General features: G+C 52.0%; 9 protein-coding genes across 16 annotated transcripts in view; 2 read left to right on the plus strand and 7 right to left on the minus strand.

The window, feature by feature from the left end:
• ECH1 (enoyl-CoA hydratase 1) overlaps positions 1-3,961 on the minus strand; it is a 13,120-nt gene extending 9,159 nt beyond the window's left edge. For all 4 annotated transcript variants that reach the window (XR_004297710.1, XM_032390656.1, XM_032390657.1 and 1 more), the window contains exons 1-3: positions 3,785-3,961; positions 3,173-3,380; positions 2,941-3,029 (exon numbers count right to left, since the gene is read on the minus strand). Coding sequence is in view for 3 of the 4 variants with exons in the window: in XM_032390656.1 (XP_032246547.1) it covers positions 2,941-3,029; positions 3,173-3,380; positions 3,785-3,836 (349 nt within the window). In the remaining variant the exon portion in view is untranslated. The remainder of the gene's footprint in view (positions 1-2,940; positions 3,030-3,172; positions 3,381-3,784) is intronic.
• A 3,023-nt stretch (positions 3,962-6,984) lies between these two features.
• Positions 6,985-21,278, minus strand: HNRNPL (heterogeneous nuclear ribonucleoprotein L). Of its 3 annotated transcripts, none has more exons than XM_032390524.1 (13): positions 20,906-21,278; positions 16,417-16,535; positions 15,658-15,895; positions 15,453-15,538; positions 14,537-14,633; positions 14,380-14,452; positions 10,914-10,985; positions 10,522-10,802; positions 9,352-9,473; positions 8,841-9,042; positions 8,083-8,140; positions 7,882-7,977; positions 6,985-7,356 (listed from the first exon to the last, which is right to left on the minus strand). In XM_032390524.1, exons 3-13 carry the CDS (start codon positions 15,880-15,882, stop codon positions 7,298-7,300), a joined length of 1,371 nt encoding a protein of 456 aa, XP_032246415.1. In that variant the 5' UTR covers positions 15,883-15,895; positions 16,417-16,535; positions 20,906-21,278; the 3' UTR covers positions 6,985-7,297. The 3 variants fall into 3 exon arrangements, with proteins under 3 accessions (XP_032246415.1, XP_032246414.1, XP_032246413.1); XM_032390523.1 differs by lacking the exon at positions 20,906-21,278 and adding an exon at positions 18,461-18,740; XM_032390522.1 differs by lacking the exon at positions 20,906-21,278 and adding an exon at positions 18,461-18,740 and having other exon boundaries at positions 10,522-10,985.
• A 19,106-nt stretch (positions 21,279-40,384) lies between these two features.
• On the minus strand, positions 40,385-46,545 carry RINL (Ras and Rab interactor like). Its single transcript, XM_032390671.1, has 11 exons — positions 45,595-46,545; positions 45,242-45,401; positions 43,895-43,997; positions 43,558-43,630; positions 43,407-43,471; positions 42,992-43,138; positions 42,473-42,901; positions 41,809-42,126; positions 41,435-41,566; positions 41,104-41,276; positions 40,385-41,021 (listed from the first exon to the last, which is right to left on the minus strand). Exons 1-11 carry the CDS (start codon positions 45,642-45,644, stop codon positions 40,959-40,961), a joined length of 1,713 nt encoding a protein of 570 aa, XP_032246562.1. The 5' UTR covers positions 45,645-46,545; the 3' UTR covers positions 40,385-40,958.
• Positions 46,546-47,083: 538 nt separating this feature from the next.
• SIRT2 (sirtuin 2) lies at positions 47,084-64,090 on the minus strand. 2 transcript variants are annotated; one of them, XM_032390548.1, is made up of 16 exons: positions 63,990-64,090; positions 63,086-63,132; positions 60,022-60,070; positions 59,666-59,779; positions 57,311-57,352; positions 57,045-57,151; positions 56,864-56,920; positions 56,478-56,546; positions 51,668-51,797; positions 49,666-49,725; positions 49,323-49,378; positions 49,095-49,171; positions 48,957-49,008; positions 48,121-48,191; positions 47,932-47,998; positions 47,084-47,811 (listed from the first exon to the last, which is right to left on the minus strand). In XM_032390548.1, the coding sequence occupies exons 1-16, from the start codon at positions 64,003-64,005 to the stop codon at positions 47,656-47,658; spliced, it is 1,170 nt and encodes a 389-aa protein (XP_032246439.1). In that variant the 5' UTR covers positions 64,006-64,090; the 3' UTR covers positions 47,084-47,655. The 2 variants fall into 2 exon arrangements, with proteins under 2 accessions (XP_032246439.1, XP_032246440.1); XM_032390549.1 differs by lacking the exons at positions 63,086-63,132; positions 63,990-64,090 and adding an exon at positions 60,252-60,357.
• A 313-nt stretch (positions 64,091-64,403) lies between these two features.
• On the plus strand, positions 64,404-72,847 carry NFKBIB (NFKB inhibitor beta). The gene is made up of 6 exons (XM_032390599.1): positions 64,404-64,639; positions 70,081-70,186; positions 70,266-70,599; positions 71,525-71,613; positions 71,703-71,963; positions 72,688-72,847. Exons 1-6 carry the CDS (start codon positions 64,461-64,463, stop codon positions 72,781-72,783), a joined length of 1,065 nt encoding a protein of 354 aa, XP_032246490.1. The 5' UTR covers positions 64,404-64,460; the 3' UTR covers positions 72,784-72,847.
• A 120-nt stretch (positions 72,848-72,967) lies between these two features.
• Positions 72,968-75,412, minus strand: CCER2 (coiled-coil glutamate rich protein 2). Its single transcript, XM_032390600.1, has 5 exons — positions 75,316-75,412; positions 75,008-75,048; positions 74,765-74,852; positions 73,903-74,438; positions 72,968-73,259 (listed from the first exon to the last, which is right to left on the minus strand). The coding sequence occupies exons 1-5, from the start codon at positions 75,389-75,391 to the stop codon at positions 73,173-73,175; spliced, it is 828 nt and encodes a 275-aa protein (XP_032246491.1). The 5' UTR covers positions 75,392-75,412; the 3' UTR covers positions 72,968-73,172.
• Positions 75,413-75,420: 8 nt separating this feature from the next.
• On the minus strand, positions 75,421-86,561 carry SARS2 (seryl-tRNA synthetase 2, mitochondrial). The gene is made up of 16 exons (XM_032390598.1): positions 86,279-86,561; positions 83,432-83,527; positions 82,034-82,063; positions 81,353-81,493; positions 81,217-81,271; positions 80,659-80,722; positions 80,350-80,455; positions 79,631-79,678; positions 79,293-79,401; positions 78,936-78,981; positions 78,764-78,851; positions 78,572-78,681; positions 77,943-78,036; positions 77,751-77,843; positions 77,563-77,628; positions 75,421-77,476 (listed from the first exon to the last, which is right to left on the minus strand). The coding sequence occupies exons 1-16, from the start codon at positions 86,543-86,545 to the stop codon at positions 77,333-77,335; spliced, it is 1,557 nt and encodes a 518-aa protein (XP_032246489.1). The 5' UTR covers positions 86,546-86,561; the 3' UTR covers positions 75,421-77,332.
• Positions 86,562-86,772: 211 nt separating this feature from the next.
• On the plus strand, positions 86,773-89,681 carry MRPS12 (mitochondrial ribosomal protein S12). Of its 2 annotated transcripts, none has more exons than XM_032390613.1 (3): positions 86,773-86,834; positions 87,154-87,221; positions 88,988-89,681. In XM_032390613.1, the coding sequence occupies exons 2-3, from the start codon at positions 87,173-87,175 to the stop codon at positions 89,356-89,358; spliced, it is 420 nt and encodes a 139-aa protein (XP_032246504.1). In that variant the 5' UTR covers positions 86,773-86,834; positions 87,154-87,172; the 3' UTR covers positions 89,359-89,681. The 2 variants fall into 2 exon arrangements, with proteins under 2 accessions (XP_032246504.1, XP_032246502.1); XM_032390611.1 differs by lacking the exon at positions 86,773-86,834 and adding an exon at positions 86,839-86,910.
• A 104-nt stretch (positions 89,682-89,785) lies between these two features.
• Positions 89,786-97,151, minus strand: FBXO17 (F-box protein 17). The gene is made up of 5 exons (XM_032390610.1): positions 96,806-97,151; positions 95,944-96,055; positions 94,140-94,235; positions 93,214-93,349; positions 89,786-91,426 (listed from the first exon to the last, which is right to left on the minus strand). Exons 1-5 carry the CDS (start codon positions 97,149-97,151, stop codon positions 91,283-91,285), a joined length of 834 nt encoding a protein of 277 aa, XP_032246501.1. The 3' UTR covers positions 89,786-91,282.
• Between the last annotated feature and the right edge of the window lie 40,109 nt (positions 97,152-137,260).

The raw sequence follows: 137,260 nt of genomic DNA on the forward strand, positions 1-137,260 counted from the left end.
AGAAGGGACTGGCACCAAGTGAGTTAGCTAGAGTTTCTTTTAAAATTTTTTTTTTTTTTTGGGCGCCTGGGTGGCTCAGTTGGTTAAGCGACTGCCTTCGGCTCAGGTCATGATCCTGGAGTCCCTGGATCGAGTCCCGCATCGGGCTCCCTGCTCGGCAGAGAGTCTGCTTCTCCCTCTGACCCTCCCCCCTCTCATGTGCTCTCTCTCATTCTCTCTGTCTCAAATAAATAAATAAAATCTTTAAAAAAAAAAAAAATAAAATAAAATAAAATAAATTTTTTTTTTTTTTTTTACAGAGAGAGCACAAGTGGAGGGAGAAGCAGGCTCCCCACTGAACAAGGAGCTCTACGTGGAGCTCGATCCCAGGACCCCAGGATCACGACCTGAGCCGAAGGCAGATGCCCAACCTACAGAGCCACCCAGGTGCCCCTTTTTAAAATTTTTTTTAAAAAGATTCATTCATTGGGCGTCTGGGTGGCTCAGTTAGTGCCTTTGGCTCAGGTCATGATCCCAGGATCCTGGGATTTCAAGCCCTGCATCAGGCTCCCTGCTCAACGGGGAGCCTCCTTCTCCCTCTGCCTCTCCCCCGGCTTGTGCTCTCTCTCGCTCACTCCCTCCCAAATAAATGAATAAAATCTTAAGAAAAAAAGATTCATTTATTTATTTTAGAGAGAGAGAGGGAGAAAGAGCATGAGCTCAAGGGGCAGAGGGAGAGGGAGAAAGAAATCTCAAGCAGACTCTGCGCTGAGCTTGGAGCCCAATGTGGGGCTCGATCTCACGACCCTGAGATCAGACCCAAGCTGAAACCAAGAGTCGGATCCCTAACTGACTGTACCACCCAGGTGCCCCGTGAGTTAGCTGTTTTTAAAAAATCTAGGGCACCTGGGTGGCTCAGTCGGTTAAGCGTCTGCCTTCGGCTCAGCTCATGGTCCCGGGGTCCTGGGATGGAGCCCCGCATCGGGCTCCCTGCTCAGCGGGAAGCCTGCTTCTCCCTCTCCCGCTCCCCCTGCTGTGTTCCCTCTCTTGCTGTGTCTCTCTCTGTCAAATAAATAAATAAATAAAATCTTAAAAAACAAAAAAATTCTAGACTGAGGGGACGCTGGAAATTGTGCTTGAAGAACCAGAAAAGAGAGTCCAGGGTGACCCTCGCTGCTGGAAAGTGAGGGGGGAAATTCCAGAAAAGAGAGAGCCAGAGAGGGGAGCCCCAAATTCTGTGGACAACCTCTGCCCAAGTCTCTTGCTGACCCATGAACCATGCATGCAGCCCAGCAAGAGATTTAAAAACTGATTCCAGGGGCGCCTGGGTGGCTCAGATGGTTAACCATCTGCCTTCGGCTCAGGTCATGATCCCAGGGTCCTGGGATCGAGCCCCACGTCGGGCTCCTGACTCAGCGGGGAGTCTGCTTCTTCCTCTCCCTCTCCCTCTGCCGCTCCCACTGCTCATGCTCTCTCTCTCTCTGTATCTCTGTGTCTCAAATGAATAAATAAAATCTTTAAAAAAAAAAAAATTGATTCCAACTAAGCTGCTAAAACAGGAAACTCAACACTCTTTGGAGGTACAACATAGGACCCAGAGTTTCCACAACATCTTTCCATATCCCAATATCTGGGATACAGTCCAAAGTTATTCCAAATGCAAACAAACAGGAGAATGAGACCCAGTCTTTCAAGAGAAAAGATAACGAACAGAAACTGACCCCAAGGTGACCCAGATGCTGGAATCAGGAGACAAGAGTTTTAAAGCAGTGGATAGAATGATGGTCAACAGTGCAAAGAAAAATATGCTTGTGACAAATAATAAGCTATGAAACTTCAGGAGAGAAATGGCAAATATAAAAAAAGAACCAAATGGAAATTTGAGAACCAAAAACTACAGTATCTGAAATTTTAAAAATCACTGGATGGGCTTCACAGCAGAATAGAGATGACAAAGGATTCAGTGAATGTGGTCAATGGAAACTATCCAGTCTGAAGAACAGACCTGTAGGACAATTAAAAGTTCTAACAGACATGTAATTGGAAATCAGTTTGTGTGTGTTGAGTAATTACATGAAAGCATGTTATAGTACACTTTAGTGACATTAAAAAAAAAAAAACAACTAGGTAGGGCGCCTGGGTGGCTCAGTCGTTAAGCATCTGCCTTCGGCTCAGGTCATGATCCCAAGGTCCTGGGATTGAGCCCCGCCTGCACTGGGCTCCCTGCTTAGCGGGGAGTCTGCTTCTCCCTCTCCCTCTGTGCCTTCTCTTTCTCTCAAATAAATAAATACATCTTAAAAAAAAAAACAAAAACAGACTGAGAGGTTAAGGGCCTTGGTCAAGGCCATGGGTCAGACTTCAAAGGCCATCATCCTGTCATGTTCTGTTGGACTCATTTTGGCATTTGAGTGTTTTGGGATTTTTTTAACTTTTTTTTTTTTAAAGATTTTATTTATTTATTGGACAGAGAGAGACAGCGAGAGAGGGAACACAAGTAGGGGGAGTGGGAGAGGCAGAAGCAGGCTCCCCGCTGAGCAGGGAGCCCGATGTGGGGCTTGATCCCAGGACCCTGGGATCATGACCTGAGCCGAAGGCAGGCGCTTAACAACTGAGCCACCCAATCGCCCCTTGAATGTTTTAAATTTAAAAAAAAAGGGCGCCTGGGTGGCTCAGTCGTTGGGGGTCTGCTTTCGGCTCAGGTCATGATCCCAGGGTCCTGGGATTGAGCCCCGCCTGCATTGGGCTCCCTGCTCAGCGGGAAGCCCGCTTCTCCCTCTCCCACTCCCCCTGCTTGTGTTCCCTCTCTCGCTGTGTCCTATCAAATAAATAAATAAAATATTTTTTAAAAATTAAAAAAAAAGATAAAAGTGGAAGTTAGGAGCTGGTTGAAACCCTAATGAAGAAGCCTTGCTCTATTGCCAGGAGCAGGGGAGACTGGAAGGGGTGGAGAGCACCCGGTACCTGCAGTGAACAATTTTCCTGCACCAGAGATCACCACAGCCCGACAGTCAGGGTCTTGTGCTATCTTGTTGAAGCACTCCACCATCTCTCTGGGAGGGGCAAGGAGAAAAAGGCTGTGTCTTGGAAGGATACCCCTGCCCTCATGTCACCTGTCGCCCCCATCCCACCCCTGCCCACTCCCTCAGCCCCTGCCTCCTCCTGCAGGCAGGCCTCCGTGATCTGCAGGCCCTACCTCCAGAAGGCTCTGTTCATGGCATTCCTCTTCTCAGGCCGGTTTAGCTGCACATGCAGGATGTGTTTCTGAGCAACTGTCACCTGAAGGGACTCATACTTGTGGTCTGGCGCTTCTCTGGGGGCTGCTGTGGAGGCCTCATCTTGAGCAATGGAGCTCATGGGGCGAAGGCTAAGGCTGAGACCCTGGGGGGTGGGAGCCATCACTCCTGGGGAGGCAAAGGAAAGAAGAGCCTTTGATGACCCCAAGTTGGGGACACAGTGCCTTCAAGAGCAGAAGGCACACATTTCATCTCAGTGGTGTTAGACTGGGGAACACAGGTCCTTAAGAAACCTCAGTTTAGGGGGATACAAACTTCCAGATTAAGAGTGCACTTATCAGTGGCCTCAGTGTGAGGCCTCCTTCAGACCCTTGATCATGGGACTGACTCCACATTGGGAACACCAAGCTGTCAGCGACCCAATTGTAAGACACAGGCTTAAAGAATTAGGGAGCTCTTTGGTTGGGAGCATATGCACCCCTGTGTTTAAGGTGCTCAGACCGGGACCCCATCCTACGGAGGCTATGACAGCACGCCAGAGCACCGGGCTGCCAGGGGTCGAGGTGACTCACGCCGTATCAGCAGGTTCCGGAGACTGCGAAAAGCCGCCATCGTTGCCGCCATCGCAAACTGGTAGGTAGGGGGACTAACCCAACAGACAGGAAGAAGCTAAGGGGGCGGGCACGACGCCACCATGTTTGGCGAGGGCACCGACGCCGCAGCCCGATAGCGGTGACGCCCGTCTTTCCGCCATCTTTACTAAGGGCAACCGGAAATAGCCTTCTTGGTTCGCCGACCTCCCCCTTAGCAACCGGGCCTTTGCCCCAGTAGGAACCTGGCCTATTATTGCTGCTGGACGTTTCATCACAGCGCTGTTTTACAATGGTGGAAAAATTGAAGACAGCTGCAATGTTCAAGGACATAATGGCAGAATAACTGCAGCCCCGCAGTTTTGTCATCATGCACTTGTACCCTGTTAACTGAAAAGAAAAAAATTCTCTAGTACTGAGCTAATCCCTGTAAGGGAATGAAAATATAGACGAGCCAACATTGCGCGCTCTCCGTATAATCTGTCTGAACTCTCACACCACCAAGAGGTCGCACTATTTTTGATTGTACACGGAGGAAACTGGAGCTTGGGGGAGGGAAAGTCACTAGCTCAAGGTTATCTGGGCTTCAGGAGCGCTGAAGAGGGGATTTATGTGGCTCTGAAGATCTTTTTTTTTTTTTTTTTTAAGATTTTATTTATTCGAAAGAGAGAGACATAGCGAGAGAGGGAACATGAGCAGGGGGAGTGGGAGAGGCGCCCCTGAAGATCATGTTCTTAAAATAATTTCTTTAAAAAACAAAACCACTTTGGAAAAAGCCAGCTAACCCAAGAACATCAAAAATGCCATAAACTTGCTGAAGTATGCTCTTTAGGGAGATGTGCACCAAGGTGAACAGAGGCCTCCAGGCAAATGGGATTGTAGGAAATACCTTGCCTTCTTAGTGTGTCATAGGCGTGTAAGCTCTTTTGGAAAACAGACCCAGTAAGTTCCATCAAGAGAGAACTGTTTATAGTTATCTATACAATGGGAAGCTCTAAAGCCGCTGTGCAGATGCCAACATGAGGAACAATTTTACATTTCTTTAGGATTTTTTTTTTTAAGATTTTATTTTTTATTTGACAGAGAGAGATACAGCGAGAGGGAACACAAGCAGGGGGAGTGGGAGAGGGAGAAGCAGGCTCCCTGCAGAGCAGGGAGCCTGATGTGGGGCTCGATCCCAGGACCCTGGGATCATGACCTGAGCCGAAGGCAGACCCTTAACCAGCTGAGCCACCCAGGCGCCTCTAGGATTTTATTTATTGTTATGTTAATCACCATACATTACATCATTAGTTTTAGATGTAGTGTTCCATGATTCATTGCGCATAACACCCAGTGCTCCATACAGAACGTGCCCTCTTTAATACCCATCACCAGGCTAACCCATCCTCCCACCCCCCTCCCCTCTAGAACCCTCAGTTTGTTTTTCAGAGTCCATCGTCTCTCATGGTTCGTGTCCCCCTCCGATTTCCCCCCTTCATTCTTCCCCTCCTGCTACATTCTTCTTTTTTCTTTCTTAACATATATTGCATTATTTGTTTCAGAGGTACAGATCTGAGATTCAACAGTCTTGCACAATTCACAGCGCTTACCAGAGCACATACCCTCCCCAGTGTCTATCACCCAGTCACCCCATGCCCCTAGGATTTTTTTTTAAGTAATCTCTACACCCAACATGGGGTGCAACTCACCCCCGAGATCAAAAGTCACATGTTCTACCAATTGAGCCAGCTAGGCGCCCAAAGAAAATTTAAGGATGTACGTTTAGCATGATCAGTTGGTGTAAAAAAGATGGTTATATATGGCCCTTTGTGCATAGAATACAGTACATACGTAAGAGGATCTCTGGAAGGAGATTCAAAACTGCTGACAAGGGATGACAACTGGGTGTTGGGAGGCAAAATGAGAACATTTTCTTACGCCCACAATTGGCTTGAAAACAAATGCTAGAGGATTTGGAAGTTTATGGCTGCAAGGCAACTGTGGTTTCTCCTTTCCAGAGGTTGTTTGAAACTTACCCTGGCGAAGCAGTTTCTTCATTCCATAAATGCCATGTGACTTCAGATGTGAATAATCTGTTTAAAAACTTCACTGTAAATTCCCCAAGTGGTTTTTTTCTTTTCTAAGATTTTAAGAAATCTCTACACCGAACGTGGGCATCGAACTCACAACCCTGAGCTCAAGAGTCGCCTGCTCCATGGACTGAGCCAGCCAGGCATCCCAGTGAGTTTTCAGGTGCACATGCATGAACAAGGCACTGTAAACAGTCCTCACTGGTTCTCTGCAGACTGCCTCTCCCTTCCAGCATGAATCAAGGTCCTTAAAGGAGGCTCCTTCCACCTACAGCCCCCCCATGCCCCACCCCAACCATCTACCCAAGTTCCCATCTACCCACAATTAAGTATCACATTGCAATTGTTATCTTTAAGTAGACTCCACACCCAGCATGGAACCCAACCCTGGGCTTGAACTCACAACCCTGAGACCACGGCCTGAGCTGAGATCTAGTGCCATTGATGCCTTAACCCCACGCCCCAAATTATCTTTTAACTCCACAATTCCACTGCTAGGAATTTATCTCCAGATCAGTATCAGGGAAGTTGGCTTGAGGCATTTGCACGCATAGCAGTACTGTTTACAGTATCAAGAAATTAGATTTTACCTTTAGGACCAGGGAAAGGATGACCTCTCCATGAAGATACTGTACAGGGGTAAAGATAAGCTGTGTGCGTGATAGGATATAGAACACTGTACGGCATAAAGCACTTTGTTAAAAGAACTTTATGGGGGTGCGGAAACACACCAAAAATTGTTAAAGGGACTGGGAAGCAGATCTTCACTTTTATCTGAGGTTTTATTTTCCAGCCTTATAAAAAGGCGAATATTTACTTGGCAGGATGAAAGCTCATTTTTTGAACTCGAAGTTTTTAATCTTTTCAGCACCATTTACTTTTTAAGTGACTCTCCAACTAGATTCAGCTTGCTTGGGCAGGGCCCATGAAGAATGCCACGAGCCCTCCCAGATTTTCCTCAACAGACTCCTTAATTCCTAGCAGCGTTCCAGGGCTGGGCTTGCATCTCCCCAAGGCCTGAAGCTGTGTCCCAGCCTGCCTGCTCCTCGGCAGGAGACCAGGTGGGAGGTAAACAGACACAACCTGGAATCCCAGTAAGCGCAATGTTTGTTTTCCAAACAATTTTATTGAAATGTGCCAAGAGTACACGGGTAGCACAAATGTAGGAACAGGAAAAAAAAAAATCACATGTACAATAATTTTTTAAAAAGTGAAGGTTAATCTTGGGAGATATCAGGTCCCCCTCCCCTCCCCCTCCAGACTTCCAGCGTTTCCGTTATGGTTAAGCCCACTAACCTAGCATTTAAAAAAAAGGAATACAGGAACTTTTGCAAAAGAAAAAAAAAAAAAACAAAACAAAACAAACAGCATAAAGGAAAGAGAAATGTTTTCCTGCTCAGATGGGACTCTTCCTGGGCACCTATTAGGAGGCGTGCTGAGCGGTGGAGAAACACAACTTCAGAGTGTAAGGGTATGGACCATCTGCAAGGAGAACAAAGGGAGGTTTGGCTGGGCCCCCCCCCCCTCTGGAGGCGCCAACCACCCGGCCCCCCTCCGTTTCTGCAGTTCGCCTCTGAGGATCTAACTGGTCACTGCCCAATGTGAGACTTACAAACAAGCCCAATACTGAAGGCACTTCCCCTCCCCTGCCTTTGATTCCATGGGGAATCCCAGCCCCAGCTCCTCAGCTGGCCCAGGGCCTAAGTGGGCAGGTGTTCCCCGCTGGCCAGATCAGCCCCTTTCCGGGGTACCATCTGAGCCAGCCTCTGACGCACGGAACGCCAGTCCCTCAAGCTGGCAGAGTGGTGGCAAGCAGCCAGGCTGGCCCTCCCTCCCATGGGGACCATCGGGCTAATCTCCTGGCGACCAGGTCCCACCTGCCCATGTCAGCACCAGTGAACAGATCTCTGGGGCCCTATGTTGATGGCAAGGAAGGACGGCTCTGGCCTGAAGCCAGCCCACCATTAGGCCACGAGGGGGACAACTACAGGACACACAGACACTCACTTGGGTTTTTCATCTGGTAATGATTCAGGAAGCCCAAAGTCTCCAGGGCATCGCTCTTGGATTCCCACTCCAGCAGCCCAGAGGAGCTGCGTTCACCTGATCAGAAGGCGAAGTCAGTTTTAGGATGACCTGAGCAGGAAGCAGGGGGCCACCCACCTACAACCGAGGAATGGGGAAAGGCAGCGGGGGCAGTTTACTCACTTTTGCCTGAGAATACTTTCACAGAAGATGGCCGTTTCACTCCCAGCTCGTCGCAGATCTGCAAGACACAGAAAAGATTCAGAGGCAGGAGTTAACGACATGGTAGGATTCAAGCAGCCCAAGACAATAGTACTACATTTTCCGGAGTTTCTAAACTTCGATCACAGAACATACTCTAAGGTTCCCCCCACCGCTGCCCATGACCCAAAAAAAGGTTCAGAAACACCACTCTATGTTTCCACTACCATGAACTATCACCATTATAGTAGAAACTGCTTTTTAAAATCCCCATCTGGGGGTAGTGGCACTAAACAAATGTTTGCTGAAGAGCAACATCTCAGGCCCGAGCAAGGTCTCAAGTCCAACCCTGCCAGTCAGCCCTCCTCCCCCCCCCTCAGCGTCCCAGTTTCCTGTGACGAGGCTTGAACAGGAGCCTCCCTTCTGATGTTATCGAGACATGGAAGGGCCTGACTCCGTGGATGCTTTGAGACTGGATTCTGATCACCTCTCTCACCCAGACACGGAGAAACCTTTTCCAGCAAACAGCAGCCATCCTACTTTATCAGTAACGCAAACAGTACAGCACCTGCACTGCGGCCAGGGCTCCGGAACCATTCTCAGCCTATCCTGGTCCCTGCTGCATCCCCGGGGCCCAACCCAGGGCCTGGCAGAGCTGTGGCTCAGTAGGTCCTCAAAAAGACTAAGATAAATGGCTCCTTCACATGGCTGTGGTGAGGGACCCACTCCACAGCACCCACCTCGAAGAAGTTCTCCTCAGTCACCTCCAGAGGGGCATTGAAGAAGTGCAGCACGTTGCTAGGGTGCTGGATGCGGTTCTTGGCTGCCTGCTCTGGAGTAGAGAACCGATTGTTCCTGGATTCACTGAAGTCTTTATAACTGCAGGACCCGTCTTCTAGCCCATAGGACTGCCCGGGCATGATGGCCGGTTGCTTGGAGACACTGTACCAGGGGAGGGGAGCTCTTTGTCAGACCAGAGCGCAAGCCCTCCACGGTGGCCCCGTTCCTGTCTGAAGATGCTGGGTGCCTCAGGGGGCATTGCTCCACAGCTGAGGTGAGGCCAACACACTTGTTCCCACTGCTTCAGTCAAACGCCGGGGAGCGTTCCCGCCACACCCAATCCCTGCCCGAACAAGCACCCGGCCTCCCTGTGCTCCTCTGCGGGGCCCTTTCCGGAGTGGCCCCATCCCACTTCCTTCTTCCGGCGGCTCCTCTCCAACACCCGCAAGCCTGAGGAGACGGAGTACCTACCAGACATTCAGCTTCTGCCCGAACATGAAATTGTTGTTGAGGTGAGTAATGGCCCGGTCCACAGCATAGCCATCAGCCATCTCCACCATGGCGGCCCCCGGCTTGCTTTTCATGAATTTCACCTTGAGGAGAGCAGTTGCGATCAGTGCCACTGCCCGGCGGCCAGAGATGCTTCTCCCACCCCCTGAGTTAATTAAAAGGAAGGAACTCCTGGCTCTAGAGCGAGGCTTCCACCCCCTCACTTGTGAATGAGGTATCAGGAGCACTGAGCGGCATGTGTGGCCCACAGGAAGGGCTCAGCGTGCCGGGCAGGGTTTTTCTCACCTGGGGACACGACCCATGAGTGCATCGCTTAATGAAGCACAACAAAAACGGGGGAGGCGGCGCACGGTGAGAAAACAAGGCAGATCCTGCCACCGACGTCTGTCAGACACACACGGGCTACGGAGTGGGCATGACATGTAACACCGCTGTGGGTGACAAGACTGGAAGCAGCGAACAACCCGTGACACAGGCGCTGAAGCCAAATCTCTAGCACGAGGTCCTGCTTCCACAGAAAGGTCTGGGAACCTGGGCAAGTTATTCACCCTCCCTGCCTTCACTGCCCCGACTTGTCTCATCAGGGATTCTAGTAACAAACAAGTTGCTACGCGTCCAGTCCTTTCCACAGCGCCTGATATGGGAGGGCAGGCTTAACCTGCACTACGGCTGCGACCACCGTGACTCCCGGGCTAAGCCAGGGGCTGCGAGCACACGGGCTCCCAGGACTCCGCTGGGTTCAAGAGCAACAAGCCACCTGGTCAGAGGTGAACAGCCACCTGTCCCATAGGCAAGGCAGGAAGGCCCAGGGTGGCCAGATCATAAGTTTTCTGAAGAAAATCCTCACACGATGATCTTCGGCCACAATAAATTTGAGTTTTATAATCACGTTCGTCTGATGTTAAGTATTAGTACTTTCACGTGAAGAAGTCCTGGTTAACGGCCCCGATTAAGAAACAACAGAACACCCACGGTGAAGACCAAACAAAACGTCTGCAGCCGGTCGCCTGCTTCAGTGAGTCACCCTCTCGGAACCAGCCTGCTGCCAGCCAGGCTCCTTCCCCCACCGAGACACGCGCGGCTCGGTCCGCTAGGTCTATAAAGGAAGCAACGGACCTAACAGAGGCTCACCTTCTCCACATTGCCATACAAGCAGAAGACATTGAAGACCCGATCACAGTTCATCTTAGATTGATCCAAGCCATAGACCATGAGCACAGGGCTGTCGGCGTGGGGGCCATACTCGGGTGGTGGGGGAGGGGGTGGGGGGTGCCCATACTGGGGGCCGTAGCGACTTGGGCCCCGACGGTGACCCCCCACTGGTGGGCCCATCCTTCTCCCTTCGTAGTGAGGTGGGGGGGGCCCGTAGCCCTCATCATGGTAATGGCTGTGGTACCCACCGTGGGGCCCTCCTGGGGGGTGGGAAGGAAAGAGAGGGAGGACGGGTGAGAATTTGCGCGGCGGGCGGCGGGCAGGGGCACATGAGCCACGGGAGTCCACGGAGGGGAACCCCCTGCCCTCACCATATTCTGCGGGGTGATCTCCCAGGAGAGGGGGCTGTCTCTGGCGTTTGTTAGGGTTGCTGCCAGGATCACCTGCGGACAGAAAAAACAGTCAGAGGCTAACCTGGAACAAAGGGGGTCACCCTCCTGACTAGAGGCTAATCTCAAAGACCTTCAGTTCCTGCAAGCCTGAGGCAAACCCTCCCTTGCTCACCGGAGCTGCTGGGGCCTCCTTCCTGTGGCCTGACCCAAGTGGCATGACCCTTCCTGTGGCATGAAGCCAAGCCTCAAGGCTGGAGCCCACTTCCCTTCCCCTGCCCATGCCAAGCGGCTGGTTTCCGTTCTCTGGGAAGGATGAGGCCAGCTTCTGGGCTCTCCCCTGCCCTGGCCCAAATGAGAAGCCAAGCTCTCGGGTCCTCTGGGGAACCTGCAGATACTAGGGAAGTTGTTATGTTATGGAGGACCAAGAGCAGATTTCTAGAACTCCCAAATAAAGGGAGAGGAATTAAGAGTGGGAAAACCACCAAGGGAAGGCAGGACAAAAAGAAGATAAAATCTGGCCCCCAGAGTTCCAAGGTTCTAGGAGCTCTAGGCCCCTCTCTCTAGGCCCCTTCTTTCTTAACCCCGGTCCTCCCGGCCACCCCCCCACCCCCTCCCCCAAGTCACATCCAACCCGAGGAGAGGGACTGTGGGAAAGGACAAGCAGGGCAACATCAGAACCAGTTCAATTGAACAGTCATGTACAAGGCATTGACATTCTCAGACCCCGACAATGGCGCAGATCCACCCCAGACCCCAGCTGCAATGCGTAGTCGCTACATGAATTTAGCGCTTGAGTGGCAGACACTGTGCGAAGCGCTTTACAGACATCACCGCTTCAGAAATTCCTCACAACAACCCTATGAGGTAGGTACTATTTTAGCCCCGTTTTACAGATAAGGAACCTGAGCACTCAACTTTTAACTGAGCAGTTAAAAGACACTTTGGCCCAAGGTCACAAAGCAAACATTAGCCGCCGAGCCAGGATGTGAACCCAGGTCTGGCTGACTCCAAAACCCAGGGCTCGGGACCACTGCCCTTTCCTGCCACCCGGCCTGGGTTTTGTTTCCAACAATCAGTCATTACAAAGATGGAAAAGGGCTACTTACAGCAGAAGTACAGAGTACAATGTCCATTTGTCACAAAAAACAAATCTGTATTTTCTCTTACCATTGGACGCTTCAACAGTGAGTTAGCACAGTTCTGAAAGATGGCGTCCCATCAAACATACACTGCGACCCTGCATCACATGGTTTTACAGTCATAAATACAAGTTACGGTACACATCCGCTACAATTTTTTTTTTTTTAAGAATTGTCTTAAAAGTCAATGTTTTTGATTAAATCAAAAATGGCTCACAGATGTTCTGTCCTCAGAAGATACCAGAAAAGTGGAAAATAAAGGTGTATGAAGTGGGTAGTGTCCCTCCGTGTTGTCAGCTCCTCACACTTGTGTGCTGCAGTGCGGTGCTTCTGGCTGTGTAGCGCTCCATGTGCGTGTCTCCTGGGTATGGAGTGTGCCAGTGGCCCCACTATGCCCGCGCTTTTGGCCTTGGGAGCGCGCCCGCTTACCCACCAGCAGGTAACTGTGTACCTCTGAGCTGTTTGGCTGTCTGGTTTTAGGTCTGTTTTGGTTTTTTTGATTTTTTTTTTTGTTGTGGTTTAAGTTTTTTTTTTTTTGGTCTCTGATCTCCAGTTGGTGCAGTTTATGTTGGCAGCCGATGACTGCGGAAAAAATAAAAATATCAAAACAGAAAACAAAAAAAAGGCCCTCCCCAAACCAAAGGACTTAAAAACAAAAAACAAAAAAACAACCCATATGGCGAGGAATGGAGAGAGGATCCTATTGTCTTGGAGGCCCATGGAATCTACTTCGGTCTATGAAACGTTCTCCAAAAAGAGCGCCGCTGGCTGGCTGGGAGAGCTCTGTTCTCTGTGTTTCCTACTTCTGTGTACATTCTCGGGTTCGAGTTTGCTTGGATTTTGACTTTTTTTTTTTAATGTTTAATAAAAAAGCAGTGCCTGCTGCCATGTTGCGTCTCTTTCTCTCTTTGTCTCTGTCTGCCTCTGCCTCTGTGCTTGTAGCTGTTCCTTGGAGCGCGGTGTGGTGTTCTTGATGTAGTGAGCTCAAGTCTGCGGCTGTTTCTGGGGACGTGGTGGAGGCTGCGTGTTCTGTCCTCTCCAGGAAGAGCTAGTGGTTTCTACCCTGTGTGTTGGTGAGCAATGTGCAGGGGCAGAGCCGCTGAAGTATGGTTCCCGAGGGGTGGCGAAGCACCGCCCTCACTCCAGGCCACCTCCTCAGCTCTCGTTTTTGCCCCCCAGTCTTGGGGCGGCCAGAGCTGAGAGGCATCAAAACCAATGCACAGCCAGCCCCTGCCACTAGCCCCTGCCGGTCTGCACATCTTCTATTTATGTTCCTTGGAGAAGAAATGGTTGGTTGCCATGTTTCTGTTAGCGGTCATGTAATGCCATTGCCCGCTCTGGTACATTCACTCGATCACCAATTTGCCTCTGACCTCTGGAGGGGCGGCCAGGCCCACAGCGCCCACCGTGAGGGTCCTGGGGAGAGTCTAGCCCACCCTGCCCACTGCTTCCCGGCTGCGAGGGCAAGCAAGACAGGCCCGCCTAGGAATGGGGGCCTTTGGCCTCCCAAGGCCCGTGAGAGGTCAGCAACCAGCCTCCTCCCTCAGCCCGTGGCCTAGTCCGACGTATCAGACCAAGACAGACAGAGATGGATGGTCTTGCTGAGGGGGTGCCGCTGCTTTTCCAAAGGCAATCCTCCTCCACCTCTCCCTCCTATCCAAGGCAAACCATTCTTGACAGAGTCTAGGAAGGGGGTTGTCCGTTTGGGCCCCCCGCAGAGATGTTGAGTCCCCGCTACAAGGGAGGTGAGGCGTGTCCGCCCTGCTCCAATCCAGGGTGTCTCACCTCCACAAGTCAACTTGCTCAAAGGCTCTGCTCCAAGGGTCTGCGCGCCCTCGTTACCTCCCCAGTCTGCCCCCGCCCTTCCCCCAGCAGACCCTCTTGATAGTAACAAGCAAGAGAACCATTCCTGGCCCCAGTGAGAATGGAGAGTCAGTGACTCTAGGCAGGCTCCTAGAAGGGCGGCAGCAGAATCCATCTGGGAGCCGCTACTGGTTTATAAGCCATCGCCACGCCCTGTGCTCAGCGAGGCCCTGCTCCCCAACCCTGTTCAAGCCTCTGCCTCGCTCTATACCCTCAGCCACATCAAAGGGCCCCCCCGGCAGCAGCTAGAACCTACAGAGGCCCTCTCATTCACCCTCTCCCACTGAAGCATCTTTTCCGAGAGCTGACCGCGCCCCCCAGGCCCTCCCATGTCCACAGGGAGCCCAATGGCATTACATAACCCTGAGCCCGGGTCAATGAAGTGCACTAGTCGAGTGAAGGCGAGGCGGGTGTGTTTAGAACAAAGTTGCCATCAGGATTACCTTGTCCACTGAGATTGGGGTTTGTGTAGTCCCAAGTATCCTGATCGTTCTTGAACACATTCAAGCGTGTGGGCTGCAGGGACAAGATAAAGCTTGAAATTAGCCAGGCCCCAGCTCACCTGGAAGCTGACAAGGAGTAGTCATTTCCTAGACCTACCTTTGCATATTCAATCTTCAGAGTGCAACAGCCTGAGTAAATGTCAGCCCCATTGAGCGAGGCCTTGGCCCGCTGGGCACTCTGCACAGAATCAAATGTGGGTAAAGTTAAGGAAAGCCCCAAGACGGGTACTCTTTGGAAAAGGCTTCAAGCGGTCCCAGAAAGGGAGGAGGATGAGGAAGCACCCAAAGACCATACTGCATGTGAGCTCTGGGGTTAGTTCACTGACCAGTCACTAGCCGCTCACACAGAGAGGGGCTGGAGTGCTGCCCTCGGTGGGCAGTCACTGTCCAGTTCCTCTGTCATCCGCACTCCCAACCCCACCAGCCCAGAGGTGGCAGCAACTCCCTCTGCCACCACCCCAGGCCAAGCCACTTTCCCTTTGCCCAAACTTCTCCCTCTCGTGCCTTGTGCTTTGACTAAGCCTGGACAATCTCTGAAACATCAACCGGATGACATTCCTGCCTGGAACTCCGTCAGTGGCTTCCCACCGCACCCTGACCATGCTTCACAGCACTGCCTGAGAAGCCCTGCTCACTGCTTCCAACGCCCACAGTGAACATTCTGTCCTTCATCAGCCGTCAGGCCGTTTGCTATCTCCAACACTAAGGACCTGAGCACCTTTACAGAGACCGTTCTTCCGCCCTGAATACCAGCTCCTATCTCCTCATGGCAACAGAGTATCACCCCGCCATATCTGCCAGTCGCTCCTCCCCTCCACGGCACTTTAGACTCTGACCTTTCACACGACATGCCTTACTGTTCATTAACGATCCCTCCCATCAGACAAGGGGCTCTAGGAAGGGATCTGGCACCTGGCAGCCATTAGGGCTCTGTGCTGGTTGAAGGATGGGGCCCTGCCGAGCTTTGTGAGAGCCCTCACCTCAAAGAACGCCCCTTTCCCAGCAAAGGATATTCCACCATGGCCTGGACTCCATTCTTCCGGAAAATAACAATTCTCTGGACAGGACCACAAGGGTTGCAGATAGTGTAAAGAACATCCTATAAAAAGCACACAGGCAAGATGAAAGGGCACTGGCAGGTCAGTGTGGTTCAGGGGAGAGGATGGGAGGAAGAGAGAGCTCACAAAACCATCTAAAAGAAGGCCTGTTGGCACGCACCGTGGTAATGGAATAAATCGGGTTCAGGATGGTAAAGAGAAGCACACTGTTGACGCTCCGGGAGTCATCCGAGTCCCCGGGGCGGGAGATCTTCTGGCTGGTAGAGTAATTGACAAAAGCTGGGTGGCCAGCAATGTAGATTTGGTTGTCGGCTGCGTAGTTCACAGCGTTGCAAGCCCCCAACACGTCTTCAAACTCCACCAACGCTTGTCTCTTTTTAGGCATTACTACCACATAGCTGGCAGAGAAAACACACGTTTCAGTCGTCTCGGGGGAACACAGACAAGAGGATGACATTCAATTTTCCCTGAATGGACTCATCTCTCTGGACTCCTCTGTACCTCCACCATGGTTTCCTGACCTGAACACCCTCACCCTAAGTGGCACAATAGGCAAAAGAGATGTAGCTGTGGTATCACTTCCTCTGGGAAGCCTTCCTTCCTGAGTCCTCCTCCCGAGTCAGATGCCTCCCGCAGGCTCCTGGGCTTTCCTATCACAGTACTGATCACTCTGGGTGGGCAGCTATCTGGGAGGAGCCCAAAAACTTCACTTGCTACTCTACTGCCAGTACCTAACATAAACGAGAGAATGCGGACTAGAAGCTAGAGGCAGGGGGAAAAAAAAAGACATGAAACTTGCTATAACCTGAGCAAAGCGTAAGGGCCAAACAGGCCATGTCACTTCCAACAGAAACTAAGAACGCACAGGACACCAAGGAGTTGAATTCTATGTCCAACCCGTGGCCTCTGACTGGAGTACCTGATGGGTCCAAATTCCTGCAAGGCCTCCACAAGGTCAGCTTCCACCACGCCGTCAATCAGGCCCCTGATGTGGACAACTGGGGAGGCAGGGGTTTTGTGTGGGTCATCGTAGTTCTCCTGAGAAAAGAAGCAAGAACGTAACTTCATTTTCTGCTGTACAAGATGGTAGCCCACTGCCCTCTGTGCTTTTGAGGACCCAATCAGATAAGACACTTAAGTGTCACACAGAGCAGACAACAAGGGATGGCAATACAAACCAATGACCCCAAAAAGATTTTGGCCCAGCAGTGCTCAGGCCCTGAGTGGGTGGCCACTTGCCTATACCTCTTGCTGTAGCTTCTGAGGAAGGCAGAATGGGAAACAAGGCATGCCCCATACCTTATATTCCTCCTAGAATTTTTCTCTTCCCACTGGTCAAGGAAACGGGAGAAAAGATTGGGATGGAAAGGGGACAGCATTGGCAGGAAGGGCTCAAACAGCCTTTTGCTGCAGTCTGAATCACACCATTCTCTCGGAATGTTTCTTTGCCCTTTCCCTTGTGCAACAAGCCCAGCCAAGCGTTGCTGTTCCCACCACTCACCCCAGGATCAATCATGGTAAAACAGCCCATGCCCCAAAAGCTGTGAAAGCCACTTCTAGTCTTTATAATCACCCACAAAAATCTGTGGTAGAAAATACTGCCTAGGCTCGACTATGGAAAATCAAGATGAGAAAGGTCCTTCAGAAAAAAAAGAAACTCCAACCCACATCACTAAAAACCAAGACGGTTCCCTCCCAAGAAGTATCTTTCCACCCACACAGAGAGAAGCCTCTGGAATCAGGAGGAAAGTAACTTTCTCCATGTCTCCTGGGCTCTGGGCCCAACCTCCTGTTTGAGAGCCACCAAGCAGAAGCCCAGGGATCGGGGCAGAAGTGGATTCTATTTCAGGAACGAACCACACAAACCACAGGAGGCACACCCGCCTGCTGGTTACCAGCTCAGCGGTTTGGAGTTCCATAGCCCATAAATTCTAATCCCAGCCCCTCCCCCCCCACTAGCTATACGATCTAAACAAATTTACCTCAGCTCTACGAGTCCCGAATTGTAATACCATCCTGTACCTCATACAAAACTGTTGGAAAATTTAGTTCAAGTAGTTTTAAAATGTGTGCAACAAGTCCTGCCACAATTTAAACCACTAGAAATCACAGCTAGAAATCACCACCAAACCCTGGAAAATCCTGCAAATGGCTGAACGGGAGAGGACTTCATGAACTTGCAGGGAGGAGGGAACAGGCTCCAAGCCAGGAGGAACAAATGGTGGTCCTTTCCGACAAGGAGACCAAAGACGTCGAATCCCTTCCAAAACGCCCACCCTAAGGAACATTTTGGTTCACCAAACCAACTACACCCAGTTAACCCCAGGAAATTGTAAGAAAAGTTCTGATGGTTCCAAAATTTAGTTCAATTCCCAAACGGCATAAAAGACCTTCACAAGCCCCTTTCTTCCGGTTTTCAAAGCCCACAAAAATGGGGATATATTCTGTTCTGGGGGAATATCCTCAAATTAGATCAACTTCTGTGTCGACACAAACCATGACATTATAAAGATTAAACAGCGATCGGCCAGAATTCCCCACTCAGGCGCGGAAAAGGCCACCGCCCACCCGTTCCCGCTCACGCGGTGCCCCCCCCCCGCCGCCCACGAGGCCCAAGCAGAAGTGCGCTTGCGCGTGAGGGCAGTGAATTAAACGATAAAGGAAAAAAAACGGCCCGGCCCCCCACGCTCAAGCCCGCGGCGCCTGCGCACTGCGCCACCCGCAGCGCGAGCTCCTTCCTCCTCCTCCCACACCCCCCCCACCGCTCTGAATAGCGCGCACGCGCAAGCTCCTGTCCTCGCGCAAACCCCGCCGTTTGCCCAACGCCTGCCCCTCCCCCACCCCGTCACGGCGTGAGGGCCTGGGCGCGTGCGCAGAGGCGCCCCCCTCAAATGAATACCCTCAAGGTGGAAATTTTTCCGTTCCTTCCCGGCCGTCCCCGGCACCTAGGGCCCTGGCCTCACCCCGCCGCCGCCACCCGCCGCCCCGGCTCCTCCACCGCCGCCGCCGCCGCCTCCGTGCTGGTCGCCAGCGTTGTCCGTCTTGAGCCGCTTAGGGGCTCGGCCGCCCTCACTGCCGCCGCCGTAGTAGCGGCCACCGCCGCCTCCGCCGCCCGCCGCCGCCATCTTCACCATCGCTCCCGACCGCCTCCGCTGCTCGTCCGGCTGCTGCCTCTGCTCCAGCCGCCGACGCCGCTTCTCCGCCCGGGGCAGCAGCCTCCGCGACATGGCGGCGCAGAACCCGCCTCCCCCCGCCTCTCATTGGGGGAGGGACACGCCCGTCACTCGCCGCCCCCACCCGATAGGGGGAGCCACTGGTCCCGCCAAGGGGGGAGGGGAAGCCTCCGCCTGCCCTGCGCGCCTATTGGGTACAGCCCACGCCGTTCTTCAGACGGGCCCGCCCTCATTTGTCTGGGACACTCCTTATAGGCGAGCGCTTTCTGCCAGTCATCTGGCTGACCCCGCCGCCTTAAAATAAACTCCAATTTGATAGGTCGGATTTCTGGCCCTGCCTGGCCTTCCTTGGAGCATCTGATAGGAACGACGCTCCCCACTCGCCCGAAAAGCCCCGCCTTCTTCCCACTTTCATTGGCTTCCTCACTAATCCATCAAACCGAAAATTCTTAGTGCTCCAGTCAAAACGACTACGTTCCCGCGCCACTCCGCAAGGAGGAAAGGAAACCCCTCCCTTTTGCCTCTCTCCAGTGGTTACTGCAGATGCCCATCTTCTACGTCTCTACCCGATTAGTCAATGAAGAGTGGAAAGGGTCGTAGGACCACCGGTGGTCTTTGATTGGGTGAAAAAGGAAAGCCCTCCCCAAGCCGGCAGGCGCTCTTTGGCGCAGTCTAGGAAAGGATCGGAGGCGAGAGCGCAGGCGCGAATAGGCTTTCGGGCGTCTCTGGAGGCGGGGCAACCCTCTAAACCGGCGAAGGCCTGGCGTACCCCCAGTATTTATTGACGTGCTGTGTAGCGCCGCAGGGCTAGATCGAGACGGAGGGGCAGCTGCTAGTGCGGCTCTGTCCCCACCGCTATACCCTATTCCTCTCCACCTCGAGCCCCCACAACGCCGGAGGCATTTTAATAACCCAAACTTAACCCTTTCGGTAGAAAACCATTTGCCGCTGCCGACGGTCTTCCGACCCTGTCAAGTTCGCCGGCGTCCTGTCACCGCTCCGCCCCGCCTCTAAATTCAGCCATAAGAGCGTCTTTCAGTTTGCACAAAGGGAAGGACCTCTCACGCACTTTTCGATCTTTGCCCGTGCAGGCCCTTCCATCTAGAACCTTTGTCCGCCACCCCTCCTGCCGGGGAAATCACTCCTCTTGTCCGTGCCGCAGTCTCCACTCTGAAAAGCGTTCCTTGTCCCAACCAGGCCCGACCCCGACCCTGCTCTGTGGTAACCCCTGACCACGCAGGCCCGTGGTTTTCACGCGACAGCCCTGACCTCTGCGGCTCGTCACGGCCTGGTGACTGTCCCTTTTCCAGCGGGGAAGTCCTCTGCGGGTAAGGGAGCGGGGGATCCCTGCCTAAGCCTTAGTGAGGCTGGCTCCCCTACCAGGCACCAGGTACAGAGCCCGGCACAGCGCTCGCGCTCTGCAAAGGGGAGTCCTGGTGTTCTAAGTGTCCGGCGGGCCTGCCTGCCTTGGGGACCGGTCCAACGACGCCCAATAGCCGGAACCTAGGGGCGGGGCCGCGAGCTGAGCCAGGATCCCGCGTTATGGGGCTGCTTCTTGGGGGTGGGAGGGGAGACACTGCGCTTAGAGAGGACTGAGTCGTGAGAAATAGGGGCGACTCCCCCAAAGATGCTTCGGAATCTTCCCAACGGTGAAAGGGGGCTCCCAAAATAAGAGCCCTCGTGGAAACTAAGTTTGAAATGGGGGTCAGGGGCGCGAAGAGAGTGAGACAGGATTGGTGGGTTCGCAGATTTGGGGAGATAAAGTTGAGAGCGGGCTGACGGAGATCTAAATCAGCTCCCGGTCACACTGGGAAGATCCGAAAAGGCAGGCGGAACACAGGTGGGGGGGCGGCGCAGCGCCTTCAACACGTGATCGGTGCGCCGAGGGGCGGGGCGGGTCCCACTGAAGGGCGGGGTCGCGAGGTTCCGACGTCAGAGGAATGCGGTGGGGGGAGGGGGGAGAGGGGCCCCTCCCCTCCCCGCCCCCGCGCCCGGCCCGTACGCCCCTCGCGCCGACGCGCGCTGCCGGGACGCGGCGGAACGGTCCTCGGCGTGGCGCGTCCCGGGTCGTTCGCCCTCCGGCTCGCACCCACGGCGGGCGGCCGGGCCGTCGCGTTATCTGCACCGTCGCGCTCCCGGCCTCCGCCCCTCCCCCACCCCTCGCGCTCGGGCGGCGGGCGGCGCCTCCCACCCACCCCCCGCACCCCTCCCCGACCCCTCGCCCCCAGCCCCTACCAGCTCGGCGGCGAGCCTGGCCGGCCGTCCGGGATCGAAAAGAGAGCAGACACTGGGAAGTTTTGGGGGAGGGAGGGGCGGGCCTTAAAGGGACCACGACCTCTTTTCAGCCTGGAAAAAAAATAGGGGGTGGAGTGGGGGGAGAGATCGAGAGTGGCTCCGCAGTTGAATGGAGGAAACAACGCCAGAAAGGAATGGAAAGACTGATGCACCGTGGCGTTAGGGCTCCGCGTCCCTTCTCCCCAAACACGCCAACCCCTCATTCCACCCACCCCCCTCCCCCTTCCTTCTCGGAAAGTCACGCAGTTGTTTGGCAGTTACGCCTCGTTCCTCCTGGTCAGCCAAGTGCTGTGTTAGTTGAGGTTAATGTTGGGGCGCACATTGTACAGATGGGAAGATGGGCTCAGAGGACACAAGGGGCTAATGCAGGATCCCCCAGCTTGTAAGTGGCCATAGCGGGATTTGTCTGCCGCCGCCGACGTGTAAGCACCGCACTGCAGTACCTGTTGTGGTTACGGGGGCTGCAGTATGCCGTGCTGGTTAAGGGCACCGGCTCTGGGGCCAGACTGCTGAGTTCAAGTAGGGACCCTGCACTTACTAGCTCTGTGGCCTTGGAAAGTGAGTTAGCCTTTTTGGGCCTCTTTTCTTAATCATCCAATAGGGGAATGGTAATAGCACCTGCCTTCTAGGGTGGTCTTGAGAGATGCTGAGGATGTCTGGAAGCAGAGGGGACCTCAGGCCTACCCCCATTTCGCAGATAAGGTAAAACTGAGGCCCAGAGAAGGGAAAACCCAGTTGAAATACACCACAAGAAGACCTAGTCGCTACCCTCCTTACAAGACATAATCTGACCCTTGTAGGCACCTCCATGCCTACCCCTTTCCCACCTGTTTTTGACATGGCACAATGACTTCCTTTCATCAAATGCCCAGAGCCCATTCCTGACTTTGCACTGGCTACCCCTCCCCCCGCCGCCTAGAATATTCTCCCAGATCTTTTTGCTCCTCATCAGCCGGGCCATGACTCAGATGTCACTTCCTGACCATCCAAGCCTAGTTACCCCCATGCACTGTTATAATCATGGCTCACCATTTGTCTCCCTCTTTGCTCTTACTGCCATGTGAAAACACCTAGTTATTTAATTTCTGTCTCTTGGCTAGAATCTGGGCTCTTTGGGGGCTGGAAGTAGGTATGTTTTAATCACTTTAAGCATCTACCCTAGGGTCATTCATTGAGCCAACACTAGTGGGGGCACCTGGGATAAAATGGTGAACAAGATATGGAAAATTTCTAGTGAAATACTTCTATTCTGGTGAAATACTTAAGTAAAACATATGGTATCAGGTGGTGAGAATTGCTATTCAGAGATTAAAACAGGGGCGCCTGGGTGGCTTGGTCAGTTAAGTGTCTGCCTTCCTCTCAGGTCATGGTCCCAGAATCCTGGGATGGAGCCCTGAGCCCCAAGTCTGGCTCCCTGCTTAGCAGGGAGTCTGCTTCTCCTCTCTCCACCCCCTCGTGCCTGCTCACGCTCGCGCTCTCTCTCTAATAAACAAAATTGTTAAAAACAGAAACAAAAACAAAAAAAAAACAGAGAAGGAAGATGAGGAATGTACGAGGGCAGTTTGCTTGAGAAGAGGGTATTCAGAGGAAGCCTCACTGAGAAGGTGACATTCTTGCAAAGATCTGAAGGAGGGGAGAGAGGAAGTCATGTGGATACCAAAGGACAACCATTCCAAGCAGAGGGAACAGCCAATGCAAAGGCCTTGAGGTGAAAACGTGCCTGGTGTGTTCCAGGAACTGGCTTTGTGGCTGGAGTAGAATGAGGGGGGTGGTAAATGGTAAGCGATGCTGTCAGAGATGGGAAAAGGTGCAGTCCAGTCCAAGAGGGGACCGAGGGGCCTCCAGGGTTGGGGGAGGACTTTGACTTTTCCTCTGAGGTGGAGCCCCTGGAGGCTTCCCTGATCTGGCTCAGGTATTCACAGGAGCCCTGTGGCTGCATGGTGTGGGTGTGGGAAACAGACTGTGGGAGGCGGGGCGGGAGCCAGGAAGACAGTGAGGAGGCTGATTCAGGGGAACAGTCTGGAGAAGAAGTGGGTCGGATCAGAGTGGAGGCCATGGAGGGGTTGAAGAGGGCGAGTTGTGGATCTGTTTTGGGTGAAAGTAGAGCCCAACAAAAACAGACATATAGACCAATGGAACAGAATAGAGAACCCAGATATGGACCCTCAACTCTATGGTCAAATAATCTTTGACAAAGCAGGAAAAAACATGCAATGGAAAAAAGACAGTCTCTTCAATAAATGGTGCTGGGAAAATTGGACAGCCACATGCAGAAGAATGAAACTGGACCATTCTCTAACACCATTCACAAAGATAAACTCAAAGTGGATGAAAGACCTCAATGTGAGACAGGAATCCATCAAAATCCTAGAGGAGAACATAGGCAGTAACCTCTTTGACATCGGCCACAGCAACTTCTTTCAAGATACATCTGCAAAAGCTAGTGAAACAAAAGCAAAAATGAACTTTTGGGACTTCATCAAGATAAAAAGCTTCTGCACAGCAAAGGAAACAGTCAACAAAACAAAGAGGCAACCCACAGAATGGGAGAAGATATTTGCAAATGACACTACAGATAAAGGGCTGGTATCCAAGATCTATAAAGAACTTCTCAAACTCAGCACCCAAAAAACAATCAAGTCAAAAAGTGGGCAGAAGATATGAAAAGACACTTCTCTGAAGAAGACATACAAATGGCTAACAGACACATGAAAAAATGTTCATCATCATTAGCCATCAGGGAAATCCAAATCAAAACCACATTGAGATACCACCTTACACCAGTCAGAATGGCAAAAATGGACAGGGAAAGAAACAACAAATGTTGGAGAGGTTGTGGAGAAAGGGGAACCCTCTTACACTGTTGGTGGGAATGCAAGTTGGTACAGCCACTTTGGAAAACAGTGTGGAGGTTCCTCAAAAATTTAAAAATAGAGCTACCCTATGACCCAGCAATTGCACTCCTGGGTATTTACCGCAAAGACACAGATGTAGTGAAAAGAAGGACCATATGCATCCCAATGTTCATAGCAGCAATGTCCGCAATAGCCAAACTGTGGAAAGAGCCGAGATGCCCTTCAACAGATGAATGGATAAAGAAGATGTGGTCCATATATACAATGGAATATTACTCAGCCATCAGAAAGGATGAATACCCAACTTTTACATCAACATGGATGGGACTGGAGGAGATTATGCTAAGTGAAATAAGTCAAGCAGGGAAAGTCAATTATCATATGGTTTCACTTATTTGTGGAACATAAGGAATAGCATGGAGGACATTAGGAGAAGGAAGGGAAAAATGGGGGGGGGATTGGAGGGAGAGATGAACCATGAGAGACTATGGACTCTGAGAAACAAACAGGATTTTAGAGGAGAAGGGGGTGGGGGGATTGGTTAGCCCGGTGATGGGTATTAAGGAGGGCACGTACTGCATGGAGCACTGGGTGTTATATGAAAACAACGGATCGTGGATCACCACATCAAAAACCAATGATGTATTGTATGGTGACTAACATAACATAATAAAATAAAAAAAAAATGCAAAAAAAAAAAAAAAGAAAGAAAGTAGAGCCCACAGGACAGGCTGAGGGGTCAAAGCTCCTCATGATTCAAAATCCCAACCGCAGGGCTCATAGTGGTGGCCAAGGTCCCCAGCTCTTTTTGGTGCTCTATCCACTATGAGATGCTGCTTTAAAAAATATATATTTTATTTATTTATTTATTTGAGAGAGAGAGAATGAGAGAGTGGGCATGAGTGGGGGAGGGTCAGAGGGAGAAACAGACTCCCTGCTGAGCAGGGAGCCCATGTGGGACTCGATCCCAAGACCCTGGGATCATGACCTGAGCCAAAGGCAGACACTTAACTGACTGAGCCACCCAGGCACCTGTAATTTTAATTTTTTAAAAAAGATTTTATTTATTTATTTAAGATAGAGCATGCATGTGCAAGAGAGAGCAAGAGCTAGTGCACACAAGGGGCAGAGGGAGAAGGAGAAGCTGACTCCCTGCTGAGCAGGGAGCCTACATGGGGGAATCATGACCTGAGACAAAGGCAAACGCTTAACCAACTGAACCACCCAGGTGTCCCCAGATTTTTTTTAAAGTAACATCTTTATTGAGATATATCCATACAACTTAGTGGTTTTTATTCACAAGGTTGTGGGATGGTCACCACTGTCTAATTCCAGAACTTTCTCATCACCCCAAAAGAAACTCCATATCCTTTAGCAATCACCTGCCTTCAACCAGCAGCAACCCTTGAGCTACTTTCAGTCTCTATGGATTTGCCCATTCTGGACATTTCATATCAATGGAATCATAAAACATGTGACCAGTTTGTTCAGGGTTCATCCAGGTTATAGGATGTCTTTCATCCCTTTTTGTGGCCAAATAATATTCCGCTGCGTGGACATAGTACATTTGTATTCATCGGTTGATGATCACTACTGCTCACTTCTCCAGGACTTTAGCTCCTGGCTCACTGTCTCTCATGCTGCCTCTCTTATCATCCTCAGTGATTTCCATACCCAGGTAGGTGACCCTCGGGCCATCCTTTGGGTTCCCAGACCTCCTCTTCTCCAATGAACTTGTCCTCCTCGCAGCCACTCCCTCCCTTGGGCACACCTACACCTCTTAGAACACCACAGCCTCTTAGAACCTCAGCTTCAAGCATCTCATTCACCATCCCTTGTATCCTGCCTTTCTAGTTGATTCCCTCCACAACCTCAACTCCAACAATTTCCTCCAACACCATTCCTCTACCCCTCAGCCCCCTCATGTCTTCACACAGATCAAATTCCTCGACCGACCATTACGATCACCCCCTCACACACATTCACGACACACGTCCCCACTCCACCATACTCATCTGGCAAAACCACAGTCCTTATAAAATCTAAGTTTCCACCTATCGAATGCCTGCATCTGTGCAGTGGAATGTGGGCGGAGAAAAATACACACCCATGCCAACTGGCCTCGCCTTAACTTCATGCCCACTCACTTGGAGTGGACCCACAGTGCTGCTCAGCAACTTTGCGGGTGTTCCTGGTCCCTTGATTCTCCCAGATGACATATCAGACCTTCTCTTCAAACCTGCGAGAGCTCCTTCCTCATCCTCACTCTCAGCAGTGACCTCCTTCTTGTTTCCTGAGAGAATCGCAGTCACCTCACCAGGTCCACCCTCCTCCTGCATCGTCACCCTCCAGGCCACCTTCTTCCTTGTGCCTGGGGTTGGGGCGGGGGGTGGGGGGGCATGTTCCCATCTGTTGCACTTCCTTTTTTTCCCCATGCATGTTCTCATTTTTCTCTTCCCCCATTCAAGAAATTGATCCCCTGTGGGCTCGGGGTCTCAGGAGAGAAAAGTGACAGGCCTGAGCGCAGAAATAGGTCAGCTCTCTTTTCTTTTTAAAGCCTCTTCAGGGCTCTAAGCGGAAATAGCTTCACGGTCTATTGAGCTTCAGAATGAAAGTTCAGTTGCCCTCAGGGGCCATTTGTTAAGTCAGCCCAGTAGAGGGAAAAGTGTCCGTTGCATTCCACAGCGGGGACACCCTCTCCCCCCAGCTCTATTGAGGTACAGATGACATGAAGAAAGTATACAAGTTGAGGAGTTTTGGCTTATGTAAACCTGGGAAGCCACCACCACAACCAAGATCATGGCAGTGAGAATGAACATAGCCATCATTCCTGAATTTCTTCGTCAAACCCTCCATCCCTCACCCCTCCGTCCCTCCCCCCTCTGCACAGCCACTGACCTACCTGCTTTCTGTCACTATCAGTTAGTTGGTATTTTCTTTTTTCTTTTCTTTTTTTTAAAGGTTTTATTTATTTATTTGACAGAGAGAGACACAGCGAGAGAGGGAACACAGCAGGAGGAGTGGGAGAGGCAGAAGCAGGCCTCCCACCGAGCAGGGAGCCCAATGCGGGGCTTGATCCCAGGACCCTGGGATCATGACCTGAGCTGAAGGCAGACGCTTAACGACTGAGCCACCCAGGCGCCCCAGTTGGTATTTTCCAGAATGAAATGTTACAGTGTGGATTCTCGTGTCTGGCTTTTTTCACTCAACATCATTGTTTTGCGCTTCATGCATGTCGAACTAGGCCATTGCAGGGGACAGTTTATCAAGTCACCACGACTGGTTTATCGAGTGACCTGTTGGTGGACATTTGCCTTCTCTCCAGTCTTTGGCAATTACCGATAGAAGTGCTGTGAACACTGGTGTACAAGTCTTTGTGTGAACATACGCTTTCATTTCTCTAGGGTGTACACCTAGGAGTGGAATGCTTGAATCGTATACGGTAGGTATATATTTAACTTTTTTTTAAAAAAGATTTATTTATTTATTTGAGAGAGAGAGCGTGGGGAGGCGCAGAGGGAGAGGGAGATAAGCAGACTCCCCACTGAGTGGGGAGCCTGACGCTGGGCTCATCCCAGGACCCTGAGATCATGACCTGAGCCGAAATCAAGATTCAGATGCTTAACTGACTGAGCCACCCAAGGCCCCCCTATATTTAAATTTTTAAGAAGCTGCCAAGCTTGGGGCACCTGGCTGGCTCAGTTGGTAGAGTATGTGACTCTTGATCTCGGGGTCATGAGTTCGAACCCCATGTTGGGTGTAGAGATCACTTAAACAGAAAACATTAAAGGGGCAAGATCTCTTAGCTCTGAGACTTGCCCTGTGGATCATGCAATCTTGACCGCCTAAGGTGTCAATGTTTGTTCGTGAACTGCCCCCCTGTACACAGAGGACAAGGGGAGACCAAAGGAAGAGACAGACCGCCCCAGATTGGTAGGTGGCTGGTTTAATAAGCAAGGGAAGGTACTTACAAGGCTTGTCTTGGGCGCCGAAGATGGGTAGGTCTCCCCACCCACCCACCAGCATCTTAAAGATTATAGAGCCGGATGGTCTCAACAACACCTTGCTCTACCAAGGCTATGTCCTTGGGACGGCTCCCACTGTGGGAACGGTGGGCAGAAGTACATTCCACGGTCAGGGGAGGGAGTGAGGCGCCTCTGATCGCCTGAGTCCAGCTCGTGGGTCAAGCTGGGATGAGTCATTGCAAGTTCCGGTAGATAATGCCTGTCTCAGGTGTCATGGGGCTTGGGGTTCTCAGTAGCAAAGCATTATAATCTGCAGTGAGTGCCGGGGCAATGGCTGCTTCCCATGACTTCCATGCCCTTCTGGTGTTGGGTGTCTCCGCAGGGGTGTCCAGTTTGGCATATGGTGCAACAAGTCTTCCTGGATGATCATTCACATGAAGGGGGCGCCTGGGTGGCTCAGTCGGTTAAGCATCCAACTCTTGATTCCATGATCTTAGGGTCCTGGGATCGAGCCCTGCATCGGGCTCCAGGCTGGGCATGGAGCCTGCTTAGATTCTCTCTCTTCCTCTTCCTCTGCCCTTCCCCCTGCTCATGCTCTCTCTCAAATAAAAATAAATAAATCTTAAAAAAAAGAAAAAGAAGGGCGCCTGGGTGGCTCAGTTGGTTAAGCGACTGCCTTCGGCTCAGGTCATGATCCTGGAGTCCCGGGATCGAGTCCCGCATCGGGCTCCCTGCTCGGCGGGGAGTCTGCTTCTCCCTCTGACCCTCCCCCCTCTCATGCTCTCTCTATCTCATTCTCTCTCAAATGAATAAATAAAATCTTAAAAAAAAAAAAAAAGAAAAGAAAAAGAAAATGTATTAAAGCCTGGGAGGGTACTTTAGTCTACCCAGCCAGGGTGGTTTTACCTGTTAGTAATCTAATCTGCTGTTTGAATATTCCACTTTTCCTTTCCACTAACCCTGCTGCTTGCGGGTTATAAGGGAGATGGGACCTCCATTCAATGTCCTGTTCTTTTGCTCTATCTTGTATATCGTGATCTTCGAAATGTGACTCCTGATCACTGTTTATTTGATGAGGGTATCTGTACGTGGTACTCAGCTTCTCTAATCTCCCTGATGGTGACCCCCTGGCTTGCATGGTGATAAGGGAAAGCTTGGGTTAGGCCAGATGCCGTGTCCACACCAAAGAATTTAGAACCCTCACTCAGGGAAAGGAGGTCAATATAATCTGTTTGCCAGTCCCTCACTAGTTGGGAACTCTGGCGGCTGGCCCCACCCAGACTCCTTTGGCACTTGCTTTGGCATTATTTAGGACACACAGGACATACTTTTACAGAATTAGCCAAGTCACTGGATGTCAAGGCCCATCTGGCATCCCTGACGATACGCCTTCCACCTGGGCGCCATGGTGGTTACTCTTAATGCTTCCTGATTGCCTGGGAGTGTCAGTGTCTTATGAACCACCGTGTGGACACCTCAGGCTCTTGCAGGTAAACCAAAATGTCTTTCCACATATCCTGACCCCACATGACTTATTCATGATCATTTACCCCTTGGCTCCCTATTGTCTGAGCCATAGGGTTCATCATTTGAGAACAGCCCGATGGTCCGTGCAAAGGGGGAGCAGTCGGGGTTCATGGGTGATCACCAGCCAAACCACTCCAAGTTCAGCCCACAGGCTCCTACTGTTTGTTCGGGTTTCCAGGCACCAGTGGGAATTTCCCCACTCCTTCTGTGCGGGCCACAGGGGCCACCGTGGGAACGGGGGTGGGCGCATTTGGAGGCTTGACATACTCTATGGGCCCTGGTAGCTAGCACCTGCCCTTCTAGAGACGGTGGGGTGGTGGAGAGAGTGCTTGTCTGCGGGAAATAGGCATGCCTCTTAGTCAAAGTGGGAGTCTGAGTTATGGCAGAGGTGGGTCGATGGGACATATTCTCAACTCCCCCCTTAATAGGAAGGGAAGTTCTTCCCTGGGATATGCCTATTCCCCCATGAGAGGCTCTACTCGGAGGAGTGCTGTGTACACGGCTAGGAGCTGTTACTCTGTGGGGCTGTACCGGATTTCTGCCCCCTTCCAGAGCTGGGACCCAACTCCTAAGGGCACCGTCTCCTTCCATTGTCTTAGCCAGAGTGCCCAATCCACATCTTCTGGAATCATGGACACATCTAATGCAAATGGCAGCCCCATTTAGGAGATGCCCAAACTTTCATCTGCTCCGCCAGCATTTTTGACTTCTCAAAGGTGGCCTGCTGCTCTGATCCCCAGTCCCCATGTGCCCTTTCTTTACCAGGTAGTACAAGGGACGGAGGCACTGTGCCGGGGTGGCGGGGGGGGGGGGGATAAATTCCTCCAAAAACCCCATACCGGTTGGATAGGCTTGCATCTCCTCCTTCACAGCTTGTGCAACAATGCTCATCTTATGCAACCAAATGACTCCCAAAAACGTTTCGGTGGCGCCCAGGTCTTGAATTTTCTGTGGGGTCGCCATGCATCCTCTCCCTTGCAGATGCTCCAGCAAACTCTATACAGAGTCCTGCAGCAGCGGCGAGTCTTCACATGTTAACATTATCATCAGTGTCCTGGGCCCATTTTCCTGATGTGGAGGAGAACGGGGACAGATCTCTGGCTACCATCCCATGGCATGTTTTGGGGCTGTGCAGGGAGCTGTGGGGAGGCCCTGGAAAGGTCCATTGTTTGCCCCTCCCACATGAAGGCAAATTGATCATAGTTATCAGAAACCTGCACTTGCTGGGTTTACATCCGTTAAACATCTCAGCTCAGGTCTTGATCTCAGGCTTTAGAGTTCACGTCCTGTGCTGGGCTCCACCTGGAACCTACTTCAAACAAACAACAACAACAACAAAAAACCCTCTACTCGGCAGAGCCTTTCCAAAGTATGTCCTTGAAAACGAAGTGTTCTTGTAGGAACACTTTTGCAAAAGCATCAGAGCAGAATGGAACTGTAAATGATATAAAATAGCCATTGTTAAAGATCTGATGAGAGTGATCATAAAGCAATTGACAAGGAAATTTGCTTATTTCTGTGACATACATTTTATTTTATTTTGTTTTTTAAAAAGATTTATTTATTTGTTTGACGGAGAGACACACCGAGAGAGGGAACACAAGCAGGGGGAGTGGGAGAAGGAGAAGCAGGGGGAGTGGGAGAGGGAGAAGCAGGGGGTGTGGGAGAGGGAGAAGCAGGCTTCCCTCCGAGCAGGGAGCCAGATGCGGGGTCCTGGGATCATGACCTGAGCCGAAGGCAGACGCTTAATGACTGAGCCACCCAGGCGCCCCTAAATATTTTATTTTTAAGTAATCTCTACACCACAACCCCAAATCAAGGGTCACATGCTTGACCGACGGAGCCAGCCAGGTCCCCCACCCATGTAATTTAAAACATAAAATAAACTTAGTTTAATATCTTTCTTCTATAAGGAGAGAGAACACATCTTTTGATATTTTCTCTGGAAAATCCCAGAGTTAGTTTGAGGTTAACAAAGCTTGATTTATATAGGATTTGAGGGAAGCTCGTCAAAAATATCAAAAGGTTTGAAAACACTTGATTAAATAGGATCATAGGTCACTGCGAAAGAATCTTTAGTTACTCATTTAACCAGGGGAACAATGAAAGACTTCACAGGCAAATACAGTAAGTCCCATAGTTGTAAAAATACTTAGCTCTGGTAATAGAGAAGAATCAGTTTTCTTAAGTAATCCAAGGCCTGATAAAGATAACCAGGAGCACAGGAGAGGAATCTGTTTTCTAGGCGGATTACCTACAGTCAAGAAAAAGCCTTTCATAATCTCATCAAGAACAGACCAATGGTCCAAGAAAACTGTCCTTTTGACAGATGAAAGAAAATGACACTACCTTTTTTTTTTGAGATTTTATTTATTTTTGTGTGAGAGAGAGAGAGAGAGCGCGAGTGTGCGCATGGGGCGGGGGAAGGCAGAGGGAGAAGCAGGCTCCCCATTGAGCAAGGAGCAGAGGTCGGGACTCGATTCCAGGACCCTGGGATCATAATCTGAGCCAAAGGCAGATGCTTAACTGACTGAGCCACCCAGGGATCCCTAAGATTTTATTTTTGAGTAATCTCTACACCCAAGCGGGGCCTCAACCTGTAACCCCAAGATCAAGAGTCGCATGCCCCAGCAGTCTGTATTTTGAAAAGCCTCTTGCCCCCCCTTTCTCCCCTCAGTCTCAGGCAATCGTGGGGAGTGTTTATTTTTCAAAGGCATGATTAGATTTACATCTTCAAGGGACAGAGAATGCGAGTTTTCTCCTTGGAGTTTTGGGACATGTTTCTCCATTGGATCAACAGTCTAGGATGATCGCTATTTAAATGTTTCCTTTGTATTCAGGCTCCCACAGCATGGGGCACGCGGTCCATCTCATTGTCAGGCGCCAGGACACTCTCGTCGCTTTCCCAGGGACCGTACGTACCTCTTAGTGTCCTAATCAGGCTTTGTACACGCCCTCGGCTCTTAATCTGGGGCAGTTTGCACCCTCCTGGCTTTGCAAAACGGCACGCTAACGTCTGCAACTTATTATTTTGTTCTCCCACTGTGCTGTGAGCCCTGAGGCCAGCAGAGTAATGGACAACCGCATGTCCTTCTCCTGAATTCAGCTCTTCTTCTAAGCTCTAGCGCAAGCTTCAGCCTCTGGTGGCCAAACTGCCCACACTAGAGGCCACCCCCCAACCCCGCCGTAGGCACCCCCTTCCCTGCCTGCCACAGTGTGCAATGGCCAGCATTTTGGGGGGCGTCCCCGTCCTCGTGCAGTGGTCCACAAGCATCTAACGCATGGGGCCACCCCTCCCCACATAGAGGTCGATGGCCAACTAGAGAGTTTCCCTGCAGATGTCCCTTTCCCAAGGCCCGTTTCTTCGGTCTCCTGGCTGATTCGTTAATTGTCGGTTTGCGAACGGGCCCCGTACACAGAGGACAAGGAGAGACCAAAGAAAGAGGCAGACCGCTCCAGATTGGTAGGTGGCTGGTTTAATAAGCAAGGGAACGCACTTACGAGGGTTGTCTTGGGCGCCGCAAGATGAGTAGGTCTCCCCAACCACCCACCAGCATCTTAAAGTTTTTTGTTTTTGTTTTTTTTTAGATTTTATTTATTTATTTGACAGAGAGAGAGACAGCCAGAGAGGGAACACAAGCAGGGGGAGTGGGAGAGGGAGAAGCAGGCTTCCCGCCGAGCAGGGACCGATGTGGGGCTCGATCCCAGGACCCTGGGATCATGACCTGAGCCGAAGGCAGACGCTTAATGACTGAGCCACCCAGGCGCCCCGCATCTTAAAGTTTATATAAAGGCCTTAACTGGGTCTTCTATACCAGCCAGATGGCCTCCACAACACCTTGTTCTAGCAAGGCTATGTCCTTGGGACGACTCCTACTGTGGGAACGGTGGGCAGAAGTCCATTCCAGGGTCAGGCGAGGGAGTGAGTCGCCTCTGATCGCCTGAGTCCAGCTCGTGGGTCAACCGGCGGTCACATCCTCCTGGTGACCTCCTAAAAACAGGCATACAAGCCACAAAGCATTAGCTATTATCATGTTGGGGTAGCCAGAGAACACACAGGCAAAATGCACAGTGCTCCTCAATGGGTGTGATGTGGTGGCTCATTATTGATGTGGGAAACAAGGCAAAAGAAAAAAAAATTACGTTCCCTTACTACTTACAGCCCATTGACGAGTCTTTCAAACAGGCAGAGTGACCTTCCTCTAGAAGCCCAGTTGCCTTGATGTTAATACTTCGCTAAGGGCAAAAGGCAATCTGAGTTTAACATTATCCCAACCCGCCAGGATCCTATAAATCTCTCTCTCTCTTTTTTTAAAGATTTTATTTATTTATTTGAGAGAGAGAGAGAGAGAGTGAGAGAGGGCATGCGCACGGAGGAGAGGGAGGAGCAGACTCCCTGAAGAGCAAGGAGCCCAACGCGGAACTCGATCCCAGGACCCAGAGATCATGACCTGAACTGAAGGCAGACGCTTCACCGACTGAACGACCCAGGTGCCCCTCTTTTTTTTTAGTCTCCTTTAACACATAAAAATACATATAAAAATTCCTTTGGCAATTTCCTTTATCTCTACCCCTCAAGATACATGTTGGCAGTCATCCTCCAAGCATATGACCCACCGATATACATCTGAAGGGTCTCATGACTGAGTTTTTATTAAACAGTAATAAATAACCTTTTCCTAGCAATAGCTAGGCCCCCTCAGGGTCCTGGAAACCTTGTTTCCAAAATACCTTGGAGGTCTGTGCTATCCCTAACCCCCTCCCAACTTGAAAGTATATAATGGGCCATTCCTCATGACCCCAGTGCAGTTCTTTCTGCCCATGGGTCCTGTCCCCACGCTTTTATAAAACCACGTTTTTGCATCAAAGACATCTCAAGAATTCTTGCCTCCTCACCATTCCCGGCGCCTGCTGGGCATGCACCCACCACAGGGCCTTTGCCCGGCTTTTCTCTGCCTGGAACATCCTCCCTAGATGCATGCCTGTGACTCTCACCTCTGGCAAGGTTTTGCTCAGGTGTCACCATCTTTGTGACTTCTCAAAAAGTATAACCTCTCTTCCTGTTTTATTTTTAATCTGATACTATATATATCAATGGTTCTCAGCAGCAACTTGTTAAAAACACAAATTCTAAAAATAAACCCTGGCGCATAAGGTCAAATGATTTTTTAAAAAGATTTATTTATTTATTTATTTGAGAGAGAGAGAGAGAGAGAGAGCATGAGCGGGAGGGGCAGAGGGAGAGGGAGAGAGAATCTGAAGCTGACTCCACGCTAAGTGGGGAGCTCAAAGTGGGGCTTTGATCTCAAGACCCTGAGATCACGCGACCCAGGCTGAAACCAAGAGTCGGTCACTTAACCGACTGTGCCACCCAGGCGCCCCCTAAGGTCAAATGAGTTTTGACAAGGGTGCTCAGCTCATTCATTCAGTGGGAAAAGGACAGTCTTTTAAACAGATGGTGCTGGGAAAACTGGAATGGATATCCACATGCAAAAGAGTCAAGTAGGACCCTTATGCAACACCATATACAAAAGTGAACCTAAATTGAATCAAAGACCTAACCGTAAGAAGTCAAACTACAGGACCCTTAGAAAAAACAGGGGAAAACTTCATGACATAGGATTTGGCAATGATTTCTTGGATATGACACCAAAAGAACAGGCAACAAAAGAAAAACTAAATTGGACTACATCAAAATGAACAACGTGGGACGCCCGGCTGGCTCAGTCGGAAGAGCATGAGACTCTTGATCTCAGGATTGTGAGTTCAAGCCCCATGTTGGGTGTAGAGATTACTTAAAATCTTAAAAATAAAACAAAATAAAATAAAATTTCCTTCTGGCTGCCATGTGGGCAGGGACTGGAGGGGATTTCCTGGACTGGAAGCCAGGAGGCAGTGGAGGCTGGGCTGGACCAGGATGGGGCCAAGGAAGGGGAAGGTCAGGGGGGCATGAGAGGGGAGAGGTTGGTATGTAGGATGGGGCTCAGGGCTCTAGCCTAGGGACTGGAGGGATCATGAGGCCCCCCTACAATGGGTACTAGAAGGAGGAGCAGGTTTGGGGGAGGTGCTGTGGCCAGTTTGGGACACCATGGGAGTGGGGCCACAAGAGGAGGCGTCCAGCACAAAGCCCAGAGCTCCAGAGTGAACAAGATGCTGGGTGTGACCCCATAGTCCTCAACCAGCGATAGCCCAAACGTCCACCTTTTACATTTCACTTCCCCATACTTTGCCAACATATCCACGCATCACCTGTGTACTTAGCTACTGGGTAGTTTTCTTGAAATCAACTCAGATTTTTTTTTTTTTATTCAACACATTTATTTAAACAGGAAATGTCAGGGTCACCTGGGTGGCTCAGTAGATTCCCTGCCTTCGGCTCAGGTCACGGTCCCAGGGTCCTGGGATTGGGCCCCACGTTGGGCTCCTTGCTCAGTGGGGAGTCAGCGTCTTCCTCTCCTGCTGCCCCTCCCCCCTGCTCATGTGCTCTTTCTCTCTCTCAAATAAATAAATAAATAATCTTAAAAAAAAAAACAACCACCAGGAAATGTCATTTTACTCTAGGAGGTGGAAAACCAGTACTACCTGCCATAAATAGGATACAGTAGTAGGAACAAATCCAGTGACTCAACAAGAACCAAGAAGAGGTGCTATAAGCATTGGGTGAAAGGCTGTTGGGGACAGGTTCTTCACAGGGTCCCAGGGTACAACCCACAGATGACATCATAATTCAGAGGGGGAGAAATCCGGCAGTCACTTCCCATTATGGGCAGAATTGTGACCCTCCCCTCCAAATTCATATTTTGAAGTCCCAATCTCCAGTTCCCCAGAATGTGACTGTGTTTGGAGCAAGGGCCTTTAAAGAGGTGATTAAGTTAGGGGTGCCTGGGTGGCCCAGTCAGTGAAGCACCTGTCTTTGACTCAAGTCATGATCCTGGGGTCCTGGAATCGAGACCTGCATGGGGGGGTCCCTGCACAGCAGGGGAGTCTGCTTTTTCCTCTCCCCCCTCTGCTCCCCCCACTCATTCTCTCTCTGGCTCTCCCTCTCATTCAAATAAATAAATAAAATCTTTTTTTAAAAAAGATTTTATTTATTTATTTGATGCAGAGAGAGAGACAGCTAGAGAGGGAACACAAGCAGGGGGAGTGGGAGAGGGCTCCTGGCTGAGCAGGGAGCCCGATGCAGGGCTCCATCCCAGGACCCTGGGATCATGACCTGAGCCAAAGGCAGACGCTTAACGACTGAGCCACCCAGATGCCCCAAATAAATAAGTAAAATCTTAAAAAAAAAAAAGAGGTGAAATCTCAGGAAACAAACTGAGGGTTGCTGGAGTGGGGGGTGGGGTGGGAGGGATGGGGTGACTGGGTGATGGACACTGGGGAGGGTATGTGCTCTGGTAAGCGCTGTGAATTGTGCAAGACTGTTGAATCTCAGATCTGTACCTCTGAAACAAATAATGCAATATATGTTAAGAAAGAAAAAAAGAAGAAGAAGAATGTAGCAGAAGGGGAAGAATGAAGGGGGGGAATCGGAGGGGGAGAAGAACCATGAGAGACGATGGACTCTGAAAAACAAACTGAGGGTTCTAGAGGGGAGGGGGGTGGGAGGATGGGTTAGCCTGGTGATGGGTATTGGGGAGGGCACGTTCTGCATGGAGCACTGGGTGATATGCACAAACAATGAATCATGGAACACTATATCTAAAACTAATGATGTAATGTATGGGGATTAACATAACAATAAAAAAATTTAAAAAAAAAGAGGTGATTAAGTTAAAATGAAGTCATATGGGTGGCCCAGTGCAATATGAATGGTGTCCTCATAGGAAGAGATTGGCAACTAATGTAACATTGTGTGTCAACTTTACTTCAATTTAACAAATAAATAAGTAAATAAATATATTAAAATTTTAAAAAGAGGAGACTAGGACACAGACAGGGACAAAGGGAAGGCCATGTGAAGACAAAAGGCCATCTACTAGCCAAGGAGAGAAGCCTCGGAGGAAACCAAACCTGCCAAGGCCTTGATCTTGGACTTCCAGCCTCCAGGACTGTGAGAAACCAAATTTCTGTGCTTTTACCACCCCATCTGGGCTTTTCTGTTATGGCACCTCGATCCAGCTAATACAGTCCTTAACTCCAAAGGCACAGTTAGCATTGCCGATCACGGGGCCCCCCGGATGGAATGTACTGGGAAGGACACAATGTCCACCTACAGGATATACTTCCCTTAACTGCGGGACTGGAATCTAATAATGAGGAAATCCAGAAACTGGGACTGCCCACAAGACATACCCATCCAGAATATAAAGAACTTAGGGCACCTGGGTAGCTCAGTTAGTGCTTAACTGACTGAGCCACCCAGGCGCCCCGAGGACATACTGCTTAGTGAAATAAGCCAGTTCACCAAGAGACTAGATGATTCCACTTAAACGAGATATCTAAGAATCATGAAAACCATGAAAAATAAAGTAGAATGGTGGTTGCCAGGGGCTGGGAAAGGGGAAATGCGAGTTGTGGTTGATGGGCATAGTTTCAGATTTACAAGACAAAGACATCTGTTACACAACAATGTATACATAGTTAACACTATTATAACACAACAATGTGAATATAGTCAACACTATTATAACTCTAATTAACACCAAAAAATAGTGAATATAGTTAACACTATTATAACTCTAGTTAACACCTAAAAATAGTTAAGAGGGTAAATTTGGTATTATATGATTTTTACCACAATTATAAAAAATACATATGTACATAAATGCATAATAAATAGGGGCATCTGGGTGGCTCAGTCGGTTAAGCGTCTGCTTTCGGCTCAGGTCATGATCCCGGGGTCCTGGGATTGAGTCCCGCATCGGGCTCCCTGCTCAGTGGGGAGTCTGCTTCTCCCTTTGCCCGCTTGTGCTCTCTCTGTCAAATAAGTAAATAAAATCTTTTGAAAAAATGCATAATAAGTGAACATGATGAAATTCTTGGTGCCCTGCTTGCCCTGAAGGTTCTTGAAAAAGGAGATGGTCCCCTCACGTCTGCGGGGATCAAGCTACCCCACTCAGTTCTGTCTGAACATTAGATGAGAGGCCACATCCTGTAGTTCCCCCCATCCCTGCTTCCTGCTTCACTGCCCGATGCAGCCATTTTGAGCTTTTTGGTTTTTAAAAACAATTGCAAAACACTCTCTTCTGGCACATTTTTTTAGGTGATGTCTAAAATTACAGAATTTTGATCATTATGAAATGCAAAATGTAAAATGTAAAATTGTAATGGCAACACATTCTTTGTGAAATGGATTCAGGGGATTTTCCTACTTTTCTAGTTAATTCCTATATCAGGAGATGCATGTCCCTTGTTGCTAGAGTGAGACTGGGTTGGATATTAATTTTACTCCATTTTTTTTTTATATTAAGTGCTGAGTAACTGTTAAGTTTCCTGTGGTTGCTGTGACAAATGACTACAGACTCAGTGGCTTAAGACGACAGAAATTTCTTCTCCTACAGTTCTTGGGGCCAGAAGTCTGAAATCAGTATCACTGGGGTGAAATCAAGGTGTGAACAGGGCCCCCGCCTTCTGGAGGTGCTAGGAGAGCATCCGGTCTGCGCCTCTCCTAGCATCTGGTAGCTGACTGCTTTTTTTTTTTTTTTTTAAGATTTATTTATTTTTATTTGAGAGAGAGAGAGAGTGTGCATGTGAGCTCAGGAGCAGGAGGAGCAGAGGGAGAGGGAGAGAGAATCTCAAGCTGACTCCACACTGAGCGCGGAGCCTGATGCGGGGCTCAATCTCCCCACCCTGAGATCACGACCTGAGCCGAAACCGAGAGTCTGAAGCTTAACTGACTGCGCCACCCAGGTGCCCCTGACGGCTTTCCTTGGCTTGTGATCACCAACTCTCCAGCCTTCAAGGCCGGCACCTTCAAATCTTTTTCTGCTTGTCTTCATATCATCTTCTCTTGTTTGTGTCAAATCTCCCTCTGCCTTCCTTCTATAGGAATGCGTGTGATTGCATTTAGAGCCCTCCCCCAGATAACTCAGAATAGTCTCCCCATTTTAAGATCCTTAATTTAATACCATCTGCAAAGACCCTTTTCCAAAAAAGGTAATGTTCGTGGATTTCAGAGATTAGGACAGGGATCTCTGTTAGGCAGCCATTTTCAGCCTACCATTTGGCATTGAACCGTTCAGCAAGTATTTACTGAACACCTAATGGGTCCAGGCATTTGGCTAGGCACTGAGAATAGAGCTATGCACAAGACAGAGATCCCTAGCCTCCTGAAGCTGACAATCTAAGGCCCCACTGACCAACACGGTAGCTCCAAGCCCTGCGTGGCTATTGAGCACTTGAAATGTGACTGGTCCCACCTGAGATGTCAAATAGAAAATACACACTGGATTTTGAATATTTTGCACACAAGCAAAAAAGATTGTTAAATAGTACAATACTTTTTGGATTTTTTTAAAGATTTTTTTGGGGGGGGTGGGGCACCTGGGTGGCTCAGTCGTTAAGCGTCTGCCTTCGGCTCGGGTCATGATCCCAGGGTCCTGGGATCGAGCCCCGCATTGGGCTCCCTGATTGGTGGGAAGCCTGCTTCTCCCTCTCCCACTCCCCCTGCTTGTGTTCCCTCTCTCGCTGTGTCTCTCTCTGTCAAATAAATAAATAAAATCTTTAAAAAAAAAAGTTTTTTTTTTTATTTTTAAGTAATCTCTACACCTAACGTGGGGCTCAAGTTCACAGCCCTGAGATCAAGAGTCGCATGCTCCACTGACTGAGCCAGCCAGGCGCCTCTAATTTTTGGATGTTGATTACATGTTGAAGTGACAACATTTGGGACATATTGGGTTCAATCAGGTAGGCTATTTAAAATTAATTTCACTTGTTTCTTTTTAGTTTTTTTGTAATGGAGCTACTTTCTAAATATATAGCTTGCACTATATTTCTGTTAGGCAACCTAAGGGGAGGGACACTATGGACAAAAATTAACACAATAAATAAGTACATATTATATGGTATGCTAGGAAGTGCTAATTTCTACTGAAAATAAAGTTCAGGGTAAGAGAGTATATTTGCTTCCTGTTGCTTCTATAACAAATTACCACAAACTTAGCAGGTCAAAAACCCCACAAATTTATTATCTTGCAGTTCTAAAGGTCAGAAGTTCAAAATAGCTCTTCCGGCCTAAAATCAAAGGCCGAGTCTTCCCGAGGTTCCAGGGGAAAATCCACTTGTCTTTTTCAGCTTCTAGAGGGCGCCTGCTTTGGCTCCTGGCCTCATCACTCTGACCTCTGCTTGCAAAATCACATCTCTTTCTCTTGACTCTGGTCCTCCCGCCTCCCTCTTGTAAGGACTGTGGAGATTATATTGGGCCGCCAGGATGATCCAGAATAATCTCCCCATGTCAAGATCCTTAATTTAGTCACATATGTAAAGTCCCTTTGACCATGTAAGGTAACATACTCACAGATTCTGGGGATTAGGAAGGGGATGTCTTGGGGGAACATTATTCTGCCCACCACGTGGAGGGGCAAACCGGAGGTGGGTCTGTTCCTGGGAACCCCTCCCCCTCCCTACACCTAAACCAACAGGGGTCGGAAGTCAGCGCCGTCCTGGTCCTCCGGAATGTTGCCCGAGGAGCAGGAGGGTTTGAGACCCCTAATCATCCTTGGTCTCTGGGCACAGGGTCTCTCGCCATGGTTCCTCAAAGGGCAGGCTGACCTGTGGGGAGCGGCAGGAGCCTGGGTCAGAAAGGCAGTGGGTCCGGCGCTCCCCTGCACCCGCAGTCCGGAGGGACGGTCACCTGCGCTCCGTCGTGGCCCTGTCTGTCGCGTCTATGCAGCGTCCGCCGGCTCTGCCACTGGCGGAGGGAGGCGCGAGCCTCAGAGCTGAGCCCCTGGGGCGCGCGGCCCGCGTCGGGCTGGTAGTGAGCGATGTGGTGCAGCGCCCCAAACCACGTGGTCAGGTAGTAGCCGGCTAGGGACAGGCCGCGGTGGTCAGCGCAGCTCTCCGGCTACCCTGGTCGCCCGAGGTCCCGCGGCAGTTTGTCCGCCTTCCCCCCTGCTGCGGGGCGCGGCTGCTGGGCCCTAGGGCGCCCCCTGTTGGGTCCCGGCGTTTCTGGGGTGCGGCCTCACCTTCCCCCCGCAGCTCCTCGGGATCCAGCAGCTCCATGAGAAACTCCACGTCCAGCTGCGTCTCCCCAATGTGCGGACTCCAGATCAGTTCTTCCGTCAGCGCGGGCAGGAAGGCGTCGGCCCCCAGGGGCTCTGGCGGAGCCGGAGGACAGGCTCTGAGCTGGATGGGGGCCGTGTAGACACGTCCCTCCGATCCCCAGGACCACGCGCGCTGGCGGCCCTTCCACTTGGTGGGCATGCAAACGCCTCCTACCAGACCCCCAGGCCCGCGTAGACGCCTCGCGCTAGAGCGTACCACCCTCTCCCCTCGACGTGCACGCAGGCGCCTCCCACCCGGCTCCCGCCACCCTCGAGCTACCGCACATCCAGGTTACCTTGGTTCTCGCCCTGAGCCAGGCCCGCGTAAACGTCACTGCACACCGCCAGCAGCAGCGCCACCTTGCGGCGTGGGGCGCACGCGGCGTGGAGGTGCGCCAGGCGCGCGTGGATGCGGCTCCGCAGGGCGGGGGCGGGGCCCTGCCCCTCGAGCCCCGCCCCCCGGAGGCCCGGAGGCCCCGCCCCCGCCCGCAGCGCTATTTGTCGCTGCTGCAGTCGCCGCAGTTCCTGGGCGCGGAGCGTGCGGAGTCGCGTCCACAGGGCAGGCTTCAAGGGCGCCAGCACCGCCCGGCACAAGGCCGCCTCCACCGCGGCGCCTGCGAGGGGTTGGGGCTGGTGAGCGAAGGGCCGCCGGGCTGACCCCCTCCCCGGGGCCGAGCGCCACCCTCAAGTGCAGACACGGGTGGGAGAACACGCGTGGAAGAGGGAGCCCGGGTGTGGACACGCGCGTGGGAGAGGGAGTGCGGCTGTCACACATGTGAGAGACGGAGCAGTGGCGAACGGAGCAGGAGTTACTGTGTGTAGGAAAAGGCGGGTGAGTGGCAAAGCAAACAGGTGCGCAGGGATGGGTGTGAACGCACATGCAGGGCCAAAGGAGGGCACACGAGAACCCGAGTGGGTTCGGGAAATGGCCATAAGTTCTCTCCCAGCCCTCCTTATTACCAAGATGCTCGTCCTCCTGGGGGGCCCCAGGCCCCCTGCTCTCCAAAACAGCCCTGACATTGGGGTCCTTTGATAAGTGATCCTGGAGGTCAGTAAGGAGGTGCCGCACATCCTGAAGCAGCTCTGTGGCCGGGTCCCCAGGCCTGTGGGGGCCTCTGGCATTTGAGGTGAGGCGTGCCCTAAGGCTCTGGAACTGCCTGCTCACATAGCTGCCCCGGGCCCTGGCCAGAGCCTGGATGTGATGGGTGAGCACATCCTCAGGGCCGTTCTCTTCATCTTTGTAGTTGTCCTCGTTCTCGTCCTCGTCCTCGTCCTTGTCCTCCTTTTTCTCCTCCACCAAGCTGGCCAGACCTGGCCCAGAATGGTGTACTTCTGGGCTGAGCGGGCCTTCAACCCAGGAGACCCGGTGAGGGGCAGGGTTCCTGGGGGCTGGATGTGAGGAGAGAGTTGGGCCCCACAGAACAGCAACAGTAGCTCCCCCGTCCCTAGGGGCCCAGGGCCCCGTCTAGCCCAGCTAACCTGAACTGTGTCTTTCTACAGTTTCTGGAGGTGTCTCCGGGGGGATCTGCTCCATCCCCCACCCTCTGTGGGTCTCCAGGTAGAGCTTGTTCACCATGGACAGCACCCTCTCTGAGATGAGGTGGACACTGCCAGTCTGTGGAGGACCTGGGGACCAGAATAACCGAGGTGTCCCAGATGTCCAAGGAGCCAGCCCTGCTTCCTTCAGGGCACCGGGGGACTTAATTCCCAGCCTCATTACTGGTTTGGCCCCTGGCCTCTTGTCACTCAGGCCCAGGAGGCAAGCCTCCCACAGCTTCCCTCACCCCCATTTTATTCTCCCTCAAACCTGGTAATCTGGTCCCTGAAGGGCCATCCTGCCGGACCAAGAAGGCTGGAAAGTGGCTTCCCCCTCCCTTAGGGAACCATCCCTCACCTGTGTGTTGGTCTCCAGGCCTTAGAGTGGGAGGGGGCAAGAGCAGTGTTCTGGGCAAAACATCCCTGAGAAAAGATAAGGGGGAGCAGCAGTGTGGGTGGGATGTCTTAGGGATGGATCGCCCTTAGCCCTTTTGATGGGTGACCTGTACCTGCTGGCCGATAGGAAGGCCAGGAGATGGGGCAGGTCCGGCATGCAGAGGTTAGAATATTCCAGAGACACACCTGGGGATAGGGGGCAACAAGGGGCAAGGAAGAAAAGTTGAGGGGTAGCAGCCTCATCTTCCCTGGGACTCTGTCTTCCTCCATCCTGTAATTCTCCCCAAAGACCCTCAAGAGAGGGAAATTTCTACCTTTGGAGTCCCCAGCTTTTCCTGAGTCTTTATGTTTGCATCCCACTTATGGCACCAAATAGCATTTGGGAGATATTTTGGAAGCAAAGCTGATTAAATTTGCTGTGGGCTGGAATCTAGGGGGTAGGCTCCTCACCTCCAGGAAGCTTCTGGATCTGGTAGGTGTGGACTTCTCCTGGTGAAGCTCCTGTCCTCAACACCAGGACCTGGCTGGGGTCATGTCCTGTGACCAGGAAGCTCTGGGGGGGATGGGGTGGAGACAAAGGTCATCTTTTTTTTTTTTTTTTTAAGTTTTATTTAAGTAATCTCTACACCCAACCTGGGGCTTGAACTCACAATCCCCAGATCAAGAGTTCCCTGCTCTTCCAACTGAGCCAGCCAGGCACCCCGAGGCAAAAGTCATCTTGAAAGGGATTTGTGCAAATCTCTGTTACTTTTGCCTGCCCAGCATCCATTTCCCTTATTTTGGATTCCACACCCCAAACTTCCTTTAAGGAAACCCACTCCCTCCCTTAGTCCCTGCCAGTGGGACTAACTCCCTCCAAGGCCCAGGGGTGGTCCCGTGACCTGATCTAGCCAACAGGATGACAGTACTTTCTCATCACTGTGATTGGTTCAGAGGTGGGCATGTGAATCAAGCCCAGCCAATGGAAATCTTCCACAAGATTTTTGCTGGAGCTCTTTGGAAGGAAGCCTCTTTTTACACTGGGATTGCTACGCTTGTGGGACGTGGCCATGAGCTGGGGACAGCCATCTGTGCCACCACAGGGACAGAGCCCCCTTGTGAAGGAAGCTGTGTAGACCCGCTAGTTGCCTTATCCAAGTCTATCCCTATACCTTGCAGAACTGCAGCCTTGTTCTGGCATAATCTGCCCAGCTGGAGAAGACAGATGATGTGTAGGCAGTGTTTCTCACCTCTGGGTTTATAACTCCCAGGTGAGCTTTAAAAAAATATTGTCATCTGGGCCCCATATATTGTGAATCAATTGTGAAGGCTTTTGGTTTTCCTGGTGCAATTGGTGCTTCCTTTCTTTTCTTCCTCCTGCCTGGAGGCACACATGTGCTTGGACCTGGGGTGGCCACTGGGCAATCGTGAGGGGAGTCCGAGGGAATGGCAGAGAACCTGGCCTTGATGTCACTAGGGCTGCTGAACCAGAGTCTGCAGCTGCCTTTCCGGATGTGTCAGAAAGATAAATGCCTGTTTGCCTAAGCTACTGTAGAACGAGTGTGTGTTCCTTGGGCTTTCACAGTTGAAGCAAAGCCAAGAAATGGGATGAGGAGAAATTTTTAAGTTGTCTAATGCTCAGGGTCCAGACATTCCTGAAATTCCCTTCACTTCCAGATTTTTCAATCATTGGAATTGATAAGTAGCCTTTTTGGTTTGCCCGGTTTGTGGTGTTTGTCACTAGGAACCAGCAGAGTCCTGACTGATCCACGGTGTCCTGGGGAGGGTCAGAGAAGGTCCCTGGCTGTGAGTACTCACCCCCGGTGGCCACAGCTCAAGAAGGGCTTCTGCATCCTGAGTATCCAGCTCTGGGATCTGCCACACCCCCCACGTCCTCCATAGGCGAAGGAGTGGCTCTGGGGTCCCAAGGACCCCTATGAGGGTCTCATCTGCTCCATTCACCTGTGATGGAACCTGTCTGGGACAGGCGGGGTCCAGGGGACCGGGGGTTAGAGGTGGGCAGTTGGACACTGAGGTGGGGTCAAAGGTGCAGGAAGGGGCAGCCCAGGGAAGAAATGGGATTCAGGGTCTTCTAGGGGGGTGGGCATTGGATGGAAGGGACTTCTGAAGCCAGGGCAGCAGTTGGAGACCCCAGCCCCAGCAGCCCTCACCTCTCCCCGACGGTGGGGCCTGCAGAGGCCTCGTCCTCCGGCTGGGCCATCCTCAGGATGCGGGAGGCCAGCAAGCCATGGTCTGGCCTCTGGCAGGAAGGAAGATAAGGCACAAGGTGGCTCCAACCCAGAGGTAACAGTCAACATATTTACAACCAATATAGCAGAAACCCTGACCGATGCGAATGGACCCAAGGCCCCTTGCTGTGGCAGGTGTTAATGCTTTAGTCCCCAGGTGGTGGGGAGATCTGGGGATCCCAGGAGGCAGGCCAGTGGGTCTTGGTGGGGAGGGGGGAAAGGGAGGACCCAGACTGATGGCTCTTTACCGAGTGGCACAGAGATATTTCAGCTTTTGACAACCAGTGCTGCCGTAATACAGACATGGACCAGTTGAAAAACAGCTTTTGCCCAAACCCAGTGCCCAGACAGGTGCTCAGCCCACAGGAGACACTCTGTCAACGTGAACTATCTTATACAACATCTTCCCCCTTCCCAGACCACGGCGGGGGGGGCCCTCAAATATTCCCTCCCCCACATTTTATTAGAGACATTTTCAAACATCCAGAAAACCAGAATTTTACAGAGAACATCCTTATAACCCGCTACCTAGATGTTACTGCTGGCATTTTCTTTTTTGCTTTATACGACATCTGTCCCTCTGTCCATCGGACCTCAACTCTTCAGCAGGTACGTAGTCCTAGCTAGCGTGGGTTATCACTCGAGGTGGGCATTTTTAAATATTTTCCCTGCAGCAGTGGCAGGAGTAGGACCCCTGGGTCCGTTCATCTGTGCACCTAACAAATACTTCGTAAGTACAGGCCCAGACTGGGTGGCCTGGGGAAACAGTGGTGGATAGAACAGGCCCCTGCCCTCGGGGGGTGGCATAGGAAAGGGGTAATGAACAGCTAAACAAATCAATCAGCCTGCTGACTAGACACCCAGGGTTTTAGGAAGGGTGGGGACAGTGAGCAGGTGTCCTGTCCAGGGGAGAGCAGGAAGGAGGGGTGGGGGCAGACAGGCTGATGCTCGCCTGGGGATGGCCGGTGGTGCTGGGCAGGGCGGGATGGGGCCAGCAGCCTGACACCAAAGGGAGGCAGTGGGGGGTGACGATGCCAGCCGCTAGGTCCCTGGGGACCCCTACCTGTTCTCCGAAGGGAGGCCTGGAGTAGCAGGAAGTGAAAGTGTTCCTCATAGAGAGAGGAAGCTGGGCGGGTGGGGGGAAGAGGCGGGGCTGGGGGGGTAATCTGAAATCGACCTTCCTCTCTTGCGGGGGCTCAGGCCTTAGGTGACTGGGCTTTGGAGGAAGGAGCTCTGGCAGTCTGGGAGTCCGGGGGTAAGTGCCGCGGGGCTCTCTCGCAGACCCCCGAGTCCCCCGTCAGTACCCTTGGCTGTCTCTCATGAGAGCCTGGAGGTGTTCTGGTTCCTCTAGCCCCCTCCCTCCAGCTGCTTCTTTGTGTGCTCACAGAAAGGAACAGGGAGGCCGGAGAGCTGATCGTTAGTTTTTTTTGTTTTTAATTTGTCTCCAATAAGCAACATTATCTGCCCCTCCCGGCAGGGGAAGTGGGTCCCAAAGGGAAGGGGTCCAGCACCCACTTTGGGAGTGGGAGACACAGACTGGGGAGGCCTTCAGGCTCAGCTCCCCCCAGAGGGTGTTATGTCTGGAGGGCCCACACTCCACCCAGGGTACGTTAGACTTGGCCGACTTGGCCACAGGTCCCTAGGAGCGGTAGAGGGCATGGGGAGCCCTGGGGAGCCCTGGGGCCCCTGTCCAGAACAGTTAGGAGTTTAGAGGCAGCCCTGGCCCTGGGAGCAGTTAGAGATTAGGGGAGGTTGGCCCGCATCCCCGCGGGTGGTTAGAGACTGTGGGCTGTTACAGCTGAGCTGCCCAGGCCTCGGCCCCTGGGTGCTGTTAGAGATTTGCCAGGGTCAGGGGGCTGGGACCCCAGTTTTGAGAGGGGGTGGTTGAGAGACTGGGGCAACATTCTGAGCTCCCCAGACAGAGCTGCAAGTTAGAGGGGGCCAGGGCTGGTGGCAGCTCTGCTGTCCCGGGAGGTGCAGCTGTCACTGGCCCTGCTCCCCCTCCATGGTCCTGGCCTCCTCCTTGGCAGGAGGTGGAGACTTCCCGGGGGAAGCCGAAGTGTTGGGGTTGGGGCTCCCCGACCCTGCCTGGGCATCAATGCTGGCATGCTCCTTCTGGACGAGGTCCTCCAGCTCCTTCTGCAGGGGGCAAAGTTCACAGAGGTCAGAGGTCACCATGCATCATGGGGTCAGAGGACCTGTGGGGCAGGGGTCTAGGGACAGGGCTCAGGGTGGGCCGAAGCGGCCCAGACTTCTTACCTTCCATCCGAGGAGGTCGGCAAGGGCCAGGCAGCCCTGGTCACAGTCACCCAGCCAGGCCACGTCCCTGTGGGTGGGAGAGTCAGAGCTCCCAGGCTTGTCCCAGGCCCCTTCCCGCTCTGCTCGGTCCGAGTGCCTTCCCGCCCTCCCTCCCACCTCGGCTGTGACCCTCGCAGGCCCAGGACTGACCTGTAGGCCTTCTTGGAGTCGAAGTCCATGCCTCCTCCGAGGCCCATCATCATCCCCAGGAAAGGGTCAGTCTGTGGGGGAGGGGGAAGCTCAGAACACAGACCCTGGAGCCCGATGGGGTGGGGTGCGTTCCCTGCTCTGTGACTTCGCTCAAGTGACCTGGCCTCCCTGAACCTCAGTTTCCTTATCTGTAGAGTGGGGGCTATCACCAAACCGCTCCTAGCATTGTACTGTCAGTGGGTGAATACTTAGAAAGTGCACAGGGGGCACCTGGGCGGCTCAGTAGGTGGAGCATGCGACTCTTGATCTCAGGGTCATGAGTTCAAGCCCCATGTTGGGCGTGGAGCCTACTGAAAATAAAAAAAATACAAAATAAAATAAAACAAATTAAAAAAAAAAAGAAAGTGCTTAGAACAGCGCCTGGCACATGGCATGTTTGGCCTGTTCGAGGAACCATCCCTGCTCAGGGATGAGGGAGCGAGGCCACCTCAGGAAAAGAGCCGAAAGTGGGAGTGGGCACGTCCCAATGCTGGGCTGTGGGCCCTGGGTCCGGCTTGCCCCGACTCTTCACTTGCACAAAGCTAAGCATTCCTGTCCTGGCTTCAGTCGCTTCGAGTTGGGGTTCTATCCCTTGCTCAGAAGGGTCCCGAGTGACCCAGAGGCCTGTAGAATCAGAGTCTAGGTGACCTGGAATCTGCCCTCTCTGGATTCTAGAACTCCTGGTTCTGAGCTGGGGGTCCCAGTTTCCCAGGAAGCCAGTGAAAGGGAATGTGGGTCCCATGTGAGGAGGAGGAGGAGGGAAAATCAGAGGGGGCCTCAAATAAAAGCCAACTCACCTGCCCAGTCTTCTCCTTGTTGATGAGCAGGCGCGGGGTAGAGAGGGGTGCCCTGGGGGATGGCGAGCTCAGTGGTGAGGACCTGTCCTGGCTCCCCCAGTCCCCAGCAGCCCCCCCCAGTCCCAACCCCCAACCTACTTGCTGATGAGGGATGCAAAGGGCTGCACCTGCAGGGAGGTACCCATGATGATGAGGAGATCCACCTTCAGGAAGTCCTATGAAGGGAGGGCGGCCAGTGAGAGCTCTGGAGGCTCGGCAGGGGCTGGGCTGCCTCCCCCCACCCCCCATCTGCAGCTAGTTGGGGAAGCCACCTGCCCCAGGGCCTGGCCCTGGCTGCCCCCACGTCGGGGAGCACAGGCCACTTACTGACTGCATGCAGGAGAAGAACCTCGCTGGGAGGTTCTCACCGAAGAACACGATGTCTGAGGCAGAGGGACAGACAGACACAGAGACAGGAAGAGAAGGTGAAATGGGAGGCAGAGTCAGGGTCACACACAGAGAGAGAGAGAGCGGGCAGGAGCAGAAGGCAGACCCAAGGGCTGGGATAGGAGCTGTGGAGCAGTGGGGACAGATCCGGGGCACTGGTCAGGGAGGGAGGGTGGCCCGAGGTGGGGTGGATGGGCGTGTGGCCTTCTTGGGAAGGGGCTCGTGGAGGGGTGGGGGTCCCAGCCCAAATCTATCTGGGTTGGTCCCTGGCCCCGAGGCTCACCAGGCTTCACCACGCTGTGACATTTCTCACACTTGGGAGTCACCTCGGAGAAGATCTTCTCTGGGCGTGGAGAAGGGGAAGGGAGAGAAGGAGGTAAGTGACTCTGGGCTGGGGTCTGGGGCTGCAGCCAGCCTTCATTGTCCACAAACACACCTCAGTCACTGGGGAGCCTCCTGGGGTGTTTGCCCTGCTCACCCTTCTCAGAGAGCTGTCCCCCCCCCACCTCCTCCCACCCTCCAGGATTCCAGGGGGGCTCCGAGCACCAGGCTACAGCTATGGACTTAAAGAATAAACACCAGAACAGACGATGAGCAGATGTTTGCCCTTTACAGGGGTAACTGGATCCCACCAACCCCTGACCTGGGCAATAAAGCTCTCCTAGTGGAGGGGCACCTGGGTGACTCAGTCGTTAAGCGTCTGCCTTCAGCTCGCGTCATGATCCCAGGGTCCTGGGATCAAGCCCCACACTGGGCTCCCTGTTTGGCAGGAGGCCTGCTTCTCCCTCTCCCACTCCCCCTGCTTGTGTTCCCTCTCTCCCCGTGTCTCTCTCTGTCAAATAAATAAATAAATAAATCTTAAAAAAAAAAAAAAAAAGCTCTCCTAGTGGGTCACCTTATCCTGGGTGAGAGGCCTGGTGAGTCCCAGGCCTGGTGACAGAGAGAGGGAAGAATCTGCAGACGATCCTGGGATGGGGATACATCCTTAGGCCCAGCTGCTTCCCATCCTTGGGTTCTGGGACAGACACCTCCCCCCCCCCCACACACACCCCATCCTTATGATAATCATGCTCCTTATCGCTTATTGATTAAGGAAGCTTGAAAAGCATTCTGTCACTTGCAACCAACCCCACAGAATCCTAGCTTGTTTGTTCAGCTCTTCATTCATTCCTTCAACAAACATTTACAGAGCCCCGTTGTGATGTCTGTAATGTAACTGGAAACATTTCGGCACTGACAGTGTTTAGGATTTTGTGGGGGCTGCACGCGCTACTGCCGTCAGGGGCACGTAACGGGGTGGTGTTCGTTGTCCATTCCCCGCAGCTGCGCACACTCGAGCTATTCTGGAAGCCTCGCCCCAGCGGCTGTCAGCCGGCGTCCAGGCAGAAAGGCCACCCTCCAGGGGCCCCACCGCAAATGCCACAGCTGTCCCTGTCTCACACGGACACCAGAGGCTTTGTGAAGTCAGCATAAAGAATGTGAGCAGTGGCTTGCCAGGGGTGAAATGCGGGGCTTCTGGGCAGCACAATGGATGTCAGACAAGATTCTCACTGGCATTCGAGAAATGTGGACTGGCTGACTTTTTTTCCCCCCTGTTCTGGACACTCTGCCCTTCCGTGACGCTGACTTCAACAAGCCCTGTTGTCTGCACCCCTAGGGACAGCCGCCAGCCCTCGTCCCTAGCAGGCCCGTGTCCAGGTTCACATTCCGTGGAGTGTAACTCACGGGCCATCGGACCCTGTGCCACTAGCTCGGTCCCGTCCAATATGGTGGTCACAGCCACCGTGTGGCTTTTAACACTGAAATTACTAAAACTGATGTAAAATTCCAAATTCAGATCCTTGGTACCGTTGGTCACATCTGTGAGTGGCCGAGAGCCACACGCGGCGGTGGCCCCCATCTGGGACAGCGCCAATCTGGATTCGAATGTCGTTGCGTCTGCCCTCACAGGACCCTCGTGTAAGGTAAGGTCAGAGCCCTCGTGTGACAGAGAGCTGGGGGCCTCGTGACCGCACAGAACAGACCGTGTGCCCATCTGGTAGCTTCTAGGCCAACACACGTCTCTGCGTGGCTGCCCTGGGCATGGAGCTCGCTTCCATCATAACCCGGCTGTGAGGTGGTGTTGGGAGCAACGAAAGCCCGAGGCCGCCTCATCTCCGGGGGCTGCCATCAGCTGCTGAAAGGAGCCACGGAGCAGGACGGAACGGGTGCCCACCGCCTGGAGCCCCCGAGGAGCAGACAGAGGGCAGGAGGCCTGCCCTCGAGGATGACGTCCAGCGCCTCACCTTTCATCCAGCTGAGCGAGTACTCCCGTCGGCAGAGGGGGCTGATGCAGTGCGAGGTGTAGAAGGTGCCGTGGGCCTCCACCAGGTCCTCAGGCTCCAGCCCCGCCACTCGCTCTAGCGTGTCTATGTTCTGGAGGGAGAGACGGAGGGAAGAGGCTCGAGAGTGAGACACCCCCCCTCCCCCGCTCCCAGCGGCAGAAGGCAGAGCACGGCGCTGCGAAGAGAAGCAAATGGGAGAGAGGGAGAAGGAAGGCAGGGAGAAGCAAGGGGCAGGATGTGCTCTGTAAACTCGTCTGCTCATTGTCAGGGGGTCACCGAAGGGTGAAAGTCACAGATGGTTAAAGGTGGAGCCCAAACTCATACGTCTGTGAGCCCAGACCCACTGCCACCATCAGCCCAGATGGAGTGTTTCTGCATAGTCAGGCCACTTTGTTTCCATTTTTCAGGAAATTTGTTTTTTGTTGGGACCACACGACGTTTGTGGCACCTGCCAGAAATTTGTTGGCATTGATGGACAAGCCTACAGTGGCTGTGTTGGAAATAGAGCGCCCTCAGATGTGGCATCCTTGTACAGTACCCAACCTGCACAGCTGTCTGTGGCAGCCCTGGCTGAGCAGTAACAGAAATAAGTGAATCAGGAGGGTTTATTTGGTTTTAATCACTGTTTTCCTAATCAGCAGTCGGGTTTCTTACTGTGGTCTGTTTCACAGACGGCACATTAACTGGCATTCTTTTAAGACACGAATATATTCCTCATTAAACCAGCAAGACTATTCTTCCCTTCCACATAGACATATGTGCTCTCTCATTTTTCTTAAAGCATGCAGTGCCCCTGGGAGCAGCTTTTGTTTGCCCGTGAGGAATGCTGCGGAGGCAGGTGCTGACGGAGCCCCCAGCATGCGGGCAGATGCCACCCCAAGGCGGCCGGTCACGTGCAGCCCACAGCTGACCCGGCACGGCCTCCCTGAGACTCCATGCACAACCGAAAGGGTTCTCTTTCAAGGGCAGATGGCCCCAACCGCTCTCTTTGCTCCCTGCCAGCAATCAGCTTGTTCCCCAAACGTGCAGACAAGAGCCACTGTTCCCAGACTCTCTCTGCAGCTTTTCCCCTCCCCCCGCATTAGCTTTGCCTTTGTTACTTGACTCAGTCTACAGCCCCCTCACACGTGAGGAAGCAAGCAGTGTGCGTGCAAATAATTAAACAGCATGTAAAAAAAACTACTGAGCTGCCTCTGTTGTTCTGAGGCCACTTCTGATAGAGAAACCACCAACGAGAAACGAATGAGGCTGTCCTGTATGTCCTGATATGGAAATGATCCCTCCAAGAGGTTAAAAGGCACAGGAGAACAAAGGCTGTGGGAAAACTATATATGAAGGTGTGTATTTGTTTGCCTGTGTATAGAATGTTTTTAAAGGTGATACAAGGGACGCCTGAGTGGCTCATCGGTTAAGCGTCTGCCTTCGGCTCAGGTCATGATCCCAGGGTCCTGGGATCGAGCCCCTCATCGGGCTCCCTGCTCCGCGGGGACCCTGCCTCTCCCTCTCTCTCTGCCGCTTCCCCTGCTTGTGTGCTCTCTGTCTAATAAATAAATAAGATCTTAAAAAAAAAAAATAACGGTGATAGGAGAAGCCAACAACAGCAGTGGCCCCTAGGGAGGGAAGCTGAGGGCTGGGGAGTACGGCCCCAGGACGCCCTCTCCCAAAGGCCAGGTGGTGATGAACGCATGATGGTATGCGGCGAGTGACATGTAGCCTGGGTGTGTGGTGGCAAGCAGGGCACGGTGAGGATGGGCAGTGGCCTCCCAGCTCCAGCCCAGTGCTCCCCCGGGGGCAGCCAGCTCTTCTCAATCTGCAGGAGGAGACTGAAGTCTGGATTTTCAACTGAACTCTCTTGCTTTTTAAACCTTGGCTCCTTTTTTGTTTCGGAACACTGTGTCCCCCTGATGGACACAAAGGCAACAGCAGTTTTGAAAAAGCATGAAGTTGGGGGTCCCTGGCTGGTTCACCTGGTAGAGCAGAGCTTGAGCTCGAGGCTGGGAGTTTGAGGCCCTCGCGTTGGATGGAGAGATTACTTAAAAATAAAATCTTAAAGGAAGGACGAAGGAAGGAAGGAAGGAAGGAAGGAAGGAAGGAAGGAAGGAAGGGCAGGAAGCTGCTATGTGGGTGAAGATACGGAAGGGTCTTCCACACAGGAAGTTAAGTGAGAGAAAGCCAAGCACAAGCCTTACGTGTAGGGTAAATGCAATGAATATATTTAAAAGCTACTCTGCTGCGGAGATCGCAGGGGCTTGAGTGAACAGGACAACTGTTCTCATGTTTGAATGGAGACTTATATCTGGAGATAAAAATAGCGATCATACATAGCTCCAGAAGTGCAACATCATCACAATCCGGAAAGGGGCGAAGACAGTGTGTTCCAGAAAACTGGGTCAGTGACTCAAAAAGTGGCTGAGGTTGATGGAGAGGGTGACAAGTTTGAAGAAAACAAAACAAAGCGGTCTCCTGAAACACGAGAGTGGAACATTTTTTTTTTTTCCACGTTTGTCTGTTTTCTGTAATCGGCCGTTTTGCTGAGGTCTGTGCAGTTAAAGCCATGCATTCCCTGTTGCCAGTCGGGGACACACGACTGCACCTTTCCCACGGGCCCCAGAACGGACTCTGCTTTCACAGAGAAGCGGCCCTGCCCGCTCTACCTTCCAAGCAGATTCGGAACCCGCACGCTTCTCCCCTCAGCGGCCCCCGCCCTGGGCCAGCCTCCATCCTCCTCTGCTCCGACCGTCACGGCAGCCTCCTCCTTGGTCTCTGCACCCCCGAGTCGTCCCCGACATGCAGTCAGAGGGACCCCTGGGTCAGGTCACATCCCACCCTGCTCAGAGCCCTCCCGTGGCTCCCTCTCACTCAGCCCTTGCTGTGGCCCCAAGATCCCGCATGGTCAGTCCCCGTCCCATCCCTGAGCTCGCCTCCTCCGTTCTCTCCTGCTGTTCTCTCTGCTCACTCGGATGCAGCTTCTCGAACGTGCCAAATACAGTCTCACCTCAGGACCTTTGCCCCGGCTGTTCCCTTTGCCTGGAACCCACTCTCTCCCTAGATGATCCCGTGGCTCCCTCCGTCCCCTCCTAGAGGCCTTTGTCTAAATGCACGCTTCTCAGTGAGGCCTTCCCTGAGACCGGTTGACAACAGCATCCCCCCCCCGCCCCAACACTTCTAATTCCCTTTCCGGCTTAATCATGCTCCACAGACCTCGTGACACCCTAACTGTGCTTCCTACCCGTCCTGTCCACTGTCCCTCTCCCCACAGCAGACTGTCAGCTCTAGGGGGGCAGGGATGTCGCCGCCAGCAGGGCCTGCCGCGGGCTCGGCACTCAGTAAGCACTTGTGACAGAAGATGATGACACGGGGCCGCAGTGCGGATTTCATGAAATCACGCACAAGGGAGCCCTTGGCTTGGAGTGAGCTGTGTGTGTCATGTCTGAGCCACGTCCCGTGGATAAAACGGACTCTGGGAAGAAAGGTCCGGTTTATCCTGAGCGGGGGCTCGTCCCGGAAGGAGGAGGCTGTCCTTTCTCAGGCCACCACCGCCAGTCCTAGGCAGCGGGCTCCTGCCCCCATTTGAGAAATCTGGACTTAAAAGAAATTCATCCTCCCCCTGGTGGCAGCTTCCCAGGCTGGCAGGCTCCAAACCGCCAGGGGCAGGAAGAAAACGTTAGAACGCCCGTTTATCTTCAAGTATTCTCTCTTTTATAATTTTGCGTTCTGAGGTCTCATTTTTTTTTTTAAGATTTATTTATTTATTTTATTTTATTTTATTTTATTTTTAAACTTTTTTTTTTTTTTTTTTAATTTGTGAGAGAGAGAATGAGAGAGAGCACGAGAGGGAGGAGGGTCAGAGGGAGAAGCAGACTCCCTGCTGAGCAGGGAGCCCGATGTGGGACTCGATTCCGGGACTCCAGGATCATGACCTGAGCCGAAGGCAGTCGCTTAACCAACTGAGCCACCCAGGCACCCAAGATTTATTTATTTATTTTAGAAGGAGAGAGAGAGAGAGAGAGAGAGAGAGAGTGAGCGAGCACACAGGGAGGGGAAAGGCAGAGGCAGAGGGAGAGAAAGAGTCTCAAACAGACTTGAGTCTGAGCGAGGAGCCTGACATGGGGCTCGATCTCACGACCCCGAGACCATGACCTGAGCCGAAATCAAGAGTGGGGCGCTCAACCGACTGAGCCCCCAGGAGCGCCCGAGGGATCATTTATAGCACGATATCGCTGTTACTGACACTGCGTAATTTCAATACGTATTCACACGCGTTCATAAAACACACATTCCTAAATCAAAGGTAGGGGCGCCAACAGTTTTTACAGTGAGGGGTGCGAGATGCCCCAAACGTCTTGCTGGCTAGTCCAGAAGCCCACGATGTGAGCTGTCCTTGCCGGCGAGCTCCGGGGCAAGGCCCGTGGCTCAGCACCCGACACGTCTGAGCCATGGCCCGTGTCACACGCGAGGCCTTTGTGCAAATTCTAAAAAGACGTCCCTTCCTTACGACTCCCCACCTGCCAGTTGGAAAGTGGTCACGGTGTGCTGATTTTGTCAGCTCCAGTCACACGGTGGCCACGTGCTGACAACCCTAACAGAACAGGAAATCTCCGCTGCAAACGGTGGCCCCTCACACGTGACGTCCCTTGCCCCCGCGCTCGGGATGGCGCTGAGCGGAGCTCCCTGCCACGTCACCACACACCTGAAGGGTGAGGCTGTTCTGGCCTCTGCTTTACAGAAGGGGAAACTGAGGCCGGGGGGGGCGGTGCCCACGGCCGCCTACCTGCGTGTAGCAGCGCAGCAGTAGGTCCTTCTCCTTCAGCAGGCGGATGAAGTAGTGACAGACGGTCGGCTGGAGGGGAGCAAGCAGAACCACACCGGTCGTGACAGAGCCCAGGGGCCACGCGTCGCCACCAGCTGGGAAGTGTTCCAGGCGCTCTGGCTGGTTTACCTCATGGAATCATCACTAGCCCCATTTCTCAGATGGGAAAACGGAGGCTCAAGGTCACAAGAGCAGGAAATGAGGGACCAGGAGGTGGACCCAGGTGGCCCGGAGCCCAGGAACTTCATGACCACGTGACACTTGTCTGAAGGGCCCCAGAGGAAGCCTTTCCCATGCCTGCTGTCCCCCAGGCTTTCCTGTGCGCCCCCCAGCAAAAAAGAGCTCACCTTGAACTGCCCAGGATAGAGTTCCTTGGCAAGAGCAAAGAAGGGCTCTGGGTGTTTCTGTGGGAGAGAGAACCGGAGGGCTGGTGGGCACCCAGATGCCCCTGGTGAGCTGAGAGCTGGGGTCAGGCGATCCCCGCGCCCTCCTCACCATTACAGACATTCCTGCCTGGGGAGCACATACCTTGAAGTAGCCAATCTCAAAGATGGCCTCCGGGTAGGGAAGATTGTACTTCTCTAGGTTGGCGTAGAGGCCCGTGGATGGGGAGCGGAAGTCAGGGATGCCGGCGGCTGGGGGAGGTGGGGTGGGGAGCAATGGGTCAGGGACCTCGGCCCCATCTATACTCCATCAATCCCCCCCAATCAAGGGCTCAGACACAGCTTCCCCCAGTCCCTGGATGGGGGTCCCCCAACATGGCGGTGGCTACTGGGGGGAGGGGACGCACTTACACGTGGAGATCCCAGCTCCCACCAAACAGATGACCCTGCGACCTGGAGGAGAGGAGTTTCTGCATCATATGACAGTGCGCTCAGCCCCAAAATAACAGCACCCATCACAGCCCCCGACGCCATTTGCAGTGCCAGGCCCCACGGCGGGCATTTCAGATGCATGAATGGTCTTCCCATCTCGGGTGGGGGTGTGTATTAACACCCCCACTTTACAGATGAGAAAACCAAGGCTCAGACAGAGGAAGGATCATGCAGTCAACTGGTGGCAGAGTCAGCGTGGGGACAAGGAATTTACTATTTCAAATTATACCAAATTGGACAGATTCGAGAAACGGCCACTTGGAGAGAAGTTTCCCCTCCTAACTAGATCTAGACAAAAACGTATGCGCTCTTAGAGAGAAGGCTGGGGGCAGCAGGGGGGTGCCCCCCAGAAGAGCTACAGGTTATTGTAGAAATCTCTGGCTATGCCGCACCTTTTGGACACAATCTTGAATGACCATCTATTTCTAGCAAGTTCCTTCAGCATATTCCTTTCCTCTATAATCAAACACACATCAGCCACCGGAGTCTGATCATTTTCAGAGGAAGACCAAAGATTTGCCCCTCTTGGCCCTCACCCAGTGAACAGCAGGTAGGTAAGAGGGCTTCAGATCCTGGCTCTCCTGCTCACCAGCGGGGTGGGGGAGGGGGTCTTAATTCAGATCTCCCCCCTGGGCTTCAGCTTCCTGCTCTGTAAAATGGGCATAATTACAGTCCTGACTTCATGGGGCTGTCAAGAGAATGAAGTCATTCGTGTAAAGCTCAGATCAGTGCCCGGCACTGAGCACACACTATTTATGTGTCTGCTATTATTCTTTGAGTCAGTTGTACTTCTTGAGACCCAGGATTTGTACGCGTCTAAGCACTTCATTCGCCCGTTTTCTCCTGGCTTTTGGAAAAGAGGATGGGAGGGTGTGGTAGGAGTCGAATCATTTCACAAACACACGGGGCTGTGTAGAAATAGCCCTGCTGCCTTGTCAGCTGCTGGCGGGCAGCCCTGCCACGCGGGCCCCAGGCATCTGCCCGTCAGCTGATGGTCGGGCACAAGTGTGAGGCCTGCGAACTGGGGACTTCTGGGGTATCCTGTGCGAAGGAGGACAGCAAGGGTCACGAAGCCCTCGGCTTTGTCTCGGGGATGCCATCGGACCGGGCCCAGCTGGACCCAGCGGGGGCCCCGTGGGAGGGAGCATGTGCTCTGGATTCAGGAGTCCCGACTGCCTCTTGCCAGATGCGTGACCCTGCATGGAGTCACAACCTCTCTGTGCCTCCGCTTCCTCCTCTGTCCAGATTGCACCTATCCAGTGCCTAGCCCAGTGCCTGGCAAATGGGGAGGGCTCAGTTAACTGTTGTTCTTCGCTGTGCCCCTCATAGGCAGCCTCATGAGCCAACTGTCCGTCCCAAAACCCAAGTGCAGGAGGACGGAAGCAACCAGAGCTTTGCGGCCATTGCCTGTGCTGTCTTTGGGGAGGAGATGTCTGCAGACAGCTGCCCGGCCTGGCCCGGGAGAGGGAGGCTCAGGGCAGCAAGCCTGGACGCCTGAGCAGGGAGCCGGCAGCAGCTGGAGGACAGGGAAACGGGAGAAGACGTTCTCAACAAAAGGCTGTTCAGGGCCCTCAAAGGGTCGATTGTTCTCGTTGAGGACTGCCGAGGGCCCGGTGTCTCAGACTCTGGTGACCTCAACTTGCAGCAAGAAACAGAAATGACATGGTGACCTAGTAGACAGGCACCTACATAGCGCCCCGAAACGCGCTTCCTGTAATAGTCACAGGGCACGCGGCTCTTCCGGGCCCCTTTCCGGGCATTTGCGTCTCTACTCAGGTGTTGCACCCCTCAGGACCCTATGGGCTAATTACTATTGGTGTCACCTTCAGTCTGTCAAACAGGTCTGGCCAATCAGCAATGGAGGTGTGACCCACGCCTGGCCAATCAGAGACACGGTGATTGGTTTGCGGTAGGAGGGTGACCCAACCTGGCCCAACTGGGGCCAATCTCTGCCCTTTCGCTTGAACCCCTGGAAGGAGATACTAGGCTGGTGGAACTGACACTCGGTCCTGCCAGGAGTCCCTTCCACCTCAACACAGAAAAGCTGCGCCAGAGGGGGTTAAGATTCTTGACAACACGGAAGCCTCCGAATCCAGCCACGCTTAATGCTGGATTTTAGTTACAGGGTCAATACTCCCTTTTTGGCCTAAGCCGGGTGCAGCTAGGTTTCTTGTTACTTGGAAACAAAAGGGGTGATGGTTCAAGTGGCGGCGGCTGAGAAGTCACTTGGGGCCAGGAGCTGGGCAAGTGGCGCAAGGCAGGGCGGGGACTCACAGCGCTCGCTCTGCATGTAGCGGGTCACCCCTTCCAGGGTCAGGTCGTCCAGCAGACGCTCCTTCTGGGTGCCCAGGCCCAGTGTCTGGGAGAAGAAATTCCGCAGGAAGTCCACTGGCCAAAAAGCAGAGCGAGAACAGCAGGGTGGGCGTTCAGCTGGGGTGCACTGGGGCCCCGAGTGCCCCTGCCCCAGCCAGCCCTGGGATCCCCCACCCTCCCACAACCGGGGACCTCTAGGTTGCATTGCACCCAATATACATACCCTGACTGTCACCCTCAGTGGGGGTGAGGGGTAGCAACTACATCCCTGCCCTAAACTGCTCCTCCGGAACCCCACTCCCAAGGAAGATACTCACTCTCGGCTTCTCCGCCTGCAGCTCCTTCCTCAGTGTCTGAATCTGAGTCCTGGAAGGGGTGGGGGTGGGGTGACCAGGCCCCAGAAGCAGGGTTAGGCAGGGAGGAGAGGGGAGGGTGGCACCCGGGTCTGGGGGGAAAGGCTCTGGCTGGGGGTGGGCTCAAGGAAGAGAGGGGTGGTCTGGGGGGCCAGTGTGCTTGGGCTCTGGGATGGGCTGCATGGGTTAGAAACCTGGTCCTGCTGCTCCCGAGGAGCGTAAGTTCTTTGCTGCTCTGAGTCTGATGCTCCTCATCTTGGAAACGGAGCTCAGAGAGGTGGCACCGCATCAGAGGGCTATCTGAGATGACACGCGTTAACCTAGGGGAGGTGCTCCGCGCAGCACCCGGTGGGGGAAGTGCTCGGGAAGTGCTGACATTGCCCGGTGTCCCGTGTCCTTGCCTTGCAGCCCCTCCCGTCCCCTGTGGCGTGGGCCTGCTGCCCTCCTCACCACAGTCACTCCCGTGAATGATGCCACTGGAAACGCCTCTGTCCTCACCCTGCGGCCCTCAGCGCTCCTGCCTGAAGCCCCGGACTCCACCTTTCCAACCCCTCCGAGTCATTATCTAGCGTCATTATCTACTCCGCCGCTCAGCCAGGCTCCCAGATGGCAGGTTCGAGACTCTGTCCTGGGCCCTCTCTACTTCCTCTCTCCACCTTTCCTGGGCTTGCTCCCTCATCTGTGCCAATGGTCTTGGCCTAGCCATTGATAATGCCACCTCCCAGCCCCCAGATCTGGGGTTCCTGCAGCCTCCTGGATGCCTCCTCCTAAGTGACTCCTGGCCTCCCTTTCCCACCACATCTCCAACTGGGCTTTAGCATCTCTCCTAAACCTGCCCCTCCTCCTAGGCCCCATCTCAGTGTGGCTTCTGTCCCCCAGTCTTTGTCTCCCTCTCCTACCCTCCCATCATAATGCGTCCCCTCCCCAGGGCTCTACCTGGTCCAGCCTGTCCTCCCTCTGGGGGCCCTGTCCTGAATTCCTCCCTAAGCTCCCAGCCTCAGCCTCCACCTCTGATGGACTCTACTGCCCTCTGGGTGATGGCCTGGCTGTGTCAGCCCACCCCGCCCTCCGCTCCAAGAGCCCCTCTTGCGGGCTTCTTCAGTCTAACCATCTGATCACCAACAGGTACGGAGTCTGCCATGACATCAGCTCCAAGATGGTGGGGATTCTTCGTATTTACCCGTGGACGCCCAGCACCAAGAACAGGGTCTGGCCCCTGGCAGGAGCTCCAGAACGAACCACCACTGAACGAATGGATGTTTGCTGTGTGCTACACCAGGGCTGGGCCCTGCAATAGACCTCACAGAAACACAATTCTGACTACCGCACTCTCCTGCCTAAAACCCCTCCAATGACAGACTCCCCCATCATTCTCTGCCCTGGTTTCAAGCCTTTTTGAACAGGAACTGCCCTTCCAAACACATTTAGATTTTTTAATTGCTTTTCCATAAGCTTTGCAAAAACTTTGACCATTAGACCATGTGTGACTTGAGGCACTTGCCTCCAGTTCCCTCACCCGCCCTGGTCACGACGACCACCCTTCACAGTACAGCGGTAGTGACTCTAGATTTTTTTCTCTGCATATAAAACTCATTCGTTTTCCAGAAATGGGTCATGCCATAGTACAACGTCTTCCGTCTTCCGCGGAACAATATACTATAGATCCACCTCGTCCTTTAAAAAAGCTACATAGTGTTGCATTGTAAGGATGAGCCATAGTTCATTTAACCCGCCTACTGACAGCCACTTGGGCTGTTTCCAGCGTCGCCCTGTTACAGACAATGCTGCAATTTACATCCTTGAATCTCTTTTTCTGGGACTGAGGATCCCTTTTTAACATTAAACCTTTCTCTGTGACAGTGGCTGAGCCCCGGGAGCCGGGCGAGGGAGAAGCCCCGGCCTGACAGGAAGCTTTCAGCCCCTCAGTGTGGCCCTGCTGTGCATCTGTCAGGTGCTTTCATCTCAGCTTCTGCGCTGCCCTACATCTGAACGGCGATCTCGCGTCTCTGGGGGGGCTGGCAGTCTTTCGGGCTGCAGACAGTGAGGCTCTGTGGGAGGACTCGAGGGCCCTGCCCAGCATGTGGGAGCAACTTGGCCTAAGGGGGAGCTGGAAGTGCTGGTGGGGCCTTTGAGTCTCTGTGAGGCGGCCTGGCTACCTCTTCCTGAAGTTTCTGGAAGGCAACCTGCAGGGTGCCGTGGGTTGCAAAGTGGTCCCTGCTCTTCTAGCAGGGGGGCCAGAGGACAAGTTATGTAACAGCTCTGCCTCAGATTCCTCATCTGTAAAATGGCCCCAGTAGGCCTTGCCCCCCCGCAAGGGATTCTGGGAAGATGAAATGAAATGATGTACATAAAGCACTGAGCGGAGTACCCAGCTGGAATAAGTACTCAATAAATGCTAACCTCGGCTATAATTAGCTAACCACCCCCAGCCACCAGGCTAGTGACCACATCATACCCTTCGTGCCCCCTAGTCTTTGCACAAGCTATGCACTCTGCATGGAACGCCATTTCTCACCCTGCCTAAGAAAATTCTAAGTCACTCTTCACTTACTGTGAGGTGTCTGCACCTCAATCTGACTCCTAGGCCAGCCTGTGGGTTCGCCCAGGGAACGGACCGGCTGGAGTCTCTGTGACCCCACAGAGTTTACTCTGCCTTGAGCTACTTTCATAATCACCCTGGAGGGTCATTTCTAGTCACCTGTCCGTGAGATCTGTGTGTTCAGGGACCAAATCGGATGCCCGTCTCTCCCAGGCCCAGCATAAATGAGGTTCAGAAAGGATAGGGGGAGGGAGCAAGGAAAGAGAAAAGTTTGGGAGGGCAGGCCTGGAGCTGAGGCTGCACACCCTTCTCTGACAGTCCCCAGAATCCACCATTCCCCAGGAGGCTGAACCAGGAGTTGGGGCAAGGGACTGGGGCAGTGAGCTGAGGGCCCTGGGGTAACTGTGTCCCCTTTGCCACCTCCCCCCGGTGTGGGGTGCGGGAACAAGTCCATCTCTCTCCTTCCCTCCACCCTTCCCCAAATCTCACCTGAGCCTCCTGCACCTTCCCTGCCTGGGTCTCCAGAGGGTCAGAGGCTGGGGGAGGAGGGGGAGCAGACGTGGTTACAGTGGGGGGCATGGTTAAGTGGGAATGAAGGGCTTCAAAGCAGAGGGGCAGGGAGCAAGAAGACCCACCAAGCTAATTACACTGGGGTGGGAGGTGGGGGTAAAAGTGGAGTAGAGGAAGGGAGGGGATGGGGAAAAGTAGACCGTATTAGAGTAGAGAGTGCTGTCAGAACAAGTGGTTAGTGAGGGACAAGGAGGCTGGGGCGGGAAGGTTTAGGAGAGGGAGGAGAAAGCAAAGCATACAGGGCATGGGGGAAGACTTAGAAGTGAGGAAGGAAATAGTGTGTGTGTGCGTGCGCGCGCGTGTGTGTGCAGGGAGGGTTAGGTTTACTAACAGAGGGAAATTTGAAAAGGAAGAGAGGAGATAAGAAAATGCTGAGTAGAGACGGGTTTAGGAGAGGAGGTGCAGCGGGGATGGCATGTTTAGGAGGGGCACAGGAGCTAGAGGGAAGAGATAGGAGAGGGGCACTAGGGGTCCCCTAGCATCCTAGTTCCGCCTAACAACCAGGTACCCTTAGCAACCGGGTCCGCGGCAACCTAAGTCCTTAGCAACGAGGGTCCTCAGCAACCAAGGTGCGAGAAACACGCGATCGTTAGGAACTTGGGGGACGTGGCAAACGGACCCTTAAAAGCTCGCGACCCAGAAACCCACCAACCTAGCAAGATGGATCACTTAGCAACGACCCTCCACCCCCGCCCCGAATCCCACTCCCCGCCATGCAGCCCCAACCTCCAGCCCCACCGTGCCCCTCCTCGGGCCCCGGGGCCTGCAGCCCTCAGCCAGGCCCCGGCGCGGCCCGACCCTCCCACCGGGGTCCCCGACTCACGGTCCGGCTCGGCCATGGGCGCGGGGCGGGGGCCCTTGGGGCTGTCACCGACGGCTCTGTCCCGTGACGGCACCGGAAACAGGAGGGGGCAGAGATAGGGCAAGGAACTACAACTCCCAGCAGTCATCGAGGATGCATACGGGTTTTCGCACAGCGTCCGGCGCGCGCCGCTCTTATGTTAGGAAGCCACGCGAGGGCCGGACTACGAGTCCCAGAGTGCTCCGCGCAGGCAGCCATGTTGGTGAAGGGCGGCCGGAAAATGTGGGAATGGGTAGAGAGCCGCAGTCCATCTGGATACTCTGATTGGTCATGGTCTGGTAAGTGGGCGGGGCGTGTACTCTTTGGCTCACCCTGACTGGATGAGTCAAGGGGGAGTGTTGGGGAATTCCCCGCAGGGCGGAAGCGCCAGGGCTTCAGGCAGAGCCTAGCTATAGGCGGGCGGCCGCTGGGGCCCCTGAGGCTTCGGGGGCCATGGCCGGGGTCGCGTGCTTGGGGAAAGCTGCGGAGGCCGACGAATGGTGCGACAGCGGTCTGGGCTCTCTGGGTCCGGACGCAGCAGCCCCCGGAGGACCGGGGTTGGGCGCCGAGCTGGGCCCGGGGCTGTCGTGGGCGCCCCTCGTCTTCGGCTACGTCACTGAGGATGGGGACACGTGAGTGAACCTTAGGCTGCCAGACCCGGCCCTAGGATCCGACGTCTGATTCCCTATTAGTCTCTGACCCCGGCTTCCTAACCTTTCACTCCTAAATCTAACTTCTGATGCTCGACTTTCTGATCTGTAACCCCCAAGTCCTAACCTTTAGTAAAACCAATTTCCTATCCAACTCTGACCGTAACCCCTTAATTTCTCTGACCTTCCTTTCTTAAACCGTGGTTCATAGAGCTCCACATCCCTATCCATTGATCCCAAAACTCTTACTGACCCTAGTCCTGAGACTTTTGTTAGAGCTGTGGTTCAGACAGGCCCCTCCTGACCTCCTACCTCCAAATACGATCTTTGATCCTTAGCTCCTGATTCATGCGCCTTGAACTTATATTTCCAAAATCAATACTTGGCCTTGACTCTAAGATTCCACCTTCTGAGCACTGATCTTCAGATCTTACATTCAAAGAGAAAATGTAAGCTCCACGAGCAGGGATTAATAGGGGTTTAATATTTATTGAACACTACCACCTTCCAGGCCCTTTTTAGGTGCTGTGATAAAGCAGTGAAGAAAACAAACAAAAACTTACACCTTTGTGGAGTTTACATTCTAGGGTAGGTATATAGGCAGAAGGACAGACTGACAGGAAGGAAGGGAGGGAGGGAAAAAAGGAGAAACAAGGAACGAAAGAAGGGCAGAGAAGGAAAGGAAGAAAAAGAAAAATGAAAAACAATATACAAGAAAGGCAGAAAAATGGTGTGTCTGAAGGGAGTAAGTTCTTTGGGGAAAAAATAAAGCAGCAAAACGGGACCCGTAGATTATCTGGGGCAGGGCTCTCCGGGTAGAAGGAACAAGAGATGTAAGGGCCCATGAGGGATTGCACTGGGGTTTTTTGTGCATTGCGTTTGCTGTTCTATCCACAGTGACTAAACAGTGCTTGACCTATAAGACGCACTCGGGAAATACTGATCTTTTCAAAGACCCCCGCTTAGGTTTCATTAATTTTCTTTATTGGTTTTTTGCTTTTTATTTCATTGATCTCTGTTCTGATTTTCATTATTGCCCTCTTCTGCTTACTTTGGGTTTAATTTGTTCTTTTTTTTTAGTTTCTTAAAGTGGCAGCTGAGATCATTTTGAGACCTTTCTTTTCTAGTATAGATGTTTCATGCTGTAAATTTCCCATAGTAGTGCTTTAGCAGCCTCTCACAAATTCTGATATGCTATGTTTTCATGTTCATTTAATTCAAGATACTTTGTAGTTTCTCTTTTGATTTCTTCTTTGGCCAGTGGATTATTTAGAAATATGTTATTTAGGGGTGACTGGGCAGCGTAGTCAGTTGAGCGTCTGACTCTTGGTTTCTGCTCAGGTTGTGATCTCGGGGTCCTGGGATGAGCCCCCCGTTAGGCTCTATGCTCAGTGTGGAGTCTGCTTGGGATTCTCTCTCCCTCTCCCTCTGCCCCTCCTGCTTGTGCTCTCTCTCTCTCTAAAATAAAGGAATAAATATATATATATTTTAAGATTTATTTATTTATTTTGGTGGGGGTAGGGGCAGAGGAGAGGGAGAGAGAAACCCAAGCAGGCTCTGTGCGGAGCCTCATGCAGGGCTTGTTCCCATGACCCTGAGATCACGACCTGAGCTGAAACCACGAGTCGGTTGCCCAACCAAATGCCACCCAGATGCCCCTAAAGAAATAAAAAAAAAAAAAAGAAATATGTTATTTAGTTTCCAGATAGTTGGAAAGTCTTCCAAATGTCTTTCTTGTATTGATTTTTAATTTAATTCCATCGTAGACCAAGAACATACTTTGTATGACTTGAATCCTCTTAAATTTATTGAGAATTATTTTATGGTGCCGAACATTATGTGTGCACTTGAAAAGAGTGGGTATTCTGCTGTTAGGTGTAGTGTTCTCTAAATGTCAGTAGAGGTCCTATTGGCTTATAGCTTTACCATATATCCTTGCTGATGATTTCTGTCTCCTTTTTCTATCAGTTATTTGGGGGGGCATTGAAATCTCCAACAGTCATTGTGGATTTGTCTATTTCTCCTATGCTCTGTTATTAGGGGCACAAATGTTTAGAATTATTATGTTCTCTTGCTTAATTGACCTCTTAATCATTATGAAGTTACCCTCTCTATACCTGGTAATATTCCTTGCTCTAAAGTCTAGTCTGATATTAAAATACTCACTGCTGCTTTCTTTTGACTAACTGGTGTTAGCATGGTATATCTTTCCCCACCCTTTTATTTTTAACCTATCTTTTAATACTTATATTTAAAGGGTGTTACTTGTAGGGAGCATATATAGTTGATTTTTGCTTTTTTATTCAGTCTGACAATTTCTGCCTTTTAATTGAAATGTTTAGACCATTTACATTTAATTCTTGATAGAGTCATGCTTAAGTTTATCATCTTATTGCTCATTTTCTACTTAATACCTCTTCTTTGTTTACCTTTTCTTCTTTTCTACCTTCTTTTGGAACCTGTAAATTTTGTCCCGTTGTATTCTTTTGTTGGCTCATTAGCTTTATTTATTTAAGGTTTTATTTATTTTTATTTTATTTATTTTAGCAGGGGGGAGAGGGAGAGAGAATCTCAAGCAGACTCCCCACTGAGGGTGGAGTCCGATGCAGGGTGTGATCTCACAACCCTGAGATCATGACCTGAGCTGAAATCAAGAGTCAGACACTTAACCGACTGAGCCACCCAGGCGCCCCTTAAGATATTATTTTTATGTAATCTCTACACCCAACATGGGGCTTGAACTCACAACCCTGAGATCAAGAGTCACACGCTCTACCGACTGAGCCAGCCAGGAGTCCCTGGCTTTATTAGCTTTAACTCTTTGTTCTGTTGTTTAAATGGTTGGCAAACTGTGGTCTCCAGGCAAAATCTAGCCAGCCATCTGCTTTTGTATGGCGGTAAGCTATGAATGGTTTTTACATTTTTAGTTATTTTTATTTTTTTAAAGATTTTATTTATTTATTTGACAGAGAGAGACACAGCGAGAGAGGGAACACAAGCAGGGAGAATGGGAGAGGGAGAAGCAGGCTTCCCACTGAGCAGGGAGCCCAATGTGGGGCTCGATCCCAGGACCCTGGGATCATGACCTGAGCCGAAGGCAGATGCTTAACGACTGAGCCACCCAGACGCCCCATTTTTTAAAAGATTTTATTTATTTTAGAGAGAGAGCAAGTGAGCAAGTGCAGGGGAGGGGCAGAGAATCTCAAGCAGACTCCATGCTGAGCGAGGAGCCTGACTCGGGGCTCAATCTCATGATCCTGAGATCATGACCTGAGCTGAAACCAAGAGTCAGACACTTAACTGACTGAGCCACCCAGGCGCCCCTGAGATTTTTGTCTTTATCATTGGTTTTGAACAGGATTTTTATGTTGGGCCTTGGCATGGTTTTCTTAACATTTCTTGTTCTTGGAAGTCACTGAACTTCTTGGATCTGTGAGTTTATAGTTTTCATCTGATTTGGAAAATTTTCCAGACATTATTTCTTCAAATATTTTTTCTATCCCTTGTTTAGAGACTTTAAGTTTCAAATATTATCAGGCTGCTTGAAGTTGTCCCATAGCTCTCTGATGTTCTTTTCATTTCATTTTTTTTTTAAAGATTTTTTTATGTATTTATTTGACAGAGAGCGAGAGAGGGAATACAAGCAGGGGGAGTGGGAGAGGGAGAAGCAGGCTTCCCACTGAGCAGGGAGCCCGATGCGGGGCTCGATCCCAGGACCCTGGGATCATGACCTGAGCTGAAGGCAGATGCTTAAGGACTGAGCCACCCAGGCGCCCCTGTTCTTTTCATTTTAAAATACTCTCTTTGGGGATGCCTGGCTGGCTTAGTCAGTGGACCATGCAACTCTTGATCTCTGGGTCGTGAGTTCAAGCCCCACATTGGGTGTAGAGATTACTTAAAAATAAAGAAAAATATTCTCATTGTGTTTCATTCTAAATAGTTCCTATCGCACAGTCTTCAAGTTTGCTAATCTTTTCTTCTGCATTGTTTAATCTGTTGCTAATTCCATCCAGTGTATTTTTCATTTCAGATGCTGTAGTTTTTATCTCTAGGAGTTTTGAGTCTTTTTCTTTAATATCCATGTCTCTACTTAACTTTTGGAATGTATCAGATTCACTTATAATGAACTCTTTTAATGTTTGTGTTTGCTGATTCCAACATCTGGGTCATTTCTGGGTCAATTTCAACTGATTGAGTATTCTCATTACGGATCTTGTTTTCCTGCTTGTTTGCCTACCTGATAATCTTTGATTAAATGCCAAACGTTGTGAATTTTACTTTGTTAGGCTGGCCAGTTGTGTATTCCTATAAATATTCTTGAGTGTTGTTTTGGGATGCAGTTAAACTGCTTGTAAGTAGTTTGGTCCTTTGGGGTCTTGCTTTTATGATTTGTTAGGTGGGTCCTGACCAGTGCTCTCTCTAGGGCTTATTATTCCCCACTATTGAGGTAAGACCTTCCAGAGTCTTCTACCCAATGTCCTGTGAATTAGGGGTTTTTCCTAGTCTGACTGGTGGCAACAGGCACTATTCCTGGACCCCTGTGAGCAATGGGCCTATTTCCTCAATCTGTTTGGATGGTTTCTTCCCCAGACTGGGGTGGGTAGTTTCTTCACATCCCTGTACTGATCAGTCTTCTAAATACTCGAGAGGCCCCTCTGCAGATCTCTAGGGTCTTTCCCTGTTTAGGTCTCTTGGTTTCTCTGTCCTGGGACACCCCCTGCCTTGCTGTCCCCAGACTCAGCTCCATCTCACCTCATATGCAATGTGCCAGGGCCCTGCCTGGGTTCGCCCTCTCTGTGTCATGTCTTCTCTCAAGACTAGGAAACGTGGCAATCAATCAAAGGTCTCACCTCACTATGCGCCCTGTCTCTCAGGGATTGCTGTCGTTCATTGCATGAGGACCAATATCTGGAAAACTGTTGTTTCCTATACTATAGTTTGTCTGCTTTATTTTGGTTGATTCAGAGGGGAGGAGAATCTGGTCCCTGTTATATCATCTTGGGAGGAAGTAGAAGTCCTACTTAATAAACACCAACTCACCAAATTTGCTGAATTAACTCTGACCTGACCCTCCTAGATTCCTGTGGTCATGGGGCCTAGCACACAGTAGGTGTTTGTTTGCTATGTTTGTTGAATGAAGGAATACAGGAATACTTGACTTTTTTTTTTTTTTTTTAAGATTTATTTATTTATTTGAGACACAGAGAGAGAGAGCACGAGTGGTGGGGGGGTGCAGAAGGAGAGGGAGAGAGAATCTCAAGCAGACGCTGCGCTGAGCACAGAGCCTGACACGGGGCTCGATCTCACTATCCTGAGATCACGACCTGAGCTGAAACCAAGAGTCGGACGCCTAATGGACTGTGCCAGCCAGGCGCCCCAGGGGTCCTTAACCTCTGTCCTCTGCTCCCTGTCTTTGTCTTCAGGGCACTGCACTTGGCAGTGATTCATCAGCACGAGCCCTTCCTGGATTTCCTCCTAGGCTTCGCGGCTGGCACTGAGTACCTGGACCTGCAGAATGACCTGGGCCAGGTGAGCCACCCAGGGCCGGTACGGGGCTTGGGGCCGGGTTCTCAGTGCAACCCCTAACCCCTGCCCTCTGCTCCTGCAGACAGCCCTTCACCTGGCAGCCATCCTGGGGGAGGCCTCCGCAGTGGAGAAGTTGTATGCGGCGGGTGCCGGCTTGCACGTGGCAGAGCGTGGGGGCCACACGGCACTGCACCTGGCCTGCCGCATGAGGGCACATGCCTGCGCTCGTGCGCTACTCCAGCCCCGTCCCCGGTGCGCCAGGGGAGCCCCCAACACCTACCTCGCTCAGGGCCCTGACCGCACCTCTGAAGCCGACCACCTGCCTGTTGCCTTGTACCCTGAACCCGACTCGGAGAAGGAAGATGAAGAGAGTGAGGAGGATTGGAAGCTGCAACTGGAGGCTGAGAACTACGAGGGTGAGGGTTCCCAGTCACTGGGCAGGCCCGGGCTCCTGGGCAGAGTGAAAGCACTGGGCTGTGGGCTCGGTTCTCCTGACTCAAGACCCAGCCCCTTGGGAAATAACACTGAGGCTTCAGGGACCCCAGACATGGGGAAGGGCTCCCACTGAGGCCCCAGATTACTGAGAATCGGTCATGTGGGATTCAGGACCTGGACCACGTGGAGGCCCGAGACCACTTGGGACCCAGACCTGTCACCCACAGGCCTAGATCTACTAAGATCCCATTGTTGGGCCCGGGTTCCCCAGGTGGAAGGCACAGCTCACCCCAGACCTCACCCTCTCCTACCAAAACCACAGGTCCTAGTCTACCCAGGACAAGGGAACTCAAGGCCAAGATTCCCAGAGATTGACACCGGGTTCAGGGGCAGCCCTCAGCCAGGCCACATGGGAAAAAAGAGCCCATCTACCCAGGGCCCTGGCATCTGAGTCTCAGGTCCCCCACCTCTAAGCCCAACTACCTGGACCAAGCCCCTTCCACAAAGGGACTGAGATCACCCAGGACCCAGTGTTCAGGACCCAGCCCACCCACCAAGGTCACAGGCCCTTCAACTACTCAGGATCCAGGAATCTGGGGTCCAGGTCCTTTGTGGAATAAAGACCGGAGACTCAGTCTCCCGGTCCCAGGATCCGGGCTTCCTGTCCAAAGCCCCCAGGCTCTTCACCCATAAGCCCCAGACAGTCCGCGAGCCGGGCATTGGCACTGCCAGCAGGTTCCAGACCCACCAAGACTTAGGCATTGGGGGTGCAGTTGCCTCTTTGCCTTACCCAGGAATTCAGGAGCTGGACCCCGAGCTCAGTCCCCTCACGAAGCCCTCCCCTATTGGCATTTGGGGCCCGGGCCCCTCACGCCCATCGTCTGACACCAGTCACTCTATCCGCAGGCCATACCCCGCTTCACGTGGCCGTCATCCACAGAGATGCAGAGATGGTCCGGCTGCTCCGGGAGGCTGGAGCAGACCTCAACAAACCGGTGAGCTGCCCTCGGGAGAAGGCATGGCAGGGAGGGTTGCCCCCCAGAGTGGGGCAGGGCCTCCTTGACCTCTGTGCTGCTCCTTGCAGGAGCCCACGTGTGGCCGGAGCCCCCTGCACTTGGCAGTGGAGGCCCAAGCCGCCGACGTGCTGGAGCTCCTCCTGAGGGCAGGTGCCGACCCCACCACCCGCATGTACGGGGGCCGCACCCCACTGGGCAGTGCCACGCTCCGGCCCAACCCCATCCTCGCCCGCCTTCTCCGTGCACATGGAGCCCCTGAGCCTGAGGACGAGGACGACAGGCCAGGCCCCTGCAGCAGCAGTAGCGACAGTGACAGCGGGGACGAGGGCGTGAGTCAGGAGGAAAGACCGGGCGGCCTAGCTGGGGGGTCAGGGTGAACAGGCAGGTGGGAAGGGGGGAGAAGAGAAGTTAGGCAGCGTAGTGAGACCGACCTCGGGCCGCTGCGATCAGAGAACTCAGGCAGCGGTGCCAGGGCTGTCAGGCAGCTGTCCGGGGAGACCTGGACAGGGCTGGCGGGGAGAACGTGGGGAGCGGGGCTCGAGCAGAGGGAGAACTCAGGCGGAGTGACCGGTAATGGCAGCGGTTGGCGGCGGTGGCTGACAGCGCAGGCAGTGACCACGCCGAGCAAGAGTTGGAGAACTCAGGCGGTGGGAAGCCGACCTCGGGCAGCAGGGATTCCAACCCTGGCAGCAGCTGGGAAAGACCTTAGCCAGCAGTGAGGAGGTTGTGTTGGGGAACCCAGGTGGCAGAGACACTCCCTTGGGCAGGGGACGAGGTTGGGGGGTGGAGGAGTCTGGGTAGAGGCGGGGGGTGCAGAGGAGGGAGACCCAGCGGCCGAGGCGAAGCAGCAGGGCTGGAGCCCGAGCAGTGGCGGGCGGCGGAAGACCATGGGTGACCTTGAACGTGGTGGTCGGCAAACTAGGAGCAGGGGATTTGAGTGGGGGGACTTGGGCTTCCAGGAAGGCCCCAGTTGCTGGGGTGGGTGGAGGAAGCTGGATAGCCGGCAAGGGGACAGCCGGCTGAGCCCCTGTGCCTGCCCCCCTCTGCCCCCAGGATGAATACGACGACATCGTGGTCCACAGTGGCCGGGGCCAAAACCGGCTACCTCCCACCCCAGCCTCAAAACCTCTCCCTGATGACCCCGTCTGACCTAATTGTTAATAGAGTTTCCAGTTTAATAAAATCCCAGTTCTGACAACCAGAGACTAGAATGACGGTCGCCTTTGCGGTCCTCCAGTTTTATTCCTGGGTCCCTGTCCCTCCAAAATCAAGTGCCACACAAGCCTCAGTGGTTTTCTTTGTGCTTTATTCACACCGAAGGGTTGGAGTGGGTGACGTGGGAGGCCGGGTGTGTCCTGAGTCAGTGTGAGCCCAGCCCCTCTACCCAGCTCAGACTCAGCCCCTTGGGCCCGGTCCCATGGCCCACCCTTCTCCCGGTTCCTGCAGGTTGGGGAATGGAGTGGGCTGTTAGGTGAGCTTTGGGGGTCCACCGTCCTCAGCCATAGGGTGTGTCGGGAAGGAGGACATGAGGTCGGGGGTCACCCCTCCCTCCTGATCTCCCCCAGCAAATCCGTTGCCTTCTTTAGCTCCTCTCTCACGTGCTCCAGCCGCTCCAGGTCGTGCTCCTGGTGGGATCAGAAATGGGCTGGTCAGCACCCACCTTCAAGGGCGGGCCACCCCAGTGGTCACCCGTGAATGTGGGCTGTGTCACTTTGCACAACGGCAGCCAACAGTGGTCATCCTGGTCCCCATGGACCGCGATGGGGGCCACGGTAGAAGAGTGACGTTGGCCAACGCGACCGGCGGTGCGGTCCGTGTTGACTGCCTAGCGAACAGCAGCAGAGAGGACTAGTAAAGGTGCCCAACTTGGATGCCATGACCCCTTTGTGAGGTGCTGGCCGTTTTGGCCACTGCCACCAACCGTGGGGACATCCCACTTCCCATGACTCAGCAGCGGTGTCCATCTCTAGTCCGGTGAACCAAGCACAGCAGCCCCTTCCCATGTGGCCAGACTGCTCCTTACAGAGCACAGTGGTGGTAACTCAGCCACTTCTCTGCCACACTCGTGGCCGTCTTGGTTACTGTAATCTCAGCCATCTTGACCATCTCGGTCCAGCAGAGGCTGCTGCCTCATCCTGGTGTCAGTCCTGGTCACTATGATCCATTTGTGTGGATATTGGCTATTTATGGCCCAACACTGTTGTGTGTTTAGTCGTAACCCACTGGCCATTTGGTCCACCCCACTTGCCCATCGCCTCCTCCGCTCACCTTCCTCTCCGAAGCCTCTTCCTTCTCCTCCCGCTTGGGCTCAGCTTCTGGCTGCTGGTGGTGGCGGTGGTGCGGTGAGTGCTCGTGCCCCTCTTCTCCGCCCCCCTGCCACAGGCTGCGGCCCCCGCTGAGCACCTGCATGCCCTTCTCCTCCGCCTCGAACTGGGCTGTCTCCTCCTCACTGGCCTGCTCTGCCCCTCGCTTCTGGGGCCCCCCTCCGCCGTCTAGGCGCCGCTTCCACAGGCCTTCAAAGGGTTCCATGGGCCTACTCTTCCTTTTCTCCTCCTCCTCCTCCTCCTTCTCCTCCTCCTCCTCCTCCTCGTTGTCCTCCTCCTGGCGGAGCTGGCTGTGGAGCTGCTCCTGGATGGTCTGCTGCCGCACCTCAGACTTGTGGGCCGTCTCCGCTGCTTCCTCTTCCTCTTCCCTCACTTCCTGGCTGGGCCTCGTCTTCCCAGCCTCTTGCTTCTTGAACTCCCCAACCAGTAGGCCTTTCTCTTTGGTGGACGCACAGCCATAGGGCTCTGTCTCACACATCTCTGGCGGAAAGAGAGAGGATGCTCTCTGTGCGGCAAATCGGGAAACTGAGACCTGGGGGAGTTCTGGGGTCTGCCCGAGGTCCCACAGGGCTGCCCAAAACTGGGAGAGGAGGCTCAGGTCTGAGGGACATTCTCTGCCCCCATCCCGTACCTCTGCAGGGAACCCCAAGGGTGGAGCTGGAGGCCAGGCTGGACACTGCGCTGTGCTGTGCCAACCCAGGCAAGGGGGCTCTGGGAGAAGACACCCCTTCCTCCAGTAAACCCTGACCGAAACCCTGGGTGGGGTGGGGGCACCCAAGAGGAACTGGGGCCTGGGCCCTGCTTACCTTTGTGGAGGAGAGCTGTGCAGGGGCTTCTCTGGGCCTGGCCCAGTGTCAGCACTTCCGTGACCACCTCGGCCAGACAGCGGGTCAGCTGGGGGTGAAGGGTCAGAGGGGAGGTTGAGGGCAGGGCAGAGGGGGGGCAATGAGAGCAGTTGGGGGTGTGGAGAGGAGATGATCATGCAGGCTGGTCAGAGAGGGCCAGGGTGCGGGGGAGATGGGGCAGGGCAAGGGGTCCGCACTCCTCACCTCTTCCTTGGAGGGTCTTGGTGCCAAGGGAGCAGCGGTGGCTGTGGAGGAAGGAGATGGATGCTGGGCTCGGACAACCCCCCCCCCGGGTGCTGTCCTCGGTGCTGATCCCAGCTCCAAGATGCTTCCCGTTACTCACCTGTCCCCTCCCCCAGCCTACCTGCCAGGTGTACCGTCCCCACCCGGAAGCTTAGCTCGCGAAGTCTCTGGGTGCACCATTCCTGCCCCTGGTCCCTCGAGTCCCTGGTCCCTCGAGTCCCTGGTCCCCGAGCTGGCCGCAGAAGCCCCCTCTCGTTTCTGGCACTCACCCGCCCCCAGCAGCAGCGCCAGCAGCAGGGCCAGCGGTGGCCACAGCAGCACTGAGGGGGGCCCGCGGCGCTGCATGGTGGGGCGTCCCGACCAGGGTGCTTGGTGCGGCGCTGGCTGGCGGCGCGGCAGCTGCTTATAACCCGCGCCCGTGGCCCCGCAGGGGAGGACGTGACGTCACCACCGCCCCTTCCCCGCCCGCGGCAGGGTGACAGCTGCGGGGCGGCCACCTGCCCAAGACTCTCAATTATTCATGGGGACCCACGTCCTGCACCCGCTCCCCTCCAGCTAATGGCCCCTGAGCGCCTGCGTGGAGGGAGGGTGCGTCCCCCAGACAAACACAGTCTGATGAGCTTTACGGCTGCGCTGGGAAGCTGACCGGGGTTTGAATCCAGCGGCAGCCACTTGCAGATAGACCTCAGGCAACTCCTCTTTTTGGCCATTTCCTCATCTCAAAATTTGGGTCTCCTAAACCTCTTGTCCCAGAGGTTGGGGCGGGGCCCTGCCTGCATCCCGGTTCCACCACCAACAGCTGTGCGGCCCGGGGAAAACTGCTGGGCCTCTCTAGGGTTGGTTCCATCCTTTGTGAAATGGGGCCGGCGGCCGCGACTCCACAAGTGAGGCGTGGCGGTAGCTGAGTGCAGAAGGTCATTTAGACAGCACTGGGCACTGGGCACTACGCAGGTCCCAGCCCCTTCTGGCTGGGAATTTTTATTGAGCACCTACTCTATGCCCAGCCCTCTTACAAAGCCCAGGGCTTCAGCAGCGGACACACTTCCCTGTGCTCTTGGAGCAGACATTTGAGAAGGGGCCGATGCAATACTCAACTATGCGTCAGGAAAAAGAGGAAATGACCCCAGACTCCTGCATCACATGAGCGCTGGGGGCTTTTACTCTGGCGGGTCAGGGAAGTCCTCTCGGAAGAGGGTATTTGCGCCAAGGCCAGTGTGATAAAATGGAGGCAATCACGCAAGATGGAGGGAAAGCGTAGCCAGGAAAGGGACCAGCAAGGGCAAAGGTCTGAGTCAAGAATGAGTCTGCAGAGTTCGAACGGCCAGCCCCAGAGGAAGACAGACAAGAGGCGGGTTGAGGAGGAAGGCAGGGGGCAGATCATGTGGGGCTCTGTGGATCCTGGGGACCACTCTGTCCTTTCCCGTGAGGGCTCCGAGCAGGGGAGGGACGTGACCTGACCCAGGGGTCCATAGGGTCGCTCTGGCTTCGTGTGGGGGCCCAGGGAGCCGGGAGGCAGTGAAGAGGCTCGTCAGTCACAGTGAACAGGACTAGGGAGGAGAGAGTAAGGGTGGCTTCTGGAGATACTCTGAAGGAGGAGTGGCCAGGGTCTGCTGAAGGAAGGACTGACGCAGGTGTGAGAGGAGTTGAGGGTCACTGGACGGGCACGGCGAGGGGCAGAGCGAGTTCTGGCTTTGCCAAGGCTATGCTGTCTCCTGGACCCCTCCCAGCCGCGGGGGGTGGAGGGATGAGGTTGAAACCGGGGTCAGTGCAAGGTGCCCCCTGTTCTAGAGCAAGGGGAGAGGACTTGGCATGCTCTCAGTTCCGGCGGTGGCCCCCAAGCTGCCCTCCATGTGCTCTGGGGGTTGTGGCCACGGTCCCTCCAGCCACAGCCCCTGGGATGGTTTAGCACCTCTGGCCAGCATGCCCAGCGAGTCGGCCAGGGTCCTCCGCCTTGCTCACAGATCCACAAAGGCCTTGGTTCTGACCATTTATTGGGGACTTCCTGCTAAGTACTGAGGGAGGGAAGGAGGAAGGAGTATTGGAGGCTTCTTCCTCTCTTCCCCTCATTCCTACAACCTTCAAGTCCCCAGATGCCCTGCTTTCCGGTGCAGGCTGGGACCGTCAGTGGCGACGGGGTCACTGGCTGATTCTGGGGAAGTAGGGAAGGGGCCCAGGCACGGAGCTGCAGATGTCAGGACTCTGCTCAGGAAAATAGGTCCCGGGCTTCCAGGGTCCCCCGAGCTCCAGGAAGCAGCCACAGCCCTGCTGACTGATGGGGGTGAGTTCTCAGCTCGAAACAGGCCGGCCTGGGCGCCTGGGCTTCTGGGGCTGGTTGGGGCCGATGTATTGGAGAGGCACGTGGGTGGGGGCCGTGATCCGATCGGTGCCAAGGTAGGGCTGGAGGACAGGGGGCACGAGGACCGAGCCATCCTGGGGACAAAGCAGGCCTCAGGTCGCTGCCACTGCCCCAGGCCTGCACCCTCTGCCTCCCCGCGTGCGATCCTCGCCCGCCTCACCTCTTGCTGATTGCTCTCCAGGAGGGCGATGAGGAGGCGGGGGACGGCGCAGGCCGTGGCGTTCACCTGGGAGAGAGGCACGCTCGCGTCCACATGATGACCTCCACTGGCCTGGGAGAGGCTGAGGTGGCGTGGGCCTAGGAGGGTGGAGGCTCTGGGGCGGGTGGGAGGGGGGTGCGGGCGCTCACCGTGTGGGCGAACTGCAGCTCCCCAGCCTCCTTCTGGAACATGATGTGTAGCCGGCGGCTCTGGAAGTCCGTGCAGTTGGACGCGCTGGTGACCTGGGCGGGGGGGGGGGGGGGGCGGAGAGGCTCCGCTGGGGGGGGGTAGGGGGTCCCGTCCCGTTCCCACCAGGCATCCCCACCGCACTGGGGGCTCACCTCGCCGAAGCGGCCGCGGCCTGGCATCCAGGCCTCGATATCGAACTTGCGGTAGGCGGGAAGGCCCAGTTCCTGGGTGGGCATGTCCAGGATGCTGCCGCGGAAGAGAAGGTCATGGTGAAGGTCAGCGGGTGAGAGGTGGAGGCGGCGGCAGGGGGGGGTGGCAGAAAAGTGGATGGAGAAGAGGATGGGGAGGAGAAAGCATGGGCCACTCTCAGCACCCCCGGTTTGTAATGGGTCCCCAAGGAAAAAGCCCACATCCCCCGGCCTCTCTGGAAGCCTGTGACGGACAGGGCTCGGGGAGGGGGGCGTGGGGCTGCCTGAAAGGGAAGGGGTGTGCTGAGGCGCTGCCTGGGGTGAAGTACAGATGGGGGATGGGGCGGCACCGAGGGATGGGAGCCAGGAGAGGGAAGGGGCCTGGGCCTCTACACTGGAGCGCCCTGTGCTGCTTAGGCTGCTGGCCCCGTCCTATGGTCCTACACGGGATTTTACAGCCTGACAGACACACACCCTGTAGATAGTCCTAATACGGGAAAAGGGGGCGGGGGATGGGGGTGAGGAGGCTGTTCACGATGAGGGAGCACCTAGCCAGCCCGTCCCTCCTCCCGCACCCCCACCCTTCTCCGCACCGGAAGTGCAGGCCCAGCTCCGTCAAGATCTCCATCTGCAGGGACAGGAACTCCTCCAGCAGCTGTGAGCTCTGCTCCAGCCCAGGGCCTGTCACCCCAAACATCTCCACCTGGGGCAGTGCAGTGGGCACAGGAGTCAGGAGGCCCTGGGTCACTGGAGTGGCCCTCCTCCCCAGTCCCAGCTACACCAACCTTGGTGAAGTGGTGTACTCGATATAGTCCCCATGGCTCCTTCCCTGTGTCTGTCTCGGCCCGGTAGCAGGTACTGGAACAAACCATCCTGGGGGAAGCAGGGGGGGTGGTGTCAGGGAGGGGAGAGGGAATGTCATGGGTGGGGACAAGATTTAAAGGAACTGAGCATCACCTGATGGGCAGGTCCCTGAAGGCCACCGAGTGGTCCATGAAGTAGCCTGGGGGGAGAGGGGAACAGGATGGGTCAGCTAGGGGCGCCACCCATCCACAGGAAACCTCTGTGAGAATTAGAAAAGGCGCCCCTCTGGTGGACACAATCTCACGGCAAGGCAGTAGCTGGATCCTCACTGGGCTGTTGTGCAGTAAACAACCTACACAACCGTACATGTTGGCCCTGGGGTCACTGGGACATCCTCGGCAGGCAGCCGTCATCCCTAGGATGCTCCTGGTTGTCCCCCTACAATCCCTGCTGCTCTGAGGATGCTGGAGGTATCCTCACCCCTGCTGTTGCCCCCAGGCAGGTGCTTACCTGCAAGCCCCACCTCTGCTGTCCCAGCCAGGTTGAGGTCTTCAAAGCGGGAGGGGTCGATGTTGTAAATCTGGGATGGGTTGGCATTTGGTGTCATCCCACAGCCTTCCTGGGGAGAGGCCAAGCCACAGAGGTCAGGGTACAGAGGACCTCGGCCTCCATTTTGCAGTCACAACCCCCGCTCCTCTCCAGGAAGCTTCTGGAATTGCCCTGGCCGCCTTGTTCTGGCCCGACACCCTCAACCCAGTCCCAGGGTGGTCTCTGCTGGGGGAGACAGGCTGTTCTTCACGCCTGGGGTCCCCAAAACTGGCACACAGCTGGGCGTGGGGAGCACTCACAAACACAGCTCCTCGCAGAAGGTCTGGCACTGTCATGGGAGTGAAGCCCTGTGAAGAGGAAGGGGGTGCGGTGAGGAGCGCAGCCAGGACCCCCACCCGGCCCCAAGCTCAAACCGGAAGCAGCGGCACTGCAGAATGGGCCACAAAGCCCACTCCACCTCAGGGGAAACTGAGGAAGGCCTGAGCGGTGGGCTTGGAGCTGGCTTCGGGGCCCTCTGCTGGGCTTCACAGTTTCCTCACTCAGTTCAGCGACACAGGGTAGGGGGAGGTATAGTGAAAGCTTTCTGTGGCTCCCCAGCGCCCTCAGGAAATGTCCGGGTCCCTCACCGCCGCCCACGCCCCATGCCTCCAGCCCCTGCCAAGCCCTCCCGGTTCAGCAACACATTTCCCCGACGCTCCCTTTCCGCTAGAGGCAGGCGGGGAGGTGATGGGCTCAGGCTCTAGGGCCAGCCCCAGGCAGCAGCCACGACATCCTGGGCTAGTCACACCCTCTCCAGGCCTTCGTTTCTCCATCTCTGAAGTGGGGATAATAATGGCACCTACCTCCCACCGCTGCTCTAGGAACGAAATGTGTCAATAACACGTGTAAAGCTCTGTAAACAGTGACTAGAGCAGAGGTGACCCCCCCCCACCTCCCCGCCTTGAGCGTTCTGAGTCAGTGTCCGTGCCCCCCCGCCCTCCCCGCCTCCCCCAGGCAGCCCTCCCAGACTGGCCCATACCCGGTGGATGAGCTTGTTGAGTGTGAAGTTGACCAGGCCGTGCTGGAGGAGGGCCCCAGCCCCACGGAGGTAGTAGGAGCGGTGGCCGGACACGTGGGACAGGCGCCTGGGAGACAGATGGGCAGACAGGCGGGTGTGTGTGGGCCGGGGCTGGGGGGGGGGATGAGGGGGACTCTTCTGCACCCCAGGGCAGAGGCCAGCTGCCAGGCGGGGGACCGGGCATCAAACATTCATGCGGGGTGAGGCCCCGGCGGCTCCCCACCCGGTGCTGAGCCAGCTGCTGGGGTGGGGAGGGTGGGTGGCACTTACTTCTGACGGATGATGTCAAGTTTCTCGGCGATTTCCAGATGGCCCCGGGGTGGGAAGGAGAAAGCTGGACCAGGATGAAAAGCGGTGGGGTAAGGGTTAGGGGGAGAGACATGGAACAGGGACAGAGAGAGGATTAGAGAGCCGGCGGGAATGAGTGACAATAAGACAGAGCGGGAGACCAAGGGAAGGCGGGGGTGAGGAGTGGAAGGGAGGGGGAGGCAGGGAGAGAAAGGGAATGGGGTGGCGGCAGAGACGGGCCTGGCAAAGGGGGAGAGAGGTGGAGAGAGACACAGGAAGCAGAGGTGGAAAAGGAGAGAGAGGGCAAAGGGAAGAGAACATTAGGAAGAAGCGAGAAAGCTGGAGGGGGACAAAGAGCCAGAGGCAGACCAGAGTCAGGGAGGAAAACCCAAGGGAATCAGGGGCCAAAGTGGGGCAGGGACAGACTGCCGTGCACACACAGACAGGACGGAAGGCTGGGGGAGGGGCACAGGCCTTCTACAGGGTCCAGCTACATCCCAGACCCCGGGGGTCCCCACCCCAGCCTGGGGGGTGGCCCACCTGGCTTGTCTCCGACGACGTGCAGCACTCGGGCCTGGCTCTCGTCCCCGATGGGCTGCAGAGAGACAGCGGGAGTCACAGGGGAGGTGGTCCCAGGCGGACCCCCGGGCCCCCCCGGGCCCAGCACTGTGCTCACCACGTCCGGGTGGGTCCGGTTGGGCAGCCTCAGCGCCTGCAGGAAGAACTGCTCCTCGAGCTGGGTCTCCTTGGGGTACAGGACCATGAGCTGCTTGCGGATCTCCCGACCATGTGCCCGCAGGCTCTGATATTGGGGGTCCTGGGGGCGGGGGCAGGTGGGGTCAGCCCAGGAAAGGGCAGGGGTCCCTCAAACCAGTCTGACCTCGAGCCTTGCTGGCAGAACCTGTGTGGGGGACACTCATTGTCTCTTTGGCCCGACATGCTGAATTTCCTTTTGGGAAATTCCCTCCCCTCACCTCACCACCATGTGGCATGTCCAGAGGGTCATGACTCAGGCCTGGCCTACCAGAACATTCCATGGCCTTGGCCACAGCGACAGGCTCAAAGACAGGCACATGACCCAAGCCCCAGGACTACGGGTGCAGCTGTCAGGGGAGTGGCCCCCTTTGCGCGCCATCCTGGCTCCCCTTTCTCTAAGGGGAGAAAGTTGGTCTGGGAATGAGGAGAAAGTGGAAACAAATATGGAGCCAGGACCCAGAGCCAGCCTTTTGTCTCATGAATCAATAGATTCACTTGGGTCAACAGTCCTGTTTGTTGTCTTTGGTCACATTGTAGGAATCAGGACTCACGTGGCACCTGCCTGCTCCCACTAGGGATGGGCATCAACCCGCCATAGTACCTGCTGCACTTGACCGTTGTCCTGGTTTACCTGGTGGAAGACATGGACAGGGTGATTAGGTTCCTGAAGTTGGGGCCAGGGAGGTGGGAAAAATGGAGGGGTGAAAGGTCAAACAGGGCCGGGGGTGTGGGGTGGGGGTGGGGAAGGGGTTCTGAATTCCTTGCTCTGCAGATGCCTGGCCGGACAGACGTCTGTGCCTCAGTTTCTCTCTCAGTAAAGCCGGGAGGAGGCAAGATAACGGACAGTAATCACACCTGCAGCACTGCTGACCAGGAGCTACCTGTCTCCACAGAGGGCTCTCACACGGTCCTATTTCTCCATAACCTACTCCATAAAGCGGGCCTCGCTGTGCTCCCCATTTCGTAAATGACAAAACCGAGACTTGGAGAGGTAAAGTCTGTGGACTTGTGACCTTCTACGATCTGGAGCAGCAGAGGGGACAGCAGGCTAGACCGGAGTCTGAATGTGGGGTGCCTCCAAGCTGTGCGTCCTTGGGCAAACCTTGTCCCTTCTCCGAGCCTCGGTATGCCCATCTGTGAAATGGGCTCATAGGAGCTCCCCAGCAGGGCTGGCGCATGGCTTCCCTGGAAAGATGGGTTAGCACTCACGGAACGCTAACTGTGATCACTTCTGTTGTCTGCACTGGCTGCCCGCCTGTGACGCACGTCACCCGGGGCCTGGCACTTCCGTAGTAGGGTCACCGGGAGATGTCACTAGCCTTGCAACTGGCCTTCGAGTGGAGTGGTGGAAAGCAGCCTGAATGCCTGGGTGCGAATCCTGCCCCAACTTTCTGGCTGTGACGCGGAGGCACATTTTTCACCTCCTGGGGCCCCGTGTCGTCAGCTGCAAGTTGGGTTTGGACTGTCCCTGTCTCCCAGCGTTGTGAGGGCTGCACCTAGAACGATGCTTGGCACACAGTGACTGCTTATATAAACGTCTGCTGTTGATTTTATGATGACTTTTCCACCCCCTGTGGCAGATGCTATTGGCTGTCCAAGCCAAGACTATTTGCCCTCCGTCCTCCAGTCCCACAGACACCTGACTCAGTTCACCCTCCCTGGGCAGCCTGTAGTTCAGGGAACGTGGGCTGAGCCGGGGGGCTGCCTCTCAAGGATCCCTAAGCCCGCTGCAGTAACTCTGTCCCTCCTGCTGACGACAGGTGTGGGTGTGGGGTGTCTGGGCCCAGGAGGCATGAGGGGACTCTGCTGGATGCTTCGGGAAAGGTCTCCCTGCTCTTGAGAAAGGGCACGCAAGCCCCAGAAAAGTCCCGTTTTCTACCTCCGGCGGCATCATACAAAGAGATGTGGGTACTACGGCAGCCACCGTGGACTGCGAGAGGGGAAACTGAAGTCGAATCAAGAGGGTGAAGCTCCACCCACCTAGGACCCCCATGCTCACCAGCAGGGCCCGTACTGCCTCAGCCACAGCCTCCTTCTCCTCCTCCAGACTCCGGATCTGCTCCCGCAGCTGCCTCAGCTCCTGCCATGTGGAGATCTGGGGGTGGACACAGGAGGGAAAGGCGTGAAGTGGCCACTGTGTCCTGCCCCTTCTCCCTGCAGCCTCGGCCTCTGGCCACCTGGACCCCAGTGGCCAGTCCCCCTTCCTTCCCCCCCTACCCCACACTAGCGCTCCCTGATGTGAAGCCCGTGGCTGCCCAGAATGAAGACATGTTTCCCAGCCTCCCTCACAGCTGCGTGTACTCCCGTGTCCAAGTTCAACCAGTGGACATGAGCAGAAGTGGCAGTGTGACTCGGGTCACCTCCCTAAAGATAAGCCCCCATGTTGGACTTTCTGTCTCTCAGTCCCCTTGGACCGGATGACGGACTGGGAGGAGAGCCAAACCGGACAACATCCTGAGGGATGTGGAGCAAGAAGGTGAAAGGACCCAGGGGCCGAGGGGCATGGAGCTGAGGCCCCGCCAGCGATCACCTCGGAGTCTAGCAGAAGAGAGAGGCAGCCGTCCTCTGGGGCTGCCACGCCAAACCTGTGCCCTCCCACACGGCAGGCTCGGCTCTTGTTCATGGGCATCCCTACGGCTGTGAGGTCCCTCTGTGAGCCCACATCCCTGGGCAAACCCCTCGGACCTCTCTGGCTGTGGTTCTCTCTTCGACCAAATGGTGCAAACAACACCGTCCTCCCTCCTGGGGGCTGGAAACGGGAAGGGGAGGGCAGGCCACAAGGCGGCTCCCCCTGGATGTCTCCTGGACACTTCATGCTCACTCTGTGCAAGAGTGACTCGAGGACAGGCATCTCTCCCCCCAGATCTGCTCTTCCTCCTTAGGCACAGCCCCAAGAACTCCCATCCCCCACCCCGGCCCTGTGACCAGGCACCATGTCCTGACCCTTCTGCCTCAGGGACATCCATCAAGTCTGTCCTCCTCCCATCCCCTGACTCCTGCCCCCATCCAGAGCCTGTCCTCTCGCGAGGACCCCTGTGCCAGCCTCCCAGCCTGCAGGCTCACCTCCTCCAGCCAGAGTTCTTACACAAGCGCTCTCCCGCCTGAAAGCACCCATAGCTTCCCAGGGCTCCGAGGAACAATTCACATGCCTTGTTATTGCCCAGAAAGCCACATGCCATACTTCTCTTCACACTTCACGCCCTAAAGGTGTGTTTTTCAAGCTTTGGGATGTGATCCATTAGTAGGTTGTAAATAATTTAGGATCTCTAAACCAGCACTTTAAAAGGCTGTGGTAGGGGCGCCTGGGTGGCTCAGTCGGTTAAGCGTCTGACTCTGGCTCAGGTCATGTTCGCAGGGTCCTGGGATCGAGCCCTGTGTCAGGCTCTGTGTTCTGCAGGGAGTCTGCTTCTCCCTCTCCCTCTGCCCCTCGTCCCTCTTCCCTGCTCATGCGCACACGCACACGCTCTCTCTTTCGCTCTAATGAATTAATAAAATCTTTTTAAAAAATAAATAAAAAGGGGCGCCTAGGTGGCTCAGTTGGTTAAGTGACTGCCTTCGGCTCAGGTCATGATCCCAGGGTCCTAGGATCGAGCCCCGCATCAGGCTCCCTGCTCGGCCGGAAGCCTGCTTCTCCCTCTCCCACTCCCCCTGCTTGTGTTCCCTCTCACACTGTCTCTCTCTCTCTCTCTGTCAATTAAATAAATAAATAAAATCTTAAAAAAAAAATAAATAAAAGGCTGTGGTAAAATACACATAAAATTTGCCATTTTAACGATTTTTAAGTGTACAGTTCAGGGGCATTAAGTACCTTCACACTGTTGTGCAGCCATCCCCACTGTCCATGTCCAGACCTTTATCTTCCCAAACTGAAACTCTACACCCATTAAACGTTATCTTCCCATTCCCTGCTCTCCCCAACCCCTGTACGTATATACCGCATTTTGTTTATCTATTCATCCATCTATGGGCACTGGGGTTCCTTCCGTCTTTTGGCTACTGTAAGTAATGCTGCTACGAACGTCGGTATACAAATACCTGTTCAAGTCCCTGCTTTCAGTTCTTTGGGGCATATACCTGGAAGTGGGATTGCGGGATCATAGGGAAATTCCATGTTTAACTTTTTGAGGAACCGCCACCCTTTTTAATTAGTTTTTCTGAGCCTTAGTTTCTCCTCTGATAAAATGGGGGCAATAATGGCACCTACCTCATATGGTGGTTGTGAAACTGAAACGAGGCAAATATGTACAGAGCACTTAGAACAGGACCATCCTCAGCACCTCAGCAAGGTCTAGCAATATGGTGACTCTGGTCCTCGATCCCTAGCATGTAGTATTGTATTACTTACCAACTTATTCTCAACATCTGGGACATAGTAGATGCTCCTTAAATAACCGTTCGGTAGAACCGTTCATTCATTAGATAACCCTATCTACCCTGCTACCTGTGGGGCAGCGGCAGGTCTCCACCTCTTACTTTCCAAAGGCAAACCCCTCCACCCTCGTCTGATTCACATCCCTGTCCCCCATGTTCTTCCCCCTCCCCCCATTTTCTTTTGTCGTTTTAAGCCTGGCATGAGGTTGGAGCCCAGAGGACATGGGCAGGTAGTAAGTTCCTAAGCGCAAAGCAGGTACTCAGCACGCTTTATGGAACCGGCGCATAATGGGTGTGTAGATAGTAGGGCCCCAGCACTCCGTGGATAACTGGCACACGTATGCGTGCCAAGCACACCATGTTGGCTAAACTTGGGGAGGAACGAAAATTCCCGTAATAGGTTCGCCCCCTGCTGGAGAGCATCTTGCAAGCCCAGTTCGGCCCCGCAGCTGATGGCCCACGCAAGCGCACTCACGATCGCGGGCAGGTCTTCCGGCCGCAGCTCCCCCTTGCGGAGCCGCAGGGCGCGCGCGGCCTCTTCCGGGCATGCGCAGAGCGACTCCATGTCCAGCTGAGGGAGAGCGCTGTAGCCCTCGCGCGCGTGCTCGTACAGGAGGTTCCGGCCTTGTCTCTCCGTGGCAAAAGTTCTCCTTGGGCTATGGCTGCAGACACAGCCTCTCCGGGGCCGAAGACCCCGAGCAGCCACCAAAGGCCACAAGCGCCGCGCCATGGACGCAGCCATCTTGGACAGGGGACAAGGAGCCACGCACCCTTTGTCCCGCCCACCCCGCGTTTAGACCAATTGCAAAGCAGCCGCCCTGCCAATCAGACCCTGGACCGGGTGAGCGCCTCTCGTGCCTCAAATAGAGTCCGACGAGAAAAATTGACTGAGATTGACTCTGTCGTTGACCAATCGTCGCTTGTGTCCCGCCCCTTCAGTGCACACGAGAGGCAGATCCAGCCAATCCCGGCTGGGATGGCCTCCGGAAGTGCCTAGAAGCCTGTTCAGCGTGCCTGCGGACCCAGCTAGGGTCGGTTGAAGTAGATGGGATCCTCGGGTTCTCCAAATCTCCCCGGCCTTCTCCTCAGTTTCCCTTCTCCTCCTGTGTGCGGGGGGAGGGGAGGCGGTGGGCGGGAGAGGTTGCTGGGTGCCCGAGAGCCTACTCAGAGCGAAACTAAATTTAAGGAGGGAATTTCTGTCAGCAGCGTGAGGGGTTGTGGTTCGACCGTCAGGAAATTCCTTGGGTTTAACCCGAAGGCTCTGAGGACGGGATGGGGAGAATTGGGGCCCTTCCCCGGCTACGGCCACATTTCCCGCTTCCTTCCTGATTCTCTCATCCCCTAACACAGGGACCCTGCTGGCAGCGGGATGTCCTGGTCCGGCCTTCTCCGTGGCCTGAACACGTCCCTAAGTTCTGGTAAGTTGGGGGCTTGAGCTGCAGAGACGCAGCTGGACGAGGGTTATCCCCTCTGGGACTTAGGTGCCTCTGCCGCAGCCCCGGGGGGAAATCGGGGTCTTAAATTAAGGATGCACGGATGCATGGTAGGTTTTAGCGGAGCTCGGGCTGCAAGGGCAAGAGGTGGGAAGTCATTGCGTTGGGGGCGACTATAGGTCGTCAGGTGGGTACCAGGAATTTGGGTCAATTATTGATTTCTTCAGCAAATACTTATTAAATAACCTCCCCTGGGTGAGACATCCAAGCAAAGGGTTTAACTCATTCATCCAGCTGATATTTTTCAAGATCCTGGTGTGTGCCAGGCACGGAGAGGGATGCTTTGTTTATGTCCTTATGGGCTCGGCAGACATCAGATGCTTCTCATGGCCAGTCACTCTGCAAACTTTTATTAAGCACTTTCTGGTTGCCACTCACCAAGGATCACATGACAGGCTTGCGACCTGCCCGGGAACTCTGGGCTAGTTTGACATGCATCTCTCGCCGTAGCCTCTCATACACCGTACTCAAGGAGGAGGTGTGATTCTGGTGCTTCCGATACAGTGAGGACACCGAGGCACTGAGAAGCAGAGTCTTGCTCAAGGGCATACCACTAGGAAAAGGCTTCTAGCAATGTCTCACCCCCTTGGAGGATTCTACTGTAACTTGACACCTAAGGAGACGTGGAAATGGATAGTAGGGCCAGGACCTGCCCTGGATAGGGAGAGAGTGTAAAGTTTGGGTGTAAAAGGTCATCCGTGCTAGTGACAGGAAAAGGATGAACCTAAAGCCCTAAACTGGGAGCTCCAAGAGGGTATGCCCAGGGCTGTCTCTGTCACCGTTGTGCCTCCATTATTGGGGCCAAGACAGTAGGTGCTCAGTGGATGTTTGCTGAAGAGAATCCGGTTATGGTGGCATCTTCTTACATCCTATCCATGAACAAATCATCAGTTTGCCTTGGAAATATATTCCCTCCCCTACCTGTCTTTCTTCTTAGTCCACTGCAGCCACACTGCTCCCTTTTCTGTTGGTGTGTCTGGGACACCCGCTGGAGCAGGATGAGTAAGGAGGCAAGTAGGGAGATGAGGTCAGGGAAGTAATGGGGGCAGATCACCTGGGGCTTCATGGGCCACAGAAAGGACTTTGGCTTTGTCCTGAGTGAGATGGCACCGCAGGAGGGAGGGCTCTGAGCGGGGGGGGGGAAGGTTTTAACCCAGGTGTCCACAGGCTCCCGCTGGCTGCATGTGGGGACCAGACTGTAGGAGGGGGGAGAAGTAGGGCTCAATAGGCGAGGCTGGACAGGGCCAGAGTGGATGCAGTGGAGGAGGGAGGAAAGGGTCTGTATTAAAGTTCGGCTGACATCATCTGCTTATGGGGGTTGGAAGTGGGTATGACGGGCAGGAGGAGGGACACCTCCCTGAAACACCCCATTGGGTTGCTGTGGAGATGGCATGAGTTCACGTAGGTACAGTGCATAGAACAGTCCAGGACACGATGTGAATCTGATCGCTTTTATTATTTTTAAACAGCATTAAAGTCGCTACCTTCCTTGCACAATAAAAGGAGCTAATTCACATTAAATGTTTAAAATAGAACCTGACAGGTGATGGTTGCCCAGTAGATGTTATTACTCTTATTTGTGACTGCCCCCAGACGGAAACAAATACATGCTTGGAACCATGCCTAGAACTCTTACCCGTTCACTGGGATAACACCGCCCCCCCCCCGCCCTCCCGGTTGTGTGTCTCCAGGCCTAGCCCTGGCCTCCCAGCTCCGGGCCAGCCGCCCCATGGCCACCCTGAACCAGATGCACCGCCGAGGGCTCCCGAAGCGGCCGCCCACACCTCTGGGCCCCACGGCCGGCCGGCCGCAGCTGAAGGGGGTAGTGTTGCGCACGTTCATCCGAAAGCCCAAGAAACCCAACTCGGCCAACCGCAAGTGCTGCCGCGTGCGGCTCAGCACCGGCCGAGAGGCCGTGTGCTTCATCCCGGGGGAGGGCCACAGCCTGCAGGAGCACCATGTCGTGTTGGTGCAGGGTGGCCGCACTCAGGACCTGCCTGGCGTGAAGCTCACTGTTGTGCGTGGCAAGTACGACTGCGGCCACGTGCAGAAGAAGAAATGACCGCCAGGGCCACCTTGGCGGGCTGGGGTTCACCCAGAATAAGAACCCTCCTCTCTGGGTGCCCGCAGTATCCTTGGGAAGCTCTTCCAGCTCTGGAAGCACCTGGTCCTGGGTGCAAATCCTGGCTTCGCCTCTTCCAGCTGGAACACTACTTGCCCACAGGGGTTCTGGGTGTGGATTAGTAAAAGCACCCCTCTGTGCACACCCTTGCCTTCCTTGTATAGAGCATGGGCTGGGGGGGGGACCCCTTCTGCTGGGATAGGGCCCTGTACTGCCATCTGCTGGGAAGGGGTTGCAATAAACACACAGACCCCTCCGCCCCCGATGGATGTCGTGTGAACCCTCCTGCACGGTATTTGCCCACCGCGTGGTATTAGCCGTAGAGATTCCCGATGGGCCTTGGTTTCCTCCAGAAAACAGCTCCACTCACAGTATCCTCCTTGTTGGGTTGGTGAAGATGAAATTCGATGCTCTAAGTGCAGAACACCTGCAGGTGGCTACTCCGTGGGAAGCTCTGGAGTCAGGTAGGCAGCACTGAGGCCCATTTCCCTTTCCCGCAGGCCCAGGATCTGGGCAAGGACAGCCCGGCTGTCAAGCTTCCTCATCTGTGGAAGCGGTGTTGAAAGGCTCGGAGGGCATGTGCTGCTGCCTGCCTGGGAGCTGCTCCTCTAGGTTATTTCCAGACTCTCACACACCTGGGTCCGAATCCTGGCTCTCCCTCTTTGTTCTCTGACTTTGAATATTTGTGTTTCCCCCTCTGGGCCTCAGTTTCCTCCCTCGGGAAGTGCCACCGAGTGTAATACTGACCTCACCTGATCACATGCATGGCCACTGGGAGCCGTCCTTCCATCACTGGGCTCTGTGCAAGTCCTGCCTTCCCTGCTTACTGGCCAGGTGACCTTGAGCGGGTCATTGAAACTCTGAACTTGTTTCCTCCTGGACCGAATAAATAACTGCCTGCCCTCCATTTCCTGCATGGAGCTTAGCACACCTCCCGAAGTTCTCACGATTGGAAACCTCCCATAGGCCTTTTAGGATTAGGGCTGGGGGCAGACAGTGCATTGATTACAGACAGAAGTCCCCCATTGTTCACATTTAGCACCAATTTTATTGAGCTAGTTTGTTGGCTGTGCCCAGGTGGGGAAATAGCACAGACACTAGGGAGGCAGGCATGAGCCCTTTCCCCTGTGGCACGCCTTGCTCTTGGAGTCTGAATGCAAGAGAGTGGAGAAAAGGAGTCTTGCCCAGCGGGAGGGGACCTGCCCCTGGCATAGAGGCAGGAGGTTGGGGGGGGGGGGTCATGGTTTGGGGGATCAGCAGGATCTCAGGAGTTCTGAAAGGAATGGCACCAGCCAGGCTCAAAGGTCAGGTGCTGATGGGTGGTGCTGGAGGAAGTCACATAGGCCTCACATCTGAATCCCAGAGACCCCCAAGACTATAGAAAGGGTTCCCTTTGATGCCCCTGTTGGTGACCTCAAGGACAGACTGCCCCGCCTAACCTCTGCTCCCTGCTGGGCAGTCGGCTTACCCCACAAATATGCAGACAGGCATCACTGTCCCCCACTGTTACAAATCCTCGTTTGGCCTTTGTTTTTTGACTCAGTCCACCAATTAACATCCACTCATGTAAGAAAACAATTTGCAAGCAAAGTAAACATCTGAATTACTCTTGAGTAACTTCCTGCACCCCAGGAAGCTGGGGAAGTTGTGAGCAGCCTGGTTGGATCCCTGGTTTCTTGCACAGCTGTGGGCCACCATGCAGAAGCAGCAGCAAGTAGGATTCACTGGAGGGCCACCGGGAATGGGCCATGTGGGACCCCCACTGTCCACAGGCACCCGACTCCCAGCTGCAAAGCTGCCCTTGACTGATGATGATGTCCGGCAAATGGCAGTATATTCTGGAAGGCTGGATCAGCCTAGTCGGCTAGGACAGGCGGATCCTGACCCTCACACTGGAGTGGGTCACGAGGGCGCCATAGTGGCCCACCCAGGAACGCGTGTCCCTCCCATACTGCTCAAAAGACACGTAGCGGATGCCCTTGCCGAAGTTGGTGAAGACATGAGACACCTGCATGGGGAAGGAGAGCGGGAGGGTGAGGACCTGTGGGCCCTTCCCTTCCTCCCCTTCCTCAACAGGCACTCCCCAAGGACCAGCAGGGTCCCAGGCCCTGCTCTACGGGCTGGGGATACAGCAGTGAAGAAAGCAAAAAGGCCCTGCCCAGGTGAAGCTGATGGTCTTGTAGGGGACTCAGACACTGAAGACAACTGGGGGTAAGGGGCGGGGGGGTGGGGCTGGACAGTGAGTGAGCAAAGGCACCACTAAGACAACACGAGCAGAGACCTGAAGGAGGGGAGGGAGTCATGTGGGGATCCGGACAAAGAGTGTTCCAAACAGAGGAACAGGCTTGGGGCGCCTGGGTGGCTCAGTCGGATAAGCATCTGCCTTTGGCTCAGGTCATGATCCTAGGGTCCTGGGATCGAGCCCCGCATCGGGCTCCCTGCTCAGCGGACAGCCTGCTTCTCCCTCTGCCTGCCGCTCCCCCTGCTTGTGCTCTCTGACAAATAAAAAAAAAAAAAAAAAAAAATTTTTCTCTCTTTAAAAAAAAAAAATAGAGGAACAGTCAGTACAAAGGCCCTGAGGTAGAAGTGTCCTGGAGCAGAGAGGAGAACAGGAGGTGGTGTCAGGGAGGTAAAGGGCAGATCATGTGGGGCCTTGTGGGCCATGGAAGGACTTTGGCTTCTGCCTTTTCTTATCCTTTGCAAAATTTTTTTTAATTGAGATAATATTCACCTAACACAATGCACCATTTAAAACTACAATTTCGTGGTTTTTAGTATATTCACAATATTATGCAACTATGACCAACTAATTCTGGAACATTTCCATCAGCCCAGAAAAAAGCCTCATACCCATTAGCTGTCACTTCCAATTCCTCCCTCCCCCTAGCCTTGGCAACCACTCATCTCTCTGCTTTCTCTCTATGTCTTTGCTTCTTTGGGACATTTCCTATACATGCAGCCCTACAGTATGTGGCCTTTTGTGCCTGGCCTCTTTTCACTTAGCATCCCATTGCCAGTGTTCATCCATGTTGTAGCATGGGTCCGTACTTCATCCCTTTTTATAGCTGCATGATAAAACTTTGGCTTTTCCTCTGAGATGTAGCCCTAGGAGGGTTACAAGCGGGGAGACTTGTGATCTGACTCACTTTTAAATGGGATCTTTCTGGATGTGTGTTGGGTGGGGAGGAGGAGATCAGAAGAGGAAACAAGGCCACCTCAAGGGTTTGATTTTTTTTATTATTGTTATTATTATTATTTTTAGAGAGTGCGCCCAAGCTGGAGGGGGAGGGGGGCAGAGGGAGAGAGAGAATCATAAGCAGGCTCTGACACCAGGCTCAATCGCACGACCCTGACCTCGTGACCCAAGCTGCAATCAAGTCAGACCTTAACCGACTGAGCCACGCAGGTGCCCACGAAGGTTACTCTGATAATAGGTGCGATGACTCAGCACAGGCTTGGGAGCCGGCCTGGGTGTGAATGGAGCCCTGCGTGCTTTAGCGTGACTTGGGGCCAGTCACAACCTTGCATGCCTCAGTTTCCTCGACTCTAGAATGAGGATAGAGGCAAGGACTTTGATTTACCAGTGCATCCCAAGCACCTAGAGCAGTGCCCAGCACACAGTAGGGGCTCTGCTAATGAATTAGTTGGCAAAACTCTGGGAAGAGTACCCGGGCGGAAGTAAGGGTTCAGTGGTTGTTGGCTGTTACTGTTAGAGACTTCCAGCCGTGATGAAGGCTGAGAAGGGTATCTGAGCAGGTGGGAGGTGGGGTGGTCTGGAAGGCAGTCTGGACCCACCTGTCGGCAGCCTCTCTCCGTCCACTGAAGGACCGGGTTGGGTGAGGCCGAGAACTTGACCACTTCGTTTTCGTACACATCCAGGAGGCGGACCCGGAGCCGGTAGATGCAGCCACAGTTCTCTCGGGCACCCCACCTGCCAGGTGGTGGTGAGCCTTGATGCCCCTGCCACCCGCCCGGTCACCAGGCTGAGGGCTACGCCTCCCTGCACTTTGATGAGGGTCGCACACCCCACGCTGCATATGGAGAAGTCAGGCCCTGGGAATTTGCGGGGAGGAGCCTGGGTGCTCCTGGGGTGGATTCTAGAGGCTTTGCCTTGGATGTGTGTGCGTGGAGGGGGAGGAGGATGGTGTCTGGGGAGGAACCACAACCTGGGAGAGGAGGAGCCTGGGTCTTTCTGGGGAGGAGCCAGAGCCCCAGGGAAGAAATTGAACTTTGTGTGGGGGAGCAAGACCTGGAAGGAGGAGCCCGAGTGCTTTGTGAAGGAACTGGGGTGCTCTGGAACCAGGGCCAACTCTGTCCCTCTGAGTCTCAGTTCTCAGGGCACAGTGCTCCGAACCTTCCTGAGGACTTGGGTGTCCACAAGCCCTTAGGGTCCATGCTGAGTGTGGCAATGAGGGTAGAGTGCATGAGATGGGGTACCTCGTTTCAGACCAAGCCAGTCAATGGCCCCCATGTCAACAACCCCGGGGCCTGCTGAAAGGGGACAGGGAAGGATGCAAGGGGGGGCTCTGAGCTCGTCAAGGCTCTGCCCCTCCCATCCTCTGCAACTGTGAGAGTATCCCCTCCCCACTCAGCCTCACCGTGAAGGGCACACAGTAGCCGCGGCCAGACCAGGGGGCTGATGGGGGGCACAGAGGAACCCTTCATGCAGCACAGCTGCCAGCCCCGATGGCACTCGGGGTGGGTTGCCATTCTTGACTCACCAGTCGGCCACACAGATCTCGACCTGGGCACTGTCCAGCAGCTCCTGCCACACTCCTTCCATCACCAAGTCTACAAGCTGCCTCTTGAAGCACCATCTGGGAAGGGGAGATGGTGTAGGGATGAAGAAAGCCACAGCCCAGAAATCACCTCCTCCAAGAAGCCTCCCCTGACAACCCTGTCTGAAGCAGCCCCTCGGGGTTTGCTCTCCTGGACAAGATGTAGGATGGGCTGGGCATGCCCACTGGCCTCTCCCCTCCTCTCCACCATCCTCCACCAGGCTCTGGGCTCCAGGAGGCTGACCTGTATGTCCCTAATATTTGTGGGGACTGGAACACGAGTACAAATGGAGGCCCACACTGGGCGGGGAATTCTGGAGCCTCCTAAATAAAGTGTGGAAGCCCAAGGGCTAAGGTTGTACTGCCTGTATGGACAGGTCTCCCTTACTCTCCCCTTCTTGCTGGGTTAGCCAATGGGAAGCGCTAGCAGGAGAAGGAAGGGCGAGAGGAGAGTAAAATCGGGTTATTTAGCCTCCCGGCTCCCTCCCAAGGGATCAGAGTGGGACTGCCGTGTCTCTCCATGAAAGGGCACAGCTTCACGGGGCCGTCTCCTCACAGCCTTCCCTGTCTTATGGCTCAGGAACTGCTTCCTCCCCTTACCCTTGTCAGGTCTCGGGCTGGACATGACCCTTGCCCTCACTGTTACTAGCCTGGCGTTCATGGAGTATCCCTTGTGGTCTGCCTACACCTTTGTAAACAGTCCTTCTCCCCTGATTTGAATATGCCATCTAAAGATCTAGAAGGATAAAACTGTGAAGTTACGGGAAGTGATTATGAGAGAATACTGTTCGGATCTAAGGGTAGGGAAGGATTTTTCATGCAGAATTTCAAAAACAGACTCTAAAACGAAAAAGAGAAGAATTTGATCATATGAAAATAACAACAAAGAACACCATGGACACAGTTAATACAGATGGTAGAGTGCGAGATTCCCAGTGTCCAGGATGGACAAGGGGCTAACATCTAAAATACACAAGGAATTCTTGTATATCAACAAGAATGAGATATCAACCCTGATAGAAAATATGAATAGGCAATTTCCAAAAGAGGGAATCCAAAAAGCTAACAAGCACACGAAGAGATGCTTAATTATTAGTAAATCGAAACATGCAAATCAAAACATCAGTGAGACATCACTTCACCCCTAATATACTGGCAACTACTAGAAAGTTGGATAATGCCACAGGAGAATGGTTGAACATGGGGGGAGGGAGCGAGGACAATGGGGATGGGGTGTGAGAATAAAGAGAATCAGTCAGCTGTTCTGATGTCTCTGTAGACTCAGAAGCTCTGGAGCCAGATTACCTGGGTTCAAATCCCAGCTTCACCATTTATTAGGTGTTGGCTACCCTTTGTGCCTGTTTCCTATTATCAAGTGGAGATAAGGCTATCCATGTCACAGGGTTGTTGCCAGGATTCAAAGAATTATATGTAAAGCAGCTGGAATCGACTAAGTCCTCTAAAGGTTTGTTGTTTTGTTGTCATTATTTTACTGTTTATGTGTTTCATGTCTCCCGCGCCCCCTTTCTGAATTCCCCATTTCTGAATTTTCCCTGTATCTCTGGCATATAAAACAGTGCCTGGCACCTGGCAGGTCCTCAACAAATATTTGACAACTATTTGACTGACTGAATAAATGAATGAGGGAAGGAGAGGGTGAAGGTGAGTGAGGGTGAGAATGAGGACAGAGGGGTAGGGTTTCTCTCCCTCCTCGGGGCCCTTGCCCCAGGGATCAAGGGCCACTCACTGGAAAGAAGTCACGAAGCAGGTCTGGGAAGGAGCCCCCGGCACCAGTGTTAGGTTCTTTTCCACAGCCCAGCCGTTCCCGCCGTGCTCTACCTCCCAGCCTCTGAAGCCCTCTGTGGGATACAACAGGGTTGAAGACGACGGATTCACCTGCCGCCCGCCCAGAGAACTGCCCGCCACCACCCTGTTTGCCCCGCCCACCAGCTCCTCCCTCCCGCGCTCCACGCCCGGTTTCTTCGACCCTGGCCCCGCCTCCCAGCCGCCGGCATTCCTGGTCCCACCCCACGACCGCGTCACTCAGCCATGCCCATCCACTCAGCTTCTCCTCGGCCCCACTCGGCCCCGCCCCCAGCCCGCCCTTCAGCCCCTCAATCTACTCGGCTTCTCCCTGGCCCCGCCCCGGGCTCGTGCCATCATGGCCCCTCCCTCTCCTACCACAGCCTTCGGGCTCCTCCTACCTTGGCCCCGCCCACTCGCTCAGTTCCCCCTCCCCACAGGCTCTCAGGGTGGCTTCATAGTTCTATGCAAGCCCCGCCCCCGCCAGCACCCAATCAGCTTTTCCTCAGTCCTCCCTGGCTCCTCCCTCCTTATCCCCGCCCACTGAGTCTACAGTCCCAGCCCGCGTCATTCCCGCCAAGGCCCTTGGCTCGTCCAGCTCTTGCCTACCCAGTTCGTCTCCCTCCACAGCCCACAGCACCCGGCCCCTCCCACCCAGTCCATCTCTTTCCCAGCCCCGCCTGGCAAGTTTCCCAATAGCCTCTTCCCTTGGCCACGCCCCTTGGCTCCCTGCCCTGGCCCCGCCCTGTCTCATGCATCCCGGCCACGCCCACTCGGCCTGGCCCGGCCCCGCCCCCGGCACGCACGCTCTCCGCAGGAGTTGAAGATGAGGTTGCGGCCGAGGGGCGCGCGCAGGCAGTACCGCGCCAGGGCGCAGAGTGGGAACTCCTCGTCCTCGCTGTTGGGGGGGCAGCGCTGGGCCACGGCGTAGAGTGCGCGGCCCTCGGCGCTGCGGTCGCGGGCCAGCTGCAGCAGCCACACGGTGGGCCCGTCCACCACGTCGCGCCAGGCGCGGCACACGGCGCGGCAGCGCGTCACCAGGGCGCGCGGCGGCACGTGGCTCAGCACCTGCACCAGCAGCTCCGGGGGCAGCGCGTCTAAGGCTAGGGGCGGGTCCGCGGGCAGCCGTCGCCGCGAGGGCCGGGCGCCCATCTCCGGCCTCCGGAGTCCTGCGGGGTGAGAGGGGTCAGCAGATCAGGGCAGTTCGGCCTCCCTCACCTCTCCCAGGCCGCAAGGTCCCTGCGGCTTGACCACGACCCCACCAGCTCCAGTGGGGGGCCGGGGGACTGCCACGGCCCGTGAAACCCCGGGCACCTAGTTACTGCCAGTTGGCTCTGAGGGCGATCGGCTTCTCACCTTTCCCCCTCGAGCGAAAGGGCCCTGGTCTGACCAGGACTCCCCCAGGACTGCTAACCACGGCTTCTATATCTGGCCAGTGCATTTGTGTCAAGCTAAACAGTTTACATGCATGATCATGAGCACAGAAAAAAAAAAAAAACCCAAGTACGGAGCCATCTCCACCCCATACCGAACCTGTCCCAACCCCTGTCTTCAGTTCATGAAATCTCTTCACTGAACATTCTTGTCGCCTTGCTCTAACCAAAACCCAGCTCCCCTGTGGCCCATCCAAGCCTCCAGACCATTCTTCCCTCCTTCCCCAAACTCCCCCAGCTATGATTCCCGTGTCCTCAGAGTATAGTTCACCACCCTGCCTTGTGCATTACCTGCTGATCAGATCACTCCCCGCTTCATGATTTTAGCTCCAGGCCCCCTGACACTCAGGCTGCTCTTCTCAACATTCCTGGCAATTTCCCCATCCAAGTAGATGATCCTTCCTTCGGCCACCTGCCTCTCTGCTCCCTGACCTGCTCTCCTCTCAGCCTTTCCCTTCCATGGTCACACCTAGACTTTGTCTCCATAACCACAGACTCTTCAAAACCTCAACTCAGGGAGCTCACTCTCCACCGTTCACCCATTCTCCCTCTAGCTCTTTCCTTCTAGTGCCCCAGACCCCCCCACGATCCTTCCAGCCCACTGTGGTCCCCCATCCTTTGTGTCTACCTCCTTTTCATGGCCCCTCAAGCCCTCAAGTCCTCATTTCTTCCTTACCCAGCTTAAGTTGCTTCGATAACCATTAAAAATATTCTTTGCCCACATCCTTGTCCCTGGCTTCCTCCAACACGTGACCCTGGTTCAATCCAGCCCTCCGCCTGTCCTGTGGCTATACCCAGTTTAAGGTGACTGAACCCAGTTTAAGGTGACTGAAGAACACACAACTCCACTGGCTGGTCTCACTTCCAGATTGTGAACTTGACCCTCAAGCCGGGGAAGGCTGCCTGACAATCAGATAACATTTGTTATTCACAGGCTCCTCCTCTCTGTAGATAACTTTTTCACACCTTCTCTCCCCTGGCCCCTAGCTCATCACACCTCTTCCCACCTCTTCATTCTCCCTTTGCTTCTTATTTTGCAGAAACAAATCACAAGCGATGAGAAGTGAACTTTCACAGGTGCCCACCACCCTGTCTACCACCCACCCACCTGCCCTGGGGCCTCTGGCTTTCCCACGGTGACTGCCCTGCAAACATCAGCCTTCCGTGTGACCTGCTCACACCCCTTCCGCCCACTCCAGGTCACACAGTCTCACAGCTGTCGCTGTCTGCTGCACCTTGGAATCCCCCTCTGCACTCGATCGTTCTCAGCAGCCCACATGGTGTCATCCCTCTTGTCTGGAAACAAACCCTCTCTTGACTTCACCCCCCCCTTCCAGCTATGGCCCCGTTTCTTTGCTTCTCTTTATGGTAAAGCTTCTCAAAAAAGTTGTCACCAGTCTCTGCCTCCAGATTTTCTACTTCTGTTCTCTCTTAAACCTTCTCTAATCAGGCTTTGCCCCTCCCCCCCGCCCCTGCCCTGTAATGTCAAGGTCACCAATGACCCCTTTGGTGCTAAGTCAAAGTCAGGGTTCAGTCCTCACTTTGACACTAACACTGACGCTGAGGGTTACTCCCTCTTCACTTGGCTCCAAGCCACCACACCCTCTGGACCCCTCCCATTCATCTGGTGGCTCCTAGTGAGTCTCTTTGGCTGTTCATCCTCCATCTGATCTGAAATGTCAAAGATTGGTGTTTGAACCTCCTGTATTCTCCATCACCACTCACTCCCTTGGGGATCTTGCACATTCATACACCTCCCACCTGGGCCATCACTGTCTCTCTGCTTCTTTCCCGAGTTGTCTGTTCCTCACTAGTTGCCAGGTCGAGTATGAGCACCTGAATCAGGTCCTATCCCTGTCTTACTCAGAACCGCCCCCCCACCCCCCCGGGACTCCACCTCATTCAGGATAAAGGCAGAGTCCTCACTGTGGCCCACAAAGCCCCACACAGTCTGCCCCCATCACCTGCTTGCTCTCATCTCCTCCTCACCCGCTCTGCCCAGCCAAACGAGCCTCCACACTTCAGGCCCTTTGCACAGGCTCTTCCTTCCACCTGGATCCAGAGGATTTCTATGCTCACCTCCACATTTCAAGTCTTTGCTCAAATGTCAGCATCTCCATGAGACCATCCTTGGCCACCCTATTTTAGGAGCTCATGACCACCCCTTACTCCCCCTTCTCTTTTCCTTACCATATACTTCTCTAAAGCTCTTATTACCTCTTAATACACCACACACAAAAGTATATATAATTTACTTAATACCTTCTTTTTTTTAAGATTTTATTTTAAAGTAACCTCTACACCCAACATGGGGCTCAAACTCACGACACCGAGATCAAGAGTCGAACGTTCTACTGATTGAGCCAGCCGGGCGCCCCTACTTAGTACCTTCTTCATCATGAGGGCTTGTTTGGCATACTAGATAACCAGTGTCCACACCAGTGCCCCCCACACAATACGTGTGCAATGAAGAGATGTTAAGTGAATGAACCAACGAATCATCACAAACCTACTCCACAGATGAGGAAACTGAGGCACAGGAAGGTGAAACACTTTTATTTAATGAGAACTGAGTGACTGGGCTCAGATCTAGTGAGAAACTCATTTCGTCTTCCCCATCGGGGCGGAAGAGCCCTGCGATGAGTGCCTCAGGGGCTGGATCCTGCCAGCCTGGGTTCGAGTTCCAGCCCTGCCTCTAGCTAGTTCTGTGACCAAGGGCTTGTCCCTTAATCTCTTGTGCTCTGAGGACGAGGATGTTAACATATCTACTCTATGGGGTTGTTGTAAGGATGAAACGGGTTAATATTTGTAAAATGTTTAAGAAAAATCGCTGGGGTCTCAGAAATAAGAGTGATATTCAATTAATATTGAACACTAAATTATGTTAGTTGCTATTATTATTACACATCGTAAAAGAATGATGAACAGCCTTTCAGCTACAATTTTTTCATCTGGTGACATTTATTGGGCCCTTATGAAGCCACTGTGCTGAGCACTGGAACTGGGGCATCTCACAGAATCCCATCATCTTGTTTAATGGGCAAAACGATCATGGGAGGTTGCCCTGGGTTAAGAGACTTCAATGATCTAATGCTTGTTATGTTGTCTAATGTCCGTAAGTGCTCAACTCATGACGGCTGTTATTATTTTTAAATAAGTTGATTAAGGTTTTGTTAAGGGGTGCTTGGGTGGCGCAGTCAGTTAAGCATCTGACTCTTGCTTTCGGCTCAGGTCATGACCTCAGGGTCATGAGATCGAGAGCCCCGTGTCGGGCTCCGCGCTCAGCATGGAGTCTGCTGGAGATTCTCTCTCCCTCTGCCCCTCCCGCTTTTGCTTGATCTCTCTCTAAAATTAATAAATAAATCTTAGAAAAAAAGAAAGACGCCTGTATCAGACTAGTAATCCACGGACATGGCAAAATGCGGACCCCCCCTTTACCCCGATACAGGGTCACTGGTTATAAGACTTAAGAAACAGGGTGTGATTTTTTTCCCCAAGTGGTTCTTAGTTGCTTTAATAATTAGCTGCCATTTATTTTTTTTTTAAAGATTTTATTTATTTATTTGAGAGAGAGAGAATGAGAGACAGAGAGCACGAGAGGGAAGAGGGTCAGAGGGAGAAGCAGACCCCCCGCCGAGCAGGGAGCCCGATGCGGGACTCGATCCCAGGACTCCAGGATCATGACCTGAGCCGAAGGCAGTTGCTTAACCAACTGAGCCACCCAGGCGCCCCTATTTTTTTTATTTTTTTAAAGATTTTATTTATTTGACAGAGAGAGAGAGACAGCAAGAGAGGGAACACAAGCAGGGGGAGTGGGAGGGGGAGAAGCAGGCTTCCCGCGGAGCGGGGAGCCGGATGTGGGGCTCGATCCCAGAACCGGATCATGACCTAAGCCGAAGGCAGATACTTAACGACTGAGCCACCCAGGCGCCCCAATTAGCTGCCATTTAATAGCAAGTCCATCAGTCTGCCTGTCATGGACGTGAAACTCACCGGAGTGTGGTTCCCCTGCTTGGCTCCCCTTAAGACTGCTCTGGTCACTGGCAAACAAGGGATCTCTGGAGCTGGGGTGGCCCCCTCGCAAAATGAGGGCAGACAGGCTTCACCAAGGAGCAAGGACCTTCAAGGGATGTACCTTATGAGCCCTGAGTATACAAAATCCTTGTTTGGGATGCTCTACTGAGGGCCATAAGGAGCTCGTGGCCACCATGTCCACACGGCTGAATGCCAACCACTGGCTGGGGCAGTATGGAATACGTAAGGCACGTCAATGCCCTGCTGTTTGGGACTGTGTGTGTTTTGGGGGGGGCAGTTATGTTATTGGCTGGCACAGTGACTGGGGGATGCTAATGGTATACAGTTTCCAGGACCCACGATGCTATGCAGACCACAACTGGTATAATAATGTAGCCTATCTGACATGCTCTGCTAGGACTTGGCCACTCTCCACTGTCCACTCCCCTCTCCTTGACACGGGCAGACCTCTGTGACCGCTTCAACTTTCAGAGCGCCATAGACGTGACATTGCTAAGGGATTTCCAAGGCTGGGTCATAAAAGAAGATACAGCACGGCCTGCACTCTCTCGGGGTGTGTGCCTTGGGAGCCCTGAGTCTGGTGGAGTGCTGCTAAACGTTTAACAATCAGCCCTCTAGGAGGAAAAAAGAATCTGGGTTCGTAGCGTTTGCTGACGTCTGGGTAAATACACCTACCATGACTGATCGCAAGCTACCAATGTCAAGTCCCCGAACTGTGGAGCTGGAGCGCTGCCCACAATCTGCTCTCCGAAGGCCGAGCAAGCTGCACTGAGTCACCACTGAAGTCTGGCCCTGAAGAGAGCCAAGGAAGGCAGAGAAATGCCTGGGGAGCCCCAGCTGTTCGAGTCTCATTCCAGGGGTAGACATAGCGGGGAATAAGCCTTCCGATGACCCAGCCCCAGCCGCGGTCAGATGGCGCTGCACGCGAGCCCCTAAGAACTGCGAAGCCAAGCGGAGCCCAGCCAATCCCCAGAGCCATGAAATAATAAAATAAAGGTTATTGTTTTAGGTCGCTGTGTTTTGAGTAGTCGGTTATGCAGCACCAGTTAAAGGGGACGATGCTCACTCAGTGACCTGCATTGCGTGGGATGGGTACCTTCCACAAGGAACTGTCCTGCCCCAAATCCCCGAAAGAGCCCCCGATGAGAAACAGTGGGTGCCCTGACTGCAGACACAGACCAATCTGGGTTCAAATCCTGACTACCCACTTCCTGCCTATGAAACTTATTTATCTCTTTCGAGCGTAGTAAATGTAATTCAGGAATAGCGGGTTTCTTTGATTTTTTTTTGTTTTAAAATCATGTTGTTTTTAAGTACTGACTACTGGTTTACTATTACTTTTAAATTCAGAAATCTACTTTATTTTTATTTGTCGCCTGTTCCATGAGGCTAATTCTTTCTTTTTCTCCATTTTTCTTTTTTTTTGGTGGTAAAATTCACATAACATAAAATTTACTATCCTAAGGGGTGCCTGGGTGGCTCAGTCGGTTAAGCATCTGCCTTCGGCCCAGGGCATGATCCCAGGGTCCTGGGATGGAGCCCCACTTCCGGCTCCCTGCTCAGTGGGGAGTCTGCTTCTCTCTCTCCCTCTGCCCCTCCCCCTGCTTGTGTGCTCTCTCTCTCAAGTAAATAAAGTCTTTTTTTTTTTTTAAGATTTTATTTATTTATTTGACAGAGAGAGAATGAGAGAGAAAGCACATGAGAGGGGGGAGGGTCAGAGGGAGAAGCAGACTCCCCGCCGAGCAGGGAGCCCGATGCGGGACTCGATCCAGGGACTCCAGGATCATGACCTGAGCCGAAGGCAGTCGCCTAACCAACTGAGCCACCCAGGCGCCCTCAAGTAAATAGTCTTTTAAAAAAATTTACCATCGTAAGCCTTTGTAAGTGTACAGTTCAGTGGTATTAAATATATTCATGTGCTACCATCCCCACCATCCATCTCCAAAACTCTTTTCACCTAGTAAAACAGTCACTCCCCAACCCCTTCCCCCCTGCCCCCACTAACCACTCTCTTACTTTCTGTCTGTAGGATTTTGACCTAAGTAACTCATATAAGAGGAATAATCATACGGTATTTGTCTTTTTTTTTTTTTTTAAGATTATTTATTTATTTATTTGACAGAGAGGGACACAGCGAGAGAGGGAACACAAGCAGGGGGAGTGGGAGAGGGAGAAGCAGGCTTCCCGCAGAGCAAGGAGCCCGACACGGGGCTCAATCCCAGGACCCTGGGATCATGACCTGAGCCGAAGGCAGACGCTTAACCGACTGAGTGACCCAGGCGCCCCATGGTATTTGTCTTTTTGTGATTGGCCTATTCACTTAGCGTAATGTCCTCAAACTTCATCCGTGTTGTAGCCTGTGTCAGAATTCCCTTCCTTTTTGAGGCTGAATAATATTCCATTTTGTTTATTCATTCACCTGCTGATGGACATGGATGGCTTCCACATTACAGCTATTCTGACTACAGGTGTTTTTGTTGGTGTCATACCTTTATTTGGTTTTATTTAAATCTCTGGAATCTTTTGCATCTTGAAATTGTGGTTGATGACTCAATGACTCATTTCATGGTGACTACGTGCCTCAGTCGGTGGAGTGTGTGACTTTTGATCTCAGGGTTGTGAGTTCAAGCTCCGAGTTGGGTGTAGAGATAACTTAAAAACAAAATCTTAAAAAAAAATTCTCTGCCAAGAGAATTTCAGGCAGCATTAAAAATTCTAACCAGATTGGTCTGTGTCTGCAGTCAGGGCACCCACTGTTTCTCATCGGGGGCAGCATTAAAAATTCTAACCGGGCACAGGGCACCTGGGTGGCTCAGTCGGTTAAGCATTTGCCTTTGGCTCAGGTCATGATCCTGGGATCGAGCCCCACCTTGGGCTCCCTGCCAGAAGAAGAGTCTGCTTCTTCCTCTCCCTCTGCCTCTCCCCGCTCCCGTGCTCTCTCAAATACATAAATGAAATCTTAAGAAAAAAAAAAACATTAAAAAAATTCTAACCAGGCAGAGGTATACTCATTTAGAAAGCATTTTGTTTCTGTTTCCTGATCTGAGGGCTGTCTATATGTGTGTATTTACTCGCAAACATTCATCAGGCCGTACAGCTTTAGGTACTTTCTGTAAAAGGTTTAGTAAAAACAGTAACAATAAAAAGAAATGGGAGTCCACGGAAAGGAACAAAAACTATGTCCAAAAAGCTCTCCCCAGAGTTCTCAAACAAAATATGGCACTATTCAAAATAAAGGCACCCCTGGAGACGAGTGAGCTAGCTTATCTCTCCTCAGCAGTTCCTCAAATTGTGTAGGGCCAGAGACCTTTTTTATAGTGACTGGAAAATTTTGCCCCAAAATATCTCCATGACTCAGCAATGATACCATTGACACGGTGTGTTTGCTGGAATACACTCACAATAACCATTATTTTATGATTATTTTTTTTTCTGGCTCTGGGAATTGCCGGGGCAGAGGTCAGCCGTACTCAGGGGCTCTCGAGTCTTGGCGTCAGACAGTGGTGGGGCGGGGTCATCTGAAGGCCTATTGGGTCCCGCCCCCAGTGCCTGGGTCGGGGAGACTCAGCTGGGGGGCTGCACAGCTGAGGATCCCTCCGCAGGCTTTTCTCCCTCTCCAGCTACAGCCCACTTCTGACACAGACCAAATAGTAGAATGTCATCTTCAAGGTTCCTGATTCATTAAATGGTCTTCATTTTATACGGTGTTTCGACTTTATTGATTTTACGACTTAATTTGTATGGGTTTTCATCTTTATTAATTTTAGCAGTTTTTAGTTGATTTAAAAAATGATTTTATTGATTTTATCAGCTAAGAGTCTACTAGACTAACTTACGGGTCACTCTTACATATTTATCAGCATATGTTTTTACTTGCTGTGATATTGATACCTTTTTGCCCTTGAGATGTCATTTCACTAACTTGTTTTGTTTTAAGAACATGGAAGACTGAACAAACTATTACTATGAGGAGTGATACTTCAGGATCAGGCTAAAAAATATGGGGGTATTGTCACTGTCTCTCCTTAGGAGTTAGCGTTTACTCCCTGTATAATTAACTTTCCTGTATGCTTGAAAATTTCCATTTTACAGTCACGGGGAGAGAAAAGACCCAACTGTGGAAGATTCAGTATCTGTAAAGCCTATTAGGACCCATCTGTGGAGGGCAAGGAGCCTCTGAGGGTTTTCAGGACCTGGGGCTTCTGCCCCCAGCAGGACAGGTGGTGATCAGGAGCTCCCATGGGGGCAAATGATCTGGGTTCAAATCCCGATTCTGCCTCTTCCTCGGCATCTTGTAGGTAGGCTGCTGACCTCTGAGCCTCAGTTTTCTTGCCTGTAATATGGGGATAACTACTGCTTCTACTTCAAATAGGGTTGCTGTGATATCTCTAAGTCATGCTCAGGACTCAAGGAATAAGACCCAATGGTAATGAAGCAACTAATAAGTTTTCATTCTAAAGATGAGGATTTGATAATCCGAAAGCATTAGAACCTAAGGTGAGATGCCTCTGCGGATTCACTTTGGGGAGGGAGGGAATGAGAGAAGGGAGTGGGCGCCTGTGATGGTCACTGCCCCCTCTAAACTCTGCCAACTCCCCACAGCACCCACATTGAACGTGAACTCCTCAGAGAGAGTAAGGGAGCAAGCCACAAAGCCAATGCCAACAATACTACTTCTGGTAATACCTCACGGAGAGATACACACCCCAGTGTAAGCTGGGCTATTGAGGTGGGGGATTCGGGGTGCATCTGCGCTGTGTTTGTGCACACGTGTGCATTTTTCTATTTATATTTGTACACGAGCCCTACGTTTCCCAGAATGGGTCCCTTTATTTTTTTTTTAAAGATTTTATTTATTCATCAGAGACAGAGAGAGAGGCAGAGGGAGAAGGAGGCTCCCCACTGAGCAGGGAGCCCGATGCGGGACTCGATCCCAGGACCCTGGGATCATGACCTGAGCCGAAGGCAGACGCTTAACGACTGAGCCACCCAGGTGCCTGAATGGGTCCCTTTAAAAAAGAACCCTTATTGATGTATAATTTACATCCAATACAATGCACACGTTTCAAGGGTACAATTTGAGTTATAACTGTATACCACCGTGTAACTGTCATGGCAACCCGGATATGGAACATTTCCGTCCCTCCAAAAAGTTTACCCCTTCCCTGTCCCTCCTACCCCACCGATTTCCACCCCAGGGCCACCGCTAATCTGCTTTCTATCACTGTAATAACTCTTTTCTAGAAAAATTGGAATCTGGAATAAATGGAATCATATAATGTGCCAGTTAGCAATTGCCTGCCTTCCGGCTCCAAGGTGCCAAGTTTGGCCATTTAAATCTTTTTCCTGTGCCAGCTGACATTTTGAGTTTCTCCAGTAGAGGGAGCCAGAGGAACATTACAGGAAGAAGCACCCCCCCACCTTTTTTTTTTTTTTGGTTCCAGCTTCCAGACTTGGTTCCCCCAGGTTCCCCGGGGCCCCGCTCCTGCAGTGTGCAAGCCTCTCCAGCGCCCGGCAGTCGGCAACACCCCGCGGCCGGCACCTTGCTCTGGCACCCACCTCAGGCAGTTTCCTAGTGCCTGGAGTAAGACCCTTCCTTGTGAACTGCCTTCCCCAGCCTCCCAGAGGATGGACTTCTGGCAAGTTCCAGAAGGTGAATTTCCATCAAGTTCAAGGTGCAGCATCACAGGGACTCCTTTGCCCTTTGTGAGCCTCCTCCAAGAGTGCTCAAATGACATCTGGGTCTGGGACTGTCATCTTTCTCAAGCTCTCAATCTTGGATTGTAGAGGCAGCGGCCACTCCTTATGTCTATTTCTGTATTCTTTAGCATTCTCTTTATTTCTTAGCAGCTATTTCCCTGCTATAATTAATAATTCTGTAGAGTAAACATTCTCCCTCCAAATGAGTGTGGTTTCAGTCTCCTGATTGTGGACTCTGATACATATAGTGCAGGCTCCTTGTGTCTCTTTCCTTCAGGGTAACATCTGCGTGATCCACCCACGTTGTTGCACGTATCAATCAGGAGTTCGATCCTTTTTACTGCTGAGTACTATCCATTGAACAGGTAAACCACAAGCTGTTTATCCACTCACCATGATGGACACTGGGGTGTTTCCCGCTTGGGGGGCTACTATGAATAAAGCTGTTGGGGCGCTTGGGTGGCTCAGTCAGTTACGCGTCTGCCTTTGGCTCAGGTCATGATCCCAGGGTCCTGGGATCGAGCCCCACGTTGGGCTCTCTGCTCAGCAGGGAGCCTGCTTCTCCCTTTCCCTCTGCTGCTCCCCCTGCTGTGCTTTCTCTCTGTCAAATAAATAAATAAAATATAAAAAAAAATAAAGCTGCAATGAACATTCATGTACAAGTGTTTGTGTGGACATACATTTTCATTTTTTGTAACTACCTAGGAGTGAAATTCTTGGACCATATATTAAGTGTATATTTCACTTTACAAGAAATTTTGTAACTACCTAGGAGTGAAATTCTTGGACCATATATTAAGTGTATATTTCACTTTACAAGAAAACACGCAATAATTTTTTTCAGCACAGTTGTGCCATTTGTATTCCCATCAACAACGGAGGAGACCTGCTGTTGCTAGCACCTGCTATTGTCAACTGTCTTTTTAATTTTTGACAGAATGGCTTGTTTATCATGCCTTTGGGAGAGTTCCCTCTACCTGACATTTTCCCTTATTAATTTTAAGCCTTTGCTCTTGAACTGTGGCTCAGCTGTGGTTTCTGACCTGCAACATATAGGTTACATAAGAATCAGCAGTAAGACAAGATCAAAATTCTTTGCTCTTCAGAATTGTTTGCATGTTCAAAGATTTGAGTGTGGCTTCCCCTTCAAGAAGGCAGACCGAGCTATTGATAACCAGGGCCTATACTAGCTTTTATTAGTCTTGGGTAGATTTTTTAAAAATCAGAGAGAGAGAGGGCATGCAAGCGTGAGCAGGGGGAGGGGCACTGGGAGAGGGAGAAGCAGACTCCTTGCTGGTTGTGGAACTGGACATAGGGCTCGATCTCACGACCCTGAGATCACGACCTGAGCCAAAACCAAGAGTCGGGCGCTCAACCAACTGAGCCACCCAGGTGTCCCAGTCTTGGGTAGGTTTTTATTTTTATTTTTATTTTTATTTTTATTTATTTTTTTAAAGATTTATTTATTTGACAGAGAGAGACGGAACACAAGCAGGGGGAGTGGGAGAGGGAGAAGCAGGCTTCCCGCAGAGTGGAGAGCCCGATGCAGGGCTCGATCCCAGGACCCTGGGATCATGACCTGAGCCGAAGGCAGACGCTTAACCGACTGAGCCACCCAGGCGCCCCCTGGGTAGGTTTTTTAAAAAGGCATCCCTTCTGGTGAATGCAGCCCTGGGGTAGCGTAGCCTGGCAATCAGAACAAGGGCTGGATTTGAGCCTCCACTCACACTGCTGCCTCTGGCTGGCCTCATAACAGTCATATGTGCCTGGTCCTGTGCTAGAGGCTCGGTAAATAGTATCCCGGGAATACCAAGTTCAAATGCCAATGACAGATGGGCAATATCCTAAATGAGACCGCTGGGTGGAAGAAAACAGGGAGCAGAGAAGGCCAGCAAACCAGAGGGTGCCGCTAGCCTGAAGACTGTGCCGTTACTCGCTCTGGCGAATTTCCCGCCAAGTAGGAAGATGGGTCCACTTTAGCCCCATCTTCCGGTTTTCAAAAGAAACTGGAAATCCCAGCTTTTATGAGAAGTCACCCAATTTTTCAATGTTAGCAATGCATAAAAGAAGTGAAAACACATTGTGGCCCAGATAAGACAGATCTGCAGACCCAGGAACTGAATGCGCGTGGCCATTTTGTGACTTCTATCCTAGCCCAGCTGATCTTCACACCGTGAGGAAACTGAGGCCCAGGGAGGCAAAATGACTCACATAAGGCCACACGGCAGTCAGAAGTGGAGTGGGGATTGGACTCTGGGCAGTCTGATCTCCCTCTCAAAGGGTATCCTCTCTAGGGATAGCAAAGGCACGAAAAAGGAAAGTGAGTGGAAGGGAGCCTATCAACAAAAAAGAAATCTCACTAGATTTCAGAAAGACAGAAAGCAGACAGAAGTGTCAGGGCTAGGATTGAACTCAAACTGGGGACAAGGGAGTCTCAAGGACCTCCAGAGGCTTTGGACCCACAGTCAGGGGTCCAAAGGGGGGGGCAGGCTGGAGTAGGCATGCAGGCCAGGAGTGAGAGGGCAGAGTGAGGACAGAGGTTAGTCCATCTTTGAAAAAAACTGTGCCCAGGGGCTCCCTGCTCCCTCTCCTCCCACCTTCATGTTTTGCTACACAGATCTCAGGCTGCCCAACATTCACACACAAGAAAAACAAAACCATACGGGATGATTGTTCTCTAAAGGAACTGGATGAAGCCTCTGGGACATGCCCAGGCTGCTGGTGTCCCTGAGTGTAGCCCTTCCCATCCTGGCATCTGGGAGTGAGCTCCCAGCAAAGACTGGCTTCTTCCATGCTAACGCTAATAAGTGTTGTCTCAAAACACAGAGTTCTCAGTCATCCCTTCAACTGGACAAAGAAGCCAATAGGAAAGCAGGACTATATTTATAACAGCCCTAAATTTCATAGCAGTTACTTTAAAAAAAAAATTATTTTCTTAAGTAGTCTCTATATCCAATGTGGAGCTCAAATTCATGACCCCAAGATCAAGAGTCATGTGTTTTACCACCTGAGCCAGGCAGGTGCCCCGTCATACTAGTGACTTTGAAAAAGTCACCCAGCCCCTTGTTTGTCTGAAAATGTGATTGGACAAGCAAGGATCACCAGATGCTTGAAGAAAACTAGCAGCCTGAAAGAGAAGTATTAAGGTAAACAGGCAGAACTATAGTGAACTGACCGCAGAGGAAACAGCAATTCAGAGGGCCAAAGGAACACATAAGGCTGGCTTTAGGCTTCATAGGGATGTGACCTGCACAGAGACACATGGCACTGCACTGCAGGGACTCCATGCTTGTTGTAATGCTCTGCTGTGGCCAGTGAGACATTTTCAATCATTTTTAAACAAGGGGCCTGCATATGCATTTTGCATTGGGCCCTACAAATTATGTAGCTGGCCCTGGGTATACTAAGGTTAGAGAAGATATTCAAAACACCGTAAGAACAGGATATTATGAAAGGAAGAATATCTTCTAGAAGAAAAAAAATTCCCAAAAATAGATTGGATGAGTTAGAAACAGGAAAGTACTTTTCTCAAAACGGAAAAATTAAAGGGGCACCTGGCTGGCTCAGTCAGTAGAGCATGTGACTCTTGATCTCAGGGTTGTGAGTTTGAGCCCCATGTTGGGTATAGAGATTACTTAAAAAAAAAAAAAAAAATCTTAAAAAAAAAGGGAAAAATTAAAGCTATGACAAACTGCAGGAAAAACAAAAAACTGCTTAAGAAAGTCATAGTCCAAATATGATATACACTAACTCTATCCATGTTATGTCCATTTGACAAAGTGCAAGAAAAAAGAGTCCATCTGACCTGGAGACTAGAGGCATTCTCCTTAGATAGACCTGTTTACTGGTTTTCAGAAGAAAAAGATTATATCTATATATATATACCTGACATATAACATTGAGTAAATTTAAGGTGCATGTGATGATTTGACACATTTATATATTGCAGTGTGATTACCACTCTAGCATTAGCTAACACCTCTAATCATGTCACTTAATTATCATTTCTTTTTTGTGGTGAGAACATTTAAGATCTGGTCTCTTAGCATAAAGATTGTCTTTTCAACATATGGTGATGGGAAATCTGCATGCAAAAAAGATGAATTTAGGCCTTTACCTCATACCATATACAAATATCAACTCAAAATAAGCCATACACCTGGATGTAAGAGTTAAAAATCATAAAATTTTTAGAAGAGGATAGGAGAAAAATCTCATGAGCTTGGGTTAAGCAAAGACTTCTTAGCTATAACTCCAAAAGTGTGATCCATATAAGGAAAAAATTGATTAATAAAACATCAAAATTGAAAACTTTTGCACTTCAAAAGACACCACTGAGGAAATGAAAAGAGAAGCTATAGATTGGCAGAATATACCTCCAAATCATATATCTGATAAAAGACTCATACCCAGAATATATAAAGAACACTTAAAATTCAACAGTAAGACAAACAAACCAATTTAAAAATAGAAAAAAAAATTCGAAAAGACATTTTTGCCAAAGAAGATACACATATGACTAACGAGCACACGAAACGATGCTCAACATCATTAGTTACCAAGGAAATGCAAATTAAAATCACAATGAGACACCATCTCATGCCCACCAGAACGGCTATTGTTCAAAAGATTGGCGAGTACCTGGAGAAACTGGAACGGCCACATGTTGCTGGTGGGAATGTATAATGGTACAGCCACTTTGGAAAACAGTTGGTCAGTTTCTTTAAAAGGTGAACATTAAAAAAAAAAAGTTAAACATAAGCTTTCCATGAAACCCAGCAATTTTTACCACTAGACTGTCTACCCAGGAGAAATAGAAATACATTCATAGCAGCATTATCTATTGGAAACAATCCAAATGTCCATCAACTGGTGAATGGATAAACAAAATGTGGTCTATCCATACAATGGAACACTGTTCAGCAATAAGAAGAATGGAGTCCTGGTACATACTACATGATGAATGAACCCCCAAGTAGCACGCTAAGTGAAAAAAGCCAATGCATATTGTATGATGTATTTATATGAAATGTCCAAAAATGACAATATCTAAAGTTACAGAAAGATTAGTAGTTGCCTGGGGCTGGGCTTGGGAACAGGGAAGTGACCACAAATAGGCACAGGGGATATTTTGGAGGTGACAGAAATGCTCTAAAACTAGTGATGTCTGCACAGCCCTGTAAATTCACTAAAAATCACTGAATTGTACACTTTAAAGGGCTGACTTTTATGGTATGTAAATTACGTCTCACTAAAGCTGTCACAAAAACCCTGGAAACTCGACAGTGAAAGCCTGTAAGACTTAAATATGGTAACAGAACAGACTGTAGACGTTATCAACCTTGACACTGTGAAAATAAATGTACAAGTAACAAAAGATGGGAAATGAAGGTGGGGGGAGGGGGAGACCGAGATGCTTGGCTCCAGATCCCTCTCTCTATTTCTCTGTCATTTCATTATTACCCCCTCCATGACCCAAGTGCCCTCTAGGTCATGGCGTGGGTGAAGTGGGAGGTAAAGTTCCTTTGGCTTTTTGGTATATTTTAACTTAAATGCAAGGAAAGAATATGCTTTTTTTTCAACCAACCAACCAACCAACCAGTGCAAACTGTCACCATAATTTACTTAAAATGCTATCAGCGAGAACTCACCCACAGTCTTGATGGGGGTATAAATTGGTCTAGCCACTGTGGAAACCAGATGGGCATTTTTTTACCGAAGCTGAAAATGTGCCTGTCCCATGACCCAACAATCTGACCCCAGCGCCAGTACACATGTACTAGAATATTCATGACACGACTGTTTCTAATAGCTCCCGTCTGGAAATGACCCAGATGCCCATCCACTGTAGGATGTATAAGTAAATTAAGGGAGTCACAGAAGGGTATGCTAAGTAGCAATAAACAGGAGTTAACGTCAAGCACCCACAACGACATGGATGAACCTCCAAAGCTTCATTTGGGGTGAAAGACGCTGAGGCACCTACGGTGTTAGTCCTAGGACAACCAGACAGCCTGAGTTGCCTGGGGCAGTCCCAGGGTAATTAGGGTAATTAGCGGCCCCTATTGCTTCCAAAATTTCCTGGCTTGGATGGTAAATTATCTACTCAACACCAATGGCACTACTCTTAGAAAGTTCACAAACAGGCTAAACGAATCAAATATTGTTTATAGGTGTACACATAGGTACTAAAACCGTAGAAAGAAGAGCAAAATAGGAAAATGAGTATCATAAAAGTCAGGGTGGTTGTTCCCCACCGAGGGAGGGAGAGGGCTATTAACCAGATGTGCCCAGGGAAGCTTTTGGGGCTGACAACGTCCTTGCGGTTGACCTGGGCCCTGGTTACATATTTCACAATTCTTTGTTAAACCCTACATCTGTTTTATATACTTTCCTGTCCGGACGGATGTTCTATTTCGTAATCTAAAAAATACTAATGCTATCGATAAACACCACTGATGTTATTGAACCCAAGAAAGAAACAGTCTCATTGCATCTTAGCACAAATTACAGTTCACATTTGCCGAGGGCTTTCTTTGTGCAAGGCACTCTGGAAAATTCTTTCTGTGCATCATCTCATTCCCAGGAGGCAGCAGTGATATTTCTGGGCGAGAAGGCATCACAGGAAGAGCAAGGGACATTGCTTTTGGGAATTGCTGGTGACAGGCCATGGGGGAGCCCTGGGGAGAGGTGAGCGTTGCAGGTTCTCTATGGTCAGTCAGCCCTGGCTCAGCCCCACCCCAAACTCTTGTTCATGACCTTGGGGAAATGGCCTTCCCTCTCTGAGTGGAATTTCCTCTCCCTAAAATAAGAAATGTACAGGTACCCAACCCCTCTCTCCAGTCCCTAAATCCAAAAGCTCTGAAATCCGAATCTTTCCCAGACCCATTTGGTGGCAGAACTGGATCAAACTGATGTGAGATTTGATTATCCCACTGATTACGAACATGCATTTCACTGAAGAAAATTGGACCAGAGTGTTTGATTACACGGCGCTCCCCAGCCCCACCAGGGGTCTTCTGTAACGTTCAGAATGGGTTCCCCATGACTTGCCTCACATTCAGAAAGTCTAACATCCGGGCCCCAAAGTTTTAGATAAGACAATGCAGACTTCTAACAATTCCCACCTTTTTGTGGTTACGGGAAAATTAAGCGTGATCAAGGCCTGGCCCCAGACATCATTAGTTACTACGTTTGCAGATCACGTCCAGCTGTGGGATTGGAGCGCGCACCTCACCTCCCTATCAGAATCATGCCGTCATTGAAACCCAACTACAGGAATGGGGGCACAGGGGACCGGGGCCTAGGAAGTCAGGACCAAACACAGCAGGGCAAAAAATGAGCAACGTCAAGATCAGAGCCATTGGGTGAATTTTAAAAAGGAAAAAGAAATGCCCAGTTCAAAATCCATCTCAGGGCGCCTGGGTGGCTCAGTAGAGCGCTGACTCTTGGTCTCAGGTCTTGATCTCAGGGTTTGTGAGCTCAAGTCCCGTGTTGGGCGTGGAGCCTACATTAAAAAAAAAAAAAAAATCTATCTCTAAGAAAAAAAGAGTAGAAGGAAGGGCCCAACTGTGGTTATGATGTTAGCTAATAGCACACTATGGTAATTGAGAAAAATCCTTCACAAACTAACAGCTGGGGTTTAACTGCCCACAATTGGTCTACACATGAATCGAAGGCTTTGCAAAATCTCACGGAAGTATCACAGACAGCTCCGTGAGGGAGGTACCATTTTTCAGCTGGGGAAACTGAGGCTTGGAGAAGTGGAGCCATGGACCCAAGGTCACCTGACACCCAAGCAGCAGAGCTGGGATGTGAACCTGGGTGCGGAGGACTCCAGAGTTCCTCCCGCTGTGCGGACATCCTGATCTCCTTCTTAGTTCCTACCTTGTCTTACTTTATTTTCCCCAAATTTTACCATAGAAGTTTCATCACATGGAAAAGTTGAAAGAATGGTAAAATAAACATCTCTATATGTTCCACGTTTTGCCGTATTTGCTTTCTATCCTTTGATGAACTCTTAAATACTTCAACAGGCATCTTCTAAGAATAAGGGGTGATGAACACTGGGTGTTATATGCAACTGGTGAATCACTAAATTCTACCCAGTAGAGACCAGTAGTACACTATATGTTAACTAAATTGAATTTAAATAAAAAATTAAGAAAAGAAGGAATAAGGGGGCACTATAGGTCTACACTACCACTGAACACCATTACTTAAGAGAAATTCATCCTGCTATCTAATATTCAGTCCGCGAACAATTTCCCCCATTGTCTCAAAAAGGTCTTTTGTAGCGGTTTCTGACAAAATTGGGGACTCATATCCTGCTAGGGGTGGTCATGGCCCCCTAATCCCTTTTAGTTTAAAACACTAACTGTCCCGTCCATTTTCTTAAAGAGACAGTGCCTCTATAATAGGGAAAAAAAGGTAGATTCATTTCTATTTGATTTGTGAACCACATATATGATTTGATTGGATGAAAAAATTAGTATTTAAATAAATATAAAAACTTTATTTAAAAAATATTATTAAAGCAGATTCCTCAGCCAGGCCTCACAAAATGGGGAGTCAATAGATCCTATAAATATTTAATGGAACAAGGAATGCGTTTAAAAGGGTGTTTTTTTGTTGTTGTTGTTTTGTTTTTTGATGTTACAAAAGCAGCCAATAGAGAAACAAAAAGGAATGTGTGATTATCCAGGGAGGAGGGAAACTTGGACACTAGTAAAGCTGTCTCTATTTTTAGTAAGGGATTACTGGACATTGTCTAAAAGTTGACAAAATAAGAAATCATCCCAGAATTTGCTTTAAAGATCTGGAAGTGACTACCAGAGAAATAAAAAGGAGCAAAGGTTTAAAACGACGCACCACAGATCACAAGTTACTTTTGCCATTTCTGAAAGGTCATTTAATTACATAAAATGTTAACTGACTGTGGGGCCGGGGGCTGCTTTTTCAAGGGCTGTGCTTGATGCAAAGCTTTGTCTGCCTTATTAGTCTTTTGTTCTTGGGTCATACCGGGGCACTTAAAAAATTATTTATTGTAAAAGTAGGTTCCTAATACCGCAGTCTTTCCAAGTTGTTAGTTACCAGAAGCTATCTAAAGTTGAAAGATCCAGATTGAAAGAACAAGATACGGGGCGTTACAAGATTATTACTCAACACTTGCAAAAGTTAACTTAGAAGAACAAAATTTAAATTGGGAAGAGCGGCCGCAGCTAAAAACAAACTTGCTAAATCAAGAACCGGTGTTCGGAGACTTCTGATTCACCGATTTTGCGAAGGGGCCGCCAGCCAGAAGAGACAGAAACCAGAACTGGTAAAAAGTGGTGTGGCCTTTCGAGCGCTGCTGTGTACATGTGTTGATCGGGTACATTGGGGGGGGGGGATTTATCCCAGGGTGGCCTCCGCCGAGGAGCAACGGGGTGGAAGGCGTGGGCGTCAGAGGACCCGTTTTAAAAGCGAAGCCCTTTCGGTACCACCTGGGGCTTTTTAAACGTTTGCGTGGCTTTGTACTTAAAGGGGCGCAGTGGGCGGGCGCAGCCTAGGACCCCGGCAGGGCCCAGGGAGCCGGGCTGGGGCACAGGACTCCCGGGGATCCGCCCCTCCCGGCAGGGTCTAGGGCGGAAGTCCTTCCCCGGGCTCCCCGGCTGAGAGTGGGGACGGGACACGGGTCCCGACCTGCGTCCCTACCTGTCCCGGCGCTCACCTGGCGGCCCGCTCGGAGGCGGCGGCGGGCTAAGATCCCTTTCCCCACCCAGCTCTGGGAGGCAGTCAGGGGGCTCCCTGGGATCGGCCCGGCCCAGGGAGCCCCGGGACCGGCGGTCTGGGCAGTCGGTCCTCTGCGGGGGTGGGGGTGACGGCCGAAGGCGGGCGCGGGGGCCGGCGGCCGGGAGATCGGCGGGCGGGCGGCTGCGGCGGGCGGGCGGAAGCGAGGCAGGGGCGGGATCGGCGAGGCGGCGGGCGCCGGGGGAGGGCCCAGCTGCCGCGAGGCCGGCGGGGAGGAGACGCAGCCCCCGCGCTCCGGGATCCCGGGGCCCGCCCCTTGGAGAGCCTACACTTGGCCCACGTGGGTACCTGCTGCCGGGAGCCCTGCGATCTGCCACCCCGGTCCCGGTGCCCACCCCAGCCACCTCCGTCGGGCGAGGTCCACCTCCCCGAGAGCCGTGGGCCTGGTTCCCCCTGCCTCCTCCCCCCAAATCTTGTCTCCTTCTCATTCCGGCCTCCTGCCTGCAACCGCCTCCGCCATTCGAAAAGTCTCTCCCACCATCTGGCCAGTGCTGTAAATGGCTTAGCTGTGACTCCGACCCTGGGCCTGATTTGAAACACTGAATCAAGTGCCCATCCATAGGGATTCTCTCGCATTTGCACCGTGTCCCCAGCGTAGAGTCTCAGAAGCCTGGCTCTGTTCTTGAGTGGACCGTCTCTCCCACACACTTCTCTGCGGCAGCGCCAACCCGTGTGTTCCTGCTTTAGAAACCCACCCACTCCCCTAAACTGTAGACAAATGAATTAATCCGAGGTTCAGTACCAGTAAGGATGGGGCCCCGACCCATTTCTCTCATGACCTCTTGGGCCGCCCCAGTTCCTTCCGATTGCCCTGGATCGCCCAAGGGACCTCAAGAGCTTGACCTGGCGCATCCCAGACTTCTGAACGCCAGGCCTTGCTCGCACTGGTAAACCGTTGCCTGTCCCAGTTACCCCAGCGCTCTCTCCCAGCAGGCACTGTGCTAAATGCTTTCTATGCGTGACCCCAAGGACGCCTCTCACGAGAAACTGAGGCCCAGAGTTACGTGGTCTTTGCACGCATTGCAAGTCTCTTGTTTGGGGGTCACACGACAGACAGGCAAGGCTTGGAGCATGGGTTTCCCAGGTCCCCTCTGCTAGGAGCCTCAGCGAAGCACCACAGCGCCATCGTGAGGAGGGCGCGAGGTCCTGCGCTTGCAGCGCCGAACAAATGTGACCTCCTCTCATCGGTCCCAACCGCCTTAGGAGAAGCATTTTCTCCTGTGGGTTGTAAAATTATTGTATTATTGGTGGTATTTTTAGTACAGATCCACACAAAGTTCCTTATTTGAAAGGCTTAGGACTATATGGCTTGGAGTTCGGATTTTTTTTTTTTTTTTTTTTTAAAGATTTTATTTATTTATTTGAGAGAGAGAGTGAGAGAGAGAAAGAGCACAAGAGCGGGGAGCGGGAGAGGGAGAAGCAGACTCCCTGCTGAGCAGGTAGCCCGACGCGGGACTCGATCCCGGGACTCCAGGATCATGACCTGAGCCGAAGGCAGTCGCTTAACCAACTGAGCCACCCAGGCGCCCGGATTTTTTTTTTTTTAATTTTACAAAGCTATGGAATGATTATACCGTGCACAGGGTTCTTCAGTATCCGCCACGGGATCAGGATGGGACTCCACGATCACGTGCTATGGAGAGGAATACACACTTAGGGGAACAGAAGTTATACATAACCTGATGTCAGTTTAGTCACGTCTGATTGCTTGAAGAGTTTGGGGGCCTGATTTATGAAGCAGGTTTGTTTGTGCATAACGAATTGTAACAATGATTTTTAAAGTTGATACCATTATTAAGCACCTCCTGTGACCGGGTGCGGACTACATAGTTTATACAAGTTTAGAGGCACTAAACAATTTATTCTAACAAATAATATGGCTTATTACAGATAAATTAGAAAGACACAGAGGGTCCCCAGTAAAATAATTGGATCATCAAAGGATGCTAAAACCATTGGTAAAATGTTGGAGAACCGTGCAGAATTATTACCCAACAGATGACTTATTCATTATAGATGGGAAAAATGTATCTACCTAGTGAGGGCAGGTTTCTGGCAGACACCCTCTTTTTTTTTTTTTTTAAAGATTTTATTTATTTATTTATTTGACAGAGAGAGAGAGAGCACAAGCAGGGGGAGCAGCAGAGGGAGAGGGAGAAGCAGGCTCCCCGCTGAGCAGAGAGCCTGACGTGGGGCTTGATTCCAGGACCCCGGGATCATGACCTGAGCTGAAGGCAGACGCTTAACCAACTGAGCCACCCAGGCGCCCCTGGCAGACACCCTCTTAACCAAATGATTAAACAGTATCGCCAACAGTGGGACAATATGACATCAAGTGTCTCTTGATGTGACACTATAGAAAATACACAAAATTACCCATGCAGAATTCTTGTGGAGAAAAAATGTAACCCAAATTTAATAACCACTGAAGATGGGGGATATATACTAGGTAACTGGCCTGTACTTTTTTAAAAAGTCCACGTGAGGGGCGCCTGGGTGGCTCAGTTGGTTAGGCGACTGCCTTCGGCTCGGGTCATGATCCTGGAGTCCCGGGATCGAGTCCCGCATCGGGCTCCCTGCTCAGCAGGGAGTCTGCTTCTCCCTCTGACCCTCCCCCCTCTCATGTGCTCTCTCTCTCTGTCAAATAAATAAATAAAATCTTTAAAATAAAATAAAATAAAAAGTCCACGTGAGGTGTGCCTGGGTGGCTCAGTCGTTGAGCGTCTGCCTTCAGCTCAGGTCATGGTCCCAGGGTCCTGGGATCGAGCCCCGCATCGGGCTCCCTGCTCAGCGGGGAAGCCTGCTTCTCCCTCTCCCACTCCCCCTGCTTGTGTTCCCTCCCTCGCTGTGTCTCTGTCAAATAAATAAATAAAATCTTTAAAAAATAAAAAAAAATTTAAAAAGTCCACGTGATTACGGTGTGCGTACCTTGACTGGGTCCTGTCTGGTGAACCTTGCTTGTTCCTTGCCAATCTCAGATGAGGGACAAGGCTAGTGTCTGTGGGTGATGGGGCTGTGCTTCCTGTTATAAATGCTGGACTGTTTCCCTCCAGGCCTCTGCCCTGAGCTGGAGCATGAATGGCAGCTTTGTGTCTGGGTGTGGGGCTTGCCTTATGGCTGGCCTCGCATGTTGGGGGGGTGAGAGGCCAGGAGCCCTGCTGCGGGCTGACCCTTCCGTCCGGACTAGGACTGGCTTTTTTTGGAAGCCCACACCCATCCTAGTCAGCATCTCAGACTATCGGAGAGCTGGATCTATTTAGGGAACTGCCCTCTGGTTCTTATTTTCCTGCACGTGAATGTTGGGTGGCCGGGGCCCTGGGGAAGGTGGGGGAGGACAGGGTCCAGAAAGCATGGACAGATTATCATCTGAGCCCACCTTGGCTATCTTTTCTCACTCTTGTCTATCTAGAACCCTGGTCGTACTGGGCTTCCTCTTCCCTGCAACCCTTTCCTGAATGCAATGAATGACCTCCTCACTCTGGTTCATGTCCCCAAGCCTCTACCTGATCTGTCTACCAGAAATGTGTTAGACTCTCTGGTGTGTGGATGGTCCCTGCGGGGACTGATTAATGACCCCCCCAAAGACATAGCCATACCCTATCCCTTGAATGGCAAGAGGGATTTTGCATATGTGATTGAGTTAAGGATTTTGAGATGGGGAGATTATCCTGGATTATCTGGCTGGGAATAAAGCCCAGGAGTAAAAGTGGCCACTAGAAGCTCAGAAAAGCAAGCTCAGTGCCTCCAGAAAGAACCAGCCCTGACAACACCTTGACTTTAGCCCCGTGGCAGTGATTTTGGACTCTGACCTCCAGAACCGTACAGGAAGAAATTTTGTAATTTTATGCCCTTAAGGCTCTGGTAATTTGTTGCAACAGCAATGGGAAATGAATACAGCTTCCTTCCCAGCCCTTTGCTATTGTCAGTTGATTTCCCTTTGTATTCCCTCATTTTATACAAATGAGGGTGCCGAAGCATCTCCGGATGACACCTCTGATTCCTGAGTGAACCGAGGAAGTCCCTTAGTTGTCTCACTATGTTGTCAGTTCCCTTAGGGATGAGGGTTGAAATGGACAAGGCAGATTGCCTCCGGGTTACATCAGGCCTATGGGGAGGTTTTGTTTGGCTTCCAGTGTTTTGTTTTGTTTTTTAAAGATTTTTATTATTTGAGAGAGAGAGAGAGGAGAGAGAGAGAGAGAGAGAGAGAATGAGAACAAGAGCCGGGGTGGGGGAGGGACAGAGGGAGAGGGAGAAGCAGACTCCCCACTGAGCGATGTGGGGCTCAATCCCAGGACCCCGACATCATGACCTGAGCTGAAGGTAGATGCTTAACTGCCTGAGCCACCCAGGCGCCCCTAGTTTCCAGTGTTATAAAGCTTTCTCACTGTGTTCATTTTGATCAGCATCATATATTTGCCTTGTATAAAATTTGAAAAGTATGAAAGAAGTTTCCCAGTGCTAATCTCTCTTCTACCAGTGTCCTCAGCTGCCCCCAGTTTTTCCCTGGATTCTGACATGCTCTTGCAGAGCTTTTCTATACATATACGAGATATTTCACATGTACACACTCTAAACAAACAATAACATACCATATACTCCCTGTTTGACACTCTGCATTTATCATTTAATATAGTTTCATGTTCTTTCCATATCACTACATAGAGAGCTCCCCTTTTTTTTTAATAACAGCCACATAGATCTCTATTGTATGGATGTACCTGATATTTTTCTCTTGTCCCTTATTGGCAGAAATATAGGGTTCTGGCTATCACAAACACTGCTGCCAAATACAAAGTGTGTCATCTAGTGTATTTGTTATTTTAAAAAAAATTCTTTTAAAGGAAAGAGGCCCTTTTAAAAATTAATTAATTTATTTTAAAGAGAAGGAGAAGGGCGCCTGGGTGGCTCAGTCATTAAGTGTCTGCCTTCGGCTCAGGTCATGATCTCAGGGTCCTGGGATCCAGCCCCGCATCGGGCTCCCTGCTCGGCGGGAAGCCTGCTTGTCCCTCTCCCACTCCCCCTGCTTGTGTTCCCTCTCTCTCTGTGTCTCTCTCTGTCAAATAAATAAATAAAATCTTTAAAAAAACATACAGAGAAGGAGTGAGAGAGAGCAAGCAGGGGAAGGGGCAGAGGGAGAGAATATCCAAGCAGACTCCCACTGAGTGGGGAGCCAGACGCAGGGCTCCATCTCACAACCCATGAGATCAGGACCTGAGCCGAAACCGAGAGTTGGATGCTTAACTGACTGAGCTACCCAGGCGCCCCTGGTGTATTTATTACTGACATGTACTATTATCACATAGTATACATTTCTAGAAATAGAACCACCGGGTCAAGAGGTATGTGCATGGCTATAATTTTTAAAGGCACAATAACAGTGTTGTTGAGGTTGTGGAAAAACTGAAAGCCTCACACTCTAATGCTGGTGGGAACATAAAATGGGGCAGCTGCTTTGGAAAACAGTCTGCTAGTTCCTCAAAAAGTTGAACGTTAGAATTACCACGTGACCCGCAATTCCACTCCGAGGTGTATACTGAAGAGAAATGGAAACATAAGTCTACACAAAAACACGCACACAAATGTTCATAATGAGATTATTCCTAATAGCCCAAGGATGGAAACGACCAAAATGTCCATAAACTAATGAATAAATATAATACAATGGAATTATCGGAATGGTTTATTTGGCCATAAAAAGGAGGCAGTAGTGATCCATGCTACAACACAGATGAAACTTTTTTTTTTTAAAGATTTTATTTATTTATTTGAGAGAGAGGGAGAGAGCACAAGTACGGGGAGTGGCAGAGGGAGAGGGAGAAGCAGACTCCCTACTGAGCAGGGGGCCTGATGTGGGGCTTGATCCCAGGACTCTGGGATCCTGACCTGAGCCGAAGGCAGATGCTCAACCTACTGAGCCACTGAGGCGCCCCCGACATGGATTAACCTTGAAAGCATATGATAAGGTAAAGGAGCCAGACACAAAAGACCACATGTTGTACTGATTCTTTTTATATGGAATGACCAGAATAGGCAAATTCACAGAAACAGAAAGTAGATTAGTGGTTGCCAGGGGCTGTGGGGATTGCGGGAATGAAGTGATGGAATGTTCCAGAATTAGTGATGATAACTACACAACATTGTCAGTATGCTAAAAACCACTGAGTCATACACTTTTAAACGATTAATATTTTTGTTGTGTGAATTCTATCTCAATAAAAGAAGTGATACTTAAAATAAGGTATGTGCATAAAGTTTTGTTGACCCATTACTCACCAGTAATGCATGCGAGCTGCCATCTTGCCACGCTTCTAGATTCTCTACCATCCTTGTGTACAGACAGGAATACTGACTAATCTTTGTTCTTTGAAAAAAAAAAATTTCAACAGTGCTTCCTCTCAACCCGATTTCCCTAACTGCTTAAACACCCCTGCCAAATGCAATCACCTTCAACTCTTCACCATTCGAATATCGATGCCTGCGAATGATGTTGTAAAGAACCCAACAAGCAGACAAAGCCGTCGTGTGTGATCTTATAATGATTATAAAACTAATTACTCATGCTGACACGTCACAAAAGTGCTGACACCATGAATTTCAATTTGTTTATTATTGGATTCCAATTTGCATTCTTCTTTCCTGTGGGAGTTGGATGGTACTCAGCCACCGGAAGAGTCAGGGTTACAGCCTCGGAGCTGCTGAGGTTCTGGGTGTAGGTGGAACATGTTTCAGGATGGCCAATGGCTCAGGGTCAGTGATGAGACTGGGGAGCGCCCACCCCAGCAGCCCTCCTCTGACTCGGTCGTTGCTCAGGGTCTGGCCACGGGTTTGGCTCTGAGCAAACATATGGGTTTCGGTCGGGGCCCCCGGGTCGGGCTTTCCCCTGAGAGTCTCATATGTCCTAAGCACCTTCTCCCGTAGTGCAGGCTGGCAGGCCGGCTCTGTAGCTCTTTGTTCTGAGCACGACCTGTTTCTATCCAGTTAAACCCAAAGCCTTTCATCGGTGCAACTTAATAAAATCCCAACATTTTTATTATGGTAAAAAAATACATAACACAAGATTTGCCAATTTAGCCCTTTCTAAGTGCATGATGCAGGGGCATTAGCTGCGTTCATAATGCTTGGCAACCATCACTATTCTCTGTTTCCCCAATTTTCCATCACTTCAAACCATAACTCTGCACCCATTAAGCAATAATTCCCCATTCCCTCCTCCCTAGAGCCCCTGGCAAACTCTAAGCTACTTTTTGTGTCTGTGAATTCGTCTATTCTAGATATTTCATGTAACTGGAATCATATGATACTTGTTCTCTTGTGTCTGGCTTCTTTCACTTAGCATAATGTTTTCCAGGTTCATCCATGTGTTAGCGTATCGGTTGGTTCTCCATTCCTTCCTATGGATTAGTCATATTCCGTTGTATTTTGTTAACCCATTCATCCGTTGATGGTGTCTGATTTCTGTCCACCTTTTGGCTACTAGGCATAAAGCTGCTATGGACATTCCCTTGCAAGTACCTGTTTCAGCCCTGTGTTCAGTTCTTCAGAGTAGATACCTAGAAGCAGATGGCTGGGTCATATGGTAACTCTATGTTTAACTTCTTGAGGACCAACCAAACTGTTTTCCACAGCGGCCGCACTATTTTACATCCTCACCAGCAACGTAAGAGGGCTCTGATTTCTCCACCTCCTCACCAATACTTGTTTCCCCTTTTTATTGTTATTATTTTTTAAAGATTTTATTTGTTTATTTGAGAGAGAGAGAGCACAAGCAGGGGGAGCGGCAGAGGGAGAGGGAGAAGCAGGCTCCCCACAGAGCAGGGAGCCCAACATGGGGACTCGATCCCAGGACCCCGGGATCATGACCTGAGCTGAAGGCAGACACTTAACCGACTGAGCCACCCAAGCACCCCTATTATTATTTTTTTTGAGAGAGAGAAAGAGAGCGTGCAAACATGAGTGGAGGGAGGGGCAGAAGGAGAGAGAAAATCTTAAGCAGGCTCCATGCCCAGTGCAGAGCCCAATGTGGAACATGATCCCACGACCCTGAGATCATGACCTGAGCCGAAATCAAGGGTGGGTGGCTCAGCCAACTGAGCGACCCAGGCACCCCTCCCTTTTTTATTATTATGATAGCCTGTTAGGTGTGAAGTGGTAAACAACCCCAGTTTACTTTCCCACCAACCATTATGATGTGAAATACCAATTGTCGAATCACTATGTTGTACGCCTGAAATGAATGTCACGTTGTGTGTCCAGTGAACTTCAATTAGAAACACTTTTTTAAATGAAATACCAAACGTAATTTATGCATAAATAAAGACCCGAAATATCAAGCCCCTATGAATTTGCAGATTCAGTGTGCTATCAAATGTTCTGAATTTGGGCCTGAGAAGTGTAAAATGAGAACTCATCATAGTCTTCCTTCGCCTTTCTCTTGTGATAAGAAGGCTGATCATCTTTTCTTGTATTTAAGAACGTCTAGCATTTCTTTTCCCATGATTTGTCTGTGAGTTAACCTTTGCCCACTTTGCTGTGGTTACTGGTCATGTGCTATGTTTTAAAACTGATCTATTAGGGGGCGCCTGGGTGGCTCAGTCGGTTAAGTGGCTGACTCTTGATTTTGGCTCAGGTCATGATCTCAGGGTCGTAGGATCGTCCTGAGTTGGGCTCTGTGCTGGGCGTGAAGTCTGCTTGGGAATCTCTCTCTTTCTCTCTGTGCCCTCTCCCTGCACACCTCCCCCCTTGTGCTCTCTCTCTCTCTTAAAAAAAATGGTCTATTGGTTGCAAACACTGAAAAACCACAGGGGTGATGTCACCTAAAAGTCTGGTTTTCCAGCTTCTCTTGCCAGTGGAAAGGCCCAGCAGCCCTGGCCTGCACTCTCAGATGGAGGGGAGGGGCCAGAGGAGGTACACTCTATCTATCCGGTACATGGGCTTTCGCTGTCATGGTCCCCACCCCCAGCTGTGGTATGCCTGGGCCCATCACCTGTCACAATGCAGGGTTGGCCCTGTGGGCATTTGTGGTGGGAGCTCCTAGTGAAGTAGGAAAGATGTTGGGGTTCAGAGCCAACAGAAAGAACGAATTCTTGAGACATCTTTGGTGCAAAAAGGTGGTTTTTTTTTTTTTTTTTTTAAAGATTTTATTTATTTATTTGACACACAGAGAGAGAGGAATCACAAGCAGGCAGAGTGGCAGGGAGCGGCAGAGGGAGAAGCAAGCTTCCCGTGGAGCAGGGAGCCCGATGTGGGACTCGATCCCAGGACTCTGGGATCGTGACCTGAGCCGAAGGCAGACGCTTAACGACTGAGCCACCCAGGCGCCCCCAAAAAGGTGGTTTTATTAAAGCATGGGGACATGGGACGCCTGGGTGGCTCAGTCGTTAAGCATCTGCCTTCGGCTCAGGTCATGATCCCAGGGTCCTGGGATCGAGTCCCACATCGGGCTCCCTGCTCAGTGGAAGCCTGCTTCTCCGTCTCCCTCTGCTGCTCCCCCTGCTTATGCTCTCTCTCTCTCTGTGACAAATAAATCAATAAAAATCATTAAAAAATAAAATAAAAAAGATAAAGCACGGGGACAGGGCCCGTGGGCAGAAAGAATTGCACTGGGGTCATGAGGAATGGCCCATTACATACTTTGAAGTTGGGAGGGGGTTAGGGAGAGTGTAAGCCTCCCAGGTATTTTGGAAACAAGGTTTCCAGGATCCTGAGGGGGCCAGCTATTGTTAGGAAAAGGTCATTTATTACTGTCTAATAAAACCTTAGTCATAAGACCCTTCAGATGTATATCGGTGGGTCATATACTTGGGGGATGACTACCAACATGTATCTTGGGGGGGTAGACATAAAGGAAGTTTCCAAAGGAATTTTTATATGTTAAAGTAGATTTACAGGATCCTCGGGGTCAGGCTAAGATTGCCTTTTGCCCTTAGCAAAGTATTAACATCGAGGCAGCTGAGTCCCTAGAGGAAGGTCCCTCTGCCCGTTTCAAGGACATGTCAGTGGGCTGTAGGGAGTAAGGAAATTGCATTTTTCTTTTGCCTTTGTTTCCCACATCACTGGGACAATCCTTTCAAAGCACTTAGGCCCCTGCCGGGCCCTACTGCCTTGATAGCCCTCAGAAGAGGAAAGGAGTCTCAAGAACAGAGCTGGCTGGTCAGGTCTTAGTGATGGCAGTTAAGGGACCCATTAATAAATTAGAAACACATCTGCATGGGTGACGGTGGGCAGACTTGGAGGGCAGAGAGTTCAATGAAAACACACTTCAGATAGAGGAGAATCTTCTGAATGGAACAGGAAAGTGGCAGGTGATGGGGTTCTGGACATGCTACTCCAAAATATGGCACCTTGGCAGATTGAATAGTTTAAGCTGGAGGATTTTGAGACAATGGCAGAGGTAGGAAGTTTACTCTGAGGTCCCTCCGGCTTCGCCCTTCTTCCCTGAAACAGGTCCCATAACCCCCATGTGACAGGTGCCCTCCCTGTCCCCAGAGGAAAGGGGTGCCCGAATCTCCGACACAGGAGACCAGAGTCAACAGGCCTTGCGAAGTCTCCCCCAGTTACTGCAGTTACCCTAGATTCCTTGACCTACCCTCTCCCTCCACACCCGCCCCCTCTTCATCAAATCTGGTGTAAAAATGCACCCGTCCCTTTCTTCGGGGCTTTATTTTCTAATGAAGGCGCCCGTGTCACATAAAACTTAACATGTGTGCTCTTGTGTTAATGTCTTTGTCAGTTTATTATTATTCTTTTCTAGGATTTTATTTTTTTATTTGAGAGAGAGTGTGCACGAGCTGGGTGGAGTCGGGAGCAGGGGGGGAGGGGGAGGAGCAGACTCCCCACTAAGCAGGGAGTCCAACGTGGGGCTCGATCCTGGGACCTTGAGATCATGACCGGAGCTGAAGGCAGACGCTTAACGGGCTGAGCCACCCAGGCGCCCCTGGTTCTGAAATCTTAAGTGCCAGGTGCTGGGCTAAGAGCCCTAGGTATGTTGTCCCATGTAAGGCTCCCAGCAACCCTCTGAAGTTCTGGGAGGTTCCACTGCTATCCTGAAGGTACAGGCCAAGACTACTCCAGAAGGGGAGCGGCCAGGATCCGACCAGGGAGCCCGCAGCCGCTATCCTGGGCTGACCCGTCTACAAGCATAAAAATCACGATTACTGGGGCGCCTGGGTGGCTCAGTCGTTAAGCATCTGCCTTCGGCTCAGGTCATGATCCCAGGGTCCTGGGATTGAGTCCCGCGTTGGGCTCCTTGCTCGGCGGGAAGCCTGCTTCTCCCTCTCTCGCTCCCCCTGCTTGTGTTCCCTCTCTCTCTGTCAAATAAATAAATAAAATCCTTAAAAACAAAAAACAAAAAACACGATTACCCTCAGATGCCCCCTTCCCTGGGGCAGAGGTTTTCCCTAGGCTTTGTGCGCATTGAATCTTGTAAATGGACTCGTTGAGGTGGTGGCCCTCGGTGAACTCTTCCTGCCATCACTTTGTGAAGCTGGCCACCCCAGCAGGAGCAGGCCCCGCTGAATCAGAGAGCTAGGACCTCGGGGTTACCCGTTGGGGGCCCACACGCGGGGAGGACTCTCTGAACACCATGGGCTCGGGTCCCGCCGACGCAAATCTCACTTCGGGGGGGGAACGCTGTGCAGAGTTTTCTCCAAGGCAGTGTTTGCCAGATATCAAGTGTCTGTAACCTGGATCTCCTTTGAAGACTCAGGCTTGGAAAGAAAGGCAGCCAGGAGCTTTCATCAGCCTAGCCAGCTGAGGCACTGGGAGCCGTGAGTGGCCAGAGGTTCTGCAGGCCCGTGGGAAGAGAATTTGAAAAGAAACGTAGGAATCTTTTCAAGTTCTCTTGCCTTCGGCTCAGGTCATGATCCTGGGGTCCTGGGATCGAGCCTCGCATCAGGCTCCCTGCTCCGTGGGAAGCCTGCTCCTCCCTCTCCCTCTGCCTGCTGCTCCCCCAGCCTGTGCTCTCTCTCTGTCAAATAAATAAAAAAAATCTTTAAAAAAATTAAGAAAAGAAATGTATGAATCTAGCCTTCAGAAACAGTACTCCCCTGGGGCAAAGAAAGAAGAACAGCGTTGATGCTTGACTGATGGCGCGTGTGCTAAGCGGTGGGGTGTCCCATGATTTATATGAGCGAATATCTATTTATGAACAAATATAATATGTTGGGGGGAAGAACCAGAAGCATGTACTAAGTACACCAAACTATAAGATCTTGGTTATCATTTTATCATTGATCAGAATGACACTAACTTTTTTAAAAAGGGGGTGTCGATGAAATGATTAGACATAATCTTTTTGGGCTTGGGAAAAGCTGTGATTTAGCTTTTTTTTTTAAGATTTTATTTATTTATTTGACAGAGAGAGAGAGCACAAGCAGTGGGAGTGGCAGGCAGAGGGAGAGGGAGAATCAGGCTCCCTGCTGAGCAGGGAGCCAGATGCGGGGACTCGATCCCAGGACCCTGGGATCATGACTTGAGCCGAAGGCAGCCGCTTAACTGACTGAGCCACCCGGGCATCCCTAGATTTAGCTGTTCTAACAGAGATCCAAGTCAGAAGTTTATTTTGCTCTCCCTATTTCTTTCTAGGCTGATGAAATGGCTCTGCACCATGAAATCAGTCAGGGATCTTGGTTCCTTCTGGGTGTTGGTCTTGTCTAGGTGGTTGGATGGGCTTGTCACCACTACCACACTCCACATGACCAGGCCTGGCTGCAAGGGAGTGTGGGAAATGTAGGTTTTCTTTCTGGGGGTCTCTTACGCCTAGTAAGATTCTATCACTATTGTGTTAGTTAGTTACTGCTGTGTGACAAACAACCCCCCACCTGCAACTTAGTGACTTAAAACAACAGACACTGTTGTATATTTTCTGTGGTCAGGAATCTGGTGCCTCTGGCTCAGGGTCTCTCCCAAAATTAGAAGTAAGGTGTTAGCCAGAGCTGTGGTCATTGCAAAGCAACTGCGGGAGAGTGCTTTACTGGTGTGCTTGCTGGCAGGCCTCAGGTCCTTGTTGGCTGTTGGCCAGAGACATCAATTCCTTGCCATGTGGCCCTCACCACAGGGCAGCTCCCAGCATGGCTTCCCTCTGAGCAAGAGAGCAGGTGAGAGAGAGAGGGAAGGCAAGCTGGAAGCCACAGTCCATTGGCAAGCTAATCTCAGAAGTGACATCCCATCACTTTGCAATATTCTGTTTGCTAGAAGCGAGGCGGTAGGTCCAGCCCACCCTCCAGAGGAGTTGGGGATGACTGGGGGCCATTTCAGAGGCTGCCTCCCACAACTGGGAGGTGGATTTGGGGGCCAATTAGCTGTGTCTAGGCCCCATTTCTCTAAAGGAAATCAGTGACTCATCCTGGTGAGGGAGATGGCTTCCAGACAGTGACAGAGGATGGAACATCCGTGTGAGTGTTCTGGTGTCATTGGGAGAGACATTCGTGCACAGAAAAGACTGATTACAGGGCACCTGGGTGGCTCAGTCGTTAAGCATCTGCCTTCAGCTCAGGTCATGATCCCAGGGTCCTGGGATCAAGCCCTGCGTCAGGCTCCCTGCTCAGCGGGAAGCCTGCTTCTCCCTTTCCCACTCCCCCTGCTTGTGTTCCCTCTCTTGCTGTTTCTCTTTCTCTGTCAAATAAATAAATAAATAATCTTAAAAAAAAAAAAACAAAGAAAAGACTGATAACTGTTTTGTTTTAAGATTATTTATTTATTTATTTTAGAGGGGGTGTGGGGAGGGGCAGAGGGAGAGAGAGAATCCTAAGCAGACCCCCCTGCTGAGCAGGGAGCCCTATGCGGAGCTCCATCTCACCACCCTGAGATCATGACCTGAGCCGAAATCAAGTCAGACGCTTAATGGACTGAGCCACCCGGGCACCCCTCATTACTGTTTTAAGTTAATCTTTGATGCGTTAAAACTACCAATATACTTAAAAAAAGGGGGGGCGGTGCCTGGCTGGCTCAGTCTGTAGAGCATATGACTCTCGATCTCAGGGTCGTGAGTTCAAGCCCCATGTTGGGCACGGAGCCTACTTAAAAAAAACAAAAGAGCTACCAATAAAAAAAAATTGTCTTCCTTAAGCTTCAAAGTTCTATCTCCATTTATTCTATTTATAAATCTAGTAAATTTTACCAGTCACTTTTCAGGGAGATCTTGGATTAATGGTCAACCCATTCCAGTTTCAACAGCTTCGTATCCCATATAGAATCTTAGTTAATTGATTTCCCTTTAATGTTCTGCTTTCACATTTTAAACTGTTCGATTTTCTTTGGAAGCTCAACAGAAGTGTCTAAGAAATGAAACCTTCCCAGGTACTTAACTGTTATAATAAATTATAAGAGTATCAAGATCTTTTAAACATTCCAGTACTCACCTAGAAAAATGCTCTTGCACGTATCAGTGAAAAATTACAAGTCTGAAATAATGGATTACTCAATTATGCACTTTACGTTGGAAGACTTACATCTACAGGATAAACCTGTCATATTTTTGCTGATGCCAAATTCTTAAGCATTACAAATACTTTAAATACCACATATCCCAGATGATTCTTAAACATAACACAGGAGGGGCACCTGGGTGGCTCAGTCGGTTAAGCGTCTGCCTTCCGCTCAGGTCATGATCTCTAGGTCCTGGGATCGAGTCCCGCATCAGGCTTCCTGCTCGGCAAGAAGCCTGCTTCTCCCTCTCCCGCTCCCCCTGCTTGTGTTCCCGCTCTCGCTGTTTCTCTCTCTCTGTCAAATAAATAAATAAAATCTTTTTTTTTTTTTAAAGAGTTTTATTTATTTATTTGAGAGAGAGAATGAGATAGAGATAGAGAGAGAGCATGAGACGGGGGAGGGTCAGAGGGAGAAGCAGACTCCCTGCCGAGCAGGGAGCCCGATGAGGGACTCGATCCTGGGACTCCAGGATCATGACCTGAGCCGAAGGCAGTCGCTTAACCAACTGAGCCACCCAGGCGCCCCTAAATAAATAAAATCTTAAAAAAAAAAAAAAAAGACACTCGTAAGGAAAATTTTACTGGCAAGGTGAGGTTAATTCTTGGCCAGAGGTTTGGGACTGGAACGGAGCTCTCTAACTTTCTAGTTATGAAAAAAAAAAAAAAAATTAACAAAAAACCCCCAGAAGAACACCCCAGAATGCTGAGCCCTTTTTAAATAGTTACGATAACCAAGGTGGCTCATGAGCTGTGAATTTTGGTCCTTGGGCCTGCATCCCAGGTCAGGGTGTACCATGACCTCATATGTGTGCAATTTCACGCTCAGTGAAGTCAGAGGAAATCTGCGCTGCTACCCGGCTTGCTCACAGCTGGATTGGCGTCAGCTGGTCTGTCCACGGCCCAGCTCTGCGCTGCATTCTTTCCTGAGCCTTGAGTCCCGTTGTCTGGCCTGGCCACAACCCCAAGAAGCTAGTTAAATGACCTCCAGTGTGTTGAAGGCATCACTCATCATCCCTTTGTCTGGCTCGGCACCGGCCAGGCAGAAGGGAGGGTCGTGACCCCAGAAATGAACAGGGAGGTCCCGGAGGGTTCCTTGGGGACTGGAGATCAGGGATCTGGAAATTGTCCCTGGGATGAATCAGCTCTCACGACTGTGTCCATGGAATGCGGGGAGGGTGCAACCAGCCCTGGTGTGTGTGTGTGGGGGGGGGGGCAGGGTGTGGAGCTGCTGGGCTCAACTTCTCAAAAACTCCAGAGGCCCTGTTGCCAGGAGGGGATACAAGGGGCCCATATGGGGGGAGATCAGATAACAGGCTGGGGGGGAGGGTGCTGGAGGAGGGCAGTGGAAGGAGGCTGGCCAAGTGACTTCAAAGCCCAGCCCTGCCCCTTCCACCCACACAGAGAGGGGCCTGAGGAGGCAGTGCAATCAGCCCAGAGAGGAGCACCTACTATGCGCAGGGTGCTTTGCCTAGGTCCTGCTGCCGAGGAGCTAGCTGGATGAGTCCTAATCAAGGTGAGAGGTGATCCTGCCTGACCCAGAGCCCAGTGGCCCCAGACGTAGAGCAGATTCTGTGTATATCTTGAAGGAAAGAAACGGGATTTGCTGTTGGGTTGGATGTGGATGTGGTGTGGAAGAAGGGGAGAGAGAGAGAAGTCCAGGACCAGGCCAGGGGCTTGGAACTGAGCAGCTGGTTGAACACGGGGGCCTTTTTCTGAAGATGGCCCGAGGCAGAGGTGGGGAGGTGGGGAAGAGTAGGGGCCCAACATCAGTTTTTTCTGGGCATGAGCTAGGAACTTCAAGGCACAATGTCTTTCTAAATGTGGTAATCATCATCTCAGTAAGAAATACATTTTCCAGGGGCGCCTGGGTGGCTCAGTGGGTTAAGCGTCTTCCTTCAGTTCAGGTCATGATCCCAGATCCCTGGGATGGAGCCCCACATCGGGCTCCCTGCTCAGCAGGGAGCCTGCTTCTCCCTCTGCCTCTCCCCTCAGCTTGTTCTGTCTCTCAAATAAATAAATAAAATCTTAAAAAAAAAGAAAGAAATACATTTTCCATAACAATCAGTATACATATAAGTAAACAGAATTTCTTGCAGCAATATTTACCCTTCCTATGTGTGATGTACTTGGACAAATCAATTTTTTATTGTATTTCATTTTTAAAAAGTGCTAATTGTGACTTTATCAACAAATCACCCCCTAAAATTTGAAAACCACTATTCTGGGTTCTAGAAGCTTGGGCTTATTACTGCCCTGGAAAGTTAGGGAGCCTAGGCTGGGGTGACTGGAGAGGGGAGGTGGGGATGGCTGGGGAGACCAGGGGGAGGCTCCTGAGGACCCCTCTAGGCATGATGATGTCCTCAGGGAAGCTGTCAAGGGCAGGACTGCTGAGCCAGTAGCGGGAAAGTGGCAGGGACAGGCACTGCTGGGCAGCAAGGCTGTGTGAGTGTGGGGCAGGGGTGAGTAGGCTGCAGGGTGGCAGGGGGCAGGCCCCTTTCTTACCCCTACCCCTGCAGAGGTTGGCCTGGATCTGCGGATCTGCGGCACGGTGGAAATGACACGTGGGCCCTGCCGCCGCATCCGGGATCTGCGCTGTGACTGCCTATGAGTGAGTGCCCCCCACCCCTCGCCCCAGGGTGGGTCCGTGGCTGAATTAGGTCCTGGAGGAGTCTGGCTCTTTCTCTTTCCCCTCCATCATCTTTAGCATGATTGGCTTTTATCCTCCAGGATGACAGCCTCAGCTGCGCGTACTGTAACCACACAAGGCAGGAAGAAATGGGAAGGGCAAGGCCACCAGGCAGAGTTCCCTTGCGCAGAACTGGTCACACGGCTACTTTTTCTGCACCGGAGTTTGCAAGTGCAAGCATCTGGCAAAGGAGAACAGGTGAGACAAGGCTGGCAGTCTCTAGCTCTTCTCCTGGGGCTGGCGCATTGCCGCACCGACAGAAAGATCAGGGTTCTGTTAGCCAGGAAGGGGAAATGGTGGGCAAGTAACCGATCTGCCGTGTTAGGACGAGGGTGACATCTGCAATCTTTACTAATGCCACGGTCTGGCAAGCGCCCCGTCATTACTGACACCAGCTGGACACTGGAGGGGGGTTTCAGAAGTGCCCCATGTGCACCTTGGATTGACTGTGGGGAGACAAGGCAGTCCTGAGGAGGAGCAAAGGATCAGAGGATGCTCTGCAGTGGGAGAGGGAGAGCAAGAGGCAGAGTCCCCGCTGAGCAGGGAGCCCGACGCGGAACTCGAACCCAGGACCCTGGGATCATGACCTGAGACGAAGGCAGATGCTTAACAGACTAAGCCACCCAGGTGCCCCTTATTTTTGTTTAGAAGTAAACACACATACATACACGCAGTCATTGACATGTAGGGTTTCCCGGGAGACAGACTCTGAGCTGTTATCTGCAGCATGAGGGGACGGTTAGTGGGGAGTGCTCTCTGGGACATGCGTGTGAGGAAGAGGGGGCAGGGCAGGTGCTGGGAGAAGCTGATACGGTTGCAATGAGGGCCTCAGTCCATCCGATGGGGAACCTGGAGCTGGGAAGACCCTTCGGTTGTCCCTCACTGAGGCAGTGAGCCAAGCTTTTGTCCCTCTTACTGACCAGACATGGAATGTGGGCTGCCCCTCAGAAAGAAGCATGAGCTTGAGTAAGATGGTTCTCTATAGCTGAGGGTCTTGCCCAGACAGAGGCTCAGCTGTAAGCCACGAACCACCAACACTCCTGGCAGCTGGTGGAAAGAATGCCTCCATCCTCCATCCAGAGGAGATCTAGGCAGCATATTTGAGCATCCACTCCACTTTTCTACCTAATATCAATAGGTACAGACAATTCCACAATAAAAAATTTTTTAAAAGACTTTATTTATTTGAGAGAGAGAGAGCACAAGTTGGGGGGGCAGAGGGACAAGCAGATTCCCCACTGAGCAGGGAGCCCGACCTAGGGCTCGATCCGAAGACATGGGATCATGATCTGAGCTGAAGGCAGATGCTTAACTGACTGAGCCATTCAGGCGCCCCTCCACAATAAAAATTTTCAAAGGGCTTCTTCTTCTTCTTTTTTTTAATGTAATCTCTACACCGAACATGGGGCTTGAACTCACAACCCTGAGATCAAGAGTTGCATGCTCTCCCGACTGACCCAGCCAGGCTCCCCTCCACAATAAAAATTTAAAAGAAAATCTGTTAGTGTAATATGCCCTATTAACAAATTACAGAAGGAAAAACACTGGATGAAATTCAACACTCATTTATAATAAAACTTTTGTGACCCAACTAGAGATAAAAGGGAATCATCAACCTAATATAAGGAGACTGCCTGTAACAAATACCCAAGTTAATTAGAAAAATCCCCGGCAAAGAACCAAGAGGAAATTTTAGCAATTCTGCTGGGTATAAGACCAACCTGCAAAAAAAAAAAAAAAAAATCAATAGCACTCTGATAACAAAGGCAACGACTAATTAGAAAGTATAATTCATAAGGAAAGAGTCCATTCTCTTATACAACAAAAAAGTAAGGTGCATTGCCTAAATACCAGGAAAAGATGCCCGAGCTCCTTTTGGAATAAATGATGAGACTTAATTAAAGGATGACGGAGGTGACCTAAACGAGGGAAGGATACTATGTCATACAGTAGTTAAGGTGAATGATTAGACCAGACACAAAAGGCCAGCTATTGTAAGATTCCACTTACGTGAGGAGCCTAGAACAGGCAAATTTATAGAGACAGAAGGTAGAGTAGAGGGGCTGTGGGGGAGGGGGGAGGGAGAGTTATTGTTTAATGGGTACATTAATTAATTAATTAAATTTAAATGTTTGGGATGATGAAAAAGTGCTGGAAAGGATAGTGGTGCTTCTATGACATTGTGAATGTACTTAACGCCACTGAATTATACACTTAAAAATGGTTAAGGGGCAACTGACTGGCTCAGTCGGTAGAGCACGGGACTCTCGATCTCAGGGTTGTAAGTTTGAGCCCCATGTTGGGTGTACAGATTACTAAAAAAAAAAAAAAAGTTAAAATGGAAAATTTATGTTCTGTTTATTTTGCCACAATAAAACAAAGAGCCTCAGGGAAATGACTTCTGGAGGAACTGTGCAAAAAGAAAAAAAAATCAGATATACATAAACCAATATGGATATGTGTACAAAATGTAATGTTGAGTGAAAAAAGCAAGTTGCAAAAGGTACACGAATTATGGCATTCTCTGTGAAAATTAGGATTCTCTGAAAATTTGGCTAGGTGTTATAGATACTCAAAATCATGGTAATTTAAAGAAGATATGAGTTTATTTCTCTCTTAGGTAAAATTTTGTTGTGGTCTGGTCGGGTTGGGCATGGTGACTCCACCATTGTCCAGGGTCTAGGCTGCTTCTGGCTCCTCATTCTGCCAGCCTTAGGATGTGGCTCTTGTCCTCATGGCCCATGATGTAGCTCCAGCTGTCACATCCACCTTCCCAGAAGCAGGAATGTTGAAGAGGAGATGGAAAGGGCATGCTCCCCTCAACCTTAAAGTCACATGTCAGAAGTTGCACACATCACTTTCCCTTACATTCCATTAGCCAGAACTTAGTCACGTGGCCACACTTGGCTACAAGGGAAGCTGGGAAATGTGGTTTTTATTCCAGGAAAACTTGTAACCAGAGATATGGAGGGAAGGGACATTGGAGGACATCGAGTAGTTAATCCTACACCGTCCATGAGAGAGACTGCTAAATTTATCAGGTCTCTCAATATCCATTTTCCCTGTCAGTAATAAAAGCCCCCAAATTTGAGCTGGCCACCCAGCCACGGACTACATTTTCCAGTCTCTTCTGCAGCTAGATGTGACCATGTGACTAAGTTCAGGCCAATGGGATGTGAATAGAGATATTGT

Source organism: Phoca vitulina, unplaced genomic scaffold (assembly GCF_004348235.1).
Source record: "Phoca vitulina isolate PV1807 unplaced genomic scaffold, GSC_HSeal_1.0 scaffold58, whole genome shotgun sequence".
NCBI lineage: Eukaryota > Metazoa > Chordata > Mammalia > Carnivora > Phocidae > Phoca > Phoca vitulina.

Coding starts and splice junctions, on each gene's coding strand:
- HNRNPL (XM_032390522.1), bottom strand. CDS start 18,724: ATGTCGCGGAGGCTGCTGCCCCGGGCGGAGAAGCGGCGTCGGCGGCTG. Junction 14,453..14,536: donor TGAAGATTGAATATGCAAAG/GTAGGTCTAGGA, acceptor TTGTCCCTGCAG/CCCACACGCTTGAATGTGTT. Junction 10,986..14,379: donor CCCCAATCTCAGTGGACAAG/GTAATCCTGATG, acceptor TTCTGTCCGCAG/GTGATCCTGGCAGCAACCCT.
- RINL (XM_032390671.1), bottom strand. CDS start 45,644: ATGGCCCAGCCGGAGGACGAGGCCTCTGCAGGCCCCACCGTCGGGGAG. Junction 43,472..43,557: donor GCCTTCCTATCGGCCAGCAG/GTACAGGTCACC, acceptor ATCTTTTCTCAG/GGATGTTTTGCCCAGAACAC. Junction 41,567..41,808: donor GGCTCAGGGCGAGAACCAAG/GTAACCTGGATG, acceptor CGGCTCCGCCAG/AGCCCCTGGGGGCCGACGCC.
- SIRT2 (XM_032390548.1), bottom strand. Junction 47,999..48,120: donor GACTCCAAGAAGGCCTACAG/GTCAGTCCTGGG, acceptor TCCCACCCACAG/GGACGTGGCCTGGCTGGGTG. Junction 47,812..47,931: donor CCGACCTCCTCGGATGGAAG/GTAAGAAGTCTG, acceptor TGCCCCCTGCAG/AAGGAGCTGGAGGACCTCGT.
- NFKBIB (XM_032390599.1), top strand. CDS start 64,461: ATGGCCGGGGTCGCGTGCTTGGGGAAAGCTGCGGAGGCCGACGAATGG. Junction 64,640..70,080: donor GTCACTGAGGATGGGGACAC/GTGAGTGAACCT, acceptor CTTTGTCTTCAG/GGCACTGCACTTGGCAGTGA. Junction 71,614..71,702: donor GAGCAGACCTCAACAAACCG/GTGAGCTGCCCT, acceptor TGCTCCTTGCAG/GAGCCCACGTGTGGCCGGAG.
- CCER2 (XM_032390600.1), bottom strand. CDS start 75,391: ATGCAGCGCCGCGGGCCCCCCTCAGTGCTGCTGTGGCCACCGCTGGCC. Junction 75,049..75,315: donor GGCGCTGCTGCTGGGGGCGG/GTGAGTGCCAGA, acceptor CTTCCTCCACAG/CCACCGCTGCTCCCTTGGCA. Junction 74,439..74,764: donor CACAGCTCTCCTCCACAAAG/GTAAGCAGGGCC, acceptor TCTTTCCGCCAG/AGATGTGTGAGACAGAGCCC.
- SARS2 (XM_032390598.1), bottom strand. CDS start 86,545: ATGGCTGCGTCCATGGCGCGGCGCTTGTGGCCTTTGGTGGCTGCTCGG. Junction 78,682..78,763: donor GAGTACACCACTTCACCAAG/GTTGGTGTAGCT, acceptor GCACTGCCCCAG/GTGGAGATGTTTGGGGTGAC. Junction 77,844..77,942: donor GCCGCGGCCGCTTCGGCGAG/GTGAGCCCCCAG, acceptor CCCCCCGCCCAG/GTCACCAGCGCGTCCAACTG.
- MRPS12 (XM_032390611.1), top strand. CDS start 86,849: ATGGGATCCTCGGGTTCTCCAAATCTCCCCGGCCTTCTCCTCAGTTTC. Junction 86,911..87,153: donor AGTTTCCCTTCTCCTCCTGT/GTGCGGGGGGAG, acceptor CCCCTAACACAG/GGACCCTGCTGGCAGCGGGA. Junction 87,222..88,987: donor GAACACGTCCCTAAGTTCTG/GTAAGTTGGGGG, acceptor GTGTGTCTCCAG/GCCTAGCCCTGGCCTCCCAG.
- FBXO17 (XM_032390610.1), bottom strand. CDS start 97,151: ATGGGCGCCCGGCCCTCGCGGCGACGGCTGCCCGCGGACCCGCCCCTA. Junction 93,350..94,139: donor GAGATCTGTGTGGCCGACTG/GTGAGTCAAGAA, acceptor ACCACCTGGCAG/GTGGGGTGCCCGAGAGAACT. Junction 91,427..93,213: donor CGGAGAGAGGCTGCCGACAG/GTGGGTCCAGAC, acceptor TTCCCCATGCAG/GTGTCTCATGTCTTCACCAA.